Source organism: Aythya fuligula, chromosome 5 (genome assembly GCF_009819795.1).
Source record: "Aythya fuligula isolate bAytFul2 chromosome 5, bAytFul2.pri, whole genome shotgun sequence".
Taxonomy (NCBI): Eukaryota; Metazoa; Chordata; class Aves; order Anseriformes; family Anatidae; genus Aythya; species Aythya fuligula.
The window spans coordinates 41,634,781-41,778,959 of NC_045563.1; the positions used below are offsets into that span (position 1 = coordinate 41,634,781).

General features: G+C 36.6%; 1 protein-coding gene across 3 annotated transcripts; it reads right to left on the reverse strand.

Moving 5' to 3' along the window:
* Nucleotides 1-4,883: 4,883 nt before the first annotated feature.
* Nucleotides 4,884-114,652, reverse strand: STXBP6 (syntaxin binding protein 6). Of its 3 annotated transcripts, none has more exons than XM_032188782.1 (6): nucleotides 114,557-114,652; nucleotides 75,568-75,751; nucleotides 24,335-24,465; nucleotides 22,407-22,572; nucleotides 11,069-11,226; nucleotides 4,884-5,804 (listed from the first exon to the last, which is right to left on the reverse strand). In XM_032188782.1, the coding sequence occupies exons 2-6, from the start codon at nucleotides 75,719-75,721 to the stop codon at nucleotides 5,772-5,774; spliced, it is 642 nt and encodes a 213-aa protein (XP_032044673.1). In that variant the 5' UTR covers nucleotides 75,722-75,751; nucleotides 114,557-114,652; the 3' UTR covers nucleotides 4,884-5,771. The 3 variants fall into 3 exon arrangements, with proteins under 3 accessions (XP_032044673.1, XP_032044675.1, XP_032044674.1); XM_032188784.1 differs by having other exon boundaries at nucleotides 4,884-6,068; XM_032188783.1 differs by lacking the exon at nucleotides 114,557-114,652 and adding an exon at nucleotides 114,062-114,106.
* Nucleotides 114,653-144,179: the final 29,527 nt, after the last annotated feature.

The window sequence follows — 144,179 nt, forward strand, 5'->3', positions numbered from 1 at the left end:
TGTGCAATACACATCTCCGTCTTCATCTACAAACAGTAACAAACTGCAGTCAATAAATAACACAAGAGCTGTTAAACACCAAAGGGCAAGCAAGGGCTAAAGATCATGCTTCAAAATGGTCTTAAAAAAATGAGAGGCAAGCCATGGAGCCACCTCTTTGGATGAGGGAGTTGCAAGTGTGCCAGTAAGAGAGAAACATGTTACTGAATATGGAAAGACTGTTCAAAGACTGTTTACATGTAAAGACAGAGGAGTGCATTCTGTGAAGCATTACCTTGTCAATGAACATGAAAACATACCCTACCTCGCCCCACCTCCTTTTCCTCTTTCAGTGCTGTTGCAGAGATTGAATAGAGACTTCAGAAGAAAGGATTTTAACACTAAGATGAGGTAATTGGCAACATCTAGCTGTTAATGATGCTTCCCTCATGAATGGATGCTAAGGGTTATGAAACCTTGCCTGGCAGATAAATGGTACCTTTCTCAGCCATCTGTCTTACAAATGATCCTGTATGTACAGCTATTATTTCAGCCAGACACTGGCAGCTCTACGACTGTTCATGTTCTCCATGAAGAATAGTACCTGTCATCCTGTTTGAGTGCTCTGACTTAAAAGACCTGTTTTCAGCTTGTCGGAAATGCTGAAGGACTGCACGTGGAAAAGCAACAGAAACGAACAGACGAGATAAAAACCCATGGCACTCATTTCTCAATACATAGGTGTAAAGACTACTTGGGAACATCCTGAAAGAATTTTGCTAGAACTGGCTGCTAAAAGCACAGATGGTTCTCTGCCGACTTGTGAGAAAACACTAATGGCAAGCTCTCCACCACTGCTGTTCTTTTTCCTTGGAGATGCTTGGCTCACTTGAGCTCACAGAGCTCACTTGGCAGTTACTTTATAACCTCTCCTGACTTGCTCAAGATGCTCCTCATCTTGTCCACTCTCACCTCAGAATTTAGCTGCTCTTGATTTGCAGTATGAATAGTACTCATACTTTATCCCTAAAAAGCAATATTGGAATGCTTCAGACTGAGCTAAACTCTCTTACAAGGCTCATACAACTGAATGTAGCAATTTATTATTAAAGCCAAATGCTTTTTATCAGAGGGCCAACCATAGCTGCATAAAGGATCTCACAGCTGTTGTAAATGTTAATAGATGTCATGTTTAATAAAACTGGTAAACATTTTGGAAAGAAAGATAATTCTCATTAAAATCTTAATACTTCCCACAAATAATTTTTTGTAGAAATCCTTCTTTTCTGATCATGCTATAAATTTATTATGCAAGGAAAGCTTTCCTGTATCTTTCTGAAATGCGATGGGGGTGGGGAAAGACAAAAAAAAAAAAAACCTGACTCATTGATTTGACTGGAAACCAGCTTGTTAATTAATTTTAGTTCCATACAAAGATTTTCATTTTGATATATTATGAAACATTACCAAAATCTGTTTTTTTTTCCAGGTTTCCTTTCTGTTCTATTCAGAAGAGAACACTTATGATCAAACAAAACTTTGTCCTCACATCTTTAGCAGCAACGAAATTCCAACACAATATGGGCTAGAACGTCAGTTCCCCTGCAAAAGCAACTATCATTTTAGCTACCATCAGAGAGCTGTGAAAGGACTTAAAACATCATTTGGAATTTTGTTAGATATCTACCTTCTGTGTTTCTAAAGCCATACAATTTCCCTAGCTAACAAGTTTACTTTTATACCCAGAATACTTAGGCCTAACATTGATGATGAATCAAGATACATGAAACAGTACGCTTACACTCAGTCTGGAGTTACCCAGTCATTGTGACAATGCAGACTTTATGAGATAACAGCAAATAAAAAGAAACACTCAGAAAAAAAAAAAAAAAGAGAGAGTCGAAACATATAACATCATACAGTGCTTCATATGACACACAAAACAAGCTGAGGTTATGAGCTACGAACTGGTTGCTCAGTTTTAGAATTACTGGAAAAAAAAAAAAAACAATTTTTAGGTAAGTCCATGTCCTTAGCCCACTGGTAGTTGACCACTTTCATGTGATTAGTTTTGAAAAAAAAATTAAAGCAATTTCTTAACCTGAGACATCCTTAGTGAATATTGGTTACATCTTACTGATCTGCTCACCACTGTATAGAAAAGAACTTCTTTACATTGGCCAAATTATGATTTGTTAATTATAATAAAATGCTCTTCTGATCAATTTCTGTTCTGATCCACCAGAAATCTATTTCTTTTTAGTAAAAGTTTCAAGCAGTTTGGGCACTGAGCACATACTGTGTTCAACATCAGACTTTTGACAAGCGTTCTAGCAAATTTCTCTTAGTAGCTGAAATAGTAGAGACCTTGTAAAAGCCTGGAAAAAAAAACAAACAGATGGCATCAGAATCAGTTCATACTTGATGTAAATCTACAAGCAGCCCTCATTTTAATATTTTGTTAATAAAATAACATTGCTTCTCTGTGTTTATAGAAGTTTAAGAACACAGCCTTTATAGCTTTATTCCCACCGGACAATCAGAATTGCTTTTATTTTGATTAAAAAAATATCAGTAAAAGTAGATGAGCAAAAGAAAACAACAATTTATCAATAAGCATTTTATAGAAAATTGAAATAAAATTTAACATGGAATTCTTTTCAACCTGCTTTTACGTTGGATTCTTACTTGTGTTAAGTATGGTCTGGAATCTCCTTGGACATGAAATCATTCTACCTAGTTCCTATTACTCTCCCCCCCCCCTCCCGAAACCTTTCATCTTAGTGGAAACTAATTTTTTGTTCAGTTCTGCTAGAGTGAAATATAATTCTCCTAGAGTGAAAGAGAAAGATGTTTTTTAAAAATCATTTGTATTTTGAATGAACAAATTCTAATAGACATATAGAAAAAATCCAAGGACAGCTTTCTTTTGATCACAGTTAAAGTATTTAATGACAAAACTATGGTTTCCAGTAATTACCCTAGAGAGCAGGTCCCACTCTTATTTATTTTTTTACCCATAATGGCACAAAATTTCTACATCTCTGAGAACTTGAGGAATTGGTTACAATAGATACCAGCAAGTATTACAATTCTGCCATATCATAGCAAAACCTTTAAGATCACTTTTTAGAGAGCACATTTTGGTTAATATTTCACATAATGCACAACTTTTGCTAGACACAAAAGTAGCCTTTTAAGACAGAGTTTGCAGTACAGTAGTTTCAAGTCTAACAATGCATTATTTTTATTCTTTGCAGAACTTTAAAAGGATAAAGAAACTATTGATATTGTTACAATTTACAAATACATTCTTTCATATGAAACATTAACCTGAATCATAGTATATGTTATGTACATGACTATCTAATACTATATTGTATACACTACAAGCTAAGTTCCAGAAGGAAATTGCAATGCTCTAAGATTTACCTTCGGATAGACATTTATACACCTCTAATTTTTTTCTTCTAAAAACTACCAAATATAGTAGTTTAATGAATAGCAAGAACAAAGTGAACACACAAATAACCCCCTTTTCCTTCATTCAATAACACTAGGTTACTCAGAATTCCCACAGTAAATGGCTTTTGATGGTGAGATAGAAGTCCTGAGTTATGATACATAACACGATACATTTTACTGGAGGATATATAAAAAAAATATCCTGAAAAACTATCATTAAGATTAAAGCAATGCCTTAGAACAGTTCAGCTCACAAATGACCTAGAACTTAGCAGTGCAGCTGTGACCTTGACCTGTTCAGCTGATACTCATGTAAACACCTGAAAACCTATGCCTTTTTATATCAGTTTAGACAAGTAATTCTTTTCAGGTTTATCTGATCTGGGGTTTCAACATTTCTTCTGAATTATTGACAAGCTCAGAAGGCCAGCTAGGTGGCAGCAGTTCAAAGTCTATTCCTTCTCTCAGGAGATGGACTTGGAAGTTAGCAGCAGGATAAAGTTTAAAAAAAAAAAAAAAAAAAAAAAAAAAAAATTGTGGTCAAATATGTACTCCCAGACTGAATTCTAATGCAGCTATTTTTAAAAATTCATCTAACATTTTGTTTCTAGCAGAAATTTAATTTCCAATGAGGGACTGTTTTCCTGATTGATTTGCAGAAATACAGTCATTACAATGGCACTCAGAAAGCTACTGACATGTCCAGGGCAAGCATTAATTGTAAGTAACTTGACTGAGTGTGCAGAGCTCATGTTGTTAATGAGCCTGTTCTGACTTGTAACACAGAGCTGGCCAAACTCCTTTTCAATTGACAGTGCACAATGTGGTAACTGTTAGAGCTGATGCTAAATCTGTCTAAATGATCGTATGGTACTACACAGATGACAAATTTATGCCTTCTGTCAATTCCCACTGTGATGTTAAATAACAAGCTTCATATAAAACAGTTTAAAATACATGAAAAAGTAGACGTAAAGTTTGAATGCAATCAGTTTTAACAATGTGATGTCTCTAAATTCATATAAGAATGTTTCCCTAAAGCCAAACATCTTTTAACGATGAGTGTTTCCAAGACAGAATTTAAGTTGCTTCAGCTTACAGTAACCAAGATATTCTCAATGACTACAGCAGCTTTTATCTTTCTTTCAAGCACTGCTCTGAAGACTTTAGACTGTTTAAAGTGTCATTAATAATGCAAATATCTAATTCTACATTGAAAATGAAAACTACAGTACATTCATTTAATGACAGCTTTCTGGATCTCTGGTAAGATGAGGACAGAAGATTCTGATGTGCATTGCTTTTAAAGAGCTGCGTCTCTGGAAGATGAAGGCTGAAACTTCTGCTAGGATTTCTATTTCTTCCTTAATGGTGTAAAACAAACAAACAAAGCATTTTTTATTTATTTATTTTTTTAATTTTAAAGCATATTAGAATGTTTTAAAAATGTTACGAAATCATCTGTGAAGTAAAAAAGAAAAAAGAGTAACCTGCTTATCTTTGTAAAAGATTACAGGCCATATATTGCATACAGTGCATATAATATGATGTATGAAGTCACACTTCCAGCGATAATGTAAATGTTGAAAAATGAAGCAAACTAGAAGGTACGATTCTAATATACTGAGACATGCTTTTTCAAAGCCTCCATTTTAAAAATCAGATGATTAACTAAAGACAGAAGTCATTCTAACCAAATTTCTCAGGAGTGTTCCCAAAAAATCTTACTTTATGAAAGATTATGAAAAATATGATGTGGAAAATGAATTCTCAATTATGTAGGCCTTTAGGCCAGAGAATCATAGGTATAAAGAAAATGAAACGTTATTTTACAGCAGATTGCTAAATACTCGACTGAGGCACAGCTATATGTGTTTAGACGCATAATTTACTTCCTTTCTCAGTGTTGAAACTTCAAGAATACATTCTTTATGTTTCACTCTACTGCTCAAATAATCCATCTGGAAGGTAAAATAGGAATATTCAAAATGCCTTCAAATGATTCCCCTATGAAATTCAAATATGCATATCTGAATGCTGGTGATGGCACATGCAAAACTTCCTACACTGGGTAGGATAAGAGTGTTTTCCAGGACAAAGCAGTAATCTCCACCATAGTTACAATCTCAGGTGATCAACTCCAACATTCAAATTCTGTTTATGCTACATAAAATGAAGGAAAGTGTATCCCTTCTTTGGATTTTATTTCCACACAAACGTCAACACCCAGTTAACAACTTTGCTATACAATATCAGGAAAAAGTATCATACAGTATCAGGAAAGAGTACTGGGGAAGAATATTATTATTTTAATCCTGATCAGCTTGTCATTTGGTCCAGTTCCCGTTTGCTTTAGGCTCCTGTAACAACAGAAATACAGGTACAAAGTACTGCTGGACTGTGTAGCAGTATCACAAAAAAGGAACAAAATGTAAGTCAAAAAGGTAGAAATGCAACATTTTTTCCTGCACAGAAATTTGAAAGAATGCATTTCCACTGAACTGGAAGGAAAAAAGCACACAAGTCTTAATCTCCTGTAAAAACTGCTGAATCTAGACTTTTCAGTTTCTCTCAGGAAGATTTCAGCATTGGGCAGTATCTCAGCATTTGTGCTTCATTGCAAGCTGGAAAAAAAAAAAAAAAAAGGAAAAAAAGAATTAGAGAGGCATCATTTGTACCAATGGCTATATAAAGCTAACATGGCTGGTTTGGATCAGAAGAGTTTCTAAACTGGATTCTCCAAAAGAAGCCAGAAATCGTGAACTTCTTTGCACAGAGATAGGCAAACAAATTGTCTCTGTGCTAGATATCTAAAAGTTTCCGTTTGCTATGGTGAGGAGGCAGAATTTATCTGTTTTCAGAGCTATGTCTCCCAATGTTCCATTATTTTGCTATGTGTGATGAGAACTATGTGGGTAAGCAAGAGCCTAGATACAGAGACATGCATGTAAGAAAGGTCATTTAGGCCTCATGATTTGGATTATTACAATCAGAAATTCTAGAGAGTTTAAAACACCTGTTCAGCAGCTCTGCTTTTACATGATGATGAAAAATTAAAGATTGATTTTAAGGATTTTTTTAAGGATTGTCTTTCTACCTCTACAATTACTGAATAGTTCAAATAATTAAAAATGGACTGAAAACTAGGAATAAGAGAGAAGAAAGAGCTAAAGTGAGATAAATCCTGTATAAAAACTGTAGGCAAACTGACTTTGCCAAATCAACTAGAGAACTTAGTTTTAGACTCTGTATAATATAAAAAAAGATATCTGTAGATAATAGCATGCTATATAAAGCTGAGATGAGTTGTCTAGAAACCTGAACTGGTAGGTGCAGCTAACATGTCATTTGCTAACAGTGAAATGACGACTAACAAATAACTCAAATTTAATTGACACGAACCTTTCATACTCAAGGATCTAGCCATAAAAGACTAGGGAAATAGACTAGGGAAATTGTAGGCCCTCTCCATAAGGAAATGGGAGACTTGGTTACCTGGGATATGGAAAAGGCTGAGGTACTCAATGACTCTTCTGCCTCAGTCTTCACTGGCAAGAGATCCAGCCACATAGCCTGGGCCCCAGAAGGCAAAGGCAGGGACTGGGAGAAAGATTAACTGCTCACTGTAGGAGATGATCAGGTTTGAGATCATATAAGGAACCTGAAAGCTCACAGGACCTGATGAGATAAATCCATGGGTCCTGAGAGTTGGCTTGTATAGAACTGCAAAGTACCAATCCAGGACTTCTGGTCCTAATGCAACAAAGCAGCAAAAGCCCGGTGGTTGAGATAACATTAGACTCTTAATGACGAGGCCATCAGGAATATAAAAGAGTTTTGAGGGAACAAAGAAGGGTGATTCAGGAGACTACAAGCAGTCTCAGGGTTTCTTGTTCTCCAGCCATTGAGGCATGGAAGTTTCTGGGTGTTTGCTGTTGTTATTACATTCAAAGTTGTTTGATCAATGAAAAGTTGTTTTGAAAAGAACTGCTGTGGAGAGAAGGGTATAAGAGGGGAACCTGCCTTCAAGATTAAAAAAAAAAAAAAAGGCAGCACGATGAAGTTACATCAATAAGGAAGCAGGAAAAAGAAGTGAAGAGGAACAGGCTCACAGAATGGAGACCAGGACGGAAACAGGCACTTTGATTGCCTCATGAAGATAGGTTCGGCCAAACTCAGCAAACTGCTCAGAGAAGCTTGTACAGAAAGTCGCTGGAAATAGGCGCACTGGAGCTGGAGAGAAGCTTGAGCTGAGAGAAGCAGACCTGCGCACACAACTGCCCCTCGCTGGTAAGCAGTTGTGCATTACGGGGAATCATACGTCCTTAGGAACAAAGACTGTCCTGGTAACCTTACAGCTTATTCTCCTTATTAAAAATTGGACAGATTATGAGCCTGAAATATGGAACCAAATTGAGGTCAAGGTGTGGGACTCTGCAACTAAAAATGGCAAGGTTGCAGTGGGACTGCTCGGCAACCTGGCGAGCAGTCTCTGAGGCCTTAAAGAGCCATGTGGGACCACAGTCAGAAACGTGTGGTTTACCAGACAGTGAGGGAGCTGCGGGCTCCTTTACTGATCTGACTGCTACGCCATGGGCCCCCCACAGCTACTGCCATCGAAGGCTTTTGCTGTTATGCCCCCTGCTGACCTGGACGTGCCTTTTGACCCAGGCCCAATTGGCCTTGAAAAGGAGATGGATATGTTTTTCTTCGATCCGGGAAGAACGGGATACATAAGGCCTGAAGACTGAGTTGCTTGACAACTTAAAGCAAGACATACTGTTCAAAGGGAATGGAAAATGGAGACTTGTTTGTAATCAAGAAAAGGAGTGGAAAATGGAGACTGTTGAGTCATGGAACTTGGAGGATTGTTTGTTACCTTTTCTGATGATTAAGGAGGCATTGGGGAGGCAAGGACAATCCCCAGACAAGGACTGTATATCTCAAAACAAGACACTGGAACTCATGATAAGGAAGCGACAGATGGACAGAGAAACAAATGTAAGGACTATAAATCTCAAAACTGGACATTGGAATTCATTATAAAGATACAACAAACGGAAGAATTAGCAACAACCAGCTCTTGCAATTAAGAAACCTGCCAACTCAGCAGATTCCTGGCCAAAGGTGAAAAGTACACTGTGAGGAAGACTCGGGGTCTTCCTCCCAAAGACCCCTGCCCACAATTCTTGGGAGGCTCTATGCAGGCGCAAGGTGCCAAAAGGCTAATTAGCATGAGAAGCGAGGGAAGGCAGGGATAGGTGATGAATATGTATAGGCGCTTGTAGAATATTGGTTGATTGTATAAATTCAAGACTGCTTTCTGCTTTGGGTATGCACGATAGGTGGAGAGACGCCCCGTGCATCCAGCGCTGCAATAAAGAAAATACCACTTAAAGGAATTTCGGCTTCAATCTTTGAATCACTGAATCACATATGGATAGGTGTACTCAAGTTTAGTAAGTCATGAAACTCAGAGGATTGTTTGTTACCTTTCCTGATTGTACGTATGTATAGGCATACTTGTGTTTAGTATGTAAAGCAATGTTCTGTATATTTATAATGTTTGATGTTTGTGTGTGCGTGTTGGTGGAACGTAGACTCCCCACACACCCAGCGCTGTTTACTTGCCTTTTATACCTTTTAGAAATATATTTTAGAAATATTTGTTTTATAAATATTACAAAATTCAGATTGAGTTGAGACCTCATTTATAATATTTAGCTTTTTTTTTTAAATTTTTTTTTTTTTTTTGAAAAGCATTCTGCCTGCTGTGGATGTATTATAAAGTCAACAAATCAAATTCTGTAGATGCCCACAACTTCTGTCACAGAGATAGATGGAAGTTGAACACCATTATGCACATGCAGAAGCAACAGGCACAGTATTATCAATATCTTCCACAAAAATAGGCAATACCCATATGTTCCTGAGATGGAACTGTTACTCAAAATCCTCATAACATTTGCAGATATAAAAAGATACCTCTTCAGAAACAGTCACAAGCCTATGACTTCTAATCAAAGGTGGATTAACAATAATTTTACTGTATTGCTGCACGCAGTGTGTTTTTGCAGTCTGTACAGAGCCGGACAGTTTCACAACAGTTTACCGATACACAGTTGAATTTTAAAGCCTTCTCAACACTAGCATTATCTCATTCCATATGCACCAGATGTTTAAAAAAAAAAAAAAAAAAAACACAACAAAATGAATAAAAAAGCAAACAAAAAACTCCCCATAAAAAAAAACACCAAAAATATGCCATAAATTATTGCAAAGTTTATATCTGAAATGCAGTTATTGATAATAATTACTGCAAAAGTACTGATTTCTTTTTCCTCTGATTGTCCTCATCCTCATTTTTTTTCCTATTGTTTTTGCCATGGCCTTTTAACAGATGACTTTTTAATCACTGTAATGTTAAATTTACACTTAAGGATATTCTGAGCAACCTAAGATATTCTTATATCCTTACGTAAAAGGGTGTCATGGTTTTGTTATCATTTATCAACATAGCACTTAATCAGTTTGAGTCATACTGAAAAGGAATATCCTCAAAACTTGGTATATAAATGAGATACAATAAAGTAAAATAAAACAAAAATAAGACTGCCAAGAAGCAGATTGACTGGAATTTTTACTAGTAGTAAAACCAAGATATCTTAAAATGTACGTAAAAAAGGGGTGGGCATTCACATCAATGTAAAAAGGTGTGTCTAGACACAATAGGTGTGTCTAGCTGCTCTTCAGATTTGCTCTTCCGTATTACTCTTTTTTCCCCTACTTCCTCCACTGTGACATCAGGCAGACATTTAATATATGACTAAAGAATGTCTGAAGCCTCAGTGAAATGTTTCTTGACCACCAGCTCATTAATTTTTTTGTCACACTAATGTAGCAATGAACTGCTTCCCTATCTAAAGCTAAAAAATAAAAAAATAAAAAAAAAATTGCCAGATTAGAGACTGGGATCAGAAACTAATAGATTAAAGAATCTATGCTCTGAAGAAGTTAGTTCCTATTTTGTGTGAGCAGCATTATCAGCATTTCTGATTGTAAAGCAATCATTCTTGCAGGAATAAGTAGCTGTTTCCTTAAATCAGAAGGAAGATCTATCTTCTCCCATCTCAGTGTTAGAAGGAAGCATGAAGAAATTCATACTTAATAACAGAATTCTGGAAGAGCATCCAGAATGCTCTTTGACAGTATTTGTTACTCCCTGCTCTCCACTTAATCACAGAACAGACAGTAGAATTGCAAAATTGGATCCTAATATGGAATATTTTTTGTAGCAAAAAAACCCACACCAAACTAAAACAAACAGCCTGAAGGTACCAATTGTTCCTATTTACAACGTCTTATAAAAGGAGTGGAAAGATGGATTTGAAATATGCTTCAGAAAGGTTAGGACAGGTAGTTTCATTTCAATCCAAGTAGGAATTCAGTAAACCTCAGATCCATTCACAGAATTTATAAATCAGAAATCAGCCAAATGAGGAACAATTACAAGGAAAAGTGTATGCTGTTTCTAAACAGCGACTGACTGTATTTCTTTCTAGAGCTTCCTCATGAGAAAGGAATGTGTGACTTGGAATGTGAGAGCCTTGTCCCAAAGTCCTACCTTGTGTGCAGTTTCTGCAAACTGCTGAGCACTGTTTTTCAGCTCCTCTGTCTTTTCTTCTGTTCGACCTAGCCTTTCACCACGCTCATTCAAAGCTTGACTTGCCTTCTGCACTGCACTTGTCACACTGTCTGCTGCTGAATGGAGTATGCTGTTTCCTGCAATATCAAAATAAGCTGTTAAAATACACAAATGCAGATATACTTTATATTACACACAAAGTATAAATGTAAATAATATATTTTCATTTATAATGTTCTTGAGTTAACGTGTTATCTGCCAGTTTGTCATGTTTGTCATCTAGTTCAGTTATCGATACGGGGATAAGTTACTGTTTTTTCAATCAAATTGTGTCATAAAAAAGACAGTATTGCAACGTAGTACTTGGGAAATATAAGGAAACAGGTTTTTTTGGACTTTTTTTTTTTTTTTTTTTTTTCCAGTGTTGTGCTCTTACACCATTTCAGGAGCTTACTCTATTATATCCATGACACAGATTACAAGTGCACAGCTTCTTCCAAACACTCTTATCTTTATATAGAGTGACTTTCTTTGAAACAGTCACACTATGTCCATGTAGAATAAATGAAAAACTCTGCAGGACAATTCTGTAGGAGTGCACCGTTTTCTTCTGTACTATAATCATAATAATCATCTTTCATTTACAATTCCACCCAAACACTATTGCTACAGTCATCTTATGCTGCTTTGATCTATCTTCATCCCTTCTCCATGTGAAACAGTGGTTATGCTCCATGTCACAGCATACTGAATTAAATTGAAACCTTCATATTTAAAGCCAAAGTAAGACTCAGTATCATCTAAACCCTTAGCCTTATCGTCCACATCTGCTTAATAATTTATCTGATTCTTCTCTGGCATACAGTGTAGGAGCCCCAAGAAACGGCTTATTCTCTTTCTTGAAGGAACTGACAATGAATGTTAACAACACATACAACAGTACAAACTGAAAACTCCTTATGTAAAGTTGCATATCATCAGCATGAACTGGTATATGTATTAGAACCCATGCATAACAAAAAATTATGTCCTATCCTTTATTCTTTTCAGCAAAAGGACTAGTAAAAATTAAACTTTCCACAATACGGTAGTATGAGAGTTCCTTGGTAGCTTTCATTAGAACTCCAAAAGCTTTAAAACAATCTACGTCACAGGGAATCAATTATCTGGACATATACAACGGCACTGTGAGAGTCAGAAAGCCAATACACAGAGTATTAACCAGGAGGCATACTGTCACTGCTAATTTTCTGAACTAGAACCCTGAATGTTACATTCACCCAGATCCCTTTTTTCACAGAATTAAAAACAAATATACAATAGTTAAATGCATTATGCTGGTGAAACTATAAAACTAGTTCAATACACAAAACTTATGTGAGCACCACAGCAAATCTGTGTTACAACAGTCTGTTATTCTTACAGACATACAAAGACAACTGAAAATAAACACCTACCTACTAATTTTATAATTAATCTGAAAAGTGTTTCTACTGAAAAATATTCTCAGGTTAATAAATAAAACCCCAAAATTATTTTTGAATGGTTATTTTGCTACTAATTTTCATGAGGAAAGCCAAGAACAAAAGATCCATTGAGACTAATGTTACAGATAATACTTCTTTCCTTCGAAACTGCAAACAAACAATGAAGAGTGAAACCAGAATTTGCTCCAAGTAGCCTATGATACAGCAGCGCAAGCTACATGCACTAATTCCTGTGAAAAAACAATATCTTCCAGATTTATTGAACTAAATAAAAACTATTACTAAGTTATTGGGAAGGGGGGGGAGAAGGGGAGGAGGTGGAAGGGACCTAAGAACCTACACACATTGACTCATGAATGATGAATCAATTAAAGAAATATCAAGCCAACACTTGATAGGCATGCCATGCGATATCATGCCTGCCAATGTTGTTACACTATTCACATTACTAATTAAAAACACAAAATGTATAGGATGTGGAACATCTCCAGATGTTTTTATTTATTTACTTCAAGTAAGGAAAAAATAAGTTGCGTTTAGAAAAGAAAATTGGCATTAATACTGAAGAGATGAATATTTAAGAATACGGTGTGCTGGAATTTGTCAAGATGGAAGTGAAACTTGATCTTTTCAAGTGGTTTCTCTTCAGCCCCTGAGGAGTCTGACAAAACCAGTGAAACCACTTTAAATATCATGCACTTTCTTACTTCAACAGTTCTTCAGTCAGTCGTTACTTTTTTCATAATTTGCTTGTTTAAAGCCAGTTCCACTGATTTTTCTAAGAAGCTTATTTTGGCTTTTGTTCAGGTCACTTTTCCTGTAAACACATGTACTGGGCAATAATGCATTGGAAATGGTTTCCTTTTTTTTTTCATGGCTTGATCTAAAATCAGCATTAGTTTTCTAGGAAAATATTTCTAAAAGCTCCCAAACACTGGATTAACTCTGTTGGTACTTTTCACAACCAGAAAGCTGCCACTGAATTTAAGGGAATCAAAGTGTGTAGAGAGCTTTATAAAACTCATCACCATCAAGACATCGTCTTAAAATTTGTTGGTGAATATTAGTTAATACAGATTGCTGAGCTGAAACATCAGCAAACCAAAAAAATAAAATCCATGCTAATCTATGAGGAACACAGAAATCCATATCTCAGTAGCCTACTGAATTTAATCAGTGTATTTCTAGAGCATATGTAGGTGGTTTCTGGTATGATTGACTCTCCTTACATTTGTATCCCTGAATAGCAAAATTTGTACTGGATATATTGGAGAATCATTCCTATGAATGATTCAGATAGCATTCTTCTTATAACTTGTAAAAAATTCAAGCTTTTCTTCAGGAGGTAACTACATGATGCAAAATTTCTAGAGAAGTTAGTTCTCTGACTGAATACCAAAACTGCCTGAGCTGTACCCACTTAGATGTAAACTTCTCCCCGTCGACTGACAATCACTTAAAAATAAATAGATAAATAGAGTAGTAGTCAGTACCTCTTTCCTAGAGTCTGGTAAAACTGTCTTTCATCCTTGCTTAGTTTCTACTGATGTGAAAACTATTAACATTTTTTTTTTCTGTCTCTTTGAAGGTTTCAGGTCTCATCTATTAGATCAGATACAGAGTCCCCTCAACAACAGACTTGAAACCCCTTTTCATGTAACATCTTCTCAGGAAAGAGATTTTGTAACACTTGCAAGTTGAGATAAATATAACCAAAATATGTGTATGGATCAGCTGATGTTCTGGGTTGCTTTTAGTAGGAGGCCACTTGCATAATTCCCAGAATGTTCATCTAGAAGGTCCTGTGTTTGCAGATTTTGCATGCCTACAGTCTTCATTGTATGTAGAGTCACATACTTGTGGTGTTTGTTCCCCCCCCCCACCCCCCAACCATGGTATGCATAAGTGTTCCAGTTTCTGAAGCATATGCAACTTTCTTTAGCTGTGTAGAGCAGATCCCAGCAGTTAAGACTACAGACTTTTCTCTTTCAAATAAACAAGAAAGGAAAATAGAGAAGTAAAGATACTTCATCATTTTATGAAAGGGCAACCTGTATTTTTAACCCAGCAGTATTTGCTGACTCACGCACTAGGTGGAGCAAATAAATACTGCCAGATGACATGGGGAAAATACGCATTTATATTGAGTTTAATCTAAAGAATTAGGTTAATATTAATTTCAAATATCAGCAAAATGTGTATGTTTAGGTCAATTTCAGTCAAACTAAAATCAAGAAAGATGTTGGATTTCATTCAATGTTTTTCAACAGTATGTTTGCTATATATAAAAGCACAGAAGCATACTACTTATTTTTAGTTACTCAAATAAGTGGCTTAATAGGGTGGCTTTTAATATAGCTTTCTTTTTTCTCTATGATATTTTGTCCTTTTATCTGAAATTGTCTTATTTTCTGACATTCAGATTTCCAAACTGATTAATAGCTACACAGCTTGGTAATCCAGTTTGCTTAGCAAGTCAGACATTTCATTTTGAATTTCTTGTAGCAGAATATGAACTGCTGGAATTAAATTCTCCTTTCTCCTTCGAAAATTCTGTTAGTGACCTGTACAATTATACATAACAGATTGGGCCCAAAGATGCAGAAACAATGGAGAGGCAGAGTGGCCTTTGGGAAAGTGCTTCAGACCAGTAATTCTGGAAACATTACTTGCTGATGGACAGAAAAACTGAAGAAACAAAACTTTGCAGGAAGCACCACACAGCTCCTGTCAGCCTCATTTATAATTTTATTTTTCTTCTTATGATCACAAGCTGCATCAGAGAATGCACAAAGAACATTCTTACCTGTCATACACAGTACCTGAAAGATAAACAGACACTATCATCAATCAGTATGGAAATTGGTCTATTTAATGATGAAACTAATTGGGCTCCTGAGATATCATTATTGCAGTTTGCATGATCTGTTTTAACACACATTCATAAAAGGTTCATCACATTCTCTATTAGCCATATAAAAATTATTTCAGTTTAATCCAGAGCTTTATCTGTACAACAGTGATAAGACTTTACAGTGACTGATTTGTAAACACAAGCATTTAATTTTTAATTGCACATGCATTAACACAGCATTTAGCAATTACCTTCTGTTTCCAGAAGGAAATAACCATGAATTGCTATGGTAATTAAGAAGTTCTGTTCATCACACCAAAACTATTTATATAAGAAAATGAGCTATATATTGTTCCCACTGAATGGCATAAAACTGGAGTTGCATCAATGAATAAAGTACAGTTAAAAGTATAACAGCAATCAGTTCAAATTTATTAACAAGACCGCCTGTATGACAATGTATGATTTACACTAGGATATACTGTTGTCACTACAAGTTGAACAGAAGTTTGGAAACAAAGTGAAGAATGGCTTTCCTTTATTTTTACTGTTTTGTGTTTTGTTGACTGCACTGATCACCTAAGAGCCAAAGGCATTGTGTAATTATAGTATCAATACAAATCTAAGGGTCTTGGGAGAGAAGAGAAAGATATTGAACAATTTGCAGATAAAAAAAGAATTTTTTTTTGTAAGCAGTAAAATAGTCTGAAGAAGGGAAGAAGATATACAGTATAGTGCTATTTAGTGCTGTTTTTCCTTTAGAAAGCACTTAGGAAACATCTTCACCACCAAATTCTCGCCCTCCCAAAATCACCCCCCCAGTTAGTCTCTAGATAATTTCAATATTTAAATTATCAGCCAGAAAGGATGACCAAGTGTTCTGAAATACAGAACATTCACTAAAGTAGTACCTTTACTAAACTTATTAATTTAATTACAATTTAAAATACTTGAATCAGCAGACTGACATCAGAATATTATTTTCTCAATTTATCTTTGAAGAATAATGTTAGGAGTGGAAGGATATACTATTAAATAATCTGTTCAGGTCAGAACAGCAATGACATTCTTAACTGCAAGCTTAAGAAGACACTTGAGAGAACTGTACTTTCAATACCTTCCTGTCCAAATCCAAAACTGGCTTTAATGCACCATTTCAGCTTTAGTCCTCTAGAGGGAGGGAAGGAGAGGAGAAGGACAAGAAAAAAATATTGGTTATATAGATACATACATACATGTAAACCAAGGTTATGTGCTGGTAGGCCTTCCCAAAGAGGCAAAGAAGTCATTTGATGTTTATCTTGTCAGAGGTCTGGCAGTGCAGATGGAATAGAAAATACTAACGTAAATTCATCAGCTATGTATCCTTTCATTGAAGAAAAATTTCTAGTGGAATGTAGAGATGAGACAAATTACTACATAATTTGTTCATAGTCTGATAGTAGCACAGGATCTGTCACAATTAGCAGGTGAAACTGGTCTTGCAGTAGTTTGGACCAGCTTCTCATTTATACCTTCAACAATGGGAGAGTTAGGTGTTTTTAGTGATTGTTATTTGAGACTTGATCTGACTCTGCCCCTGGAAATCAATACAGCGATGCCAGTATTGTGCCTCTTATCCCCACAAGGTATTCTACAGCTGCAGAGATGCAATACAATGCGTTAGGTCCATGTTGAGTGAAGGTGATGCAAATCTGATCTGTTTTGAATTTTATGAGGGAGTTTAAATACTGTGAAGACAAAGACAGAAAATCAGTAAATTATACCCTTAGAAAACTACTGTCATGCTACAACGGGCATTCTGAAATGGCTATCAAATTAACTTTTCTTCAGCAATTTTCTTTAGAAATGTAAAGCAAATCTCAGCTCTCCAGAGGGAGTACTTCAAAGATGTTCCAAAGTTCTCATCAATGACATCATTAGTTTGAGTCCGGGCAGTTGTATTTTATCTCAGATACAGTAACTTTCATTACAACTGGAGGCTGTGATCTCTTGTCTTCACTGAACTGCAACAGTGGAACCACACAAGCTTATTGTTGTCATAGATGGAGCTGTGACACTACTTCGTCCTGGAATCAGATTCCTAACATGACTGACATTCAGAAACTGATTTCTCTGTCAATTTGATTTTACAGACTGTTCACTTTCTTTCACACACAAGCATTTTTTCAAGCAGAATTCATGCCAAAAAACAAACAAACAAAAAAAAACACAACACCCAAACCAACAGTACAGTAACTGTCAAGCCACAATAAACAACACATTCAGTTTAAATGCAGTAATTTCCTAGGGAAAAAAAAAAATCACAACAGAGGCACAGACACACAACAAAACAAAATACAAACAAGCTTATGGCTCAAAGGTGCTGGAACATATTACAGATAAAATATAGCAGTTCAGTAGCACTGCATTATAAATCAATTGTATTTGATTTATAAAGGAGAGAAAAACAGCAAGTAAGTAAATATAATTGTCAGAGTGGATCAGACTTGTGGTCTGTGTACTTGTTTATCTACCAGTATGCATTACCACCTTCTCAAAGATATGTAGTATTGCAACAGGAGAACTGTAATAACTACACACAATGAGGGCTCAATAATTACTACTTTTCTTGATGATCAGAAGAACAAGAGCATAATAGATTACTTCCAAAGTTTGCATATTAATAAAATTATTATATTCATATCTGTGGATAGCTAATATTTTAGATGTTTTTATATAAGCAGCTAATTTTATAAGAAAAAAAAAAAAAAAGCAAGTGCCTGAAATGGTCTCTGACAGTAAAAAGAAAATAATTTATAATATTTCAGTCTCTAGACTGACATTGACCTTTATTTTCTTGGCAAAAAATATCTTAACTCAATGCAAAGAATTTTGCAGTTCCCATAAAGAAAGATTGCTAAGATTAATCAGGTCAGTAATTTGAAAATACCAAAATGCTGCCAAAATGAAGTGATAGATTTTTTATTTATTTATTTTTTTAAATTTAGATCTGTCAAAGTCACTTGCAACAGAATTAATTTACAAGTAGAAGTCTGTAAGGGTAATATGCTCAAGCACACATTTCTTCTATGACTATATCAGGTAAGAGGTGAAAAAAAGTATCAGATATGTGAAAGGAATGAGGCGGGGGGGGGGGAGCAATAGTCTTTCTTCCTATCCTAATTCCATTTGTCTCATTTAGTTATTCATTAAGCTTGCACAGTATGGTAAAAACTACTATATGTTTACCGGTCCCAAATGTGGTATTCTACCACATATCATCCACCACAGGAACATCTCTTTCAACATACAGAAGGTTTTCAGACAACATGAACAAAAATATTTTGCTTTAAAGCTTGTAGTTACTAGCAAACTTTAAAACCTCTGTGAAATCTGCTTTCCAAAATACAGCCTTGCAATAACTGTTTGTCCTTGTTTTTATTTGGAAATAAGACCCAGTGGCCTACTTTCTAAAATAGTATAGATCTGCATTATAAAACTGAATGCAAACTGGCTTTTTCATGTAGAAATTTCATCTTCAAATAAGTCCAAAGAATTAATGAAAACATCATAAAGCCCTATTCCTAGATCGCTGAAGCTAAGATGCATCAATAGCTTACGAAAAAAGAAACTCATTACTATTCTCACATTGGCAATATATTTTTGGAGAAGAGAAAAAACGATCCATTAGTAACTCTTGCCAGCTGTCCTAGAGGAAAGGTTAGAGGCAAAGATATCACTACTTTGAACTTCTAAGAATATTTTAATTAAATTGACAGGGTGACCAAAGCTTGTAGGACAACGCTTAAAACAAACAAACAAACAAAAATACAGGAACATATCTTCCTTCAACCTGTCTTTCCAAGGATTCTGCACTTCTGATGTGTGTCTAAAGGTGGCAGCAACTGCTAATTGTTACTGGCACAGAATCTGAGGTTTCAAACACTGTGTCTACAGGGTTCTACCCAGAAATATAAAGACCAAATGCATTCTTAGTATCAGCCTAATATTAGGTCAACAATTAAGTTTTTATAATGATCATAATCTGTGAATAAAAATATTCAGCTCACTGCTCACCTCAAACTTTCTCTTTTTTATTTTATTTTATTTTTTATTTTTTTTTTAACATCAGTAATGTGTCTAAATAAAAAAAATGATTAGCTTAGTTACTTCATTAACATAACACAACAATGCCTCAGATTAGACATATGCCAGTATTGGAGCCAATACATCAGAAAGACATGGAAGGAGAAAGTTTTTCCTACTTGAATCAAAAAAACCCTCTTTCCAAATGCCTGTCTTCCACTTCCCAAAGCAACACCTAGAAATCACATGTAAGCAATAGAGAGGCCTCTTCCAAACAAAAAATAAACTATTTCATACAAGATAATACAGGGAAGAATCTCATTACAGTCTTTACAAATTTGAATTTGTTCTTTGTTCTGAGAATTAGCACCCACTCCTGTCATCAGTTCTCATTATCACTATAATTAATGTCATTAAGCAAGTTACAGAAAACAGCGTAGACTATGTAATTCCACAGACTACACCCTTACACCATACTCAACACAAAAAATAGTTCTGGAAAAGAAGAATCAGGCCAGTAGGAGGAAGTGTGTGTGTGTGCACATGTATGCGTGTAGTAAATTCAGGAAGTCAATGAAGAGGGTCTCCAGTTCCACAGGATGACACCTATTCACTTAAGGATAAGCTCTTAAGCACTTCCTGCAGAAACAGCATGAATTTCACTTTCTTCACTTGCATCCTTTAGGAAGGACTAAGGCTCAATCAGTAAGCTTGTAAACAAACCCTTCAAGTTCATTCATCTTCAGTTCTGGTTGGGAAGAAGTTAGGTCTTTTTTTTTTTTTTTTTAAGAGAATATGTATAGTTACAGTTACATCTTTGATGTGCATATCTAGAACATTACGTAAGCATATATTGTAATAATTTATTTAAAACATACTGGTTTGGTATTAGAAGTTAAACCATCCAAGAGGAAATTACTGTGCATATCCCCCAGAAAAGTCAAAAGAATGTCACTTAAAACGAAGGCTATTTTAAAACATAAAGGGCACAAAGTGACAAGCTCCCTCCATAATCTGACAGTGCTAAGGTTTCAGAATGATTTGAATCTATTGCTTTGGTTAGTTACCAGGGGAAAATGGAGGGGAAGAGTTGCAAATTCTAAACTGATTGTAATGTAATTCAAGATATATCCTCAGGTATACATTGTTTGGCTTGCTTGGCTATACTGATGCCCCGTTTTCTCCAGTGAGGATGAATTTGAAATCTGTTACATACTTCCCTGTATTTTTCACGCAGATCTCTGATACTGCAGGTTTCAGACTAACTGGATTTTGGTGTGTTGTTGGCCCATCTCTGGGCTTACCAGAACTAGCAGAACTGCAGATGCTGAGCATCTGAACCAGTGAACTAACAGAAGAGCTTCTAAAGTCAATGAATAGTGTTATTTCTGGTCACTGAATTTCTCTGTTTGCCTCAAAGTAATTGACCAACTAGAATAAACCAGTAAACCGAACTAACTTCATGGCACTAGATATCATGAAGGAGGGCTGCCTTTAACTGGAGATATTTCAAAGTTGCAATGACAGTTATTTGTCTATTTTTACTCAGCGCAGGAAGCATGCCTCTGTAAGATAAACACATTTTGAGGTTTTAAATATAATGTAATCCAAAAGCTTTTGAAGATGATGGAAAGAAGATTAATGGAACAGGAAGGAAAAAAAAAGGACATTTAGAAGAAAATTTTGTGCCTTTTATCTTAGTTTTAGAAGACACTAAAAGCAAAATATGATTGACAGAACAGCTCTGACTGCAAAGTTGGTGGTAACCTCAGTGTCACTACCCAAAACGTACGCGCCAAACTGGAGATGATTCCCCCCCCTTCCTCAAGTTTTACCATTGGTATTTTAGAAGAAAGGGATGGAAGACAAAGTTACAGCAAAACTTTGCTGTAAAAGCAAAGGTGGGTGCACAAAATGTACTTCTGATGGTGTACTGGAACAGATACTGGTTTTATAAGACAGAACTACCAGAAAGAGTTGAGTAAGGCTGGCAGTATCTGTATTTGATATCTTGGGGGAAAACAAACAAACCAAACCCCAAGCCAGCCTGTGCATCTCTGACAGTTTAGAGATATCAAATGTTACAAAACTCAATGAAAAAGCAAAAGTAACTTTTTATTCCAGCTGAGTGGAACAGAGAAGCATAAAAGGTTTAGAAGTGTTCTGGTTTAGAGCAGATAAAAAGGTGACTATTTTTAGAAATAAGGTAACCTACCTTCCGTAAGCTTTATTTTCCCAAAGAATATTTTGTGAAATAAGTGAAAAATCCTTCCCCAAAAGTAGTGTTTGTGGTTCATGAAGTAGATGGTAAACAACAATTCTATATATCGACCAGATGGTGTCCCCCTGTGTCTGCCCTCTCCCTTTATTTCTTTCTTTTTAAACCTGATGTCTAATACTGGATAGACATCAGACGGATACCTTAGGATGAACAAATTATGAAAATAAAACTTAACTGATTTCTGTCAAGATCAAAGTAAATTTCAAAAAAACTACAGGAACTTGGTAATAAACACTTTTGGGAACACTTGTTAGGAAATGACCCTGTAGAACAGATTTTGGGTGGGAAATATTCCAGGCAGCCCAGAAATATTTTTGGAAACAAATTGAATGCTACTAAGAGTGGGAGAAAAATGACTTCTCACAAGGGAGGTAGTGGATATTACCTCTAGAACTAAACATAAGAAAAAAATATTGTAAGAATTTGAAGTGGTGCTTGATGGAGAAACTGTGAAGCCTGTATTTCACCACTGTGAAATCAGCGTATTCAGACCCATGATTTCAAGATGTAGATAGGTAGCAAGCTCATTTGGACATAAAATAACTCAGGTGCAAATCATTTCATGTCCAACTGCATGGTTGTGTACTCCAGCTTCAATTGTAAGTACTCCAGCTTCAACTGACTTACCTCCCATAATTTTAGATTGGCAGTTGATAAATTCTGGTTTCTTGTCTGTCAGGTATCGCTGACAAGTGTGATGAAGAACCTGAAAGAATGTGCATTTTTCTGAAGCTGTGCTTGCTACCCACTGGTCAAAAGCATTTTCAAATAGTAAATCAAATTCTGGGGAATCCTAGAAGAAAAAAAAACGAAACATTACTACTACTTTGGTTTTATTAATGATTTGGAAAAAGATGTAGAGCTGCCATTGTTTAAAAAGCAGTTATGTAGGAAAAAAAGACAAAGATCATGCAACTAAAGACCATCCTATGATTATTGTTCTTTTGCACATTTTTGGATGAAAACACAGGCAGGATATTTTTTCTCGCAGATATTTTTTTTCTTTTAGTGAGGAATATTCAGCTATGAAAAAAAATACCTGAAAATAATGGGTTTTAGACCAAGGAATTAGAAGTTGGAATCTCATAAGAAATCCTTTTTAGCTACAGATATATAGTTACTATGTTTCTTCTGTATTAACATAGGCATTTTTATTTTAATGTGTTCAGCCTCTCAGTCTCAAAATTGCTCTCGCAATGTATTATAGAAGATGTGGTTCTGCTCTTTATATTCACCCAAAAAAGGAAAATAAATAGCAAGTTGCAGTTATTGTATTTAACTTATTATCATAAACTGTTGTATAGATCTCAAGATAACAAGAACAAAAGAGCACTGCCAGAATAAAATAACACCCCACCTCCGTACCATGCATCAACAACAAAAGTAAATGGATTCTGTAAGAGTACTGCTGCTATACATTTAGTGATATTTGCTAGAATTCATTTCGTAAACTAATACAAAAAACTATTTTGAGTCAGTGGCACTAGGAATCACAGGAAAACAAGTCCTAGAGGAATGCGTATAAGTTGAAGAATTTGATAGGACTTTCAATGTGAAAGTATCTCAAGCTGCTATTTAGAGAGCTGCTTAACAGGTGATGGGAAAGGGCCTAAAACTCATATCCCATATCTGTATTATCATTGCTCTCATTTTCAGTGCTCCTTTACTCAAAGAAAATTCCACAAAACTCCAAAGGCTTCATTTTTGTTAACAAGACTATACTGAAACAGCAGTCTGCACCACTAAGCCGCTAAGATTTAGGCAGCTGATCAGAGCACAGCCCTGAGCAAACCAATGGAGTTATCTACAAACATTCTGCTGTACAACGAACACGGTTAAGTTGCTTTGTGATCATTTTCTGATTTGTATTCGTAAGCTTATTACATATTTGTGTGGCTTTGTCAAGACAGCTCAAGGCACTCTGTATATTCCACATTAAAAAAATATGTTTGAGGCAAACATTCTGGAAGGAGTTCCAAAACACTTTGTGGAGTTTTGTTTGCTTTAATTTTTGTTTTAAATCAAAAAGAAAAAAATTGCTTTAAATTTAAACTAGCAGATAAACTACATCACAGCCCTTTGTACAGAATGATAAAAACTGCAGAAGAATCTGAGGAGAGGACTGTCCTAGAAAAAAAAGCAAGATTCAAAATATTTCCATGCACTTGAACCTCAGTAACCTCTCTTGTCTTTGCTTCTGGTTACTTCTCTTACAACAGAGCTGCATGCCAAAATGGAACCCGAGAGGCTTATAGCTGAAGACAAGACAAACACAGCTCTTATTTTTCTTTACAAAGAAGAGAGTGAACAGGAGGAAGAGTAGGGGAAGACAGGAAGGAAAGAAGAAAATACCTGATTATGAGCTTTGGCCTCCTCCCATCTTTCCCATTAAAATCTATTTCACATACCACACTAAGTTATTTCTTTTTTGAGAATTTGCATTTAATCCTGTATCTCATCATTCCATCTGCCTTTTGAATAATGAAAGATGTAACTGATTTGTGAATCAGGTGTTAAAAGTTCAGTTTTCATTTGCCATAACCGTTCAGACTTACCCGGTTAGGATCTATACCATTGACCTGGCGTAGCTGCTCGAGCATCCACTGCGTTCTCCTGACAAAAGATGTAGAGCCTTCAAATTGCTTGACCTTCGTAATAGAAGCTTGAGCCGGTTTCTTGTTTGTCACTAAACATATAAAAGAAAAAGCATGCAACTGAAATGGGTTTAATATTTCAGAAACGTGTTGTTTAGTTCACCATATCAGTAGCAATTTTGACAGTGTATTTTCTATATGTGATGGTACAATTTCACACAAGCGTTATACAACTCAAAATTAGATACACTACAGCCATTATCAGCTTTATTTCCCAACGGTTTGTAAAAAACATAACTAAAGCTGAGCTCTTCCTGTCTGCATTTTTACTGTGACCTTAGTATTTTTGTTTCACCATGCTAATTAGCTAATGTTTAAGTACGCTTTGAATACCTGATGCTGAGTTAAAGATGCTAATTCTCAAATACAGCCTCTTATTTGTTTATTTCTCTCTCTCTCTTTTTTTTTTTTTTTTTTTTTTTTTTTTTTTTTTTTTTTAAGATAAGAGAACAAACATGACAACTGTCCATATACGCATGAATGTATTTATTTAACTATTACTTTGGACTGACTTCAATATTGGTGAAGCACTGAAAAAGCTACAGGTTTCTCCAGTCTTTTCATAAGATGGTACATGTAGCTCTCATTCATCTAACATCTATGACATCAATTCCCATGTTACAGTCAGACTTAAGTATACACACTTACTGCACTAAGATAGTAAACCCACCAAACCAAAAACAGCCTGTGGAAATCGTTCCATCCTGTTCCTCCAAATAGTAGGTACCATAATCAAAGCCCATAAAAAAGAACAGTCTTGCATGTTACAAACAAAGTACGTTAAAAATTATAAACAATGGGAATAAGTCATACATGAAAGTTCTGCTTTTGGGGGAAAAAAAAGTCAATATAAAATACTCAAAATAGTGCATCTTTGACTCAGCATCAGGTATTCAAAGCGTACTTAAACATTACAGATAACTTTTCAACAGCAGGAAAAACGGCTTCCTGTACTATACTTTCTCTCTAAACAAATGCATTTTCTTTTCATCAGTATAACTACACATACTTTAAACCACTGCAAATTTGTTTAAAACAATTTTAGGTGTTTTATATAATCACACTCACTATTACATTCATGTTATTTTTCTGCTGATGTATGTTAAGTCAACTTCAAAACATATTTTCACTCTCAGTGAAAAAATAATTTTTTTTTTTGAATGATTGTACCACACAGTATACTAAGGCTAGTGTGTTATTTGTTTTCCATGCTAAGATCTATTTCCTAAAATCCTTTTAATCCATATGGCCTTCCAAAAAGAGTAGTATTGGGAATGGTTACTTTCCTCTTTGGTTTTAGATGCTGGCAGTTAGAAGGCTTCTTAAATAATCAAGACTTATGTAGTAAGGATTGCTTCTTTTTGTGCACTCACTTTACCCAAATTACCAGGAAAACTAACAAGCTAACAGGCTTCTAAAGCTGAAGACACATACTGCATACGCTTCTGCACTCAGGGGCACAGGTGTACAGTAACTAAATATTGATGTAATGCCTCATCATTCCACATGGTGAAAAGAGCTAACATTGCTTTTTAGGATGAAAATTTACTATTGCAGAGGTCCATGGCTTGATGTTCAATGTACTTTAGAACAGAATTTCTGATTAATATGATAAGTTCTTTTTCAAGATCTCAGATTTATGTGTTTTCAACGTATGGCTATGGTAAAAGCTTAAGCAGCTTTACGGGAACTTAATTTGTTATTAACAGAAAATTTATTTACATGGAAGATTTAGTACATTAAATCAAATCAGATATTAATGTTCTACATGGTAGATAATTGTTTCTGAGAAATTACCTCAGACTAGAAAGCACAGCTGGACTCAATAAATTGACAAGATTATTGATGACAATATAATGAACACATTGCCAGAAGTCTCTTAATCAGCAGCTGAAACACTGAGAATCAAATTGACATAGTATGTGATTCAGAATCGCAGGTCAAATGTTACAGAACGGGGGAAATCAACACAGTATCAGAAAAGTAGCAGCAAACTTAGATCAGAATAACTATTGAAATGCAAAGACTAGAAGTGAGTGAGATGAGTATTAAAGATTCAGTGATTGCTCAATGGTCTCAATGCTTGGACCTCTCTGAAATACGAAACTTTAGTTCCATACATTTTCTCTTATGTTGGACTCAGTTCCATATATTTTCTATGTAATACTAATAGTAGAAGGCTATCTAAGAGTGGCTCAAATTTTAGGATCTCTGGTTTATTCCTTCTGTGGTTTATTCACTTCTATGAAAATTTACACAATAATATACAGCTGAATTAGACATGTTAAAAGTAAAAACATGCATACTATATGTAAGCCACGTATAAAATCAACACCAGCAGTGTTGCAAAACAAAGCATTTAAAAATAGGAAGCACTAAACAAAACAATCGTATAATCAAATGTTTTTTGTTTTTTTTTTTTTTTCTCAGAATCTTATGGATAACAGATTGTGAGATCTACAACCCTAAATTTGATTTCAACAAACTTCTCACTGCTCTGAAGGCTCATACGTGACATACATTCTGGTGTTTTTGCAAAACAGAGGTAATTTATTCTTTCAAGGTGAAAAATATCAGATTTTACAGATTTGATGGTGAAACAATGTCAAAAACTCCATGTATTGCTTGGCTAAGTTTACATTTTCCTATTTGAATAATCTAATTATTTAAATTTCTTTGTATAGCACTTTTAACAATCAATGAACAGCAGCTTTCTCTTCAGCTGGAGCTGCTAGTAGTCAGCATTTCAGCAAAAAGATCACATTGAGTGTCTAAGCTTCAGCAAGTCTTGAAAATTTCTATTAGTGATAAAGTATAAAAACATCTTGAGTGGAAGAGTGGTCCTATATCATCCACAACACACTAAAGCTTGGAAAGGCTGAGTCCTACGGAACTTACAAGGCTCTTGAACATCTCAGTTGTTGTTTTAGATAAAAATTTGGTCTTAAGTTAGCTGTTGTGCCACTCCTGGAATACCGGCAGTTTGCGTTAGGTCTCTCATTTGTAATTATTGTTTGCAGCAAAATAGACTTAGTTGCATTTCACCTTTTGTGTCTCTGTATTAGGGGAAAAAGCTAGATGTTCCAGAACATTCTAAGCACAACTACTAACAAACCCACCAAACATGCTTTAAAGCCTTCATTTAAAGCCTCCATGACAGCTTGACAGTAGCATGGAAGCCATTAAAACTCTGCACAGACTCCCTTGAAGCTGGAAAAGCCATCCTCACCAGCTGCTCATTACATTGCTTTGCAAACTAGAGCACTTTCACACAAGCCACTGAGTGGGTGTTAAATTGCAAACATGTAAGAAGTCTTTTCATAGATCTGAAAAAATTTGAAAAAAATTGGAAGCAATTACATGCTCCTAGCCACACTTTCTGACAAGTCATACAGATGTGTTTGCTAAGATCTTTATCTACCTTAATAAGAGACAATGTTAAAATTATGCTTCAATTTTGTGTGTGTGTGTGTGTGTGTGCGTACGTGTGTGTGTTACTGTTTGCTTTTGTTTGTTTGCTTTGGTAGAAGAACATTAGACCTTGAAAATATGAAGTTGGAACAGTGCAGACAAAACGTATTTGCTTGAAAATCATCAATAGATAGGTCCACACAGTATTTATGTGCATCTGATGATGACACAGGGAAAACAGATTTATTTATCTGATTTCTGGGAATATACACGTAACATTAAGTTAAGAAAGAATGTGTGAAAAGTCAACTATAGCAATTTACAACTGAAGACACTGAGGACCTTTCCTTAAAAGAAAAGAAAAGGAAAAAAAAAAAAGAAAAAAAACAGTATACAGAACAGTATATTAACAAATAACCAAAAAGCACTGAGCCAGAAACAGCATTACTTCTGGGATTTAAGACATTACTAACTCTTTTGTGTCATAAATAAAAATAAGACACAGCATTAAGTTTCAAAGATGTTGTTAAAGTTTAAGGACATGTATTTAAGTAAAACACTCTGTTTCAAAAGCAGATCAAAACTAAGAGGCAGAAATAATTAAGTTTAGATCATGTTGTGACAGTTAATAAAGTCACTGCTCCCATAACTTAGAGCACACTAAAATGAATGTATTTGAACTCCAGACCTAAGCTAGAATCCAGTGCCACATGTCACTAGAATCAGTGAATCTATACAGCTCTTCACACAGAAAGAAAGCTAAGGCAGAAAAAAGTCACAGTCAAAATTCATTGCATCTGCAACCCAGAATATATTTTTTTTGTCAGTTTTCTGAAATGTACATCATGTACAGAAAAGACAAAAGGATGAGAAGTGATAATTTCTTAAATACCTGCACCAAAATACCTGTTCCTGAGTTATAGTGTGAAGGTTCTAAACCATCCCATTATGAAATTTACTGTATCACATTTGAAATGCATATCTAAAAAACATCTTTACTTGAAGCCTTGACTCTGTATATCTGTGTTTAGCTTTGGATGTTCTTTAAATTTGGATATGTTTATTATATAACTTTTAAACTCTTTAGGTAATTAGGAATCTTATTAAAAATGGTTTGATTGTCTCACAGAATTTCTAGTCATATCTCAGTATATTTCTAAACTCCTGAGTGATTGAAGTATCTACTGAAGGGAGAAATTAAGTACAGTCTTGAAGCAGTTAGTGATTGCTGCATCTGTTCACATTATAACAGGATATTTTAAATTTTTATTTTTTAAATAACTGGACACTACACAAGTACTCCATAGCTCTTACAGTAGCCCAAGCTTTTATTGCTATTGTGTCACTAGTTCTTCAGAAAAGGTAATAGTACAAATGAAGTAGGAGAAAAAAAATTAAAATTAGTAAAAAATTACTTTCATTTGTAAGACTGACAGACTGAAGATTGCTTTTGAGTGAAGAATTCTACTGAATATACTTGGCTGTATCTGTAGTTCAATTCAAAACTACCCATCAATTTAATGTTAGGTCAGCATAAGCTAGCTGTATATCACATCCTGTAGAGCTGCAGTGGATATTCATCCCTCAGCTCACAAATAACCAATGATGAAAAGTAGCTGTTAATAATAACAGATAATAATAATAATATAATATCATTATATAATCATATATTATATATCATATAATTTATATTATTATGCTATAAATAATAATAAATAAAAAATAAAATAAATAAAAAATAAATAAAAAATAATATAATTTATATGACATATGATTATATAATATTATATAATATATGTAGCATTATTATGCTATAATATAAATTATATTATGTGACATATCATATAATTTATATTATTATGCTATAATATGTTATATTATATGATGTATAATTATATGATATATATTATCAATTATTATTATATATTATATGTTATATAATAATAATAATAACAATGGGGAAAAAATCTTTAAAATGCAAGAGAGCCTAAACACTTCTTCAAAATAAATCTTTGGTGAAGAAAATGTTGAACTGGATACCATGGCAGTGTGATGCAAGTTCATTGTCACTGCATCTAGAATTTAATAATTCCTACCTTGTTGTAGAATTGCTGCCCTAAAGCAAAAACTTCTCAGAGTTAGATGCCAAGAGTTTTTGAAACTTTTCAGTTAATCACAATAAAAACAGTAAATTTAAAAGAAGCAGCACATTTTTATTAACATAGTATTTAATATCAGATACAGATTTTATACATTTTTTCTAATAAATAAAAATGACTTGGCACTTGTGGTAGAAATGCTTTCTTTTTAAACCCCGCTCCTAAAGAAAAAAAAAAGTAGGTTATGAACAGACCGTGAAAGAGGTAATTACTCCTCGATACTTTTCAGTTCTCTAGGGTTACATATTGAAAAGCTGCCTTTTCCCTCCAGAGTTCTGTTTGTGCAATTAAATCTAATTCTAATTCAACAAGTCCCTTCAGTACCAGCCTCCAAAGGAACAACCGTTTCATGCGCTTGCAAAAGCTCATTGACTAAAATTCTGACAGTCTTGTGCAGAATTCTAGCAAGCTATGGCTACTAGTTAGTCAGGTGATCTGTAGTTTCTGACCTTCAAAAGAACAGTGACCTTTCTTTTCCTCTGTTCAATTGCTTCTCCATTGCACAAGTCTGAGGTTTTGTATTCAGAGAACAAGGCAAGAGTAACTGATGGAAATGTCTCAAATGTTTAAAGAAACACACAACAGATTTCATTTTGGAAATGGACAAAGGCTCAAATAAAAGACTTCCCAAATTTCCCCAAATAGCGTTTCAACAGTCAGACAAATAAAGCTGATTAATTAAATAAGGTGCATTCTAGCATACTTAGGTACTAAAGAATAAGGACCAGATGCATGAAATTCTCTTCGCATACCATGTGGATTTCAGGAAAACTATTTCTAGGCAGCTTCACATGACAGTTGTGAGCTTTGCTATGAATTCCAGTTTTCAGCATTTGCAACTAAATACTGATTTAACACAGGGACCAAATTAATTCTTGTAGAACTTTGAGCATTACCACTGTGGTTGTCCAACTTCCTGCAACCTTGAGACCCGCCACTGTTCTTAGACCTCAGCTACTAATACAAAGAGATGCTCTGAGACAGCAGTGCTACTAAGTAGCCAGGTCACCTCCAAAATTAATTTTAGGCACAGGAAAAAAAAAATAAAAAAAAATGCTCGCAACTGAAAATAGGTAGTCCCACTAAGAGTTCTATGCAGATACAGTTCTTCGGAACTGCATATAGTTATTTGTATATAGTTCTTGGGACTAGTTGTACTGCTGCGAGCACTGTCTGCGGTTTTGCAGCTCATTTCTGCATCTTGCTTCTTAAAAAAAAAAAAAAAAAAAAAAAAAAAAAAGGAGTTTTTTCTGGGGAACAGGTTTCATTTAAAAAGTGTGTGGGACAGAAGAGATTCCAGGTTAGATACCTGAACAACATAGGGTATTAACAGAATGAGAAGAGAACATATGCAGGATCTTCTGTACTTTTCCAGAACCTTACAGACTTTACCTCTCCATCACCTCCCCCAAAGTCACAAAATACCTACTAAACTTTCACCTCAATATTATTCTCATCCTTATTTTGCATTGGTAGTTATCACAAGCACTGCACAAATTAAAACTTGTGTTCTTGGTCTTGCACTCCCACAAGTCCTGACTTTCTGCATCTTGCACTTCCTATTTACTCTTCCATTCAACAGTGTGAGCTGAGAAAGACTTGAATCCTTACCAAAAATAAGCAAAAGGAGCTAAAAATGAAGCAAGGGATAGGGGGCTTTTTTAAATGCCTGCTTGCTCCTCAAGGGTTGCCAGGTGTCAAAATGGCTTGTAAGTCACTTCATTTCTTAGAATTGCATTTCCTCCTTTTACCCATTTTCCTCTTTCCTTTCTTTGGCAATTCTGCTTTTTGTCACCATCAGAAATGTAAAGAGCTAAAAGCATAGAACAGCTGCATAGCTCCCATCTTCTCCACTTACTAAATAGGGCAAGTGGATGTCAATGACCCTAAATACACAGCAGTTTAATCAAAGATGAATTTCTTCCATTTCCTCAGGCATGACAGTACGTTTTGACACCAATTTGAAAAATACAAGGAAAAGTTTTCAAATGCAACAGAGGCAAACCAATCCTAAGTTTAAACACATACTTTTTCCCGGAGTCCTTCCCAGAAGGTCAAACAAAAAACAGTTTTTGTTACCCACCTGCTTAAATAAACACCTTCTGTATTACTGTCCAGAATAAGATGCCAGCCTCACTGCTTTTCAGATAAAATATATGGCAAGGGAAGCAATATGTATCTCTAAGTAAGATTTAATCATACATTGTTCAACATACAATTTAAGGAATATTTTTGTTGTGTCTTCAAAGGAAAAAAATACTTTGGGTTACAATACATACATGAAAACACAGTTTATGTTGTGTAAGACAATGTGAAGTGATATATGAGTGCGTGTATGCTTTCCAAACATACCACAAAGTGCATTAACAACAAACTCTTTCCCATTACCAGTGCCCTTCCCTTCAGTTTTTCACCTGGTTTTCCATTTTTTATTTTCACAGAACAATGTATATACATGCCCTTATAAATGCTTTTCTTTATGCCTATTTAATCACTTTAACCCCCCACTCCCATAACATCATATAAAATCCAGCCACTGCAATTTGACAGCCTCTTTTTTTACTCCTACCAAACTTTTAAAGCTAGAGAAGTAGAAGCATTACAGTTATAAATTAATGGCTTTTTAAAATTATTCTTTATATAGTTTAATGTATTGATACCAAAGTAATTGTTTTTCATTCTGGCATAGTTGTATAAACAGATGCAGTTAATAGTGGAAAGAATGGCAGACTTTGTTTTATAGCCAGAGAAAATGCTTCTGCTTAACTGCAAATATTTGGAAAGGAATCTTATTAAACACATATTCACTTCCAGAATGACGACTGAACTTCCAGGTTTTGTTGGAATTGCCTTTTACTATTCCACATTGCAGAGCAGCCAACTTTCAAACTCTTCCCACCTCCTTTTTCCTGCATACAGATAGTCAACTGCAACTCGAATTATTTCCATTCAAATACAAAAAAAAAAAAAAAAGTAAAAAAAAAAAAAGTTCTTTAGATGTTTTTAAATTAAAATCTAGCTAAGAGGAACAAGATAGTGCTCAGACAGATCTATCTACCAAGGCATTGCGGCTGCACAAAAAGGTATTAGGTATGTCTGCCATGTCCCAGGGAAGAAAGATAACTTCCTTACAACCCAGGGACCAAAGTCATCATCAGAGACCTCTCAACCAGCCCAGAACTACTGTTGATCCTGGCTAAAAGCATTCTGCATTAGCATTTTACCTCATTGAGCATGGTGGAGCCTCACCTCAAAACTAGAAGTTATTTGGTGACTGAGAATTAGCCTGGATCACTTACAGTTTCAATATTATTCACTTTCTTTTCATTAAAATGAAGACGGCAACCTACACAAACATTGCCGAGGATACTTTACGTAGCCTTGCAAACACTCATGCATACTTCAGGAAATCTCACTTCAATCTACATTAGAAATCAAGTCTGAAAATATTGACCACATTGAATGTCCATGAAGGTGTCTCGAGATATTCTTTTTGCTACATTCTAGTCATTTCAGCACCAGCAACTATGGTTAAAGACAATACCACTTAAGTACTTCTCTTAAAAAGTGGAATTTGGCATAATTCCCATACAATTTAACAGATGTGCATCCGCATGCAGGGAGTACACTAGGAATTACCTCATCAGCCTGAAAACAATGTTTGAACCTCACAGCAAGTGTCCTGAGGGGCAGGAAGAGGCTCTGGAAAACTGAAGTTCCAATTTGTTCTCAGTATCTCACAAAAAGTACTGTATTAGGGAATAGTTTTCCATTTGTAAGTTTGCTTAGATAACTGGACAGTCTTCAGGTGCTGGAATAAATTGCTCAATGACTTAAGATTCTAGAATGTAAAAGGAACCATTGCAACAGAATAGATATTTGCAGGAGGTTTTTTTTTTTTTAAAAAAAATGATTTTTAAAACTATGCTTTTTCCTTGATTTTGAACTGAATCAATGACTTGAAAGACAGTAAAAGAGACTACCTGTAAATACTTTGCATACAACAGATGCACCTAAGGATTCTACTATAACTGTTCAATACAAAATCCTTATCTTCTACTACATAGGAGCCTAAGACAGAACCTTGGTGGAAAGATTCTTGCATATTCATGACTAAGTTTCTGATGACAATTCTACAAAAAAAAATCACATTCACATGTGGCATGATAGCATCCAGTTCTCAGTATAAGCAACTATAAAAGTGCACTTCAACCATTTCAGATTATGAAGTTAAATCAAACAAACAAAACCAGAAGCCAAACCAAACCAAAAATTCACAAACACATCTGTGAAAAAATACAGAGTGTTACTGAAGGAAAAGACCAAGTAGGAAGAAAAACGAGTGGTCCAACAACTGCAGTACCAAGTTATCATCATACAATTTTAACTGAAGTCAGTTATTTAAATCTTATCCACTCACTAACAGAAAAACAAAAAACAAAAACAAAACAAAAACAAACAAAAAAAATAAAACATATCTCAACCTAGAAAGTACTTTACCAGAGTATATATAACCCACAATGCATTTACACAATAGAAACCTAATATCCATCCCTTCTTGCATTTTATGCCTAGAAGTGTAATAACTGCAATGAAGGGACGTTTTCACATGCTGAATTTTTTTTTTTTTTTTTTTTTTAAGAGGTCTGAATTATTTTCTGCATACAACTAAAATGAATACAGCAAGCAACACCCACATTTCACGTAGCGCATTGCCTGAGATGTAAAAGTAGGAAAATCTCTAAAGTGAGTATAATAATGAACATTCTGAACTTGTATTAAGTTCATAAAAATATGACTATCACCACTTCTTACCACCAGCACCGCTACTACTAGATTTAGGAGAATGTTCATCTGTTATATGTGTCTTCAAAATATCCAAATAATATTTTACGTATCAATAAGTCTCATTTTGATATCCTACCTATCCAACAGTATTCCACAGAGTAGTGTGTGTATGCGCACTTTTGAAATGCATTCATACCCGGCAATTTTTAACAGCTTTAAGAAGCATGAAAGCAACAAAACAACATTAGCCGCCAGTCTTTGCAAATTTACTTATTAAACGCTATTGAGATGGTTAAGAGGTGAGACCAAAAAACTCCACAGTATGGAATACTGTGCAGTGTTTTACAGACAGTTCAGCAGACAGCATCCTTGTCACACTTCGAATGCCTATAGTGCTGTTCTTCTCCACCCACCCAATAAGTCTCTTCAATCCTTGCTCTTGCAAACACCAAGTTCAATGGCGAAGCCCTCAACTTTTCAGTGGGTATCAACCAACACATATTCTTGACATGAACCACTAAATCAAGACTTCCTAAAACCTTCACAAACATTCCCTACAGTTTCAGTTATCCGAATAGACATAGTATTGATCCTTGCCAAGATATTCAGGCACTATTTCCTTTTCAACACCATTTCAGGGTCAGAAGTCATCACCACCTATTTTTATTCCAATTTAGCACTTTGACAAAAAGCACTTTGAGAGCAAAAATGATGGAAGGAATATTTAAAAATTTAAAGTCTTAAAGAATACAAACAGTGATTTGAAAACGAAGAGGAACTGAAAGCTATGTTCAAAAATGCTGAAAATATATTTTCCAGAAAAAAGTGTCTTGCTGAACTAGGGCCCAATGTTTTGGTGAACTAGGGCCCAATGTTTTGGCCCTTCATCCCTTTCCACCATGCTTTATGTTCATGCTCCATTTAAAATTTGTGTAACAGTAACATTTTTAAACTTTATTTTTCTTTCACTTGATTTATCGTAGCTACCCACTGAGATTGTTTCAGCTTGCAGACATGAGGGAGAAAATTGAAGTGCCTAGAAACTGAAGCACACCTGTACTTTGGTACTTGTGCTATACCAACCCACACTTAGAGACTGAGCTAGAAGCCTGTAATTCACTGCACTGAAAATGACCAAGGAGCTGCAGACAAATCCAGAAGTGAGTGATAAATACTGACTGCATGTTCCAAAATAATCAACATGCCCAAAAAGCAAGCTTCTGAGTTCCTGATCTCATTAATTGGAAGTGCATCTAAGCGATATGATTTTTGCAGGAAAGAAATAATTAGATAGCCAGTAAGACTTCAGGTCAGTGAATCAAGTGATACACATCTTCCATTTTCATACTAAAGGGTTGTAAAGAGAGAGCATAGAAGCATTGCTAGTATATGAACTAAGGAAAAGTATTCTATCACTAGTATGGATACAAACAAAAAAAGCTCCCCCAGAAAACTCTGCAGAATTCTTAGTTGAAGAAGAACAATATTTTGAAGAGTGTCCTACTTCAAAAGCAAGTTAACATCTCATTTCCTACTACACAGATAATTTATACTACACATATATTAAAGACTGCTTAGTTACTTCAATAGTTACTTCATAGCATTTGCTGAAATTAACAGCAAAACATGTTATGAGAAATAGTTTTTAGACATCTGGGATTACAGCACATCAGGTCTTACATAAACAGCCACTCATTTTTCTTAATACTTGGATCCTAGGTATGCTTAAAGATCAAACGCTCAGAAGGAATCGATCCCTCATGAGACTCTAGAAACGTGTTTGAACTGCAAGAAAAATTTTCACTCTACACTCTACGTTACAAATTTCACAACTATGCTGGAGTAGATTTTATGTGAAGGTGCTATGAGCAGATAGCACTGAGTTACTGCATGTAGTATTTTAAATACTTGGAATATGAAATACTGCATATGGTTACTTTTATTAACATACAGGATTTCTTTGTAAGGGGCTAGAACATCTACTAAAATATTTAGTGACTGAATTGTTATTGTAGTTCTTATTCTACTCTCTCTAAGTCCTATGCAAAGCACTGAATCTCAGAGCACCACCATAAAATAAGTAGTATTACCATTTTATAGATGATACTCAGAGAGTGAATTTCTCAAAGTCACACAACACAGAATGATTCTCACGTCTAAACTTTCTGTAAGACACAGGAGTAAAAACTGGGAAAAGCTCTACCAAAAATCCTCTCATAGGGATCCTGAAAATAGTAAAGAATTGCATGTTGCTGATTCAACACAAGCAATTCACTTCATACATAAAATCCACACTCTGAACTTCCACCTACCTCAAGGAAAGACAGACTGTTATTGAAAAACTGTCCAATCCTAACTGAAAATATATTTCTTTGACTTTAACATAAAGTATTATTTATATATAGATTTAGCATCCAGTGGTTTGAAACATTCAGAGATTTAACATTAAGCTGTTATAATTTTTTCTTCCTTTGCTCAGGTACCAGTGCTTATTACATTTTTGCTGGAGGCACTTCACATTACAACAGAAAACAGCAAAAATTTGGTGATGTAAAAGGTTTTCCTGAATCCATACAAAGCTTTTTCCAATGCACCACCACTTTCTGGCAACAACAGGTGACAAAGCATACCAGTAGCATGAAAAAACAAAATCACAGGAAAGCAGTTCAGAAATCAGTGTTACAAAGAGGATAAAGCTAGACTTTTACAAGTTAGCCAAATGGCTCATTTAAAGTTGATGAAGAACGCTCAAGATACACGCATACAAAGAAAGTTGGGAGAAAGAGCATTCACTTCACGCATCAGTGCATACTAAGCTTACGTATTTCTAAACTGGTTATATGGAATATATCCTTCTTATTCCATTGCATTCTTTGCATTTTTGGAAAAAAAACAATGAAAGAACTGCTGGCAGAAACACTAAAGAGAGTAAACTGAACCGTACTACTCTGATGACACTGTTTAAACAGGGGTTTGTCCCTTTCATAGCTTTTTCTTGTACCCACAGCTGTGGTGAGTTGATCCCAGTCAGCAGTCAAGCACCCAGACAGACGCTCACTCCCCCACCATTTCTCTCTCCTGTTCTGCTAGGGAAGAGCAAAAACAAGAAAACTCTTGGATCCAGATAAAGACGGTTCAATAACTGAAGAAAACAACAGAAAGTGACACAAAGGCCCCCCATCACAAGTAGATCAGTGCCCAGCCAAGCCACAACCACGTTGGAAGACAGCCCCCTGCCTTTCTCTCTCTCTACCCCCAGTATTATGGCTGAGTATGATGTTATATGGCACGGCATTTATATATTTGGCCAATTTGGATCAGCTCTCCCAGCTGTGTCCCCTCCCAACTTCTTGCTTACTCCCAGCTCACTTGCTTGGCGTAAAGGAGAGGAGTGTAGCGGGGAAAACATGAAGGGCTTGATGCTGTGTAAGAACTGCCCACAACAGCCAAAACGCAGGTGTTATCAACACCATTTCATTCACAAATCCCATACACAGCACCATACAGGCTGCTCTGAAGAAAATTTTCTATTGCAGCTAGAGTCAGTAAATGGATCTAATTCTTATAAATAAAGACGCTTTTATTTGGAAAAGACTGAAAACAGAAAACTTTCAGTTAACTATTGAGAGATGAACTTTAAGTGCACATCATAGATTCCCACTGGCAGTAGAAGGAGCTCCTGTGAAAACAATTTCAATTTTATTTATATTCATTAAATATAACCCTCTCATATCTTCCCATTTTTTATGACAGTGAATGACTGCAAAGGTGTTTTAGAATCAATTTGTTCTGTAAGTAGGTGCTTCCTTCTGTACATACGTTGGGGGAGGATCCTAAGAAAAAGTATCTTGTGATGCTTCCAGTTGAAGACATTTCAGTTTAAAGAACACCAAACATGCATCAACTGCCACTTTTACGTCTAATAGTTTTATTTCAACAAAACTATTCTCATATGCCATTGCACAATCTTGAAATGGCAGGGCTGAAAATTTGACTTAAGTGATAGCTGCAGTCATCACTATCACTTTCTCATCTGTACTGTTCATCAGGAAAACTTTCACAGAAAGTTTCAAAAAGCATCAGTTGCCTCTCTTTTCCAAGGATAACAGAGAGCCTTCCTAGCCGTTAAAGAAAAACAAACCCCAGAATCTGGTGAAAATTTGTTGTAGAAAGTAAGACATAGATAGAGGCCATCATCCATTTTGTGATGGGACAGAGTTATGTGCACATAGGTCTCATTTTGATATGCAGTTAAAAGATGGCTGAAGGACTTTCCTAACAACTTCCATACCCCAGAATATTGACTAGCCCTAGTTTAAGGTGAAGACCACTGTCACAGATTGGAGGATTACCTGAGCCATGTCTTCAAAAATTCACATAACAGGCTAACTTCCTGAAGTCACATAGAGGAGTGATTGATGACTATGTATTTAAACAACTATTTTGAAAACTTACTTTGAAAAGGTACATTCTCAGACTGCTCAAATAATAATAAATGTTGTATAGTAAATACAACTTTTTTTTTTTTTTTTTTTTTTTTTTATGTACATCCAGCTAATTACCTTCCTCGCTATGTTTGCATATGGGCATACATACAAAGGTAAGACTAAACAACTCAAGTGCATACCACCAGCTCCTTTTTTTTTTTTTTTTTTTTCCAACTTTGCTTTTCTTTTCCATTTAAGGACTATTAATTTATGTATTTTAAGATGTATAGCTCCTTACATTACAGGATTATATACTGCTGCTTCATAGGCATAGTCCTCATAGGAGTATATGCCATAGAGTCCTTATTGGCCCCTAATCTTCTTGCCATTAATATGGAAGACTATTGTCTTCTGTTTATTTATGAGTCTATCAATTAAATTAATTTTGGTTTCAGATTTAATCTCTTTACTGCAAAGATACAAAGACCTAACCTGAACTTTGTCCTGACCATAACATAGCACATGACACTTTAAACCAAAGAAAAAAATCTAAAACAGGTTTAGGATACAAATGACTTGTGATTAATGAGAAAAATGTTGATATACTGCAGACACAAATGTCTCAAAAGCCCACAGCAGAATGCAGAAATAACTCTAACATTTTAAGCAGAAAATAATATCTTAAAAACCTTAATAATTTACTATGGTAATACAGCATTAATTTTTCATTTGTGGTAATGTATTTTACCGTTCATAGTAGTTCTTCTGGAAACTTTTCCTCTAAAAACTGCTCCAAAAAATAAACAATCTATGCTGTCAGTGCTACAAAGGAAGTTTTCTTCATTAATTTATTTTAGAGCATAAAAATGAGCAGCTTAACCTTACTTCTTTGCACATTATAGATCTTGACAGCAGCTGACATGCTGTTCATCAACCTTTTTTTTTTTTTATTGTACTGTACTTATTGTACTGGGCTATTATGGGGGAAAACATTTTTTAATTACATTTCAGAAAATCAAACAAAAATGATTCTTAGTATTCCACACCAAATCCACCAAAAGGAACACAAACTTATTACCACCCTAGAGACACATTGGTTGTAACTGAAAAGACCTGTTTGCAAGTAATTGCCATGATCACTAGCAATGTCTTTAAGATCATAACTTCCTGTATCTTTTAGGATCATAACTTCCTTTACTTTTTTATCAAACAGGTTTGCTGAAATCCATATGATGTGACTATATTTCACGATAAGATTTGTGCATTCTACATCAGACAGGCTTCATTGTTTGCTCTTCAGTGGATTAATAGTTTGCTACTGCTTTAGTTGGGTTGCATCTATGCCTACCTGTGACAACAACTATTTTTTCAAAGAAAAACTGAAAACAGTAAATATCTCACTGGCAAAAGTACTATAATCACCCAAACAGATTATATAGTTTCTTGTGTTTTTTTTTTTTTTATTTTACAAATTACTGTCACCATGTTGCTATTCTCTGTACTTCATTAAAATAAATAAATAAACCCAACAAAACCCACGTACTTCTTTCTACCACCAAAGACAATTTAAGACTGTCAAGCAGACTTTACTGATATATCATTTTTTTCCTGAAACATCAAAAAAAAAAGCCACTCTCCCTTTGCCAATAAGGTATAACTAAAAAACTCCTCCTCCTTCACAGGACAACTTGCCATTATTTTCAACATCTCTCTTTCATAGATACTAGTACTCTGCTTTTAGAGGCTGAATGATGGAATCAGAACATAGATTAGTGAAGGATACCTCAGAAGCTGAAAAAGAAGACATCGACAGCCATGTTTTATGAACAACTGGGGTGGCCTTTGGAAGGGCTATTAATCATCTTTACACAGGGTCAACTGAGCTGAAGGTTCTGGTCCTCTACGTCAAGGTATATGGACAGGGAAGGAATACTAATGCCTGGTTTGAAACATAGCAGCAGATTAGTGTTTGAATACAATCTCACTTTAGATTGGTCTGCTGTGGCAAACAAAGAGAAAAAAAGTCTTCCTCAGAAAAATATAAAACATCAAAACTCTAAAGCTCAATTTACTCATAAAATTTAAGCCTATGCATCTGCTTTGCTAAAAACCCCACACAAACAAAAAAAGCAGCACCAAAAATGACCCCACCACCAAAACTGAAATCAAACCTTGACTGTTAGAAGTACTAGTGTTTTTTTGTTTTGTTTTGTTTTTTTCATCATTCTTCAGACTGTTTCTGTCCACACAGATAAATGTGAATTATTTGAAGAAGGCGTGTGTTTTCCATGACTGAATTAGATCAGTTTCCTACCGGAAAACAACCAGTGAAAGTGTAAGTGAATGGGCAGTAAACAAGAGACAAGATAAAGGAAACACATGCACAGGATTTTATTTTATTTTTTAAAGCGATATCCATAGTGTTTCCAGACACAGGACTCTGATATCAGTCCTTGAGATGGGAAAACTGTATGTTTTCTTTTACAATTTGTGTGCATGAGTAATACATTTATATTTATAGCCATGGAAAGGAAAAAAAAAACAACCTCAGATCATGATTTCATTAACCTTCGAAGGTTAAAACTAAAGATATCTTGAAACAGATAAATAAAGGCAACAGTTGAAAGACTTCAAAAGTGAAATGAATAAAAAGGGCAGATCTGAAAAATGAAGATATAGATCAAAGAAATCAGGAATACCAAATATTCAAAAACAGTTTCACTATGTTCGCCCCTATCAAGGGGCAACTATACAACTAGGACACAAACTTTGGGCAGCAGGTATGCCTTTGTAACTTAGAACCACACTGTGATTGTTGTTATGATAGCTACAGAGGTGTAGAGCTATTGTCCTGATGTTTTGTTTGTTTGCTTTTAATAACAGAGGAAACTAGTACTACTGCAATTAAATAAAAAATGATTTATCCCCACAAACAAGCACCTTATCAGAAGAAGAAAACCACAGTGCTCCAATACTGAAAAAAGGTCCTAGTATGTGGAAGACAAACACCTCCCCGGCCCAGGGAGAAATAGAGTAGGATCACTTTAAACAGCAAAAAAAGTTAAGAATCTGGGTATCCAGAAATGCTGCCAAAAATAAGCAAACAAACAAGCAGTGTGCCATTAAATGTCTCATCACATGAAACCAAAGTCTGAACATAAAGAGAACAAGCTACAAGCAACACTGTAACACCTTGCAGATTTGTTCCTACTGTTGTCACTATATAATCATTGCACATTGCAATTAGTGCGATTTATTCTAAAATGGATGAACTGCTCATTATGCCTCCCCGTACTTAATTCTTCTGTCCAAATTATAGCTTCTCCGTGGTAAGAAATGAGGTGCAGACCAGCATAAACTCAGGCAAATCTGGTAACTGGCACTGTTAAGATGTGATAAAATGCAACAAATTCCAGAAGATTTTCTAAACACGTTTGAAATTATGAACTATAATTACAACCACCCCTAAAGAGATGCACAACCTTCAAAGTGAAATCTGACAGTGCAGTTTTCTTGCCTCATGACATTTTCTTGTCTCATGACGAACTTCTTTTTCAGTCCATCCTAGTGCATTTGAGGTAACAGCACAGATAACCTATAGCACTCCACATATCTCACAAGAAACCCTCTCGAAGCATGCATTTGGTTTCTTCCAACCTGGAACCAGAAGAATCAAACTAGGCCAGGTCAAAATAATTATTCAGACTTCTTTGAAAGAGGAGTCCTGAAATGAGACTACTTATATTTTGTGTCCACAGCAATATAGTCTCAGTACGCTTGCTGCAGACATCACGTGGAAAAAAATAGATTTGTGTTCAGCTTCATACGCCTGTTGCAACAACACTTAACCTAAAGCACACAACCTTAGGTCCACCTGTTCTACATTGAGGTACATGAACACACTAAATAAAACCATGTCTAACCAATAGCTTCTCAATGAATACAGGAAAGCTATAATTGTAAAGTAAGCTTCAATTATCAACTTCAACAAATAAGAAATTGCTGTGGAATTTCCTTAAAGGGAGACTAATTGATTTGGGAAGGTTAAATTCAAGTGCCATTTCTCTCACAGCATGATATTCTTACAGTCTTGCAACACTTCACTACTAAATGTTGAATAAGATAATAAACAAATTTATGACCCAGCAGCAATACTTTGGACAATAGTTCTCAGGAGCAAGGATAAAATCACTTCAGTTTTGTCGTAATAGAAGCTTCCCTCTCTCTAAGTGCTCTGCATTTACTGGCATCCTAGTTCCTAGGTAATGCACCTGTCATTAAAAGCAGAGTTGATTCAGGACTTGGAGACATCTCCAAACCCAGTCTTGAGGAAAAGATGTCCACTGGTATCAGTGACAGCCTTGGGCACTCTGTGTTTGCCTTTGCTGAATGTCACAAGGTGCCCGTCGTCCCGTTCCTCCAACTAGAGGCAGCCTGTTAACAGTCCTATCCCCTCCCCATCTATTGACTGTTCCCCTCCAGTCTGGTATCATCTGCAAACCTGAGGGAAACACAACACATCCCATGGTCCTGGTCATAGACAAGTGCATGAACTAGGATCGGCCTCTGCATAATATCATTCACTGCTGGACGGAGGGACTCTGAGACACTGAGGTCAGAATCACACCCTGGACCCCTATGGTTCAGCCAGCTCTTTCCCTCACCTTGCAGTCCTGATGTTCAACCCAAAGTACCTATTTGCTTGCAAGGATGGAAAGGCAGAGAATTGAAACCTTTGCTAGTCTTCTATGTGACTGCATTCCCATAATGTCACTATTAGACTTACATCAAGATTTATAAATTCCACTCAAATCAATACATAGATTTACTGTTGTAGTCTGAAGCAGTGAGCTAGTAATCTTTTGCTTTTGGTATGAGTTTTGCATAATATAAATTTTTTACCCTAACCAATAGCCTCTTTCAATGTTACTTAATTACAGCAGGCTACAGGCCTAACACTTAAGATCAGACCAATTATTTAACACCACACATTGAGTCTAAGAGCCTTACAGTAAGCAGAGAATTTACACATTTCAACTTAAGTAATAGTTACATAAGCCTACAGTGAAAGCTCAAATGGACTCTAAATGTACACATAATTTATGTACCTACTAGTCAGAAATAATGCTGTTATTCAACTACCTGCCATCTTAGCATCAGCATTTACTTCTGTTCAAATACATTCTATATTCTTAACGTTTACGTCACAACTATTTTTAGTGTGCTGACTACTCTAAAAACTGCAGTTACTTTGAAGTGAGAGAATTAAGTAAAAGAAAAACAAAACTCCAGAACATTTCTACCAAATTACTTGTTCCCCCGCTTCTCCCCATTCACACTCAAATTCACATCACAAAACTTAAAAATTTCCAAACACCAGGTCTAACTGAAATGTCAGCATTTAGCAAACCAACCCCTATATTACTGTTATGAAATTTATTACCATGTTAACTACATGCATTTTTGTGTCTATATTTACCTTTTTAAACATCATCACTTGGTTATGACCCTTTAAGGGTTTCTTTTTTGTTCCCTGCTTTCATACCCCCTAAATCAGACGCCATCCTGAAAGGAAAGAGCCTAACTAAACTGATACCACACATATAAGAGAACATTTTCTTGATCTTCCTATTCTCTAATACACTGTATTAATATATTCTGTTATTTTAAACCTCATTGTTCAAAAATTTGCTCCTACCTAATGTATAATTTACAGGTAAAAAATCAACAGGAACGGTGGCTTGTCTGCTGTCTACACTACGAAGGCTTTCCTATAATTACCCTCTTAGCCCCATGCCTAAATACTCATGGATAAAACCAGTAAAATGGTGCAGCAAAAAACAAAATATATCTGCTGTCCTTACTGTAAATTACTTGGTTTATATGTATCAGAACATTTTTCAGTGGCTTAAAACTACATCAAAATTTATTATTTAAGATGTGAACGTAACTGAACTACAGATTGAACTATATAGCTTGACCTTGAACTATAGTGCTGGCAGCAACAACTCCATAGCTTTTTCAGTTTCTTTAAACCATTATGCTATCTGAAATAAAACTCTTTCACAGCTTGCTGAAAATCGTAGACATATCAAATCCTAATAGTAGTAGCTAGAGACCCTAATAATTAGCCATGTTCTCCTCAAACACATAAGTTTGCCCTTCTAAAATAAAAAGCTTGGTATAAAATGTATTTGAAGTATATAATAAAGTTATTAAATACTATAAAAAGACAGTTGCATCTGTTAATTTATTAATACCTGTAGAAAACCCTCAAAAGTGGGACTGTGTCCCGAGTGATGTGTTCATGAAGCATATCCATATTACTGAACAGATGCGCATGTATTCAGCTGTAGCAATTCAGAAAAAATCTGAATATTGATCAAAATTAACAAGACATCTAAGAGGTGAGATGAAATATTGATGCATTTTCTTATGCTACATAAATTGAAAATACATTTTAGAAGAGGCATAAGATATTAAGTTTATATAAGAAAAAAGAAAGCTATTGGACAACATCTTCTGAAGCTACATTTGCTATGTGGTATCAAGACAAACCAAGCACTTACAGAGTGAAGGCAGTGGAGGAGTTTAATTCCTAACTTTAAGGATGGCAAGAAGATGAAGAATACGGAAGAACCACTCCCTTTTCTCAAAAATTCTCAAAGTAACAATAAGGCATCAAATTAGTTTAATAATAATAATAAAAAAAAAACACTGTATTTATGCACACAGTTCATAATTAAACTGCCCTTTTCTTATATTTGCCTTCCAAGTATTATTAGCCAGTATCAAGGAAAGCAGGACTAGATGGCTGTTTCTCATTATTGCTACACTGCGTACACTAGCCATAGACAAACTACTTCTTCCTTATAGAGGAGTATCAATAAAGCTATTCAGACAAACCCCACTATACTACATAATGTAAACATGTTTAATGTGTATTTCCTTGAAAGATAGTAAATACTTTGTTGACTCAGAGAAAAACAAAAACCAAACCAAAACAAATAATACTGAGAGAAGTATTTCTTAGCTGCTTTCTCTGAAGCCCTTACAGGACTAAAGGCTTAAGCAAGATGCTGAGCTGAAAAGAATACTACAGAAGTCTTGGGTATACTGGTACAAGCAAGGGAAAGTATCTTTCATCTAGAAAAAAGGTTATTTCTTTTACTGAGCTCAGCTGTATGCCGTTCCCGGAAGTTGAGCTGGGAAATTCACTGTTAGTGCCCAATATATCACTGTTTCTTAACGCTTAACTGAACTGCACATTTTTATTATATGCTAGTACTGTCTGCAGAGTTCAGACTTGTAACACTTCCCTTTCCTATCTGAGTCCCGCAACAACAGCATGACAACTTTCTTTAGTCAAGATAAGAAGAGAACAAGACAGGAAGTTTTGGCACAATCTTTTTCCTTAACGGTTCCTCTTCTGCACCATTTCACAGCCAGCTATCGCCAGCCAACATCTCTGGCTGATGTTTCAGGAGGAAAACAGTTCCAAGCCACTGTTCTATACTCTTGGCCTAAGGCTAATTTCTTGTTTAAACTGAGAAAAATTTCAACCATGCAGTGTCAAACCATATCCTGCTTCAGTCATAAATAACTGCTTTGATTTGCTCAGCCTGGAAGAACTTGCTGCACTGTATCAAGTCCTGCTTTATTACCATGTTACCATGGCTTACAATTTATGATTGGCTGTAGGAATCAATTTTGGTACAAAAAGTTCTTGCCTAATGAATCACTTAAGAACTTTGTTTCCTGCAGATAAGCACACATTTTCAGTGGACAGAGGTAATTCAAAGCAGGTCAAACACGGTACATCTATAGCTGGCTTCTACCTCTGCTCTTCTCAACCCATTAAGGAGGTACAGTGTGCTTCCATACTTTCCTTCTACAAAAGTCTCATGTAGTACTTATTAAATTTATCTGAAAAGAAAAAAGCAGGACAGAAACACTGTGACAGAACTTCCATTAAAGAGAAACAAGTATTCCACAAAAGCAGTAAAAATATTAATTTTCACAGATTGATCCCTGCAAACACACACCTTATTCAATGAACCTTTACTTTCCATAATAGATTTTTTTTCCCTTTCATCTTCGTTGAGTATACAAATTTCAATTCAGAACAGTGTTATGAACCAGAAACAGAACTGAAAGGTAAAAAAATAGAGTTGAAAATGCAAAACCCCAGCAACTTAAAAGTTCTCTAGGTATTTAGTTCAGTTTTTAGTTTCACATAGAAGAGCCAAAGGATTTGCTCCACACCATAAAGATTCATGTTCGCATCTTTGTGAATTTATAGTAGCATCATATTTGCAAGAGCTACTGTAGCTCCTGCAGGTCGGAATCCTGCCTCCCATGAAAACTAACCTGGACAATCAGTGGGAAGTTTGAGTCCCAAGCCTAAGTAAAAAATATAAATAAAAAAAAAGAAAATGAGCAACAAAGCCATTCTAATTTTTAAGCTGCTTCAGATTAAGATTTAAGAGAGAACACCACCACAGACGTCTCCTTGAAATACAAGTTTTAAAAATTTTCCAGCGTTCAGTACTTGAGTATGCATTAATAGTAGGAATAAGACATAGCATCTTAAAAGAAAAAAGAAAAGACCAAAACCAACCTACCCTTGAGACTAATTCCCTTAATGAGAAATCTTTCATTGTTTCACAGATTTCTGCTTCTTCCATCCAGTAATTATTCCTAGCTTGTAACCTGCTTAAAATATTGAAGTTTCAGTACAGAAAGAGCATTCTACTGCTGAGTAAGATGCTTTAATAAAACCAGTGTACTTTGCTTCCCTTTGAAATAATCAAATAAAAATTGAAGAAATAGGACCCCTCACTTTAAAGGACTTAATACCCCCTCTCAACCTCTTTATGTGAAAATTTCAGAAATCAAAGGGTAAACAATAAAAATTATGCATAAAAGCAAACAAACAACAGTGAAGCATTATTCTTAGAATATTCTTTCTTCCCTGGCACCTTTTCTGTCATTACATTTTCAAGAATCAACAAGTTTTGCTTCAGAATCCAAACTGTTCAAAAAATTATAAATTGGACATCAGGATATCTGCGAAACACTGTGATAAAGTAATTAGCATGCATAACCTGACTTCTCTAACTACTACACAGCTGTCTATGATATTTGCTGACAAAAACCTCCCATCACCATGGTAAGGGACAATCAGTGAACCTTGCTGTTCTCTGCCCAGGGCTGAGAATACTGAAATGGTTTACCCTTATATGAACTAGAAATCTTAAATCTACAGTTATCTATGAACCTAAATACATTTTGCCAGCTAGAAAGAGTACAAGCAGTATGTTGCTTTATCAATTGGTTTAATTTTTCTTATGCAACCACATCTGCATCCCAGTTCCAGGGGTTATACAGACCCACTTCTACCATGACTGTAAAGAATATGCTATTTGAAACAAAGAGAAATAAACATTAACCCAGAAAATTTATACTGCATAAGGACAGGTATTCAAGCACTTAATTCTCTGGCACTGCTAGAAGTGCAGGAATATGTTCCTATTAGCATGTCAGGACAAAAACTAATGGTAATGAGGCCTTCAAAAGGCTCTTCAGAAGTCAATTTAGCCTTGTCAGAGATTTACTGAATGCAGTATAATTGCAAAGACTGCCAACACAAGAAATTTAATGTGATCCAGAGTAAACTGAATAGCTACAGAAACTACAAGTAACATCAGGGAAAAGGCATTTGGATTGAAAGAATGCAAGGACTAAGATTACAGGGGAAGGGCGCTGAACAGCCCCATCCATTTTGAAAGGGTTTTATCTCAATCTCTCAATCTCCATTGTCAAACTCAAAAGCGTGAAGCGTAACAGCAGCTACGGTAGGGATGAACAGAGTGCTTAAAAAAGCGTCTCAATAGATCACAAACGCTCAAAGATTACTGGACAATAATACAGGAATAATAAGGCTTCTTGTTTTTAATTATAGCTTAAAGGGATGTCTCATACTGCTGTTTTTTGTGTTGAATTAGGATGTACCTTTCCCAGAATAATAGGTATTGTAAGTGGCCAGAAGAAAATAACTGGGATCAGATTACTTTAAAGCAAGTAATTGAACCACATCAATTTCTTTTAAGCAAAGGTGAAATGCATCATCAGTCAAGTGATGATTCACAGCTACATCACCCACACACACTGAACATTAAAGAAGTGATCTCAAAAAATGGCAGAAACTTTTCCACCCTTCTGTGTTTGTGAAATTGTCCACAAGTCACTGATTTCATTTTAAATAACCTGCTGTTTTGCAGGAAGGTCTTCTGTGCAGTAATAAAAGTCCTTCAAGCTATATAACTTTCTTTTATACCCATGGAACACGTTAGCATCATGCTCGCAGATAAATGCAGGACAAGAGATGTAATCTGAAGCAATACTTTTGCTTAACAAGGAAACAGTTCTGTACTTGTATTGTACCATGAGACATTCAAAAGGATTAGAATGTGACAACAAAAGTAATAATGCCAGATGTTCTCCCCGAACTAGCCCAATACTGGCAATCAAAACATTTATCCTGAGGAAGATGAGGATGGAGGATAATTATACAGTGACTTTTCCAATAAATACAAAATTAAGATATTGCAATAAATTATAAATATGAAGATTTGAGACCACCTACAAACAAGGTTGATACATACTAAATCTTAAATTAGTGGCAAATAAAATATAGCCCACATTTCACATAAATCTGGCAAGGTTAAATGCCTATATGACAGGCATCATCTTCACAATGGGACACACACAACAATTGCTGAGATGCTTTGAGAGGCTTGAGTGACCAGCTTGGAATACTTATTTGGGTTGTGAACAACCCTTCTGTGGCTGAGAATACTGAGCAGCTTGCCCACATCGTCTTTATTTAATGGGCAGCTGTGTCCCTTAGCTCCTTTGGAATACATATAGTAGTATATATGACAAATTGTTTAGAGGCACTCTCTGCAAACTACCATTCTAATCTTTGAAAAAAGCACATCTGAAGTAAATAATGATATAATGGTTATAGCTACTGCTTAGGAAATCTCCTTGCCTAATACCTCCACCATGTGAATTTCACTTTGTTCTTGTTACAATTTACACACTATATATATATATATAATTATATATATATAATTATATATATATATATATATATAATTTCACTTTTACACGTCTTGTTTATCAAGGACCTCACTTGATCTTACTAATCTCAAATACAGCTCTGGACAAATGACTGGAATCAGTTTGTGCAGGATTTGTAGCAGCACCAAGAGCTGCAGAGCAGAGACAGCACAGAGAGTGGTTAGAAGCTCAGTAATTCTATGGCTTAAGTCAGGTACTGCTGTCAGCTGTCTCCTCCCGTTGTCTCAGCATTTACTGTGTCCCATACTGCGGGTTTCACAGTCACAAAAGGAATCATAAGTGAGCAAGATAAAAAAAATGCATGAAAAGAAATCAGTTTGCAGTTGAGTTAGCTCCTGTAGGTCAGTACGCAACTACACAAACTGCAGTGCCATCGGAGAGGGAGAAAATTGCAACCCCCAGAGCTACCATCAAAACATTAAGAGTGAAGACTCATGCTGAAAGACTTGCTGTGCAGGCTCCTTTCAGACCTGTGTTCTTTGCATTGAGACGCATCCCCCAATACACTAATACCTCGCTTTCCATGACCAGGACTGTGTCAATCAGTACCCCCTGGATAACAGATGACTAAATTTCAATTTAACATCAGGGCAATATTCTGTGACCTATGCTACAAGGAGAGGACTAGACAGACTAAAAATTGGGCTTCTTGTGAAGCTGCTTCTAAAATCATGACAGCTTAATATACGAAATTTTAAAAGGGGACTATTTATTCCAGCAAATAGTCATGTTTTGGAGCTATTGTTAAGTACAATTTTTGTTCAGGAGGAATATCTAATCTACCTTTTACTACTGGATTACCCAGAAGCTACTCTCTTTAGCAAAAGCATCAACTATGAAGTGCAAGAATACCCCTTCCCACACCAGAACTGGCAGTTAGGACTTGGACCTAACTGCCGCTAACAATGCCAAAACGTAATATGTAATTAAAGCCTTACAACCTTGAAATCAATAAGCATCAATGAATATATTACAAAACTCATCCAAATCATTACAGTTAACAAGAGCATAAATATGTCAGTATGTACCTGTGTCAATGCTGTGGCAAGTTCTCTGGGTCATTGCTAGGGATATTCTTGTTCAGATAGGAATGGGAAACCCCACTTATATAAAGTTGCTTAAGATATTGTGTTTTATGTATGAAGAAAGAGGATCTACTACATGCATGATCTACCACAAATTTATTGCTCAAGTGAGATGAGGAGATTGAATAATACCCCAAGATCCCAAAAACACCTGTACAGTATATGCATCGATTACATGCACAAAGATCATAAAATGTACTGCAGGACTTGCAATACATGTGCATTTATACACGCTGGTCTGGAACTACTTAGAAATACAGGAATTCTGCTTTAGGTTGCTTGGATTCCTCCTCAATAGGACAAAATCTCATCTGAGTATGCCTTTACTGAGAAATATAAAGAGTTATGAGAGCTGCATATATTCCTCTCAATGGAGCAAATAAACATGGATTCAAATGCCCACAGGATTTTGAATGATGCATACCAGATAGCTCAAGTACTCTAAGCAGAAACAAACTGATACTTGACTGAAAATTATTTACATTTTTTTCCTGTTTGTACGTGTTGGAGAAAAGTCAACCATCTCAATATCTACTTAGAGTTCCTGGAATTTCTTAGCCTTCCACACATGCAGCGCAGACCAGTTTTTGTGCTGAACAACTCTCAGATAGGGTTGTTTCTTTAGAGATTAGAAAATGCATGATATTATAGGTAGGGTTTTGCAGAGGGGTGGCTCTCTTGTTTAGGAGACTTTCTGTGAACACGTAATAAATTCTAAAGATATGTGGATTTATCACTGGTTTATTTTTAAACTACAATCTCATACTGTAACTACCACCATTGTCCTCAGATTAATATTACCCTGAGGGCTTCCTTTTGCCAATATAGTATAATAGTTAATAAGAATAGTTAATAAGAAGTTAATAAGAATATCTTCAATAAGAATCCCAGCCTTTTTACGAATTCATTGTACCATCCTATGAAGCTCAGCTTTAAGAAGTTTAATTTTAGAAGTTATATAGCACATTCATAGTGGATTCTGGGTATATTAATAACGCTGAAATTTAAAATTGATCATAGTATACTGGACAGTACTACACAAATTGCAGTTGTTTAGCCCCAGACTTCACTCTTGCCATTGTTGCTTAACTTATTCAAAGGAATACGTAATGAAAAGGATTTAACAACATAAGCAGCAGCTGCATCTTGAAAGCTTATACAAATGTCACCAGCAGAGATCTTGTGGAATACATAATACAGATGAGATACAGCCAAGAATGACTATCATGTGGATGACCCTGTAGAGTTAAAAAATACAACAGCATGTGAGCAGGAAATTATTAAATTTTATTACTAAATTATGATAAACAATACTTATGTAATCCATAACCTCTGACTAAAAAGATCTTGCTGATGAACAATTTACCATTACAAGACCACAGTATATTGTTATCACAGATGGAGGTTCTAGATAACAGGATTTAGGTCTCGGGGCTCTTTTTTCTTAATGTTTATATACCACATACAACTGGAAGTAAACGTTTCCTTTTCCTACGTGAAACAGGAATCAGAATGGCAGGACCTTACAGCATACTTATCCAAAACCTTTCAGTCTTCAAAGGAAGATGGTCCATACAGTATGTCAGAGTACACTGAATATCCCATTAGTTGGGTGAAGTAGTGGCTCAGAACTCCTGAGACTAGGAATTTCTGTTGGGAAAATAATAATTTCTGTTCTCCTGCACCATATCAAAACATTTATATGAACAAGAGGTCAAGGTTTCCTAGCAAAATAAATACATATGCTTTATCTTAAAACAAAACAAGACAACAACAACAACAACAAAAAAACAAACAACAAACACATCTCAAATAGTGTGCTATTATCCTAGCTAGAGCTTCTGTGGAACAGCAATAACCAAGTTTGAATGCAATCAAACAGAAGGTTGGACACAGACACCTAAACATCTGTGTAATAACTTTAATGACATTCTGAACAAATGCAGCAAAATAAAACAAGACTTGGTGGAACTGGATATGGTAATATTCATCTAATTTTATAGGTTGGCTGTACTGTCAGCAGGATACAGTTGCTGCAGATATGAACAGATATGCTGCAGCTCTCTTCTCTTTCTCCACTCCCCTTTGTCTGGAGTATGCTTCTTGACACCTCACCAACTTCCTTTGACAATGTACCTCAAACAAGTGTTGCACTGAAGCTGGTAGAAAACCATATGAAATTCTTTAGAAGTCTGTTATCAGATACTGTTATCAGCTGTATGTCAAGCACTACTGATACAAGACAAAAGTAATTTCAGGCAAAAATGACAAAAACCATTTAAGAATATTTTCTGTGTTTCAGAGCAACAAAACAGCTCTAAAGATGTCCAGGTAAAAAAAAGGACAATATTCATTACACCACTTAGTGTTTGCTTTCCAAGGACACACTATTTCTTAGAGATATGTATAACAATTACCTTTTGCTCCTCAAATATCATGACCCTGTCCTGATCCTAGAATCCTACCAGCACAGGTTTTGTATGTTTGGATATTAATCAGTTTAATAAATCAATCTCCTTTTGCCTGCCTCAGTCTGCTTGTAGTAATGTAATTAGTGAAACATTAAGAATGCCTTCCTACATGTATATCAGAGCACAAGCCAACCTCTTTGGGTAATATGGAAGCAGCATTCCCTGTGTAAGGTGGCCCTGCAATGGCAGGGCCAACCTCTTTGGGTAATATGGAAGCAGCACAATGTATATCAGAGCACAAGCCAACCTCTTTGGGTAATATGGAAGCAGCATTCCCTGTGTAAGGTGGCCCTGCAATGGGCCATGTTATGATCCCAAGGTTCTTCTAACATATCTCATGGTACTTACAGTCCAGTAAGATAAAACTGATTTCCATCACAGTTGTATCCACGTCAGTGTCAAACAAGAACTTGAGAAGTCAGACAAATACATGTATTCTTAGCTTTATACCAGAACCATTAAAAGTGAGCTGTCTACTTCTTGTCCTTACAGTACTACTTACCCCTTATGCAAGTTTACAGTCACTTAGCAACTTGGTGGTAACTGTCTTTGTTTCAGGAATATTGATAACTAGGCTATGAAACTACTGGCTCAGTAAAAATAACATCTTAAATAAAGGGCATGTCAGTCAAGTTATTCCTATTCTAGGAAATTCTATGTGTACTCTGAGTCAGATTGCTTTGACAGATGAAGCATATAGTCAAGACATAGCCTGACAAAGTTACATGTGCACTATTAAATATCCAGAATTTATTGAATATAAAATCCATCCAGTTCTTGAGGTATTTGTATAATGCTAAAAATGAAAGAAAACATTTATCCTTTCAGAATAATTTACATATTTAGGTAAAATAGTTTTATTTAATTTTAAATCAGCCCTCAAAATGATGCATTCTTGTTATGGTGTAAGAGAAATTATCTGCTTTGGCATCACTTTAAGGCCCAAATAATTTGCATTTCTTTTATTCTGTTTTCTATATACACACAGATGTTTGACAAACTGTGTTATTAACTTGTCACACTATCAGAGAAAGCATTTTATGGAAAAAATTAAGTCACCATATTACTCAAATTTTATCTGCAATCTCTTTCAAGAAATGCTGTGAGACAGTTTATAACAAACAGAGGAACTATGACTGAAGTTAGCTTTAAAATATATGAGGATGGATGTGTCAAGAGATCAATTTGTATTCCTTTCCTGTGTTGTTCAATGTAGCTTCAACACATGGATGATATAACATACCTTTTTTTCAAAAAAAAAAAAAAAAAAAAAAAAAGCGTATGCATTTATTTATGCAGACCACTGTGCAAAAAGAGGGGAAGAAGCTGTGAATTCTCCTTCTCTTGAGATTCATATGCAAAAAAGAAGGAAAGCATGAACAACTGCAGAGCCAACAAAAGCTCTCTTTGCACTGCTGGAGGATTTAGTAATATGTTTTAACAAGTGAAAAGGAAGACAAATCAGAACTAGCTATGTTAGAAACTTACAGCTGAATCAAAAAAAATAAACAAGAGAATGTAGCAGTTGTTTCCAATGATCCATCCACACAAGCATGTCCTAATGACCCACTCATTCAGAGTTGAAAATATAGATCAGCAAGATTCTTAATTTCTTAATTCTTAATTTCCTAGGTTTTTAAAACCAGTCTCTGTGGTCAAAAATAAACGTCTTTCAGGAACAACCTCTCTGCCCTTCTGCTACATAACCCCCTATACAGAGCTCATGAGACAGGACATTAATTATTACACAAATCAACTGAATGATACCTTTTGACCTCAAATTAGAGGCACACAATCAGAGCATGGAATTCACAGAACCCAACAGAAAACAGCAAACATCCAAAAGTGCTGAAGGCAATGAGTGCACGTAGAAGAAGGAACAGGAGTTCTAAACTCCAAATGATTCCTCCTGAGCAGGGAATGATGCCAAGTGATAGGATATCAAATTTTCACAGAACTGCTATAACGGAAGCCTGGGTTTGCAGCTGTAGCAGGATTCTAGAAACAAAGGAAAAGAGAAAAACAAAGCAAAGCAAAACAAAAATATGGTCCAACGGAACAGAAGTAGTATTGAGAATTAAAGAGTATGGCTGTAAGACAGAAGAGTCAGAGGAATGGACTGCTTTAAAAGAGCAAAGAAGGTAAAAAGAGATGGAATAATCACATGACATTAAAAGACAATCATCAATATTACTAGTCAGGGCTAGGAATAAGAGAGGTTGAGATAAGCAATGGTTGAGAAAGAAAGAACAGTGCTATTTCTGTTAAAAAAAAAAAAAAAAAAAAAAAAAAAAAACTTAGACTCTTGTGTAAAGTTCAACATCTGGAAGTTAAGTTAAGCAGAAACAGAGGCAAGTTGACAATGGCATGTTACTAGTGAATAGTCACATTCAGGAAGGAAGTGCGCAAAATTAAAATGAGAATTAACTTGAAGTGAGGAACTATGTTTAGTGACAGAAATTTCTCCAAGAAGGTGTTACAGTCTAACACAATCACAAGAGACGATCAGGTGTCAGAAAATAGTTAGAAAGAGGCTGCATACATATATATATATATGGTAGCAGAAATAATCCAATTAATTAGCCATGAAGAAACAGAAAATTTAGAAGTAGAAACAATTAGGAAAAACCTTGCTAGAGTTATTCATGAATAAGAAGACTAAAAGAAGCTGTCTGCAACAGTTTTTATAGAAACTACTCACATAAAAAGGGCATTTCAAACATTTTTCAGCCTTTGAATGCATTTTAGAAATGCAAAATGGGAAGGACAGCATGAAATCAAATTATTCCCCCTGAATCAGCAATCGAGGGTTCTGAAGCCACACAGATTTAAAAATAAAAAGGTAATTAGAAAGCATAAATGTTTGAATATGTTCACAGTAAGCAAAGAAATGAGAACAGCTTTTATGAAATTTATTAAAAAAGTGACCAAGACTGAGATGAAACAGTCTGAAACCATAGGTTACAGAAAAAATACTTAAAATAGGAAAAGCAGAGACAGGCAGAACTCTTTTTTTTTTTTTTTTTGAGTACATTAGACAATTTAGCATCACATCACACTTCATCTCTTCCTAAAGAGATTTAAATTTTACATGTGTCATTTGCATGAAAACACTCTTACACAGATCTTTTTTTTTTTTTTTTGCCTGCTATATTATTGGGCCTTCTATTAACATTTCTAATAAATAGACTTGATAAGAAAGTGAACATCTATTTTTATTCTGAGAAATGTCAGTGAAACTTTGACTTATCTTCAAAGGGTTTCTGAAAACAATTGTATCTTCTGATACTTTTCCCCTCAAGAGTAGTATAATGCAGTTAAACACATCCGTGGAGAGAGATGTTTTGATACATTCCAAACTAATGGAACAAAATTAAAAATAACAGGACATACTTGAAAGAAGGGTGGTATTTTTGTCTTTACCTGGTATAATCTTGCCCTACTCATTTTCTTTCAGAAAACAATAGCTGTGCATAATTGCTAGATAGTAGAGAAAACAAATAGGGTTTTCTTTTCAAAAATAAACTTTTAAAATTTGCCAGAATATTTGATACATACTATGACTGTCATAGTTCAAAATAAATTTTTAAATTTAAAAATTTAAAAAGCTTTTTTTTTCTTTTCTTTTTTTTTTTTTAATGCAAACAACTTAACAATAGTAATTGCCTCACAAAACAAAAACTAACTCAGTTTACTTAAGGTCTACCATGCTGAAAATTTAAAGTCTGACATGGAACGTACCTCTAACAATTTTAAGTGACAGTTGCACACAGGGAACAGCTGAAGTCTACCTACCAAGCATGAAAATTTCAAACCAAGTTTTGAAACTTGACTTTCTGGAAAACGAAGTGGCTTCCTCTTTTTCTAGAAGAGGTGTCAAGTTCATTTCCTCACTGTTATTCAATTTTACTTGCAGCTAATGCCAGAAAAAAATACCACTAAATAACATCAACTACAAAAATCATTCCACTGAAGCATGCTGATGCAATTATATTGCAGAAGTAATCATTCTCCCTCCTCTCCAGCAACCTGTCTCTTCTGTAGTCATGAAATCTTTCTGTAAAGTCATTGTACACCTGTCTGAGTGAACTTGATAAACATGATAAGCCCAGGACAAAAGATTTCTGCTCTTGTATAAGCAGACTAGTCTCCAGACTTGCTGAAGAATTCGGTTAGAGATTCTATGGGGTGCAACTTAAGCTCACACAAATATTCCCTAGACTGATCTTTCCTTTTAAATATTCAGAGATCCTTATTATGGGCTCAGGAAAGTTTGTTGAACAGGAAGGAAAATGACAGCAATAATTGTCTGACTTCCATCAACACATATCCTCGTATTTCCTATACATTTCAAGATTTATAAAATTACATTTTCCCTGCTTTTCAAGACAACTTACTTCCTAAGTTTTATAGTGCATACTGGTGCTGTCTACCCAACAAAGCTGAATGATGTTAACAAAAACTGGACTGTACTCTTAGTCACACGGTCTAAACTTTTGGGTAGACCTGTACGGTGCCAGGAGTTGGACTTGATGATCCTTATGGGTCCCTTCCAACTTGTGATATTCTGTGATTCTATGAAAAGAAAAATACCCATTCCTCAGATCTACTTACTGATTGCAAGAAAGATGAGAGTGGAAAAGGGAAACTGATAGAAAGAACACAAGAAGAAAGCCTGAAGAGTCTGGCTACTTTGCCATCTTTCCCCCTTCCCTTCCCTCTTTAAAAAGGGAAGTTATGTATATTTACATACTGTTTGTGTCCTTTGACAGAATATTGACACAAAAGTCTCCCAACTAGTTTCCCAACTCCTTCCTGCCACTAATGGTTTTAGCTTAAACTAATGGTTTTAGTTTAAAACCATTTCTCCTTGTCCTGTCATTATTTGAGCAAAGAGTCACTTCCCTATTTATTTATTTATTTATTTATTTATTTATTTATTTATTTATTTATTTATTTATTTTAATAAGTCCTCTTTAAGTGTTGAAAGGCCGCAATGAGGTCTCCCAGGAGCTTTCTCTTCTCTAGGCTGAACATTCCCATCTCTCTCAGCCTTTCTTCATAGGAGAGGTGCTCCAGGCCTCCAATCATCCTTGTAGCCTGGACTCACTCTAAAAGGTCCACATCTTTCCTGTGCTAGAAGCCCCAGGCCTGGACACAGTACTCTAGGGGGGGGGGGCCTTACAAGTGCAGAGTAGGAGGGCACAATCCCTTCTCTTGATGTGCTGGCCACCCTGCTGCTGATGCAGCCCAGGACAGTTGGCTTTCTGGGCTGCAAGCACACACTGCTGGCTCATGTTGAGCCTTTCATCCACCAGAACCCCCAAGTCCTTCTCTGCAGGGCTGCTCTTAATGAGTTCTTCTCCCAGTTTATAATTCTGTCTGGGATTCCTCCAGGCCAGATGCAGCAACCCTGCATTTAGACTTGTTGAACCTCATTAGGTTCACATGGGCCCAATTCTCAAGCTTGTCCAGGTCCCTTTAGATGGCATCCCTTCCTTCTGGTGTATCAACTGCACCACTCAGCTTGGTGTCATCTGCAAATGTGCTAAAGGTACACTCAATCCCACTATGTCATTGATGGTCTAAATAGATGTTACTAATGTCATAGATGGTACTAAACTGGTCCGAGGACAGACCCCTGAGATACACCACTTGTCAGTAGCCTCTACCTGGACATAGATCCAGGATTACCACTCTCTGGGTGTGACCTTCAAGCCAATTCCTTATCCACTGAATGGTCCACCCATCAAATCCATCTCTCTCCAGTTTGGAGGCCAGGATGTCATGTGGGACTGTTGTCAAAAGCCTTGAAGAAGTCCTGGTAGATTATATCAATTGGTCTGTGTTTGCCAATTGACGTAGTCACTCCAATACAGAAGGCCACCACACTGCTCAGGCACGATTTGTCCTTAGTGAAACCATGCTGGCTGTCTTGGATCACCTCCTTGTCTTGCATGTGCCTTGACATTGTTTTCAGGAGGATCTTTTCCATAATCTTGCCAAGATTATTCAGTGACAGAGACTTTTTCTACAGCTCTCATGGGATTTCTGTAAAAATTTCTAATTATGAAATTTTCTCCATTCAACCTCGAGTCCAAAGTGGTACAAAGCAATAACACAACCCTGATTACTCAAGTCCTGGAGACATGTTCCTGTTATTTATCTAAATGAAGAACTAATACAATTCTTGACAATAATTCTACTGATTACACTGCTGTTCTGAATCATTTAAGAAGACTACTTGAATGATAATTGTCTTACTACACACTAATTTTTTGATACACTATTTAATTAGTGTAACAGAAGTACTGAAATATCACTAAATAAAAAAAGTAGGTTTTGTAATGTTTAAAAGGTAGTTAGAGCCTTTAATGAAATCTATGTTGGTTCCCATGAACTAGATAAACCAAAACAAAAACAACAACAACAAAAACAAACAAACAAAAAAAAACAACAACCCACTGCCACTGGAGGTTAACAATTAAGTGCTTTATTTCTCAGAGGATTTCAGAATGGATTGAACGACCTGTTTTTCAAAATGCATCATCACATTATTATACGTTATTAGGGTCAAGAGAAGTCCTTATTTCTACTAATTTGTGGTTACACAGTAACTCTTTCTCTTCTGGTCTTCCCCTCCTAAACCTTTCTTCCAAGAAAAGAAGCTATTTGACATTAGCACAAAAATGCTTTATTAGGCTACATCTGTTTCCAGCTAAAGAAAAAAAAATCTCTCCTTATTAATCTCCTTATATATTAATATATATCAATATATATTATATTAATTATATATATTATATATATTATAATATATTATATTAATTATATTTATATATATTAATCTCCTTATAATCTCCTTATTGTTTTCAACAATCTGATATGAAACAGATCAATATTTATTTCAAGAAGCTGATTCAAAGGCAAGATTTTTTTTTTACATCTTTTCTTTTTTAATTTAGCAAGAAAACATTTTATTTTAAAACCATGGTGTACTGCAAATTTACTAACAAATTAGAATGGTGTTTGAGAGTCGAAATGAATAAAAATTAATACTTCATGACTTTCTAATTAGTGAAATGCAGTGGTCTATCTACCAGTTTAGAACCTTTCAAATCCTCTTTTTTCAATTCCTTACAAATTTCATAGTATCCCTTCAAAACTTTTTCAATTTTATGTTGTCCATAGTTGAGGCTTATTTTTGTCCTTTTGCTTCTCAAGTAGTTTCAATTACACAATGATCACTGGGTAAACAACCAGCACTTCATCAGGCAGATGGTACAGTTGATGGATAGTTTGTGTGTACTTGTATGCTACGTTTATGGGGGCTAAATATAAGAAACCTATTCTTAAAAGAAACCATGACATCTGAATACAAGAATTAAGGAGAAAATCATTCCAGAACTTTTTCAAAAGTTCTCTACATAGGCTCTTGTTGTTTCCAAGTAGATCTAACAAGTTCTAGCTGTCAAAAAATCCTACTGGACAATATTTTAGACAACTTTAAGAAAAAATAAGTGTTTGAGCCATCAATAATTCTTTAAGAATCTGCCATGATTGCAGATGAATGTTATAACTGGAGGTTGAAAGCTTTTGTTTATTTCAGCTTTTATTTTTTTCACCTCACTCTGGAAAAGCATACTTTGTATAAATTATGCAAGAAAATATTCTTTTAAATCAAAAGTTATGTTCTCTTCTGGACATTGATCCAGTCACAGAAAACAGCTCCTATAATCACTACTGTTTTCCAAAGAGTGACAAGAGGCAGAGATTTAAGATAACTAACTCAGCAGGGGCTGATATCATATTATCCACAAAAAGCATTTAGTAGTTATTTCATCCAGCAAGAAGTTTATGTTGCAGCTTCTCTTCCAGCTGAGCCTGTCCTCTGAACATCTGAGGAGACAATACAGATGGACAACTAGACTCTTCAAGCAATTTTTTAATAGCCACCTAGTTTTAGGCAGATAAAATTGCCTAAGGAACTTCACCATGTGATGCATATATTCCATAATATTATAATGGTATCTCAGACCAACACCCTAAAAAGGGGATTTACCTTAAATCTTTTAAGGTCCTTCATTAGCCTAAAATACCTCAACAGAAAAGAGAAAAGACTGTGTCAAGCAACCTTCAAGAAGACCAAATAATCAAGATATAGTCCCCTATTGAAAACAGCTAAATTTGCATGTGTCTCAAGCCAATGCTCTGACATAGTAAATGAGATGTCTGTAAAGCAATGAAAAAAATTTAATGCAGGTTTTCTTATATTCACAGATATTGTAGTTTCACAGTACTCATCTGCTTAGAGAGAAGTGATCTGCATTTCAGAAGAACCATTCAAAGATGAAGGTAGCTGTTTAAACTACTATAATGGAAAATGAGGCCAAAAGGCTACGAGGAAAATTTCACCTAAATGAGGCATTCTTCCAAACACTAGTGTTAGAAAATTTGAGCTGCAGTACAGCTGTAACTCGATCATTCCCTGAGGCTACAGAAGGTTATTATGTACTGTTGAGCTCTAATAAACACAGCAAAAGCACCACTGAAAGGGTGGGGCAGACTTTCTCTATGAAGCAGTTCCAGCTAAACAGCTACTAGAGATTGTTTTAACTTGGACAAATGGGTAGATCCTCCTTGATACAGGGCCAACAAAACTTTACATAGTTTATATTCTCTCAGCCTCCCCACCCTTCATTTGTTGTTTTTTTTCCCTTCTTGTTAGGATATGCATAATCAGATTACAAAATCCAAGTTATGTAAAAATCTTAATCTAAGCAGACTGAAAGGAAAAAGTTGGCTGCTGTAAATACAGAACATTTATTTCAGATAATACATGTATGTATGCATATGTGCTGTTACAGTTGGAAATATTTGGATATTACACCACTGAGGTAGAAATGGACAGAATTAGCTCAAACCTCCTTCCCTACAGGGTTTCCTAAACGGTCTGCTACTTGAGCAGTATTGAAGGTCCTGTGGCAACAGTTTGGATGAACCGGGGATGCAGGCAAATCACAGCAGCAAGCCAGGTTATTGGTCCTGACCTGTTCTGTTTCTATTTAACTCACTTCTATTATTATTTATAAATAAAATTCACAAACAAAATATTTAGAGAACAGGACTGCATTAGTCATCTCAGGCAAAGCAACAGTAAAAGCAAAAGTAAAGAGCTGGATGCAATATTCTAATTGGCTTTGCATTTTTTTTTTTTTTTTTTTTTAAGTACTTCTTATGGGCTGGTCTACACTGAAAGTTATTTGATTGTGCAGAATTCAAAGAGCATAATTATGACAACATACTGGATTCAATTCCTATAGCTTGGAGTACTATAAAAGGATAAGATTTTAATCTGATGTTTATCTGCTCAAAGTCTGCGACACAGCAATCAATGGTCAGGAAGAAAGAACTTACAGCCTTCTTTAGAAGCTACGAAGAGCAAAACTACACAGTAGTTGGCAGAAATGCTTTCCGAAACGCAACTGCAAGGAAACGATCAAGATACTTTCGACCCCATATGATTAAAGTTCAATAATTCACATCACAAGGAGGCGGAGTATTGTAAAGGCCGCTCTCCAGTACCATGAAAACTAAGAAAACTGTTTAAACTGAACCCTCCTCAAAGCAAAACACACCAATTTTAATTGTCATGGTAAAATGACAACCGTTTCCTCTAACGCTGGCAGTTAGCAAATACACAGGTCTTATGTTCATGGTTCCATACTTCAACCTGAAGGAGCAGTTACCACAAAATACTGTTCAGTGTATCCTTAATTCTAGTTCTGCATTTTTATCACATATAAGATAGCATTAACCCCTGCCAAAAACTCAGTTGGACAACGAATGAATGAACCACCTCCAAAAGACAACATGACATTCAAACATTTTAACCTGGCAGTAAACTTGATGCAAGCATCTGCCGTGTTCTGGGCAAAACACTGCAGTGAAGTATGTTGCATGTGCTGAAGGAAGCTACTTCCAACTCTTTAGAAATGCTAACCCTCCCAGCATAAATAATTCCAATGAATGGATAAAGGAATACAGTTGTCAACCTCCTCTGAACATGGAAGGATGGGAAAAGAATGCTGCAACTCAACCACTTGCTGTAAAACTTCCTAGTAATTCTGGGATTCCTCCATGGAAGGGCTACAAATTCCAGCTAAGAATAACCTCATTAAGCTTCAGTTGTGATGAACAGGACAACATACAGCTTCCAGTGTAAAACTTCCAACATACAGGTTTGTAATTTACTGCATCAATATATGCTTCATATTTATGAATATTAAACCAAAAGGGATACCTTTTGATTATTACAAAAGTTATGTCTGACTAAAGAAACAGATTTGATTCCTTACTTTTCCCACCGTGTTTTCTGGATTTATATGGTTTTGTTTTGCTTGGTGATTTTTTTGTGTGTGTGTGTGTGATTTTTTTTTTTTCTTTCTGTTTTTCTCCCTTCCAAAATCATCTGATTTGGTATTTTGGGAGTTGTTCCAAGGAACACATGTGTGTGTGAGGTGGAGGGAAAAGCAACTCCAGAAGTTCAATTCTGAGTAAAGCTGAAGGTAGTATTAGTGATACAAGTTCCTTGGATCTACGTATCATTTTATAAAACAAAGTGATGCACAATAGGTAACTGTCAAGCTTCAACCTGCTACGGTTCTATTATGAAAAAAAAAATAAATAAATCAAAGTGCAAAACCGCTGGCAATTGTGTGAAACATCAAACATCAGTCAGACACAGAACTGCACACCTTTAGCCTGCAATTTAGAAAGCATTTCCTGCATGTAAATTAGACCAAGTAGTGTACTGGGAGGATGTATGCATGGGAGCATACATACATTATTCCTCTGCTTTCAGAAGAAAGGAGAAAAACAATCTGACCAGATGCTTTTAAATAGACAGTTCTGTACATTTCCTATAACAAGATTCCTTCTTAAGCAAAATTCTTATGGAAAAAGAATTGGTTACCTTAAATTGAACAACTGGACACAGTCAGAAAGGATCATAGCATCAATGTATATTACAATATTACTCTGAATACGATCAATAAATTAGCCTACCTACCAAAGAAATACATTAATCTTCCTTCCTCTATTTTAAATAAATACAAAAAAGATTGATAATGAAGAACAGAAAGTTAATCCAGCTCCCACGTAACAGCCACCAGTTTTCTACCTATGTAATTTGATCACGGGTAAAGATTTTCAAAGACCCTTACATGAATTAATTTTTGAAATTCCTTTTATTTAATGGAAGTTGGCATTTATCAGCATTAAGAGAAAGTGGTTTTTAGACTTCTAAAAATCCTTTTGAGTACTATGGAGTTAAAATATCAAAAATACCTATTAAAACCAAAACAAATTCTGATAAAGGAGAGGCTTGGCTAAGAACTCCATTCAGTATCACAATTTATCACAGTCACTATTGGAAGTAGATGAAGGTAATTATATTTTGACATTTTCATATGAGCTGTGCACCCACAATGTCAACATCTTGGCAAAATCATGAGGCTGTGATGCAACAGGGAAACTGGTTTTGAGAGGAACGTTACCCTTGTCAGTGCTGTCAGTCTTCTGAGCTACCATACAGGCTATGTTTGAGCACTATCAGTTAGTATCAACCACCATTACTGCAAACAACTGCTGCTACATTTTCAACAAGCCCTGAGGCTAGTAGCTAAGCACAGATGAAAACTTCATAAGTATGTATACGTATGCATACGTATGTACGTATTCAGTGTATATTTATACAGATTATACATATATGAATACTGTCTGAATCCAACCACGTTAAGCAACAATTCAAAAATATCTGTACTCTCCTTTACCCAACTTAACAGTCAACACAGAACAGTTAATATAGGTCATTGAGCATAACATCAAAGATACACATTTGCCCTATAGGTATCTAGAAGATTAAACCTTTGTCTTAAAGAGGACATTCCCAAGATGGGATGGTGATGTTCAGGAACATTTTCCTTTGAAGAACTGGTAGGAAAAGAATCTTGTTTGTTTTTTTTTTGCTTGCCTTTTTTTTTTTTTTTAATATTATTATTGTTATTAATTTCTGTTCCAGGTTATAGAAAAAAAAGGATTTGAATTTGCACCACTAAGCACAGTTCAAAACTGATGTTGATATTGTTGTTTAAAGCAAAACAAACCAGAAAAACAGCTAACACCTTAACACGTGTATTGTTAAAGGCTCATGTTAGAGAAGACAAAGTCTGAGACATCCCTTGTAATTTGTTTCATTTGAACAAAAATATCATCAAGGCTGTAATGGTCCCTAGTTTACTCAATAAAAAGGCTAATGTTAACATTGATAACATTATGCCTCTGCATAATCGCACTTCTATTTAAATTTTAAAATACTTCAGAATTAACAAAATTTAAATATTTTCAAGAGTTTTAACTCAAAAGCTGTTGATGATTTTTAGGTAGCTATTATAAAAGGTGAAGTAAAGGCAGAGAAAGTGTCAGAATTCATCCAAATTCCTAAAGTGGTTAATCAACGTTAAAAGAAACCCTAGTAAAGAAAGGTGGGGGTATTGAAAAGACCCATTTGCTTCAATTCTACAGCATTTAAAAGGGATTCTAATTCCATTCAGATTGACTTATGAAAAAACATTAATAAGGGGAAAATGAAAGCCCATAATCATTCTTGCATATTTGATGGTATAAGCATGTTTTCTAACTGCAAATTTGTTATGTAGAAATTGCTTTCATATCAATCTTACAGGTGTCAGTAAGCCTGTTCCTTTTTTTTTTCATAATAGTATTAAATCAAAAAAAAAAATCATTAAATATCAGTAGAAATAACTTTGCTAAGCAAAAAAATATGAACACCAGCCTAAAACACACTAAGTGGTAAAGAAAATAGAGTTATCTGTCATGTACACAATCACAAGAAGGCATTATCTCCTCACTCAAAAGTAGAACAGAAAGCATTGGAATGATCAAACAAGATGCCTCTAAATTAATGAAGCAAAGCAAAGAAGAAAGTGTAATGAGCCTATTCCACCATGCAGACACTCAAAGTCTTGAAGCAAAAAACATACATACTGAAAAGAACATGGTTCTCAGCACTTTTCAATGTTTGCCATAACCTCCTAACTTTAAGGTATTCTCGCAAATGCCCTTAAATTTTATGTATATGTAGCTTACATATTTCAACTTGCTTTCTAGAAAACTTCTTCAGTAAATTAAGTATTTCCACAGGAAAGCTGCTTTTTCAAGACTGATCCATGGCTAGAAGGACTAAAAATAAATATACAAATTTGTCTTCTATAAGCTTCAATTTTCAACTAAGTATTATATAGTGTGCTATATGCACCCAGAAAATTATTTTCCAGATATTCAAATTTGAAAGTATTGAAAATGGAAATATGGAAACAAGATTTATATGCCATTTCATATATGATATAAGTATTGACTATTTTCTTCTGCCCTGAAGCTACTCTGAAAAATGTCCTCTATGCAATCATGCGGTCATCAAAAAAAAAAAAAGTGTCTAGAAGTAAACCCAAGTGATCTCTCAAAGCCTCTTTTTCTATCTTGAAGGCAAAATCTGTCACCTTTCATGCAACTCCTGGCACAATTCTACAGCTTCTTCCCAAAGGTCTCCATGACAGATTATACATTTTTTCAAAGCTGTCTACACCAATTATTTGCTATTCTTACTGTCTAAAAAAAAAAGTTTTCCTTGTAGCATCTTCCTCATTGTACTTGTTTTTCACAACTGTAATGTTTGCCTAAATGGTTTCATAACAATGCAAGTTCATGAAGTTCATGAAGCAAGGCCAGAGAGCCTTGCTTATGCATTTGCACCAGCTCAGCTGCACAACTAATGACAAAAAGTTTCAATAAGCTGATAGTCAACTCACTATATAGATACATGAACATCAGCGTAGGCACCACGAAGGCAGTGAGAGGCATCAGCCCTCAGAATTCCAGAAAAAACACAAAGCAGTTGCCATTGAATTGCATATGTTGGAAACCACAGAATGCTGTAATAGTAACTCCACTCACACTAGCAAATTATCATTGACTTGTTCAACATGAATGCAGAAGTTGCACAAAATCTGTATAGGTTACACCTGAGTCTAATTGGAAGCAAAAGCAGGTACTGACTACACACAGAGGGTTTAGAGGGATCAGTAGTCAACAGGAGAAAGTCTCCAATCAATCTGTGCTTTGACATAGAAAGCTGCCAATACAGAAGGAACACTACTTTCATTTTCTGCACAGCAAAGTCCTGTCCATCGAATTCAGCACTAGTTTCTCCATAGGCCATCAGAAAGTTATCAGGTATCATATAAAATGAAAAAATGTTAGGTGAAGAACTGGAACTATGCTTTTCTGTAGTGATGGTTAGTATCCAATGAACTCATCCAAGATAGAGGAATACTTAATATTCCTCTTCTCTGACTGCGGTGGCTTCATCCTGATGGCTAGCTAGCTAAACTCCACCACAACTGCTCTCTCACACCCCTTCCTCAAAGGAAGAGGGCAAGAAAATACAATGAAAAAGGGCTCAAGGGTTTGGACGAGGACAGGAAGATCACTCCCCAGTTACTGTCATGGGCAAAACAGATTCAAGAGAGATTAATGTAATTTGTTGTCTATTAGAAACAAACTAGAGCACTGAGAGACTAAAAGCAAACTAAAAACACCTACCCCCCCCCCCTTCCACCTCCTCCTCTCAAGTGGTGCAAAGGAACAGGGAATGGGGGCTGCGGTCAGTCTATAGCACTTGTGTGCTCCTTCATGGTCACTCTGCCGCTGCAACACATGGGGTCCCTCCGACAGGATGCCATCCTTCCCGAACTGATCGTGTGGGGGCTTCCCACAGACAGCAGCTCTTCAAGAACTGCTCCAATATGGGTTCATACCATGGGGTCCATCCACCAGGAGCAAACTGCTCTAATCTGGGTCCCCCATGTGCAGCACCCCCAACAGATAATCTGCTTACTCTTACACGGACTCCTCTCCACAGACTCCAAGCTCTGGCTTGGAACCTGCTCCTGTTAGGGCTCTCCATGGGGTGCAGGCTTTATGTGGCCACAGCCACCTGCTCCATCTGCTCCTCCTCCATGGGCTGCAGCATGGAGATTTGCTCCATGTGGGACCCATGGGCTGCAGCGGGACAGCCTGCTCCGCCAGGGGCCTTTCCACAGGCTTCAGGGGATCTTTGGCTGTGTGCCTGGAGCACCTTCTGCCCTCCTTCTGCAATGACCTTGTCTGCAGTGTTGTTTCTTTCTACATTTTCCACTCCCCTCTCCTAGCAGCTCTTGCTCAGCAGGCTATTATTTTATTTTATATATTTTGCCTTTCATAAATCTAATCTCCCAGAGGCACAAACAGCTTCCCTCACTGGCTCAGCTCTGGCCAGCAGCGGGTCCCTTTTGGAACCAGCTCTTGTCTGACACAGTGCAGCTGCTGGGCTGTGTTCACAGATAATACCCCTGAAGCCCCCTGCTACCAAAGCCTTACCACATAAACCCAGTACGCTGGGACACAGAATATGAATTTTTACCTTAAAGCCATGATTTGTAACTGGCAGCCCTTGTGCTGAGTACAGCTACCAGAGATATCTTCCCTGATCAAACATACATACCAATACATGCCCAGATGCTCCACCTGTTGTACCAACCTGGAAATCTGTGGGGTTAGGGAAACCACCACAGCTGCTCTGCAGTTGTCTTCAAACAGCTGTCCAAGTCACACAAAACTTGAAGAAGAACAACCTGCCATTTAGTATTCATGTTCTTCTGAGCTGGCTGAATCTCTCATGTAGATGATGTACTACTTTGCATAAGTAATTAAACATTCAGTAGAGGGCCTGACATCCATGGAGGCCAGACCCACCTCCAAATTGAATGCACTATGTCTGACCATTAATACTGAAGTATCATTCTCATTCCCCAGTACAACATTTAAACAGAGGAAACTGTCCCAACAAATTACTCATTACACCCTATGATGAGGTGAGTACAGCATTCTCCTTGAAAGCAAACAGAAAAAGGAAATTCACTTTTGTTTCTCACAATCCGAGAAAGAAACATGAGAATCCTCTGCACTACAAGCTCCTGAAAAAGGAACATTTTCTTCAACATGAGAAACTAAATTGGGAGATGGTCACTTCAGTACAGGACCAAAACTGACAAGAAAAAATGAGAAGATATAGGAGAAAAAATGAATTATTTTGATCTGAAACTCCTTCCCACTACTTTCTGTATGGTCACTGAACTGAAAATTGGACAGGTCAATTACATATAATCAGCACTGGAAATCCCCATGAAATTATGGGGAATTTCTGACTGTCATGTCAAGTTACCTTCAAAGGAAGAAGAGATATAGGCCATTCCTAGGTAATATTCTATTCCATGAGCCATCTGTTTAGAAGGAATAACAAGTTTATATTTGGAAAGACAACTTTATGGCTCTAGAGACAAAAATAGAATACGATGTTTATGTTGGAAGCATAACCAAGCAGTGTGGTTAGATATTAGCTGAAGTAAATGTGCTGTAAGAGCACAAACTGAGGGTATTCACAAAACTATTTAAGCTAATAAGGTAGACCTGTCTCTCTGTATACTTAGAAACAGGAAAAAAAAAACAAACAACACCTCCGCATACTGTGGTAACTGCGAATAGCTTTTTAAGCTATTTGCTGCCTGTTGTTTGAAAATAACTGTGACATGGTCAATGAGGTTAAATTTTAATGAAGAAAGAAAAAAAATGAATATATGTTATATCTGTATGTTGTTTCTTAACAATTTCTGTGCACTTTTGGGGCTTTTTTTTTTTTTCCCCATCACTCTCAATTTACTTTCACATAAAGCCATCCAATGTTAACAATATATTAATTTCATTTGGAGACAGCAAAGAAAAAAAGGATTCCACTCCCAGTTTTAAACAGTATTAGCTTTTAAAACTAACACTCAAATTCCAAGCTTTTAACTAGAAGGACTAGAAAAAGTGGAACAGCTAAGTGTTATCACACACAGGAATTCAGGTTCAAAAGGAACAATCTGGTTCATTCAGTTTATTGCAACAGCAATACAGTTTTAGTCCTGAAAAGGTCAATGCCACATCCATACGTATAAACTGGAACACTTCCAATGCACTATATGAAATTAAAAACCTTTTTAATATTAAAAGTTACTTAGAAGCCATAATGATATCATGTCAAAGGAAATAACACACAGAACTGCACACAAGCAGCTAGGAGAGATGGCCAGCATCCTGTATCTCTGAAGTGACCTTTTAAGTATTTCATATTTAATTCAGCATTCTAAATAAGGCTAAAAACTATTTTAAACATTTATGTTTCAATTACATAAGACAATGGTGACAAATTTAAAACTTAGATCTGATCCAATAACTGTCACTAGGTCTGCTAGTGTGGAGGAGGTGATAAATACCCACTTTCAGCTCTGAATTTCTTGCTTTTTCACTGTGTCAAATTCTTTCCTACATAAAAAAAAAATCCCAGTTTTTGTCTTCTCTGTTCTGCCTACAGCCTCTGTGTTTCCCATCTGTCTACTCCTTGCTTGCTGTTCTTCAACTAAATATCTCTGAGAAGATCTCTCTTGGCTATGCTGCTTCCCAGTCTAACTTTGTCAGCCCTGCCACTACAATGAGCTCCAGGTTGCATGTCTCCACAGTTGCAGTAAACAGTCTTTCTACAGCATCCTTACGTTAATCCACCTTCAGTTGCAGCTGACAGCATTATGTACACATTTTTGGAGCATCAATAGGTATTTCCTTCTAACCAATTCAATATTTAGTATTGTCAAATATGAAGCCCAGTACATACTTCAAATAAAAATTTGAAATAATCATTCTTACTCTCCCATCTCACTGTTTTCATCATTTGACTCTTCTAATGCTTTACTATCCCAGCTATTTGAGTCCTTCAGGTGGCAGTGATACAGTCCCCCTGCTCAGGATCTCTATCCTCATTTACAAAAATGCGGGTAGACAACAGTTGTGATATAATGTATTTTAAATTCAAAAGAGAAAAGGAAAACAACTGTTAACAGTGTAATTTTTTCAGCTACAAACAGTAGAATGTAGAAATAGCTTTTACAATGGCTGACGTCTAGATTTCTGTGCCCTATCTTGAATGAAATTATAAGTAGGCAGGACATTTTATATCCCCAAACATTTATAATCCTCATAACAAATTGGTTTCTAAGGGGATTCTTTCAACTGACATATTAAGCTCTAGCCTGTAAATTATCATATTCCTTCTAGTAAAGGCCACACAAATCAGTCTAAGAAAACTAAGAACATATATATTCTACTCACTACATTTACCTAATATGTCGCAAAACCTGGGGAAAAAGTGGGACAAGAGTAAAGGGCTTATAAAGTTGTTTCTAAGATAGGTGTTGCAACACAGCATTAAAGCATATGTCATTTGAAGTGGAAACTAATATCTAGAGCTAGCCGTCGATGCTTCTAATAATTTGCACTGAATCACAGAAAAAATGGAAAGTCACCAAGTACATACTTTAACCCCCATATATAGTTCATCTTAGACCATCTGGGGACACAGCACAACTGCCATTCCCATATATCCTTACTAAATTATATTTTACTTTTATTTATTTTTTAAAAATATAACAGAACTACTCGTTGCAGCTAAAACCATTATCACTTCATAGCCATTGGGAAGAGCAAAGCAGTTTATCCTTGTCACAATTTCCTTTAACCTCAGTGGCAGAAGCATTTTTTCCTCACCCTTTAGTTTTGTGCTATTGATTGTTCTTGACTAAATAACTAATTGCACTTGACCCTATTGCATTACATTAACTTTTTGATCACAGAATCACAGAATTTCTAGGTTGGAAGAGACCTCAAGATCATCGAGTCCAACCTCTGACCTAACGCTAACAGTCCCCACTAAACCATATCCCTAAGCTCTACATCTAAACGTCTTTTAGACTTCCAGGGATGGTGACTCCACCACTTCCCTGGGCAGCCTGTTCCAGTGTCTAACAACCCTTTCGGTAAAGAAGTTCTTCCTAAGATCCAGCCTAAAACTTCCCTGGTGCAACTTAAGCCCATTCCCCCTCGTCCTGTCACCAGGCACGTGGGAGAACAGACCAACCCTCACCTCGCTACAGCCTCCTTTAAGGTACCTGTAGAAAGCAATAAGGTCACCCCTGAGCCTCCTCTTCTCCAGGCTGAACAAGCCCAGCTCCCTCAGCCGCTCCTCATAGGACTTGTTCTCCAGGCCCCTCACCAGCTTCGTCGCCCTTCTCTGCACCCGCTCAAGCACCTTGATGTCCTTCTTGTAGTGAGGGGTCCAAAACTGAACACAGTACTCGAGGTGCGGCCTCACCAGAGCCGAGTGCAGGGGGACAATCACCTCCCTAGCCCTGCTGGTCACATTGTTTCTTGTACAAGCCAGGATGCTGTTGGCCTTCTTGGTCACCTGAGCACACTGCTGGCTCATATTCAAATTGATCACTCTGGAATTCTGAATCTGTCCTCAAACATGAACACAGCCAGGCAGTCCTCTCCCAAGCCTCTTCAGTCAATTGAAATTAATGATCATACATTATGTTTGATAGCATAGGCTTTATTATTATTAAATATTTTAATAATAATAAAGTCTCATTCCCCTGCAGAACCTCACTAACAGCAAGCCACACAAAACTCTCCTAGTTCAATTATGCAGCTTTTCAGTGACCAACATACAGTAGTTTTATTTGGACGCTGAATATTTCTCTTTGTCATTAGTGAGAAACTCTGCTGAAATCAGGACATCTGCTGTTTCTTCCCTACTCATTATGCATTATCCTGTTGCAGAATGGCATTAGATACATCTAAGATCATGTAACATCTTCAAGACTCTTAAAAATTGACTGCCAAACGAGTAAGAGTTGAGCCTTTGCTTCAAAACAAGTTAGTGATCTAAACATTTATTTCAAAGATGGAAGACCTAGATTCAGCTTCCTTCACAACCTGAGGGAATTGAGGCCTGCAATCCTTACATCTTAAAAGGGTATCCAAACCACAACCTTAGGGAAAAGACGAGGTGAGTCAAACTCTTCCTTGAAACTACTGTACCTGGGAAGAATGGCAAGCAGAATACTCCACAAGAAGTGTTGAATCTGTTTTGTCTTATTCTCCTCAGTGTGTGTGTACAGATACTCTGCAGCTTATATTTAACGTAAGTACTTGTACATACATATACAAACGTTATTTGGCAACATATTTAATAAATGTATATTTTCTGTGCATGTGTGTGATATATTAACAGCTGTAGAGTCACTGAGTTTTACACCCTACATTTTGAAAGGTTAAATATAATTTTCCGTGGAAAGAAATTTGACAAAGTCCATGAAACATAATCTTTCATTTACTTCAGAAACAGTATCAGTCTTCCGAACTTCGCAAGAGCACTTCTTCCTGTGACTGCTAGTTTTACTTGCAGTGAGATACACACCCTCTAAGGAGGCAACTGATACTCAAAAATATGACTAAAGCACCTTAGGATATCAAAGATAATCACACACACTCACTTGGCAGACACAGAAACTACAGGGGGACTTCTGCATTCCTGAGAGAGAGGTACCTGGAGGAAGGGCTGGGTATTTCTAGAAATCTAGAACTGCACTGAATGCCTAACAAGCAACTGAATTCCATGCTAAGTTTGAAAACAGGTGTAATCTACAGGCAAACAAGTGTCACAAACAACTGTCCAACTGCTTCAAGACATAATCCTGGTAAAATTTATCTTACTTTCAATTATAATAACCAGAAAGTATTCAAAGAATAAGCCAAATTACATTCTTAAAAGAAAAAAAAAAAAACAGCCAAAAATCTGTGACCATAGTTAACCACAGGTTACCCAATCAATGAATTTCATTTATACACTAAAATAAATAAATGTACATTTACCTTTATTAGAAAGGGTAAAAATATACCTAGCACAACATATGCTAAACAGACACCTACTACTACATAGTCTGTTCCACAAAACTCAGACTTTCATTGGTACTGGTTTGACTTTGGAGAAGCTCAAATGAATTTCACCTGAGCACATTAGCAGCAATAGATCATTTCCCTGTTCCCTGTGAGACCTCAAAACTGATCACTATACATCATTTTCTTCTTCAAACCAACTATTTCCTTCTTCACCCCTTTTAAAGTCAGGAGATCAAACACAACAGTGGTGCTGTGTATCATTGAACTGAAAATATTTTAACTGAAAGTTGCATATTTAAAGGACACAAAAAGTTTGTAACACAGGTGCAAATATGAAAAGAATATATTTGCTTCAAACCAGAAATTTCAGGGCATAAAAAGCAGAAACAAACAATATGAAGTTCAGCCCTCCAAGAAAGATCTTAACATCAATAAGCAAGGACTGTTTCCAATTACTCTATTTGTTCATATTCTGCAGCTATGCTGTGAGAACACTTCAGTTTTTGAACAATGAAACCACCTGTTCAATGTATTATATGGTATAAATATTAATAGCCTGTATTTCAAGTGCCATTATTCTCTGCTTCCACTATTAAGATTCAAGTCACCCAGCACCTTGCAGCTATGGGATAACATCTAATCAGTTAATCAAAAATACCAAAACAGACAAATGTATGTCCAAATCTTTAATCTTACCTGACAGGCAGATGTACGTTAAATATTCACCCTGACCCCCAGTAGCTAGAAAAGGAATCTTTTTTTTTGTTCTTCTTTTTACTTGGACAGCTCCCAGCATCCTTTCATCATGTGGGGCAAATATTTCTTTGTTGATTGCAGATTTGGCATTCATTGTAGACCAGATATAGCAGACTCACACTCTCTAAAAATAAAATCATAAGTAAAAGTATTAGGAACTACTCCAAAGCTACATGGAAATCCAGCTGACTTACATTAGAACCTCTGAACTTCAAATAAAGTCTTTAATGATTTAAAGAATTTACAAGAGAATTTCATATACTGTGATGCAGAATTTTCAAAGTAGTCATCCATGAAGTTATTTGTTGTTATCCACACAAACTCTCAAACTAGCCTATTTTGGGCATGAGCAGTCCATGCTAGCACTTCAGTGTGATCCAAATTCTTCACTGAGAAGATTTTGTACCTAAATTCATTCTGCATAAAAGCTTCATTAATTCTTTCTCTGGTAACTGGTGGAAAATTCATCTGTCCCATGTACACAGGGACTGAACTGAGCCTGTGGTCAAATTCATCAGCTTCCACTCTGAGCTAGGTCATACCGGCAGTATAACTGCCAGTATGCAGCATAAGTAGCAGCATTCACAGAAAATACATGAAGCCTAAAATCTCTGTAAGACTATTCTTTCAGGACCATTGCTTTCAGTGACAGGGCTTCTCCTTAAGCAGCTCCTGCAATTCTTGCAGCTTTAATAACTTATCCCCTCAACTCCTCTGTAATTGCCAATTGGGCAACTGCACAGGAAAACAGCATCAGAAAAATCAGCTTAGACAAAACCACACCTCTTCATTTTTGCCAAGTAATTTTAACCCAGGTCAGTTCCTCAATTTGTTTCATCACGTAATAGCACAATCAATTTAGGAGAGACATTTGGAGAGAAAAAAACATAACAGGGAAGGAGCAGGAGGAAAGCTGCATATCCAGGCACGTCCAGCAAAAGAAATGTGCATCTGAGCACAACTTACAGAGGAACCTAACAAAAGAATAGAGAACTCAGTCACAGAGCTGATATAACTCTGATTTTATGATGACAGAGTTTATAACTCAAAATAACTCTCCAGTGAAATATGTTAATAAGTATGTAGGTCCCACTAACAGACTGCTAAATCTAAAGGAACTTCATAGCCAGAAGCAATCCTCTTTTTTGATCCTCATATACTTTTTAAATCACTTGCCCTATATTATTTATTCAGGGAAGTTTAAAATGAACAACGTTCGTTTTGATGTCTCAAGCCTAACTTATTTTTCACTCTGACCATTTTCTATTTGCTCAATGCCTGTCCTAACAGGAACATTCCTTATCTCCAAGAATCACCAGTCCCATGCTGACACTGCTACCTTCAGCTTTCTCCTTACTTGATCTTTTGTTTCCGACTCTAAGTTCACTTATATAAACAGAACACAAAATGTCTCCAGTATATCTTTTTCAGACACTATGTAAAACACATTACAAAATTTAAAATAAAATAATAATAATTAGAAAAACTCATAGAACCTCTAAATCTGCATCAGAAATTAATGAGAGGTCTCCTGATACATTTTCATTTTTTATTACACAAGTAACGGATGCATGCTTTTCAGGCTTTCTACAGGAAAGTTAAAGATGGTCATTCAGGTCTCAACTAATGAAGACATGAATTCTACCTGTGGGATGATATTGGCAGATGATATTTGCCACAATTTAATCACAAGAGAAACACAAATTCTGGTCAGATTAGATAATAAATCCAAGAGAGTCATGGAACCATCATATTAGTGTACGTAAAATAAGCAAATGAATTGTCTTAGCATTTTCAGTTTCAGCATTTTGTTGGTACCTATTTATGATACTGTTATGGTTTTGTTTTCAATACCTGTGTTCATGGAGGTGAGAGAACACAATTTGGTCCAAATCAAGTTAACAAGCTACTTATTTTGGGTGCAAATAGAATCCTTTGCCAAAACAAAAAACAAACAAACAAAAACCACACAACTGCAATAACACTCTCCAGTTTCAGAACAGTTAACCAACATTAGAGCTGTGCAAATTCTGACAAGTCATAGCATGAAGTCATTTTACATACATTCCTACCAAAAAAAATAATAAATCAATTTAATTTAAAAGTGGCCCCTGTAAAAGATAAATCTAGACCAATTTGAGAAAAAGTTTTTTTGCAAGAAAGAATGCTCAGCTCTCCAAAAAGATGTGATTTTTTATCTGCTACCATGAAAGTTACCTATCCTTTAACAACAAATATCAACATGGAAAAAGAATCAAAAAGATTTTTCTGTAAGTAACCTGTAAGTTACTTAAAAAAGGCTGTTTTCACATTTGTGGTCATTGTACCAGAATTTTCCCCTGTTCTGTATTATGGAAATAACTACAGTATACACCAGCATGTGAGCTGTTGGCACGTTAGGACTATTTTATTTATTTATTTAAAATTCAAGGTTGCTGTTAATAACTATGATTTTAATCACAAAGAGCTCCTTCTGGCTGAGATAAAGACTGATATCTTTACCAAAATAACTTCAGTGTCAGACCTTCACATGCTTAAACTATTTCTAATAAGTGGTTCTATGGGAAAACCAACACATTCTCTCAGGTAAAAAATAAACTTGTGTTACAGAAAAAGGTTCTCTAGCTAGCCACAATCTGAGGCTGTTAATTCTGCAACTAGACTGTTGGACCACTGCTGTTCTCAGACATTCTCAGATTTATGCACTGCAAAATAAGCATGATTTCAAAAACAGTCTGTGATGTAAAAGGTCTCCTTGATTAAAAGAGTATATATTTATAAAGAAAGGAGTGATTGCACTAAATTCAGTGCCCCGTATTTTCAATTTTTCTTACCTAAAGTTGTTTGTAGCAGTAAATATTTCTTTATAGCTTCAAAGCTTTCATATAATACTTCAAGATTTAGTTTAAGAATCATTCTCAACATATATAGCTCTCTCAAATGCCAGAATAACAAGATTAATCTAATACTTGACATGATTTCTGAGTCTAATATGGAAACTGACATTAGCACAAACAAAACAAACAAGAAAAAACACCAACCCAACAGTTATATCCTTATGTGTTAACAGACTTCTGAGATTCAGCTGTCAGTAAGTATAGTTTGTATTGAATTGTTTCTCATAGTTCAAAAACCAGCAGCTAGGTATAAATAAGTAACCTTCTCCATATTTACTGGTGGATCTATGTAAAAGACTTTAATATAACCTTTGGTTAAATATGCAAAACATTCCAGCACTCCTCTTTTTCAAAAGCATTTTTAGTACAGTATTTTTATTTGTTTTACTAAAAAAAAAAAAATAAGGAAGACTTGCTCAATGAATACGCGTAACTCTCAATTTTTTCCATCCTCCAACAAAAACCTCTTAATTAAAAAAAGATGCTGGCTGTACATGCAATACTTCATGTAGTACATGCAGATTTATTTATATAGTAGTGTTCTTGGCATTAGCTCCATGAAGAATTCAAATCATTACCAGTTTTCCACTACTGTGTGGATTTCCACTGTGTGTGAATTCAAATACTTTGGAACATAAGTATTTCTCCCCCCACTTTAACTTATGCTATTTTAATGAAGGTTATTTTGGCCACCAGAAGTCTACTGAACTTTACAGAAAAGCAATCTAATTACAACTGAGAAGAAAAAAAAAAAAAAAATCTCCTTTCTCACAAAGCATAGGAAATTATTAAGAACGCCAGGAAAGCAATTCATCCCCAGACTCTTGGTGTTTGACTTAATATCAAAGCTCTGCTGAAAACTGAATAGGGAAAATTCAGCTTGGGGGGGGTGGGGAGGGGGTAGATAATAATAAAAATTACTCAGCCTCCTGCAGCAGCTTTTTTCTTACCTTCATTTTTAATTACCTGTCCAGGTCATCATAATTTTTATATGTCTTTGTGTATGTATGTATATTTTATATGTATATACACACACACACACACACACACACACATAGATGTAGAAATAGTTGAATTACTGCATATTGACTTTCTATTACAATTATCTTTTTCAGTGATGGAAAAAGGAAGGTAGGCAATATTGCCTGGATTAAAATCATTAGTATTGTTATCATTATTAATATGTACTGTATTATTGGTAACACATGACTGTATTATTAAGCACGCATTACTAACTCTACGAGGATTTCAAACCCTGAGCTTACTTGACAGAAAGGCCTATGCAACTCCTGGGGCAGGGAGCGTCAATAGATTAAAAACTAGTAAAAGGCAAAATTAAAAATATATGGATAAACTAAAAAATTTAAGCCATGATGTGATTTTTTTTTTTTTTCGTATCAGTTCTGGACCGTTCTTATTTTACTGTTTAACAATATTTTGTTGTCCTTTTTGTTTGATACAAAGAGAGAGATTCAGAATGCAGTTTGGAGGATGGAAGCCATCACTATCAATTCCAGACATCAGCCCCCTGTGAATGTAGAGACAGATTCAAGCATCCAAAATATGAAATATCTCTTCTCTTTCTGGATTCTCTTTTGGATAGATTTGGAGTGGTGGTTCCCTTTAAAATGGATTTGTTTCTATATATGACTCAACATCCACCTCTCTGCAATCTATCCAAGAGGATCCAACTCATAAATACACATCTGAGAAATTTTAGGCAATTTATACAGGGCTGTAGAGTGATCCTTTTTAATCACAGAGTCTCCTCTAAATTTAATCGCATAGGTCTTACCCAATAGTTGGGGGAATCATAATAACCCTGAGGGACTGAAGCGCTGACCTCTATAAACCATTCCTTAACCACCTGACTTGTGGTTATAACAGGACAACAACCTGATCTGAAGGAAAAAAGGTGCTGGTCTCAGTATGTACTTATCTAAAGGCATCCTGGATAAATTCACATTTCCTTCAGAAGTATCCATTTCAATATCTAGGACAAAAAAGTAATTCTGGAACCACGCTTAAATATAAAATGCCTTGAAGTAAAAAATGTTATTGCAGGCTCTCTGAGCAGTGGGAAGGCAGAAGAGTTTTTGCTCAAAACATTCCTGACAGGGGCAGGGCAGACCAGCCTCTAAGGCCCTACCCTTCTGAGGCAAGGGGGATTCAAGTATTTCAGTAAATGCAAGAGTCTTAGTAAAGAGCCCACACTAACCTGCCTCACACACTTCCTTTGTTCTACATACTTGATTCTGCTCAAATTATTCTAATGATGCTCTTGGCTGAACAAAGAAAATTCCATTTTCCTCCTGTGGGTGTTCACTCCAGCCATTGCAGTCCTATGGAGCAGGATGTCTGGATGCTCACTGCACCCGCAGCACTACACAAATGCCAGAGAGAAGAGGTTTCCATGCAGATTTGATCTAGTGCCTGATGTACACTGCATCACCTCAAACCCTTCTGTGCTACAATGCTTTCCCATGGCATTTGTATCAGTAAAATTTCCTCCTAAGAACAAGCTGACCAGTCCACAGTATATGGAACAGAGGAGGAAGTAGGAATTAAAGGTAATTTCTAAAAGTATATTAAATAAAATTAAGAAGATACCTGAAGAGATCCCACACATTCAGAAACAATGAGCTTGAATAGTTTGCTGGTCAGCCAAAAATTCAGACGGCTTTCCGGCAGCCTGCCAACATGCACCTGACTTATCTTTCCACCCAGATGTTTTCTAGGGCCACGCAAACAAGTGCAAAGAAAAGGAGTTGCAATATCCATGCTGAGGTAATGGTACACAGACACACTGGGGAAACTAATCCTCAGCATGCAGAACTTGTAAGTCAGCAAGAAGAAATAAGAAACAAGAGAATGAATGATTAAAAAAAAATGTTCAGCATGTTAAGTGTCATTACGTGCAAAGATACTGTTTAATCACAAGCAGGGGTGGGCTTGCAGGACAGGGTAACCACTGCAATTCTGCTTACAGCGTGCAACCAACTACTGCTGATAGCTTTAACAAGCACTTAAATTCGCTTTTAGCCATCCTGACGGAAGACCTCGACTTCAGACATCTTTGTAAGACAACATTATTAAAGGCCCAGCTTCTTCTATTCTGATAATTATCTGGTATTTACTTGCTAGAAATGTTGAGACTATGTTTGATCATTTCCATTCATCAAAAGTTTTGTATTTCCTGTTGTCTCGAACAACTAGCTATTACATCTTTGGAGAAGTATAGCATCATAGCACAACAAAGACAAATAACGAGTAAGTGCTCCAAAACCAAATGTTAGAACATACAGTTTCTAGAGCTGGTCTGCAGTAGATAATTTTAAGTTAACATTATCCTAGAAGCATAACACCTAGTTTAGTTAGCTCTGCAAACAAGGATTAACCAGTAGACCAACTTTGCTTTAAAACTTTGAGGTAACAATCTTTAAAAGGATTGAAATAACAGATCAGAGTATCTTCTGTGATCCCTCCATTAGTGAAAACAGAGTTTCTTTGAGAAATTTTTAATTAGCGGAAACCATTGTACAGGCCAGAAAAAAAAAAAAAATCTATTACACCCTAATAACAAAGAGTTCAAGGCTTTTCCAAGTATTTACTGGGCAGGGGGAGCACTCTCCAGAGCTTTTGTTTGCAGTCACATTTCCAATTTACTTTTTCAAATAAGCTCTCAGTGATGACTGGTTCATCTGAATAAATTCTAAAATAAAAATTAATTCTAAAATATGAAAATTATGGAATTGTAAACATATTTGTGCAGCCAGCAAGTTAAGTGGCAATTCAGTCACACAAAATGTGTTTTTACTTAGCAGTATAATTACTAAACAATCTGCCGGCCCAATCAAGCTGAATTGGACACGAGCAGACTGGAGAGCAACGGCTCCTAAATCTAAAACAACAAATCAACAAGATACATCTAAAACAAAAGATAAACAACAAAGAAGCCCCTTAAGTGAATCCCACAGATGCCAGTCAAACACATGATCCAGTGTCTGGTTGCCATACTGCACGTCAGAATTACAACCCTTAACTGTTTTTTAACCAAGCTATGGATTGGTTACAGGTGTTCAACAGAATCCCAGCATTCTTTTTTTTTGTTTGTTTGTTTGTTTGTTTTTGACCCCAAAGCATCCTGCTTTGAATGATCTATGACTCTCAAAGGGCTTCTAGAATAAGTTGAATGGTTGAATGGAATGGGAAAGGACATGCTGGGTACCATACTTCATGGCTTGAGAACATGTGATGCTTTTAATCAAGGAAAAAAGAAAAACAATACACAGGAGTGGCAAAGTACATGGTTGTAATATTTTAATGTCTAATAGAAGCAATAAGCAACTAAAATATCAATGTTTGACATGGTTCTTCACCCTAAGCAGGGTGAACCTTTCATTCCAAAGGAATATGATTTAAGTTCTGTGAAACTTGCAAGGAGCCACAGCTCTAAGAAGACCTAAACCATCAAGAGTTCTAAATGGTATTTATAAAGAAATGGGTACGCAAACCAGAAATGTACTTTTAGTCTACATGGTCAAGTGCCTCAATCTGGCAGACCATAACAATCTTTTTCAAAAAGTTCACCTAGAAGCTTTGTTTACCTCCCTCCATCACACACACACACAATCTCCAAGCACGTACTTACAATGAGAGATTACCATGCATATCACTGGAATTCTACAAGTGTTTAAGGAGGACCACATCCACTTTTGTGCACAAGACAGAGCAGCCATTTTCATTCCTGAGCTGTGCCCCAGTCTATTAAAACTGAGAGCAAGAGGGATCACACAACATCAATTACTCTTACTTCCTCAAGTCAGATGTTAGCAAAAGCAGAAGATGCAGGATGACTGTGCTTTTTTTGAGACTGTGTTTGAACTCTGCCCAGAAGGTATACAAAATTATATAGGAGATGGTACAAGAAGATACATGGGTGGATACGGGTTACTGTATTTTCATATTAGAAGAGTCCCAGGACTGAAAGTCACAATTGTTTGAGGAAGCACAAGTTTGAAAATATGAAGAGAAAATACCACATTAAGCAACACTATTCAAAGCATGAACTGTTTTATTAAAGGACAACCAAGAACTGGTTTGGAATACTGCCCTTGGAATAATCTTTTTGCAACAGGAATGTTTTTAACCTCACAAAGAGATTCACAGAGAAACTCAGGAACTGCCAGATGTTATAACAAAGCCCCAGAGATACCACATTTGCGTTTGTGGGAAGTTATATTTATTACTTCAGGACATCAGGACATTCATAGCAGCAAGAGCTACTACTTCCACATAGCAACACTGAAAATCATAGTCTTAAGATGTCAGCTTAATTTTTATGACCTTTTAGGCATTTTTAGCTGTTAAGACCAGTTATTAAATCTGCCTTTAGACTTTGTAGGCTGTTACCACAGTTCCTTCTGTCATTCCTCACAGATTTCTGCTTCCAGACACCTGACCTCTCTAGACTCCCTCCCATGAGCTTACATCTTTTTTGGACAGCAGTCCTCAAGCTTCTTTTAAGGCAAAGTCAACTGGAAGCACTTTTCCAAAAGATCAGCAAAAGATGTAGATGAGAACAAAAGCCATTGTCTACTACATTCTTCAGATCTTCTGAAGAATTACTACTACACAACTTGTTTCTCATTTGACATCTAAGTAACTCATTACTCCCACTTAACAAGAGATTTCTGTATTTACTACTTTTAGGCTATTTCTTCAATACTGTAAGATCATTTTGAATTCCAAGTCTGCCTTTCCACATTTGCAGATCTCTCTGGATTGACACCCACTGAAAGTTAGTATGCACATTCTGTGTTCCATCGTTTTAGTCAGTAACAGTTTGGGAGCTAACGCAGCCACCCTTTACTCCTCCAGTTAGAACAAGAAAGATACCAACTCCTCTGAAAACAGTTCTACAATCATTCTTCTGTTCCTACATCTTATGCTATTTCCATATAAACTGCATTTCTCTAGTTCACTCGTGACTCATATCACATGAGACCGTATCTAAGGCATCCTTAAAGTTGTGATCTATCTGCCAGTTCTAACTTACTCACATGGTCTAATACCTTATCATAGAAACAAATCAATTGAGATCTCTCTAGTCACCCTCTAATTCCTTAAAAAATAGGTTTTATTCCATTGTTCATCGAATTTATCTGGAAAGAAAAACTATTAAAAAATGAAATTTAAGAACTGTGGAGAGAAAGAGCAGCCCCCTTTCCCTAATGAAAGAAAAAACAGTTTGAAGGACTGCCATTTGTAGTGTTCCAGAGCTTCTTTCAGAGGTTTCTGTTGTTTCACAATTAATTTATGCCCACCTAGTGCATCTGTGCTGTCAGAAATGATCAATTTCCCTGTGCCCTTTTCTACCTTAAAGAAAAAGTGCTTATATGGTAGTGCAGTGAATTAGACAAGAGAATTAATCCAGGTTTAACCCAGTTTAAAAGAAGAAAAATAGTAATTAGTTTTGGTTTTACTCAGATCAGCTCCCTGACTCAATGCACTACACAGCTGATTGTGACAGCACAGGGGAAGGAAAAGCAGGGATAACACTGGGATTGCCTTAGGCACCAGCAGTGTTAGCTTGTACTGATCAAGAAGCAATGATTAAAAGACAGATTCTGAAATGTCAGGAACTTCTACCAAACTGATGGAAGTGTGAAATTGGCTGGCTGAAGACAACCTAAACATTTTTTTTTCAAAACCAAAACTTGCAAAAAGGAATCCACAGAATTGAACCAAATAAAGAATGGTGAAACACAGGACTTCATAAGAGGTTTCTCATTGATAAGAAAGGACATGTCTCAAGATAGGAACAAATTTCTTGGTGTACTGATTCTATTATTTGTTGGGCAAAACAGAGGCATGGCAAAAGGGAAAGCTGGAAATTAGGCTCTGTTAGCATATACTCTGATTTCTGCACTAAAATCCATCAGAACCTGTTGCAAATGAGAATATCCAAAAATGGTATGCAATGCTATTACTGCAGTATGTCCCATGCAACTAGAGCACATTAAGTCTGGGGAGCTACTCTGGCAAAGATGTCTCAGAGGAACACAATTTTCCCTTATTAGCATGAACAATCACAGCTGCTCAACAAGGACAAACTCTGCAAGTACTGTTTAGCTAATTACTGAATAACCAGGTGTTAAATGGACTCATAATTTAGCATACAGGTTGCTAAAAGAGAGGAAATTACTGCAGTGTTAGTTGAAGGTGTTTTGAAGAAAAAACCTGCTTCAGCAATCTTACAGTGCTTTTACCAATGGCTTACTACAACCAGTGCATTTCATACACTCTTCCATCATCATGTTTCCAAAAACTTCAGTTTTATTTCCACTCATACTGATGTAACTAGTATTGGTATAAACTGTAAGGTTTTTTTTCACATTGCCATCATCTATTAAATCAAATATCTCAAAGAGAAGCCAGAAACAAACTTGGGTCTCTCAGGATCAATTTTCAATTTTCTAATCTGCAACACCCACATCTTGAGGAAAAGGGAAGTAATCTCAGTAAACTCAAGGGATGTTCCTTTTATATGACTTTTAGCACCAGGGAAAAGTACAAAAGCAGAGCAATACAAGGGGATGATACATAACTCCAAGTAATTGAAGTGTTCTACTTCACCCACACAAGGTGAATCAGCTTTTTCAGGTAAATAAAAACATTTTTTCAATCACTCCAAATACGTCAGCAAAAAATCACTTACTGACAAAATATATAATTCTTTTAAGAATTAAATATATCAGTACCTACTGGCTATTGTCAAAAGACTTCTTCCATCACCCAGTTCTTAGATACCAAAATCTTTGTATGGGCAGAGAGACCTCTGTAATGCTTTAAGCATTACACCAACATTTTACTTGAGTGAAAACAAAAAACATGCAGAAGTAGTAAACCATCTGTTAGTAGTGTCCTGATATATTCTATCAGTTAACTATGATTTTCTGGCAAATAACAAGTTGAAGACATTTCTGACTTCACATACTACTTCCCATGAATCCCCCAAGCGTAAGTATCACATATTTCAAAATGGGGAGCCCAATTAAGCTTGCAAAACCCCCAGAAGACTTACAAATTGAAGAAAACTACCAAAAAAAAAAAAAAAAAAAAAAAAAGGCTTTGTTAAGTGTTTTGTTCAAGGGATGTTATCTCAGAAATCATTAGAAACACTATCCATTCTCCCTGTCCCCCCTCCAACTATGTTGGATTGACTCTGCACTCCTGACAACATTAATGGAAAAACTACTGCAAACTGACCTTATACACTTAAAGAGTTCTTTTTTAAATGAATATCTTGTTGTTTAGTCTTACACAAATATGAGAAAGCTAGAAAGGAAACTGTTGGCTTTTTCCTCTCCCTTGATGCTTTCATAGTTCTACCACTGATTGCAACTTAGCATTCTATTTTAACAGATAGAAAATTTCCATCAAACATGTAGGTGGCAGCGAGAAATCATCTTGTCAGGTGATGATAACCCTTTGGAAACCAGATTAAAAAATATATATCTGTATAAACACACCACGAGGTATCACAAGTGATTTCCTGAGGATATGAAAGTTTTCATCAAGTTTATGAATCTACATAAAGCAATAACTTTTAGATTAAAAAAAAAAAAAAGAAAAAAAAAAGAAAACTCTTAAAGATCAGTGCTGTGTTAATCAGTATGTGGATACCTGTACAACACACTGTAACATTTTCTAGTTTTACACTGAAATTACAGTACAGAGATGCACAAGAGACAGGAACCTAAACAGCCCAAACACAAAGCAGTAAGTTTTCTATCATGTTTTTACATTTTCCCAAAAGAGAGATGGTAGTATACCTTTCCCTCAATGCTTTCATTTTCAAGGATTATGTTTTACATGTCTAACTACAATACAGCATGGCATGAGAAGGTACATTGAAACAATTACACCTACACTTGTGTAAAAAACATTGGGGGAGGAGAGGGTATTATATGAGAGGTCACACAACACAAAAACCCTGCAACACTCATTTCAGAAGTTTAAGAATGACTCTATGCTTCTTTCTTATAGAACTTACATTTATAACTCTTAGGCATCTAACCATTTAATGTGTCAATGCAGGAGTGCTGCTTTAAAACAAACCAACGGCATTTTTCAAACTGATCCCAGCCCAATCAATGCATCAGATATCCTCCCACTCACAACTTACCTATGAATAATTTACATTCTCTCTAAATGGTGGGCAGTTATAGACCCTAAAGCAACATCTCTCAAAACATCTTCATAGGTTTATGAAGATAGCCATAGCTCCAGAAGTACATCGAGTTTAGAAATATACATTTTCATCTGGATAAAGAATTTCTCCATATCAATTTCAGAAGTATAAAAATTAACTACCACAGCAACAGACCCTCTGCAATGGTTCTGTGCCAAAGTCAACTTAATACATCCCATATCTAGTGCTGAGCTGTAAACATTGATATTACAAAGAAAACGACATCTCCAGACTTTTTACTGCCAGGAACCATCTAACGAAAACACCAAAAGGCACACTCCTTAACAACACCATTAGATAAAACTGCATCCAATTGAAAGAACAAGCACATAACCCACACAATCTTAAGATTTTTATTCAACAGATACTTTCTGACAGAGTAACATGAAGAAATAGATTACATCTTTAACAACTGCGAGCCATGCATCCTCTACCATGGTGTCCAGACTACAATAGGAATCCAAGTGAATACATACATGCTTATCTTAAACATAATATTCTTCTTCCAGCATAAACAGCTTTATAAAAAAAATCCTCCATGTGTGCAAAACCAAGCTACCACTACGCAAGAGTATCAATACATAGAATAGCTCAAAGTTAGACATATCCAATTACAGGTAGAAAAACTATTTCACATAGAAATCAATTTAATCCTGTCCTCAGCCAAAAGCTGCTTTTCAGCACCAGCTTATGCCAGTTTAACTGTGGGATGCTGCCAAATGAAGTGGTCAGCCTCTTTCATCTCTCAGCTTTTTGTTGATTCATCAGAACACTAATCCTCTACTAAAATTTGCAGCTGCACATCATTAGTATCAACACTGGAATTCATGAGAACATGTACTACTTTGGGCAATAATCTACAGCTCACTGTGTTAACTCAGTTTTGAGACTACACTCTCAGCTCTGTAGATGCCTTTAGAAACAAGCCTGAGAACTACACTCAGGAACTTGATTGCTCTTGAATCCTCATCGTTTCTGAGGCATCAGTTATGATGCCTCAATGCAATGAACCTATAGACTCCTCTCCACAGCTTTTTCTTTTTCAATACTCCACAGGACATGTCCGCTCTAACTCTACTCACACCAAGCTCTACCCACTGCTATTAGACTTTGATATATTACACAAAGTAATCTTACTTTGCTGTAGACTTTTCCTTTCATATATTATGGGACAGAGAAACTCAAGACAAAGCAAAACAAAGGTATCAGTAGCATTACCTCCTTATACTAACTCCTTAAAACCACCCACCTACAAAATCAACTACAAGAAAAAAAAAAGTTAATATAATAATGAATAATCCAAGTCAAACTTCAATTTACCTTTTACTTTACATTTTTTTCCACATGGACAGTATTTAAATAAACATGGTTCCAGAATCCATGGAAGAATCCAGTGGAAACTTGTCCACTCATTAGACTAAAACACTATGACAATTTATTTCAAACAAGTTCACTTGATAGTGGCTACCAAGATTTAGCAAAGAAATTGAAAAACAAATTACAAAAGTTCCAAGGCTGACTTCCAAGACCACGGCTCATTTCAGTGCCTGATTCATCCACGTTACAAAGAGCAACACTGAGTACAAAATAAAGAAAAAAAACACTACAGCCACCTTAACAGGTTTGCAATCTAGATACTAACGAGGCATGGTTACACGGAAGGATAAAACAACTGTATGTTTGTCAAAATGGTGTAGGTAAAGACAAGAAGCTTACAGAAGAGGGCAATCCCAGCTTGCAATAAAGAAAGGAAGAAAGACACTGAGAACATCTACTGAAATATCAATTAAAAAACAAACAAACAACAACAAAAAAAAAAGCACAGTATAATCCTAAATGCAAGAAGTGCTAGATTAGAAAGTTCTTGGTAGGTAGTACAGTCGTTAAACATTTTGCCACAAGAGAGTTAAAAACAATCTTTACATTCAAGATGAAAAGGTAAAACTTCCCCCCCCCCCCCCATCACCATCTCCTAGAAGGAATGAGAGCAGGGTAAGACAGAACCCACACTCTTCCAGTGACAAAACAAAATGAATGGGAGCTATGGAAAAAGGGAGGCAAAGCCCTACTTCTCAAAGTGCTATAACATCAGAACAGGAATAAATAAATTGCACTAGGTATACATATATCCTCATTTTGTCCATTCTCTACAGCTCTCCTCTCATGCACTGAGAAAGTTCTTTCATCACAGAAGGTAATCAGGTTGGTTAAGCATAATTTACTACAGTGGGGTCTTCCTACTTACCTTCTTGTCCTTCGTGTACTTGTTAATAGTTTCCACTGGCAAAACACAAGGGCCTGCTATGAATTCTTACAATTAAAGAATTTTAATTTTAAGTTAAATTTACAGTTTACAAGGTGGGGGGAGGAGAAAAGGAACGGATATGGGGTAGGTATTCTTTCATGTTGCTTATTATGTCCCCTTCGTTATTTCTCAACTGTGATCCTCTGCATGCCCTATCATGGTGAACTCTAGGTTGTTTAGATGCTAATGTTTACTTGTTTTACAAAGAACATGCCAATGGCAGAAAGGCTTGGTCCCGACAATGAAAAAAGGATGGTACAAATTCCAGATAAGAAGGATGGATCTTTAAAATATACGCAATAGAGTTGATGAACATTACATTTGCTTGCTGCATTCTTCCAGATTATGGTCAAGGAAGGGTAAGCATAATATGAATCATGGGGTAAGCATAATATGATTTGGCCTATGCTTTTCTTGAGAAAATACTCTTGTGAGTATTTTCTATGAAACACTTAGGTAATTCTACTTCTGCAAGACACATGCACAGTATGTTGCAATTCCTGGAACCAGTACTTAACCACAGAGAGTGTATTCTGTGAGCAAGAGATGAAACAGCTAATGCTGGTGACAGTTCAGAGAACAAGTCTGTGTACAGTTACTGACACCGTTTTGTTTCATAAACTGTAATTTGCCACATGCAGGCAACAATGGCTGCAAAGCAGAGAACTTCACTGGGGGTTATCCTCACTGAATGATTTCTCAGTGAAAAAATAAACCCATTGTTTCAAGACTGTTCACTTGAAATATTTTTTTGGGGCAGGGAGAAGAAATGTCCTTTGTTCCCTGTTTCCCGTGCAAGCCCAAGAATTTGAGTCATTTTCTTCTTCCACCTGACCACTGGTCTGAGACAATCTGACAGCATCTAATTCTCTAATCCGAGTGCAGTCATACTTGCTCAGAGCGAGGAAAAGATGGCTCTGACCTTAGGCACTGCTGCACAGAATGCAGAGAATACAGGGATGTAGTATCCTCACTAGCCAGTATTTCAAAACCTAATGGATAAAAAGAAGGTTTTACTGACTTCACAACACGTTTTTTCGTCTTGGAAAGCACAGTGAAAACCCTCAAGTCTTCTGGTGATCTCACCGCACGGAGACTAGCACAGTTCCCAAACCTATGACTCATTCTTATCCCCAGCATTTTTTCTTCCATTTTTTTTTCTTCTTCTGGGAGACAGCTGTTTTGTTTATGATGAATTAATTACTTTAGTATGCCTTGCTCATAAAATATCAGGCTTCATTTTGTATGCAGGAAATAAAGCATGGCAGAAACCTCAGTCATGCTCCTGCCTTATCCTTTTTAACACTATCGTCTCAAAACTGAAATGGCAGTTGATGCTGAAGATGTTTGAAAAATTTATTTAAGAAAAATAAAACATTCTCTTGCCAATAAAGAATTACTTCCCCAATTATGAGCTGCAAAACTCTGAAGCTTCTAAATATACAGGTTTTGAACTTTAAAGTTTATTTCCATAGGTCTTAGGTGTCAAAAACTAAACATTAAAATAATATTTTGTTATTTTAATGTCACAAGAAGCAAATAAGACCCAAGTACAGTTTCTCAAATAATTGATAACTTTCAGAATTGTTTAGTTTGATATCAGATCTCCAAACAGTAGAGTGTTTTCATTTAGAAAAACTTGTTAATTTTTTAATACAGTGTTTTTCGTTACATACTGGCCTAATATTGGTGGAGTTGCACTAACTTAAATTAGGAACCACTACATGGTGTTTGCCTCCTCCCTCTGTAAACATTTGTTTTTGTCTAACCCTAGAACGCACAGAATCCCAGCATTAACCAGTTCAACAGAGATATTTACCTGTGTATACGTATCTCCTCCCCACCCTGTCATCACTGTATCCTCCTTTGCACATGGCTCATTGTTTTCTAACATAATACTTCCTCCTTTTTATCCGGTTTCTTTTGCAACACTACTCTAAGGTGTGTCTAATTTGCATTTCAGTGAAGAAAACCTGGCAGGTCAAAACATTAACAAGGTCTGAGCACTTATATCTCAGTGAAATCCACAGGACTGCAAATCAGCTCCAAACACCTTCAGAAACTTATAACTCCAAAATATCCTATTTATGCTTAATATATTACTTTCCACTAGCATCTAATGGGATCTCTGTTCTTTATTCATTGCCTTAGATAAGGTTCAATCCTAAAAAGAAAGCTTCCACCCCCCCCAGCTTTTCATACCAAATGCAAGAGGAGACATGCATCCAAACAGTTGAAATGCTGAAAATCTGCAACGAAACCCTCTGGCAATTAAATAACAAGAGCATACTTTTAATGTGAGATACAGGAGTAGCCCAAACTAAGACTAATAATTCTGATCAAACAGATGGAATGTGAGTTGGAGACTTAAGAATTTAGTACCACTGTATGAGGCACCCAGCAATTCCTTAGTAAAATGCCTATTTTGATATGACCAATACAAAAACAACATTACAATCGCCACTTCTCTACCAGCCTTTATTTTCTCTTTTCGCAGCAAAGCAAACGATGTGTGACTGTGACATTCAGGTCTGGTAACTGCACTGCCAGCTACCTGACAAAGATGCAAAAGGCACAGAACATAATAGCTACAACACAGCTGTATTGTGCAGAGTTCAGGACACCAGCATTTCCATCAGCAGATCACTTCCGGATAGCCAGAGAAGTACTGGCTTTAGAGATGTAATTTTGTAATATGTTCCCATTTTATTCTCCCCAATAAGAATCAAAATGAATCTAGTTTCAGAGCTTTGAAAGGCAATATTGAAATTATGCCACTCTTTGTCTACCCTCTACCTTAAAATAAATCAGAAAACCATTTCTTCCAAATGGAGTAGGCTGTTCTGATACATCAGACAAAATACTTCCAAACTGTTTCCTTTACACAGTGTCCATAACAAGATAAATATATACCATTACTATCTTCTTCTACTTAGATACTGCTAGCAGCAGAAAAACAAGTCTTGTTATACAAAAGAAATTTAGGATACTCATGTCAAAAGATTTGGCTAGTAAAGCATTTTAAAGAACTATGGTTTATGTTTTCAAAAAGGATTACGAATTTGTTCACAATCTGTTTTTTAAAAAAAAAAAAAAAAAAAAAAAAACAAACAAAAAAACCAACACACAATACCATCAATCCAGCCTCCTGCACAGCCAACAGCCACTGGTGTTTCTGCAATCCTTTACTTTTTTAAATGTAAAGCAAACAAAAAAACTTCATATTTAAATAGGCATTTTGAATAGTCTTAGCAGTTACAGGACCATGGGGTGCCTAGGCAGTTCAATCAACACAGAAAACGTAAGAGTGGCTCAAAAGTAACTATTTGCACAAGGACAACGTACATCAGCAACAGCTTGAGCAAATTTACTAACAAACAAGCAGGATCCAGAGTCTATACTGGATCCTTTTGTTATCACACAGCTATTTCAAGTCTCATTGTGACAGAGAACGGGAAAAACAAAAGAAGGAATCAAGCAAACAGTATTGATTTTTTACTTGCTTTCAGAAGGTTTTAAATAACAGACTGCAAATCACCTGATAGTGGAGGCTACCACGACATGACAGCAAACCAGGGAGAGCTGAGAAGCATGATGGAGGAAGCTTATCCCACACACACCTCAACACTAGCTTGCAGAGTACTATCTCCTATTCAGCCACATTAGCCAGACTGAGCTGTTTTTCATTTTCAAAGAAAAAAGCAATTAGGTAACGGACCACCTAGCACAGCAGCTGAGCAGAGGGAAGGCTGTTAGCACGCATCACAAAGCTACATCAGTGAACTGAAAACTTTGTGCTTCTTTGTGTTTAGCAAGGGCAATAAGGACCTCAGACCTGCAGATACAGATCTTCAGAGGGAAGACTGCTAGACTTCTGCAGAAGGACAGAGGCAGCATGATTTGGCTTTGACTGAGAAAGGCCACACTGTCTCTCAGCCAGGATGTTTTCTGTAGGAAAGTTGGAAAGCACAGAATAAAACTGAAGGATGATTATCCTCAAAACACTCTTCAGCATCATAAGAATGTTCTTAGGCTGACCAAGTCTGTGCTGAAATTTAGTGAGAAAGAAAAAGGACACAAGCAACTCTAGCCTAATAACAGCATGCTAAAAAAAAAAAAAAAAAAAAAAAAAGATAAAAAATGAGACAAAGGGCCTGCCAAGCCTTGCAGCTCTTTCACGTGAGATCAAGATCATGAGATGGATATCCCCTCTAACAACAGTATGGTAATTACTGAGCCTGACACATCATACCAGTGTCAATAAAAATTCCTTCTTATTCAAACACAGGAACAGTTCAAGCATAATATAAGTAACTGCTCAGACTGTAACAACCCTTATCAATATTTATCAACATCTTCAGAGCATAACTCCATCCTAGGAGAAGATAAACCAAGCAGGCCTGAAAGGAGAATTATGCAAGAAACAGTCTTGCTTCACAGTTCAATATGGTTCTATTTCAGTATAGGTCAGTAACGGCAATCTTCTGAATGCCAAGGAGACATAGTCTTGGAAACTTAAAGGAATTACAAATAAATAAATCAATAAATAAATCCTTGCAACTATAACCACATCTGAACAGAGAAAAGAAGTTCAAATAGCATAGCTCTTTGACAAGTGAAACAGTGAAATTAACATTTTGGTATCGTTTTTTTCTGAGAAATTTATGCAGTTAAAAAATATTGCATAGATCACTAGTAAGTAACTATCGATAAGACAATGGTTACAAATGTTAACAGATTAATTAACCTCTCAAAATGCTGGCTATACACAAGAGCATTTCCATGAAAACATGAGACTGTAACTTCCCCATGAACAATCATATAAAGTTTTGACGTTGAATTTCATAATTCCACAGTGAATTCCTTGGTGACCTTCAAGGATTTCATTATTTCACACAGGTTTTCTCTGCTTTTGGTTTGTTTGTATGAAATGGAAAGCATAACTGCCCATTGTAACCAATATATATCCACTTGTTGATAAAACAAACCTATTCTGCTTATCTCTCTTGCATAGAGAAGCAACACTGAGATTGCTCTATTGCTATTTTCTCTTTTTAAATGAACTAGCACCTATGCCAGGTAAACTACCCATGAAGAATTACTGATGGTAGAAACAATCAGATGGTAGAAACTGGAAACAACTGGCCAACTTCTATTTCTGGGAGGTAGGACTAGAAGACTGTGGAAGTTTTTGCTCCAGAAAGCAGCTGAACTCATGGAAATTCTGAAAAACAGGTTTGGAAAGCACTTCAAAAGATCCAGTCCCTCCTAGGGAGGACTCCAGCACACATTTACAACTAGTATTTGTCCAAAGTATTTTTAATGCCACCCCAAGGTAACCTCCTTGCAGAGGTATTTTTTTCCTCCAGGATATAAAACCAGGAGTTTTAATATCTTTTTACCCCACTTACCTACTAATGTCATTTGTACTGCTTGAGCCACCTGCAGTAGTTCAAACTCACAACCACCACCAAGCTGCATGCCTATGTGACATGCACAGGTATCTTAAAACGCAGTAGTAGGATTAATAAATTGGCATTTAAAAATAAGAAAACATTATCCTTGTGCTGATCTTAAAATAGTTTTATTCAAATTCTGATTAAACCTACATCTCAGTCTTCCAAATCTACATTTAAAAAACAAAAAAAAAAAAAAAACTTTTCTATTTTGTACTTGATAATCATGATTTGGCCAATCAAAACAATAGTCCAGAAGACAACCATCAGTACTAGATGCAGAATATACAGTCAATGTCTGAAAGATGCATGTGTCCTATTTGCACCACACTTAATTAAACTGCTCCACCAGGCATTCCTCTCTTACATACGCATTCTGTATTATGCAGTGGAGTAGCGCCCGTGCCTGTGATACATAAGCATGAGGTAATTTCAGTGCTTATGCATAGGGTAGAGGTGTCCAACAGACTCACATGTCACATGTGCCTAAACTAGAATAGCTCAGCACTTTCACAGCAAGAAGTAGATGGCTTGCTGTACGGACTGTAAAAGGCGATGTTGATAAGTGTTATAAAAGACAGACTCTTTTCCAGCTGCTACAAGACTCTATGAACCCATCAGAGCAGTGTGACAGCATTAAAGCAATCTACAAGAATCTGAACAAAAATCTTAGGTGTCTATTTGAAAATGGATTCGAAAACTGCCATTTACACTAAAGTTGCCATTTTTGTATAATTAAAAATCCACAATGAGAGTCATCAAATATCCAAACAGAGAGAGAGACCAGAGACATGGTTAGAGCATATTCATGAAGAAAGGTTAAATGAAGTATTAAATTACAGTACCTCTTCAATAACAGCTGAAATCAAACTAAAAACATAAGATTCCAACTCATGTTGAAGTTTTCCCTTTAGATATTAATTTCTTCAAACACAAACCATGTATTCCTTCAGTTACAAAGTTTTTGCCTTGAGTCCAGACAGAGACAACACATCAGTTTTTCTTTTTTCCAAAATTAGGCTTAGACTGAACAGAATTACTGGGATCATGAAACATGCTTAGTAAGCATTGCCAAAAGAGAAACAGCCATAAGATACCATACATAACCTCCACGCAGTTTCTTGTGATATGTGAATTAATTCCCTTAAAGAACAGCAAAGGAAATTCATTAAAAAGCATCCTTAAATTTTATGGAAAAGCGAGGTGCCAGTTATCACCTTCTGGCACCATCACACAAAACAAATAGGTCACCTATGAGCAGACAGCATATCTTTTTCTGTAAGGAAAAGGTACAAAAACACTACGAACTTGACTGATAAACCTCAATACTTCAGCCTAACAGGTGGCTTACTAATAGAAACAAGATGTTCCAAAAACACCCCACAAAACCACAAAACGGAAAGATCAATCTTAATTAGTTATAATTCTGTTCTGAGTGAACACAGACACACTGAAAATATACTGAAATAAAACATTAGACGTGGAAGTTCATCTACTTTAGCATCTTTCTGCTGACCTGCATCAGCACCCCTTCTCCCCTCCTGAGACAGTATTTTGACAGAGTGGTTGTATGGTTTCTAGCCAGTATGTTATTAAGCCAAGAAGGAAAGAAAAAAATAGTATGCAAAGGCTAGATTGGAAATATCCGGGAATATTCCCATGGCTACTCATAGAAAACAGTAGCCAAATGGGCCTTCTTCATTTACTCTGAAACAAGGATATCACATAATGGTTAACATTGTAAGGGACCTCTGGAGGTCCCCTGGCACAACACCCTGCCCAGGCAGGGCAACACGGAGTCCACTGGCCAGAAACCACGTGGAAAAACAATTCAGAAGAATGGGGTTCTAAGATTGTGTGACGTATCTGCACTACTAATGAAGTCTAAAATTTAGAAATAGATTTATGGAAGTAAACTCCATTAAACAACCACCACTGGCATTACAGAAGCTTCAATATGAAACCAATGCTTCTATTAAAATTCAAACAATCATGAGCTTGAATCACTGAGATTGATGTCTACTGACTCGTAGATCAAAAGACTTAAAAAAAAAAAAAAAAGTGGTTGCATTGAAGTATTCACTTGCCTTACAAGAGTGAATTTTTAGAGAACCATATCCTGGAAGTCTCACTGTTGTTCACATTAACAGAAAATTTCAGAGATCTGCCTTTATGAGGCACCACAACCTCCACCTCAGAAAGGAATAAATAAATAAATAAATAAATTCCCCCAACTAGCTTTATCAATATAATTCCTTCTAGCGTCTGCTGTTTGTTTCCTCAGTGCTACTGCAACATTGCTTCTTATTATGTAGTTTTAGAATAAAGTTAGCCTCTATGCTAAATCAGCACCAACATTCTGTACCTTTTGCCATTATTATAATCCAGACACAAAGGAAATACAATTTTTCACCCCGAGTAGTACATTCTGTTCAATATCTCTACTCCACATCAGTTGAGCTGTAACTCCTGACCTGTGCTTACTATTTAGATACACTTTTGAGGAATGCCCTAAGCAATCCATATCCTTTAACAAGCCTCAGCACCAGTTTCCTACCCATTGGCTGACAATTTTTTCAGCAGACCCCTTTCCATAAAGGACTACCTGTACATTGTATTTCAATACAATGCAACCCCCCAAATTTCTCTCTATGATCTCACCATACAGGAAAGAATGGATAGCAACTTTAGTTGATATAGGTGAATAAATAATTTATCTAAAAGCCCAATTTATGTATGTAATTTTTCTTTTTTTTTTTTTTTTTTTTAAATGTATGTAACATTTTTTTTCAGCACTTTGCAGGTGGTATAGAAGAAAAGGAATTAGGAGCAAAGCATTTTATCTGAATGCCATAACCTTGGAACATTACTTGCTCGGATCCACACTAGTCTGAGTTTATTGACTTTTTGGGTTGTGCTCCCTGAATGAGGTGCAGTAACAGAAAAAAAAAAAAAAAAAAAAAAAAAAAAAGAAAAAAAAAAAAGTGTCCCAACTGCCATTTCTTACATAACTTTAATTCCAGGAAAAATACTTAACTAACCAGACTTTTGAGCCTATTTCTTCCAATTCAAATACGCTAGTAGACTACATTTTTGAATATGTCATAAAATGAGAACTAAAAATCTGTTTTCTTTGAAGAAGAGTGTTTTGATGAGAGAGCAATCTAGCACAGTTTTAAGCCTTACTAAAATGGTCTTGTTGCTATTACTTGACAACATACTTTCAGTGAGCACAATAATTACCTTACTTTCCTGAGCGTTATTTCAGTAGGGAGGAGAGGTGAAGCCTACACATGTGCAGCCACTTATGAATGAAGCTCGCAGTAAAAATCTGGTGTAACTTCAACATATGAATGGAGAGGGAGTAGACGAGAGAAAGGGAGAAAGGGCCCCATGTGAAACACACACCCACAACCTCTTCAAGCTACCCATGTTTCATAAACAAGATTAGAAATCCCAAAAGACCTAGAATCACATAAAATTACACTACCTAGTTTGCTTGAAATCAACAAGCAGTTCTGGCTACTACTGCTGTCCTCAATGACAACGAAGTCTGATGAATTGTATTTTCCCTTCGAGCCCATGTAATTTGATTTTCATTCTCATAAACTGAGAAGACCCCAAACTAAAGCATAGCACTGTTCCCTGGACATACTCTGTCATCAGATTACAGAATTGTTTCCTACAACACTCTCAAACCTAGTTGTTGTGGACTCCACAGCTCTCACAAAGATGTTGCCCAATGCTCTCTTTTCCTTCCTTGAACTGCAGAGATGCTAGTTACATTTCACAGAAAAGCAGGAAAAACTAGGCCCTTCTATTGCAACTAGGTTTTCTCTGCCTTCTGGAAGGACAACTTGCCCTCCTCAGAATCTTATTTTTTAAGAAGTCAGGAGAACTGTGCCTACCCCAGTTCTTTCAGTAGTTCAAATTGGATTTCCCTGTTTTGCAGAGAAAAAGCTGTCAGTAACAGGGGTACTCCTTCACCACGCATACCTACAGAACTTCCTATCATCTTGACATTGCCTACAATCCAGCTCAGAAGGATTGCTTTGCAGTGACCCTGTGCAGCAGTGTGGGTAAAATATATATGTTATTTTATAGTTCAGCTTCTGTCCTTTCATAGAAGGATAATATTCAGATGCTTTCGTACAGTTGTGTTCCAGCTGAGGTTACTAATGCTTTTAGTATACCAGCACATTTGGAGCCTTATAAGTTTATTCTGACACTTGTGAGCTTGTCTAAAGTAAAGGACAAATGTTTGCTAAGCATTCAAGATGTATGTGGTATTCCTTCTACCTTTTGTAAATACGTTAACTGCTGCAAGGTATTTGACAACCAGCAAATCTAAGGTTTAAAAAATAAAAAATAAAAAAGGTATACATAGAAACTCAAATTGCTCCTCACCGTAGAATTGCCCCAAGTTCCCCACTCTTCCACTCCAAAAGCATGAAGCCTTGTTAAATAAAAAATACACATCAGATTCAAGAGAAAACCCAAATGTTTACCGTCCTTTAGCTGTCTTTGCTGTTGCACAATAGAATTTACTACTTTGGTGCCTTCTCACAACTGCAATAAGAACAATTCAGATCTAGTATTTCCATGTACGCAGTTCTAGAGCTGTATTCACACAAAACAATCGTCTTCTCTGTTCTCTTCTGAAAGGGAAGAAAAATGGCTCAACTCAGGGATTTTTGAGCACTATACAGCGAGAAGGGCAAACAGCTGTAAGAATGTAAGCTGAAGTCAAAACAAAAGCATTTTCAACTAAGTTTTCATAAGCTAGAAACTCCTAGAATTGTTAAAATACTATTGCAATTACTGTTGTTAATATTGTTTTGCGATCAATATTCTTCATCTTAACATGCATGATACTCTACATCATCTTAAACATCATTTGTGCTGATAGCTCAACATTCTTTTAATTTGAAGTTTTCTTTTTAGTAATAAAATTTCAGAATAATCATGCTGTAATCTGAGGAGGCATCCTGCTGCAACTACAGTCTTCTTAACCATCCTTTCTAAAGTGAGATTTGGTGAAGGGAGGGAAAAGGAGATAAAAGTAACTCAGTTGCATGACCAGGATAAGGAGAATGAAACTGGAATAGGAAGAAAGAAAAGAAGAGAACTATATTTTCCCAGGAAGACAAGCCTGCAATGGGGACAGGACAGACTTTTAAGAACAGAGAAATATCTTTCTTGGAGAGGAGGAGAACCCTGAACTATCATGCATTCATTGGAGTCAAATTCATCGTATCCTGTACTGTAGGAAGAAGTCTCTTTAACGTTGTCATGTTTTTGGCTAAAATAGAACTAGTTTTCTTTGCAGAGGCTGGTATGATGCTGTGTTTTGAATTCTGAATGAAAATAGTCGAGATAACACAGCAATGGTTTAATTGTTGCAGAACAGTGCTCACACAGAGACAAGGACATTGATTCTTGTGCTGCCCTGCCACTGGGGAGGCTGGGGGTGCACCAGGAGCTGGAGGGGACACAGCCAGGACAGCTGACACAGACTGGCCATAGGGATGTCTCACACCACATGGTGACATGCTCAGCAATAACAGCTGGGGGAAAGAAAGGAAGAGGGAAATGTCTGGAGGGATGGAGTTTGCCTTCCCAAGGAACCATTATGTGAGATGAGGCCTGCTTTCCTGGGAGTGGCTGAACCCCTGCCTGCCGATGGAAAGTAGAGAATGAACTCCTGAGTTTGCTTTGCTGGTGTGTGCAGCTTTTTCTTTACCTAGTAAACTGTCTTCGTCTCAGCCCATGAGTTCTTGCACTTTACCTTTCTGATTCTCTCTCCAACCCCACTGTGGGGAAGTGAGTAAGCGGCTGTGTGGTAATTAGCTGCCTGCTGGGCTAAAAGCATGACAAAGGTTAATGATGTTCTGTGCCCACTGTGTGCATCAACTGGAAAAATTCCTCAGAGATCTTTGGACAGATATTTAAAGCATCAAAGATAAATATTTACATTTATCATCTCTTCCTAGTACATGTATCTTTCCCAATGCAAGGAAGATTCAACCATATTTTTTTTAATCACAGATATAATCATTAATATGTTAATACATATTATATTAATATCACAGTTGTCACTTTCTGAGATTTGATTATGTCAAGTTTTAAGAACAGAATAACTCTTCAGGTCTACAAAACTAGCCAGCTTTCTGAATTCTTCCATCATCATCAGTCAGAACAGAGCAAAACAGTGGGGGAAAAAAAAAAAGCAGCAAAACAACAACAACAAAAAACAGGAACTCAGAGGTCAAAATTGAAGTCTTCAAACACACAAGAAAGATTAAATGATTTTTAAATAAAGTTTATGTGCGGTGTAGATGAAGAGTACATATCTGAAGAGTAATGCTGAACTAAAATATAACAGACTACATCCAGCAGAACAACTACAGTGAGGCCACAGATGAATCACCACACATACAGACAGCCAAAGAACTTTCAAAATGAAAACCACTAAACATCACCCTTACAGGTCTGATACATGCACTTATCTATGTATGCTTTATTCCTTCCATTCTCCACTATCATAGCTGAGCTGAATTTTCCAGAAGTTCAGATTTTTTCAAGGTTCCAACACCGCAGGACACTCTAAAAAAGTGGGATACTACCAGTGTTACAGTACTTCAATATAGCTATTATTCCTGCTTAGTCAACTTCCCAAAATGCACTGTAAAAAAAAAAAAAAAAAAAAAAAAAAAAAAGCTTAGCTTTTTTTTTATCCTCAAAAAAACCACTAGCAACAGCAAAAGAATGCAAAAACCACACCCATTACTACATTTGCCTCAACAAAGGTACAAGTTTCATATGCAAAGTATACATGCCTTAAGGGCTAATGAACCTTCCATTTGAGAATCTTCTGTCTCTCCAAGAAAATTTCATACACAAAGTGTTGTTAAAAAAAAAAAAAAAAGACAGGCAACTCTGGGAAAATCGACATCTATAACACAAGGTATACACGAGTGCACGCAGACAGAATGATACAGTCATTGCTCTTGCAACTTCTTAAAAGGCTTTCATTTAATTTTTACAAGCATATCAATTTGTCAAAGGATTCATCTGTATGAGAGCTGCTTCTTAATCCACATGACAGAGAGATTTAGAGATTGAGAAGGACAGAGTTAAGTGCATTTTGTGCTTTTAGCTACTATGCCTAGTGACGTTTCATTCTCTCTTGAAAGAGCAGTCTTTTGTAGGGCCATCTGCACAGTAAGTGAAGAGAGAGAGATTTTTTCAAATAAGGATGATATCAGAAAAGTGTGGGTATGGCCCTAATAGCCAGATGCATACTTTGAATTCTTTGCAACTCATTATTTTAAGTTGCTCGCTCAGCTTGACAATTCTAGCATCATTTATATACTTGAGACTAGAGATTATTTGCTTGCTGTAGAAAGAACAATTTCATAGAAATCCCAAAGAGAACTGAAAAATTCCATCTGGAATCAAGTAAGGATACAGTGTTAATAAAACTTCAGAAAAAAATCTTCCAAAATAAATCTTCCAAGAAATACTTATTGCCTCAGCTTTCTGTTCAGTCCAAAGACAAAAAATGTGTCTTTTCTCAATCAACCCAATCAATAAATCCTTTACCAGCACTCAAATTATCAATCCAGAATTTATCTCAGGTTACTTCTGTTCTAAGCTCTTTTGTGTACTATTAATATTAAAAGTGAAGCTCTGCAAATTGACCATTGGTTTTATTCAGCTGCATAATCTATATAAGAGAAGATTTTTACAGATACCTAAATTTAGAAAATCCATATTCAATATAAGGACTATTTTTCAAACTAGAATGAAATATAAAACACCAAAAATAAGTACATTATAGAGAGGAAAAGATATGAGTTTCTCTCTAAAAAAGCAGAGGTCTCAGAAATAGATGATGTCTAATTAATTTACATATGTATGGTAAAATAAATTGCTATGGGTAACAAATAGAAATTTTCTTAATAAAAATATGTAAGTATGATGAATATATTAACAGTGTTTAAAGTGCTCAGACTTCCTGGAACAAGAGAAAAAGCTAACCAGTGCAGGAGGCAGCTATTCAGTACCCTGTACCTTGTGATACAGATAATCTTACAATGAAATCAATTGCTCTTTTCAATGAAAGATTAAAAGATAACTAACGGGTCTATTTCTCTTGCCTTTACATCTGCATTAATCCAATTTTAGGCTTTATAGATAGAGAATACTCTGCGTGGTATTAAAGTACATACTACCTTAGACTTGTAAACACTACACTTGGAGGTAAAAAAAACACTCACCATCCAAAATTTGTCTTTTCCTTTAACAAACATTTATTTCTATTTTCACCTTTCCACAATAGCACTGCATTGACTTCTTTTGCTCCAATATAGCAGAAGGAACAACCATTAGTTACCTATCTAACATATCTCCAGGGCCCTCTGTCCATTCTGCATTCTCAAATTCAACCCCTTACTCTATATATTACTTTTCCCAGCTTTTTGTTCAAGGTTTTTCTAGAAAAAGATACCCAGACCTGGATAACGGTGTTTATTTTAACAGCTACTATTTACTCAATGAGTGTAAAATATTTCACAACCTCCTGCCACAGTGTAGCAGATCTGGAAAGACACAGAATGTACCACAATGGTATTTACAGAACACTTGCCTTCCATCCCTTATCACCAACAACTTTGTTTCATTTAAAGTATGCAACTCCCACAAGAAAGAAAAAAAAATAAATAAAATGTGAAAGGGAAGAGAAGTGAAAACCACAGAGAAACAAAGAGCTAGAGAAGTCACATTCTCCCCTTCCTAAAAGACAGCGTTAAGATAAGCTGAAGAAGTATGAAGAAGTATGGTGATTTAGATAAGGAAAAGAAAGGAGAGGAGAGGAGAGGACTAGCTTGTCAATGGAAGAATCAATCTCTAGTCAAAATCTTCTCTCCACAGATGCAGAATTTTATGCTCAAGGTGAAACACAACAGGGAAATACACACGTACAAAGTCCTTTAAGAAGGCACAGGGGACCACCAAATGAGGTCTGAAAGAGAGCAGGCTGATAATTAAAGACACATTCAAAAGACAAGAACAAAATGAAATGATGAGAACTACTGAAAGAGTAGTGAAAATGATAAAGGTTGAAGATGTTAAGAGCGAGATTAGACAGGGTAACATGTAGGCCCAGGTCATGGGAATAATCCTTGCTGAGAAGAACAGCTGAACCAGTGCCACTGGTTCATTAGTCAGATAAACAGCCCTACCAGCTTCCATAGCTCAGTGTGATAAAGGCTTCTCATGCACTTGTCTTGTGTTCCTGAAGTACTGAATTCTCACCTCCTTCTATCCTGGTTGTGTTTACAGTGGGACTGCTGTATTTTCTCAAGTCTTACAGTATCTCTGCCATTTTCAGAACAATTTATTCAGAAGAGCTTATTACAAGACATTGTATCACCATTCAGGTTAAACTTTTTTGATCCCCACTACTCTCATGTTAGCACACATAATGAAATAAGAAGGATATTTCTCTCTCACTACCAGCAAAAGTACATTTTTCACTCTTTCAGGAAAGCAGGATTCCCTTTCAATATTGGAAGGAGAGAAACTGTCACATCTTTCTCATACCACCTTTGTGGAAGGGATGGGTTTGAAACAGGCAGAAACAGATAAGAGCTCTCTTATCAAAGCATGAGACTAACTTCAAAACATGTTCAGGGAAGCCTGTGTTGCAAGAACATGACATAAATCTGCATAATGGAGGGAACATACAGAAGGCTAACTCTGGATTTACTGCTGTGTCAACAGCAGGAAGTGAGCAAATACACTCCTTTAGTTCTGGCTACCAAATCAGGAACAAGTCACTAAGAAATACCCACACCTAAGTGTTCACATGGGTGGCTTTTACTGCTGCACCTGCGAAATTCATTTCCTTCTTGTGCATGGTATCTACACAAAGTATGTCAGACGACAGAGCAAAATACAGCAGGCACATGCAGGAAACGTAGTAGTCCATATACACCATTGCCTATTTTATTCTAGAAACATAAATAAGTGTTTTGTTATAAAATGGAAAGGGGCAGAAGTTTGTATTATCAACTGGACAAGGTTCTACATGGCATAAATCCACGGCTTCAAATACCAAGGGATTTCAAATGCTCACTGAGGTACACTTCAAGTCTTTTTCTGGATTGCTTAAAAAGATAAAAATGAAGTCTGATACACTGGCAATCTTTAAAAATGGAAAAAGAATGACGGATTATGATTGCAGTTTTATCACTGAAGTGGCATGACCCTAAACAACTCATGTAAGGTCACGCACTTCAGGAGTAAACTGGGGTTAACCACACCTAGCTCCCGGATGTATTGAAAAACTTGGCATTTGGGAAGCACTTGTGCAACCCCAGGTGACAGCCACTGATGAACACTCAGACTACATGTTGCACAGCTGCATTCCTCAGCCCCATTACTTCTTCAGAGGAGAGCTGTAGGGAGGGCCCACTTAGCATTCAAAGTGCTACCTGGACTGCTGGCAAAGACAACCCCCTCCCTCCACTTTTCCCAGTAAATCAATACAAAACAACAAATCCGAAACTGTACATAGCTAGCTTTTGAATTAATAACAATATTATTTCTGCACACACAAAAAACAGTACTTAAAGTCTCTCCAAAGATTTCAGGTAGATAATTTGAAGATTGCATATCATTCGCTTCAGCTATTACTATTCAAAACAAGCATCTAATCACATGGTAACTCAGCATCTTGACAGTACACTGCTTCACAAGCTTCCATAGGGGACAAACATCAAATAAATGAGCGTCTGGTATCACTGGAGAATTCCCAGTTTCATTTACCCAAACATCCACAAAGCAGTCAGCTCCCTAATTAGTTAGCGGTGAGGGAGGGGAAGCAGAGTTGCAAACATTCTTGTCACCCACCTAATAACCACAGGAGAGCATTGTAATTACACTCCAGTGACACGAGGATCAAGCTTTACCTAAGCCTAGACCTCTGCACACTCTCATGCATAAGTAGTCACTTCTGTAAGAAGAGTTAGTAGATTAATACACAAGTAACTAGGAATAGGATATTCTTCCATTCAAAACTATCAGTGGCTCTTTCACAATGACAACATTAAAAAAAAAAAAAAGCAGTTTTATTTTACCTGTGACTAAGACTAATAAGTGTGTGTACACATATCACATGTACACTTTTTTTTTTCTTTTATAGAAAATAAGATGATAGTATCAAGATATTTGTCAGCTTTCAGCTGGTATCTTTAAAGTTCTCTTTTTAGAAGGCTAAGGCTCATGATTTCCAAATAAATTAAGCTACCAGTGTTTAAAATTTTAACCACATGCTGTTTGCCCCCCCAACTGAAACACTGCCTAGCAACTGAACAGAACCTTAATCTTTTACTTGATTCTTCTGATGATCTAAGGGTGTGCTATACAAAGCTCACATTTACTAAATTTCTTAATCAAAGTATAAGCTTTTAGTTTCTCACTCCTATAAGAGCTGGTATATTAATCTTCTGTCAGATAAGCGCTTATAGTAAAAATACCACAAGACACATAGGTTTTACTTTTAAATATTAAACATAATATCTGAAATCCCATCAAGGCATTAAATATAAATTATCAGTCCTAGTATAATCCAAAGAAGCTTCATAGATCAATGAATTCTCTTACCTTCATAAGGCTTTCCCAGTTCAAACAGAGATGTTGCCCAGCAGCGGATCCACAGGGCTGGGAAAAAGAACCACTCACAATTCAGTATCAACTTGGGGCTTACATGGAGAGTGGTGGGCTAACGTGTAAACAGGACAGCACCCAGCCCTTTCCAACCTTAATGATTCTATGATTATTCCCAACTCACATAAAAGCTATTTCTGCTATTCTCTGCTTTTCTGCTATTCTGCTATTCATGCTTTCTCACACTGCTTACTGAAGTAATGCCATTACTATTTTGTGAAACACTACAATGCTCCAATTCATGCCCTTAAGGCTTCCAACTACTTCCACTGACTAGACAGGAAACACAGACACCATAGACCTGGGGATAATTAGGTGTCACAGTATAAACTCATAACATGCAGTGCAAGACAAGGCCTGACATAAAGGACTCAAGTTTTAAGCACAGACTGAACCACAAATGCACTTTGTGGTTCTATTACAGGGTAATGAAGACCTTCATATGATACAAGTCATCATCATGAGAACAATCCTTAATCGTATATTTGGGCATTTCAAGAACAGATTACATAACTACCATCTTAGCATTTGAAAAATGCGTATCACTTAGTCCCATATTTACATACTAAAGCACTGCCTGAAACCTACCTAAAACCATAGGAGCTAGAAAAGTGAAGCAACTCCACAGGATGAAACATGCTCAGGTACTATGTTCAGTTCCCAGTCAAATCAACTACAGCCTCTTCTTTAATTTCCGTAAGAGTTAAGTCAGAATTGTCCACAACCAATTACAAATGTATACTTCAGGCCCTGGTAAACTGAAAGTGACCTAAATATCTTACCTTAAAGCAACCTCCATCTGCTAACATAATGTACTCAGATTAGTTTGTTGTACAGAAAAAAAAAAATTAAACACACATACATATTCACTTTGGGCTGCATTTTTCAAATACAAACCTTAATACATTACCAATGATGCAGGAAGTATCCAGCACCTGACACAGCACTGAACCATTCTTTGCTGCTCTGACACACACTTCTGAACAGCTGCAAGTATATATAGGCTACAGTGAAACTGATGTTTTTAAAATTTAAGTAAACTGACACATGGTTTCATTTTTGTTAGGTTGAATTAAAATCAGTCAAGAATAATCCTTCCCCAAAGGGCATACTGGAAGTGTGTTGATATTGTAATTGAACATCTGTACTGAATGAGATAAAAATAAATAAATTGTTTTTTTCACAGTTTCAGGTCTATTAACTAAGAACTTCATTCATTCTGCCTGGAAATGAAATCACTCTTCCACCACTTTTAATACAACGTGGATTGTTAACGCAACCTCCTAACATGAGAGCAACGCATTAAGGTTGCTCTCATGTTAGCCACAGGGAGGCAGGAGGGAAGTAATATTACTGTTTCTGAAAGTCACCTGTGGTATAATGGAAGTTCCCAGTTTAAGATGGCTCAGAAAAAAAAGATAACTTCAGAAAGTTTCAGATCTGGTAAATTAAAACTCCATGCTGTTTGTGAATGCCTCCCTATCCTCAGTTGGCAATCTGCATACAAAGCACTGGGAAAAGAACAAAACAAAATCTCTTAGGTTTGTTATTCTCTCTTAACCAGTCAACATCAAAATTTACAAATAGCAATTTCCTTTCAACATCCTACAAAACAAACAAAAGCTAATCTTAGCACAGCTTTTCTTCTAAAGAGAAAGGTATGATAGATCTGCAAAAAAAAATTCCAATCATCTCAAAAACAACAACCAATCGGGGGGGGCTGGACAAGATGACCTCCAGAGGTCTCTTTCAACCCATCTGTGATTCTGTGATCTTCCTTTTTATGTTTTTAAGTCAGATTGCTTTCTTCAGGCAATCACTTTTGTGTAGATATATATTTTAAAATTAATAAAACTAAGGTGCGAATTCTGAGTTTTGATATCTACCTCTAAATCTGGCTTTCAAAGACAAAAGACAGCTGAAGATATGTTCTTTTATTGGTCATTCCCAGTGGAAAGATGCATACTGACACCAGACAATTTTTGTCTCTCTGCATCACATAACTTGCATTCAGTGAAGAAAGAACTGGTAATAACAAAAGGTACAGAAGCTGCGTATCAGCAAGGAGCTGAGGGCCACCACGAAGCCGGTAAGAAGTCCTTTGCATTGCTAGGAGTAAATGGAACACACCTCCTTTGAAAACCCATCTGTTCTTCAATGCAACAAGACTGAAAGACTAAGACCCCAACAGTGTGTCCCACAGAGTAACCAAGTGTTACTCTATAGTAACATAACATAACACTCTATAAGTGTTATCTATAATGTTAGAGTATAGAACTGTTTGTTAACCCACAGTGAATTAATTCCCTACAAAACTAATTGAAGTGTTTTATACAGAAATCACAAAGTTGCTAACAGACTAGTCACTAACCCCTGGGCATATCAGTATATTCAGTTGCTCTTTATTACAGCATTAGGAAACTGCCATAGAAGTTCAAGAAAATAAATGAACTCACAGAAATCCACCATCTGAAATCTGCCAGTAATCGATTATATCTTTTCTTTCTCTATACTAATACTAATGATTACCTAAGCATCTTTAAATCAAGAGGGCAAGTCGATGTCCTTGCATAATGGCCCACAAAACAAATGATTCAAGAGACAGCTTGTTAACATCCTTGAACTTCTAACTGCCAAGAGGGAGTTTCCAAGTGTGGATTACACATGGCCAAATGTTTGCTCTTCCCTTCCTCAAAATTACACCAGCAAGGTTGAAGTGGAACTGAAACACTTTCCAATTTTGCACTTTTACTATCCTGAAAAAAAAAAGTAGAGCAAAATTAGGGAATTACTCTTTTCATTCTATAATCAACTAATTGCAAGATATGAAAAATGCTTTCTGACAGCCTGCATGTATAGCAAAGAATCACCTGTGAAAAGGAGTCTCAAAACCAAAGTCCATAAATAACAAGCTTGTTGACCAGCACAGTTACCAAGAAGAAAGGAAAAGCACTTACAGGACTTTTTTCCACAGATTAACTGCAGACAGACACTGAATTTTATAAAAATTGTATTTCTGACTTTACTTTACAGCAATGCTTCACGCAAAATGAACTGTTTCCAGCACAACTTTATTCACCACTTAACCAGGTTAGTTTTGATTCAGTTTAACTGGAGTGGGAGTTGGTTAACTCCTCTCCATGCACATTTACTATTTATTACTGAGGCAGGTTTAGCCGAACTGGTTTATGTGGAAACAAGACAAACTGAACCTACCTTGAAAACTGCTTTGCAAAGTCTCTCCATCTGAAGTGTTTCATACAGACATATATAATTTGCTTTTTCCCCCTGTCATTAACGAATCTAGCTGTAATTACATCACTTGAGTTTTATGCTACTTGGAAACTTCACAGATGTAAAATCACATGTGATCTCTAGGAAAAGATAATGAAGAGAAAGTGTCTAAAGTCTACCATGCCAGCTATTCTGCCAAGGCACAGGGAAAAAAAAAAAAAAAAAAAAAGAAAAAAAAATGAAAAGAAGAAAACTCCTGGAGCTCTCATGCCCACAGCAAGTATAGAACCAAGTTTAAAGGGCAAGAAAGAAACGCCTTTAAGTGCTGGACTTTGATCTATATCAGCTCATGACACTAAAACCTTTAATAACTCATGTTCATAACCACTGGTATGAATTTTGCTCCACTGAGCAATCATAATTTTGCTCCACTGAGCTCTCATAATCCTTATTTTATTATGGAAATCAAAATGTTACAGATCAGAAATGTCTAGATTTTTTCCCTGGGGTTACTGTAACTGTATTATCTGAAATCTGCATATAAAAATTCAGAAGTTAAATATGTTTGCTTTAACATTGTCAAAGGTAGATCTTCCAAGCATAAAAAAAATCCAACGTCCATGAAATCTTCCAAAGACTACAGCCCACCCTTCCAGGAGCACTGCAGTCCAAACTGCTCCCAAACTTGCAGCACTCAAGGACAGCCAAGATGCTTTTCCCAATACTATTTGCCTAATAAAAATATGGAAGGGAAAGGAAGAAAAGAGAACACTCTTGAGCTAATCTACAGTCACACAATACTAACTGGCAAGGAATTAGGACCTCTCATACTTGTGACAAAGAAGCCCCACAGCATCATTCTGTGTTTCAAAGTCAAAGAACTCAGGTGCAGGGGATGTCTGCCTAAGATTGGGATGGAAAAACATGCCCAAGCTTTACCTTAATGTTCAGCTACGTAGTCTGGGCTGTCACAACAAACAGTGTATGACAAAACTCAACTGGGTCTTCAAGAAATGTATACAGGAGAAAGAAAACAGATTTCCAGAACATGACCTCTGGGGATGGCGGGAGGGTATCAGGAGTCTGAAAGAGTTTGAATGCACTGATTTTGAAAAATTATCTAGTCTCTGTTCTTCCCTCTATTACCCAGTGAATACATTTCACAAGTTTATTTCTGCTATATATAGCCTTAAAAATACATTTGCTTCCTGAGAAACCATCATTCATTTCTGACGTAGCACTTTAGTCAGAGGAGTGGAGAAAAAAAAAAAAAAAGGAAGAAAAAAGGCAGGAATAGGAGGCATTGCCCTTCCCTCGTCCCCTTAAACCAGTTTCCCCACTTACATGAGAGTTCAAATGCTCTATGACACTTATGCCTTTTCTGTCTCTTGTTAACATATTGTTTGTAATTGATGTTATTATTTAAGAAATTTGTCTCAGATACCAGCATACTTTTTCAAAAATAAAAAAAGGTTTACTTATTCTCAATTAAAGACTTGTAGAACCAAGTTAGAGAACCAATGTTATACTACAAACTACCAGAAACAATCAGGTGATACTCATCAGCACTGGTAAGATCCTAGTTTAGATTATAGCCCTAGTCTGTGTATCCTGACTCCAAACAACAAGAAATAAACTGAACAACTAAATTTAGACACTTATATACAGTTAACACAGTACTGCATGCTGCAGTCATATCCAAAAGTGTATTAATGAATTCACTGGCATATCTGGCTATGATAAAAATTAATGCCACAGATTTTCAGTTCATCTGTTTTTCAAATCCCCAACATCACTACAGACTGCCAATCAAGAGCATGAAAATTAAGTGTTCTCTTGAAGGACTTGATTTGTCTCTGTATACACATTAGCTAGAGCATTCCTGTTTGGTTAAAAACAGGAGAAACTAATTTGTCATCTATCATCATGTTATCCAAACACTGGCTTCCAAAACTGTGATTAAAACACTTTGTACAACCTTGGCAAGGCTAACTTATCAGCTGTACACTGAAAAGGAACGTTAAGTTACAGAGGATGAAAAGAGGAAGAAAGAACAAATGCACTATTATTCAAACAGCTTACCTCCTTCAAAAAACAGACCTATGGCTACTGCTCTATAGAATCTCTTTTTACAGGATTTTATTCATAATACAACACAGATCTTCTGTCCCATATTTTTTAAAAACTGCACATTTTTGATAAAAGGTATTTTTAAGGTCTCTAAAATTTACGCTCTAATCCACTAACAACAGTACAAAGTATCTACTGAGGAATTCTTATTTAAGAAGTGAGCTTCTAGTATGAGTAGCCTACATAATGAACAAATACACAATTGGGAGGGGACAAAACCCCCTTCATACTAAGAATTTTACAGTTAGCTTATTTTCAATACATCCTTACTTCGTAAAAAATCACACATGCACAAAAAAGAGGTGACATGATCTGAATCCACATCTAGAAAAAAAAGCCCTAAGCAGTTACTACCCCGGGCCTCCCATGGCACACTTCAACTGCATTCTCATCATGCCTCCCTAACTCAAAGTGGGTCAGATCCAGACTGCATATGGAGGGGACACTCAGGAATGCAAAGATAAAGAAAATGGAGAATGTGAAATCAACGTGTGTAACTCAAAGCAGTCTCAGTCCCACAGCAAACACTCGTACACAGTGGTAAAAGAACACCTACTTTCCATAGCACAGTTCTTCAAGACTTTTTCCACCTGGCAATTCCTTCATCTGAGGAAGCTATCACAAAATGGTGCTTGGGCTAACTCCCAAAGGAGTGCTTTCACCCTGCCCTGAAAACGTCACAGTGCTTCTTTTTCCTTTATTTAATTTAATGCATCTTTAAAGGTAGCATCCAACTTTTAAGGCATATTCTTAATGTAAATCAAGAATGTGCACAAGGGAAATTAATGTGGCACGACTATGCAGTAACTGCATCCCCCCAGGTAGAAAGGCCCTAAAACATTTTACTGAAAGAGAGCTTTTCTCCAGTAATGTATCAAGCAGAGTACCATCATCCCCAAGGAGGATCATTCTTCCTAAGGGCAAGAAGCTGTAAAACTGTATTTCAAGGGGGGACTCTTTAAACCAACTACACTCACTGAACAATTCAAGAGCCAAGGGGTGCTTGGAAATGATATAAGGAAAAGCAACCTATAACTTGCTAAAAAAAGAGTACATCACCACCAAGGTGCAATTTCAGTGCTGCCTGTTTGCCCCTCTCTTATGAGAGGGATGGCAGAGCACCAAGATCTCTTCCATAGCTAGATGCTGCAGCCTGGAGATGTTGCAATCCAAAGAGAACTGAGACACCACGCTGACATCCTCCAGCCTTGCTCAACAAGAAAGGATTGCTCCTGTCCTCAGTAATGCCAAACACAAAGAGATGGCCAGATTATTCCCACCGCATGAGCAGGAACTCTTAAAAACTCTTAAAAGGAATGCCACGGGGCTGTGGATCCCGTTCAAGCAATGAAAAGCTGTAACACTGTTTCTGACTCATAAAGGGAAAACAGCCAAGCTGGAGATATCCCGAAAGATCACTTACATTTATGGAAAGACGCAGGGCTTCTAAAAGGGATGCAACTCGCAAAATGCCAACCTCCTCTGCCTGGCGGAGGGCAAAACGAGGTGAAAACAGACCCGCATGTTTCTCTAAATAAAGGTCAATAATATTTCCTCGAACTTCAGACTTCAGCAGCGGCAGTGCCTCGGCGATGCCGATAGAAGCAGCCCGGCGCTCCAAGTTTTACTTTCCCATTAACGGAGCCGCTGAGAGCAGAAAGCAGGGAGGGCAGCGGCGGCGGCTCCCCCGGGCTGTCAAGGTTACCCCTAAACCATCAGTTGGAAGCAGCCCAGCAGATCCCTCTGAACGCTCCCGGCCGGCTGTACGCCGCCCCTCCACCCCTCGGAGCAGCTCACCGGGGGTAACCCGGGGACCCCCACCGCCGCGTTGCGCAGGTTTTGGGGTGTGCTCCGACAGCCGACCCTGCCGGGCTCCCCCCGGGGATCCCCCAGCGCGCCGCGGCCGCCCCCCGCTCACCTTCGTGCCGGCTGCGCTCGGCTCGGCTGGGTCCCGCCGCCCTCCTCGCCGCGGCCGGGTGCCGCGCCGCCCCGCACGGAGCTCCCGTGGCGGCGGCCGCCGCGCTGCCAGCGCCGAGGCGCTAGGGCGGCCCCACGTGCGCCGGCTGCGCCAATCCGCGCCGCCCGCCGACCGACGGACCCCCGCCGGCCGACAGACAGAGCCCCGCCGGCCGGCAGGCACGCGCCCTCTGCGCCGGCGCTGGCCCCGGTCCCGGCCCGGGCCGGCCTCGAACCGGCGGCTCAGCGGGCGTTGCGCGGTGGAGGTGGCGGCAGTGGGGACAGGAAGAGGCTCCGGGCTGCGGGAGGAACCCAACGCGCTGGGACCAAAGTTTGGGACCTGCCGGCGGGGAGGGACAAAGGAGCCCCGCCGGGCAACGTCAGCGCCGAGACCCGCGGCTGCAGGAGTTCGGGCGGACAAAGCTGCGGAGTGGAGTTACTCGCTAAAGCAGCTTTTTTTTTTTTAATTTTTTTTTTTTTACCGAACAACTCGGTTAAGCAGCCTTTTAGCGCTCTCGTGAGTTTTGCAGGAAAACTGGAGCGCGCTCGCTCGCTGTCACAGAGTACCGGCGGTGTGGGGCGGGCTCTGCCTGCCCAAACAGCGCCCAGGTGGAACAACAGCACGGAAAGAAAACACGGACGGGGAACCTCCCGTCGGGAAAGAAATGGGATCGACTGCCAGGCTCACACTGGGACCCTGAGGGCAGCACCATCACGTTCTGCTGGAGCATCAGACCCCGGCCCACAGCCAGAGATCGAGGCTGGAAAGAGTTTGTCGCCACACGCCCCGCTCCTGGTGCTATGAGGTGTCCGGCCCCATGCCACAGAGCTGGGACTGCTGCCGTTCTTCACGGTGGCAGCGCTGAGAACCCAGTGCCTAAAGACAATGTGCTGCCCAGTATGAAAATAAACACTCTCGATGTATCAAAATATTTTGGTGCTGTATTTTGCAGTGTTTATAACACTGTATTTTTGTGTGATTGTCAACTTGAACTGTAGTTAGTACAGTTTCCGCTTGTTACACAAAATGTACTGTTATTGGTTGCTCACTGTGTGTTTTGTCCCCATCATTTAATCCAATGGTTACCGATGCAGTGCAGTGGCAGTTGTTCACAAGGGCCTCAGTCTCTCAGACCATTACAGTCTGCCGTACTGCTGCTCCTTCAGGCCTCCCTTAAAAGTGCTCTGAAATCCAGTGAATGACTCATGTTAATTTCAATAGCTTTTGCACGGGTGTCTTGGAAACAGGCCGATCAACTTTTGTTGGAGGCAACAGCCACCCACAAACGCCTTACTTCCTCCTCATCTTAAATGTAAAGATGTTCAGCCCCCAGTGGCCTTCAGTTTTTAAGAATAAATTTCCAAAAGATAGATCTGTTTTGTGTGAGTGATCCCAATTGCTGTTACAGCTAAATGTCTCCGGCTTCCTGGTCCTGTGGCTGGATGCACAGCCCTGAGAAGGACGTGGGAACACAGGCCACAGTTCCAAGAGGCAAAGCTGCAGACAAGGTTACTCCTTCACATAGTAGCAGGGACAATCAGAACTGTTGCCATACTGAGTCCTTTCAAGAGTTCATGACTGTCATTTTTCAGAAGGATAAACTTGGGAATGTCCAGAAATGTGATCTATTTTTATCTAGTACATAAATACCGAGTCTTTTAAACTTTGCTAATGTCTCCACAACCACATAGAACAGTAACACAAGCTGAGAAGGTCATTTAATTGCCTAATGCCAGAAACCAAGATGAAAAAAAGCTGAATATGCTTTTGGGAACAATCAAAATGACACTTGTCAGCCCTTCAATGTTTATTTCCTTTATTCTTATTCTAGTGTGTTGTGGTGGTTGTTTCTTTCTTTTCTTTCCCTGTAGATTCTCTGCAGGTGATATATTTCAAATTAGAGCAGAACTTGAAATCCAGCTTTTAATTTCGCAGCTACTCTCAGACCTTTCAGATATGTCTCAATTTTGCTCCCATCATCTTTTGATCTGATGGTATTTACTTTTGGTAAGTTAACTGTTGCTAGTAGAAATGCTGAATTATGTTGATGGACTTCAGTTTATGTTTAAACATTTACAGTGACTTGTACTGTTTCTGCAAAATGCCTTCTTCAATGTCCTTGGGCCTTGTCAGGCCAAGTGGCACATGTGTGCTAAGCCATTGCTCCCATCCTACAACTGAATATATTTATTACTTAGATTAACACACCAAAACTGTCCAACAGACTTCAGCCTTCATGCCAAGGAGGTCCAGGCAAGTAAGTGCATTTACATGTACATATAACTCATACAGAGATCTGTCAATCAACCATGTAAAATACTTTGAGTGCCGAAGGGTTCTGACAAGTGATGTCTGGTAGAATTAAATGAATAAATTTGAGAGCCTAGTGCCCACAGCAGTATGCCAGACTCTTTCACAGAGGTTACTGTCTTCACAGTAGAACAGGTCATGCATTTGTGACTCTCCTACCCAAATCCATATTCTACTACCTCAGTGTTAACTAACCTCACTTCTGACCTAAACATCCTTTACAGCAATCTCTGGCCAGGAGACAGAGCTTAAACCTGGCAAGTGATACTGTCTTAAACCACTTTCAATAATTCTGCCAAAGCACGTCTCTTCAGAGCCACGAGAGTTGGCAGGGCTGAGTTCTCAGAAAAAAAGACACTGAGCTTCTTCTCCGTACATTCTGTGGTCCTGTGGGATCAGAAGGGAGGTCCAGCTTCTGAAATTCCACTGAAACAGAGCTACCGAGATCTTCCTGATGGCTATCCGGGCCTAAGACTCATCCAAATATCCAAAAGCAAAATTTAGCCTTTTCTCCAGGAGCAGATGAGATTGTGGAAGTGGCTTGTACATGAGATAAACAAGATTCTTAAAATCAAATTTCGGACAATAAACTGCTTCCCAGAAATATTGCCTCCAAGTGCAGGCCTGGAAAGTAGGAAATCTATTACAGCTGTGCAGCTGTACCACTAGAGTACCTAGGACTGTCACTGATAACCAGCCTGATAAAACAGTAATGAGCAGGGTGTCTGTAGTCCATCGCAGGACTAACAAAAGACCATGCAGACACCTGAGTACTATATGGGAAATTGAGCAGGCTGGAAATGTTCAAACATAACATTTAAAGATAGATAGCATAAACTGAATGAACGAGGCTGCTAATAACAAGTGCTGGTGTTCATGTACATAGCTAAAGTCATTAGCCAATTTAAATGCTTGACAGGTGCAAGATAGTGATAACAACTCATAAGAAAGTGCATGGTACAATGAACTATGTGGAGGGGGAAGCTGTGTCTCAGGCATTTGGATTTCTCAGGCTGCAGCACAGTTAAAGCCAGAATTGTTTTCTGCAATCACTTGCATGCAGTGCTATTCTTGCTAATTGCCAGAGCCCTCAGATCAGAAAACCCCGCATAGCAAATCCAAGCTTGTGTTTACAAGTAACGAAGTGAGTCAGGGGATGTGGTAGGTGGCAGGGTCAGGCTCTAGAGCCAGTGGTGTTGCTGTTACCTTGTGGGCAAGCAGCCAGCCAGAAGAGTCACAGGTGGTGGCTGTGGAGGGCTGGCAGCAGTAGGGGTAGACCCTCACTCAGAGTAGATAAAGGCAGGAACTAGTCATCTGAAATGAGCCGTGTGTATCCTACAAAAATATAGCATATCCCCAGCGTGTTGTTTGAAGGACTGTAACTCTGCTTTTATTTTCGCTTCAGAATGAAATGAGCAGTATTGCTTTTTCCGATGATGAAAGAATGCATGCATAAGTAAGAAAATAAATTGGCAGGATTCCACCGGTATTTCTCAAAATATACAAATAAGTTTTTAACATAAAAATATAGTTTCTGTTATCCGTGCTGAATGATATTTTCTTCTGGAAGTGCTCAGTATTAATAAATATTGATTAACAAAAAGAAATTGTGTACAACCTGCTACACAGAATTAATAGGAATTATTAGTGTTCACAGAAAAAGCAGGTTTTTTCACTGGTATGTTCTGATGTCTATTAATTTCCTGTTTAGATTAAAAGTAATATCCCTAGCTGCAAACCCAGATCTCCCCTAAGTCTTATCTCCAACTGAAAATTACAGTGTTTAATTAAGAATAAACACAGTCCAAAAGAAATAGCCCTTGATTCAAATCTAATTAAGATAACATCAAGGTGTATATATATAGGGGTGTGTGTGTATGTGTAAAATCAGAATCTCAAAATACTAGGATACATTAGAACTGCTCAGCTTCCTCAAATAAACACATGAAAGTTTATTGTCACAGGATGTGCAGGGACCAGTTTAAAGATACCTACCTAAAAATGAGACAAAGAAGAATTGTCTTTCAATACCAGTGATATTTCAGAAAGCTTTGGAACATGCAGCAAGAAGCACAAGTGAACCTCAGAGGTCTTGGAAGAGTTTGTGACATTTTCCTAAAGTTCTCATGATGTCCTTTTCAAGTCATGCTGTGGGTTAGACACCAGTAGGAGGTTTAAAAGGTTTTGCTTAGTGCTTGCTTATGAGACTATGAAGACTGTAACATTTTATTAGACCTGATTGGCTTAGACGCTAATTGCAGGTTTCTCTTGAACAGTAGATAAGGTCTATGTGTAATGCTTACTAGGGGAGTTCACAGGTGTGATGTCACCTGCTGCCTGGCCTGATGATGGACATGACTTGACCACAGAAATTGTAGTGTGATTTGTAATATGGTATGGGGAATGCAACAGCAAATTATCTATCATTTGTGTGGCATGCCTTTCTGTTTATCATCACTAAGTGCTTAGTATCATAGCCATGTGGAGACTAGTGCTAAAGGTCATTGGGCTGAGTATGAAATGTGAGGAGTTCAGAACTGTTAGAAATGTGCTTTCATAATAGTTAATTTTAAAACAATGAGAGCTGTGGATTTTATATTTTATTTTTTATTTCTAGCTTTGGAGTTGAGAGTACCTAGCAATCTGTACCTATAAATTATTTGAAAAATAAATTTTACGGTAAAGTGGAGAAAAAGCAGACAGAACTGGATGCTTCTATGATGCTTCTACAAAGCACTTGGAGAATATTTTATTAGCTCTGTAGTATTCCTTCCTAAATCACTTCCTAGATTACCTTCTTGTTCAATTCAACTTGAATCTGTGAATGGAAAAAAATCCAACTGATTTTGAAAATTTTTGGTTTTTGCAGAAAACCTTTCATTTTTCATTTTTTATCATGGCAATGATTATAGGCCTTTTTTATTTTATTTTATTTTATTTTTTTTTTTTGAGCATAAACCAATATGTGATTTTATATTTAAAACATAAAACATACAAGACATGTATTTTCCTCAAGTTAAAGATCATATTTGAAACAGCTTGATAATAACAAGATTTAAAGGTAGTATAGACAGATAACTGAAGATATACTACATGCTGGAGGATGTATAGAAAATAGAACAGCTATCAAACTGTCTTGCCTTTCAGCTGACTGTGCAGGACAGATGAATGTTGTTTGTGTGTGCAAGTGCCTGGGCCCATAACTGAGTACAGGTATGCACATACAAATACAGGCACATGCCCTGAGTTCCTGCCCCTCCCCCCCCCCTTTTTTTTTTTTGCCTTTCTTTTTCCACCATTTACCATCTGTCTGCTTTTTCTGAGAACACATCAAATTAAAAATAATTTCAAAGTTCTCTGTATGGTAAACTTAATATGTGAAATAAATTGGGTTAAATTCAGGATTAGATTTAAATCTGTTTCTAATAAAATCAACTATAGGCTCTGCTAACTAGTTACCACTAAAAGAGGTCCAGTGATAGCCAGTGCTAGAGGTTACATGGAAATTATATTAGTCACAATTTCTGTGAACAGGTTCCTTGGACAGATGAACAGATAGAAAAGTATGTGTGAGGGGGGAATGTGCTTTTTTAGCATAATTAGGATTATTGGACAGAATCCAAATTACAATCTGAAAGCTGTAAGATACATTGCCAATATCAATGACAATAAAGTAAATCTTGTCTTTAGAGGCAGAAAGAATGAAATCAGTGGTCTTAAGAATGAAATTCATAGCCTATTTAATGAACATATATGTTTTTTTTATGTATATATCTGTATCTGTAACCTATATACATATATATTTATGTGTGCATTTATGGGGAGATAATTGAACATTATTAGCTTCCTGAGCTAATAACAGTCCTCAAAGGCTCAGTACAGGTGCCTGGGGATTTCTGTGCTAGAGATGGAACAGTCTTGTGTGGTGAGGCCTGAGCATTGTGAAGCTGTGTACTTACCCTCTGTTACCCACCTGGACCGTCAGGAGAAGAGACTTCAGAGAGAAGAGCCTTGGAGTTTGATCAGTTCAAGCACTGTAAATATCTCAAACTTTTAAAGGTATCTGACTGTGTACAGTAAAAAAACAGTAGCAAGCTTAACAAATTTTAAAGTATACTCAATAACTTTTGAATTTTATCTTATATTTAAGAAAATCAAATTTCAAATCATACACTGTGTAGTACCCATCCCCTCCAAGCATTTGAAAAAAGTCAGGTGAAATGGGCTTGTGTATTCTGACAACAAATCAAATGCTCAATAGATAATTTTGCACTCCTTGTTAGCTGGTTAATAACACCATTCCCTGAGGGAGCTAGTCAGACAACTGTCGTGGTTCCGCTCGAGTGGGCAGCCGAGCTCCACCACAGCTGCTCTCTCACTCCCCTTCTTCAAAGAGGAATGGGGAGACAATATGTGAAAAGGGATCAAGGGTTGAGATAAGGACAAGAAAATCACACAATAATTATTGTAACGGGCAAAACAGACTCAGCATAAGAAGATAGTAAGATTTATTGCTCATTACTAACAAGCTAGAGAAGTGAGAAACAAAAGAAAGAAACCAAAAGCACCTTCCCCCCCCATCCACCCTCTTCCACCTCCTCCCCCCCGAGCGGCGCAGGGGAACAGGGGAATGGGGGTTATGGTCAGTCTACAGCGCTTCTTCTCTGCTGCTCCTTCTCGGTCACTCTCGTCCCCTGTGCTGTGGGGTCCCACCCACGGGATGCAGTCCTTGATGAAGTGATCCGGCGTGGGCTTCCCACAGGCAGCAGCTCTTCCAGAACTGCTCCAGATATGGGTCCGTACCACGGGGTCCATCCCTCAGGAGAAAACTGCTCCAACCTGGCTCCCCTACGGGCAGCATCTCCTGCCAGGTCACCTGCTCCTGCGTGGTCTCCTCTCCACGGGCTACAGGTCCGGCCTGGAATCTGCTCCGGCAGGGGTCTTCCACAGGCGGCAGCTTCCATCGGTGCAGGTCCACCTGCTCCACCGTGGTCTCTTCCACGGGCTGCAGCATGGAACCCTGCTCCACCTTGGTACTCCATGGGCTGCAGGGGGACATCCTGCTTCACCATGGTCCTCACCACAGGCCACAGGGGACTTCTGCTCCGGCGCCTGGAGCACCTCTCCCCCTCCTTCTACACTGACCTTGGTGCCTGCAAGGCCATTTGTCACTGCTCTCTCCCTCCCAGCTGCTGTGTGGCGCAGCATTTTTTTCCCTGTCTTAAATATGCTCTCACAGAGGTGCAAAACAACTTCGCTTATTGGCTCAGCTCTGGAAAAAAATGGGGCCCTTCCCAAACATGGGGCAGCTTCTAGATCTTTCTCACAGAAACCACCCCTATGGCCCCCTGCTACCAAAACTTTGCCATGTAAACCCACTACAACAACATATGTCAAAACCAGCATACATATATATGCATATATATATATGCACAGAAAAATAAAGCAATAGATATCCAGTGTATTTCTTTCGAAGGTGAAGTCTAATTGATCCCATGATTTTACTTACACCAAAAATCACTTACCAAATAACACAATTCACAGCACCATCAGGTTTCTTTAAAGAGTAATAATGCTGATTCGACAGCTGTATAATAAATTTAGGGGAAAAAAACAAAAAGGTGAATGCATTTACAATGCAATATTTTAAGGATTTGACCATGTGTAATGAAAGGTGCTTTAAAAATGTTTGGGCTTTAGGCTTTCAAAAAGAATAAATTACTTTTCCTTCATATAAGAAAATTGATTTTACTACACACCTATATAATGTCTAGTGATGCTAACTTCCTGAGAAGGCTTATAAGCTTCCTAGGTACTTGAAGTTTGCTCTGAATACTCAGAGATTAATTTCAAAGTGCAATTCATCTGAGAATTTTTAATTCTCATAATAATAGTAACAATAATCAAACTAACTTCCTTTCATATCATTATTAATGTTAATTATAAATGTTTGTTAGAATAAGTGAGGCAGACCCTCTTTGCAACCTAAGCTTTGTCTTCATTAACCTTTATTGTTAACACTTCTGAAATAAATAAATAAAGGATTCCAGATTGGTTGCTCTCAGCTACACTTTACTCCCTGCAAGCTAAGGGAAGCAAAAACATAGTAAAACATTCTCAGTCTGTGAAAGAGAAGAGATAATTAAATAATAAATCAATAAATAAACTAAACACAATCAATGTCTTGAGTCAGTTGTTTTCAAAATACTTTCAGTACCTGTAATTAATGATACATAAAATTTTGGAGTAACCTTTTATTATAAATCTATTGAAGAAAGAGAATTAATTTTGAATACATGTAATGAATATAATCCAGCTTTTTTTTCAACAATGCAATTGCTCCCAACCCCTCACTCTCCAACCCCAGATCTATGGTAGCGTATCTCCAAAGTGAAGTAACTCTGCATTATGTTAAACATTCCTCTTTCAAGACTAATGTTATTTTACAGGATAGGTAAGGAAAGAGAATTTGTGTAGAAAATGAGAGCATGTGAGAAGATATTGTACATGCAATTCATTGATATTGTACATGCAATTCATTTCTGTTCCATTTCTAGGCTATATAATTGTCATCTGGCACATTGTCATAGTGTCATTGTTTCACTATGGTGCTATTTATAACCTGCATAGCTCTGGCAGGCAAAAAAAAAAAAAAAAAAAAAAAAAAAAAAAGGTAAAATCTCTCTTTTATAAGCAATTTAGTGTCTAGATAAGCAGTGCTAAAATCAGCATTAATTAACACTATCTTATTTAAGTGAAAAAAACTTTTGGAAATTTGCTGTATTTACTAGCTTTTGTGCCTAAAGGCATTTTTTTTTTTTTTTTAATTATTATTATTTTTTTTTATCTCTCCCTCTCCTCTCAGGTTTTGTCACATAATGTTCGGTTTTCACTATGGGGGAGTAGAAGAAAGTAGTCAGGCAAAAAAATATCCCTAAGTTAAAAGGACAATTGAGCAAGAGAAAAACATGAAATAATATACTCTTGCTTATATCCAAATGATAATTTTAAAAGTTAGTGTTCTGAGAATAAGAATATCACTGCAGCTAACTTACCTTTTTCCATTTCATCATCAGTGCTGATGACAACTATTCTACAGGGTGATCTGGCCCAGCTCTGAAATGTGCACTTTGACTTCACCGGGTTCTTGTAACTAGCCAATTTCAATGAGGTTGCTTATCTTTTCATCTAGCAACCTTCCCCAAATTTTCTATTCATTTTCCTTTAATAAAGTAAATGTTTTCCTTGTATACCAGTGAAAATATTTCTAAGATTGGAAATACATGTATATATTTTTGTTCAGCTTTTCATACAGACATAAGATTTCAAAGTCCCTCCCCTACTTTTAGCCTGTAGGCCAAAAGACATTTTTTCTTTTCAACTGGCATCTTTTATCTGGATGTCTTTAATATTCTGGTGTGCAACAGTGTAAGATGCAAGTGTTTGTGATAGTAAAGCCTTCTCCCCAAGATAATAAAGAATACACTGCAATCGTGCATAACATTATATACAGATAACTTCACCATGTCCTTTAAGAAGTTAAGACCATTCAAATAAACTGAAAACTTAATGAAATTCTGTATTTTTTTTCAGAACACATTTGATTTTGAAATACTCAGTGAACTGTGATTTTGTTCTCAGATGATAAAAATGAGAGGAATGGATAGAATTATAATTTAACATAACAGAAAGGTAAACTAAACTAGAGAAAAGGTTTTTGGAAAGAAAGGGTACTCTTTGCATCTAAGGCCACACATCCATTTTCATTTATAGGGGACCTATATACTCCCAGATCATTAAGTAGTACAGATTCATATAGGATCAGGTATGAATAAAGAGAGCACGTAATATGGCATATACACCTGCATGCTCTGTGAGCATATGGCCTGCTTTTCCAGATTGCCTGATGTTTTTCCCCTGCATGGCACATTGAGGAGGGCTTTTTGCAGCTGGTTCATAGACTTTCCCATATCTGAGGTCAGCCCTGCAGCAAATTCCCAAACAATGAGCTACCAGGATACTGGTATCTTTTAGCCCAGTCATTTCCACAGTGCTTTTTAGAAGCCTTTCCAGTCTGAAACCTGACAGCAGACCTACGAGTGGTTATGGAGTTGTGCAGTGAAGTGAATCTGTCTGCCAGATTTCTGTCTCATAAACATGCAGAGGTACAGACATCTGCTGCAGATACCCAGGACCGTGAAAAAGATACAGACTGAGGGCTGTAGGGACAGGACAGGACATCAGTGACAGGAGAGCTTCCGGATGAAAGAGCTGATGTCCATGTAAGTCTGTGCTGAGTTCACCCTTAGCTGCTGAAGTAAACAACTGACCTCCAAGGACAGATATTTTCCGGAAGCCAGCAAGCTTGCTGTTGACTATCATTTGGCTAAATAACTGAGGAGGTGGCATTCACCACTTGGAAATCTCTTGCCCATCATCTCTGTGAGGAGTGGATACAAAAGAGACCATCCCTTGGATTTTCTGCCCCCAGTATATGTGAAATCCTTTTTCAAAAGTTAAAAATGTGACTCGGTCAATATGCATATAAGAATACTGATATCTGAGTTCTGCATTGCTTCAGAAAAGTAGAAACCTGCAAATAAGATAAAATTGCTTTAAAAACACACTGTTTACAATAGTGAACATATACTTTCATGAGTGAAAGAAGGATGGGGCAGGAGCTCAGACTCCTGATTTTTCAGTGGCAGACAAGTCTAACGATATTATATTTTACTTGATTTTTAAATCACAGGAAAAAAAAAATAAAAATAAAGCTAAAATTCCATTCTCAGATAAATGAAGAAAATTTTAAACTTGAAGTTTTTTGTTTGTTTGTTTGTTTGTTTTAATGTCTTTGTGGGCTATTGTGTCTGACATAAAAATAATTTCAATATGTTGCCATACTTTGAAAACATTTCTTGCATTGCCTTAGATGATGTTGACTGTGGAAGTCTACTTTTATTTCCATTGAAAAAGCACAAGTGACCTTAATGTAGCTGAACTCCACATTGGAGATCAGATCCTGGTTTCTGAAAGAGACTCAGGGCTATTCTAGCTATTCCTCTAGAAAAGGAAAGGCTAAGAAGTGTAAGCAAGTGGAAATAGGAAAAGAAAGGTCTGCTTTTTTCTTTTCTTGGTCTTGGATGCTCTACTAACCTCTGTTATATTTCTCCTGATGAGAGACAATGGTGAATTCATCACAAGCTCCTTGCCTTGTTGGAAACTAGGATGAACATCTGAACTCCAGCTGTATGGTTGGCTTGCCTGCAACAGATGTGCTTTGTGTGCTTCTTTTCCTTAGATGGAGGCATCACATATATGACTTGCTACTTCAGAATTTTCCCGTTGTTACATGTTTGTCCAGACTTCCATGCTATCCAGCATTCCTTCTGCATGTTAAACACCTCTCCATCTGGCAGGAGTTCCACTATTGGCCAAAAAATTGGAGAAGCCATGAGGGAGATCACTGAAGCATAGCAGCCTGTCCCCAGCACATTGTGCAACTTCTCGATAAAAATATAGGTGATTTTCTCCAAGCTGCCAAATCTGGAGATGTCTTGGCCATTCTAGAACAGGGAAAGAGAGAAAAGAGAGTTGGAGAAAAATATGAAGTTTCATCTGGGATTGACAAGGGGACAGAGGAACAAAACCAAATTCTTTATATCATGTTCTGACACCAACATACACATCTTTGCCAAACATCAGAGTGCTTGGATTGCATGTTGCATCTGCTATCTCTGCATAGAGCAGATTGCTACTACGTACAGTTCATTTTTCAGTGGAAGTTGAAGTATGGTGGTGATAAAGGCATTTGTGGGGACCACCTAAGATTTTTTTTTTATATGCCAAATATTCCAAAACCAGTGTATAATGCGGGCATTCATAGACTGAGCAAAAAAGGCCTGTACATGTCAAGTGGTTGCTGGTTACCTGAAATATGGGTTTGCCTCAGAAAGGAGAGGGTTGTTTTTCAGGCTTCTCTGTGTGACAGTTTTAGTGCACGCAAAGCTAACTTAGAAGTGGAAGAAGAGGGAGGGTCCTGAGGCTTAGGGGATATTTCTGGAGAAAGAAGATACTGTTGTCAGATGGAAACCAAACTCACTGTTTTAGAGTTCAAACCCAACATGATACTGGTGCCAGTATGTGAGCTAACCAGGAAGCACTGGTAAAACAAGCTGATAAGCACATTTGGGCCTCTGGTGGTGTGGTAGTGTAAGACAGCTACTGAAGAAGACAGCAAAATCAGTGATTTGATACAACAAATTTCCTCTTAATTCTCTAGACTAGTATAGAGTTCCTATCAAAATGGTTAATGCCCATTAAAAGGGCTTATACCTACTATGTCATGTAAAGAATCTGAAGCAATTTTCTCACTCTGGCAACTAAGGTGCAGCCTCCCAGGGCACCTAACAAGCCTAGTCACGCTTGTCGTGGACATTTTTTGTTAAAAAAATAAGCTACACAGTATCTTCAGCATGCTTCCAAACAGCATGTTTAGAATTCCAAAGGTGGAGGGCCGTTCTGGAGCCATTGGCTGTGCTTCAGCAAAGAGAACCACTATGGATCCCCACATCCAGCATGTTAAGGCACTATAATTATACCACAGAACTTGATGACTAATTTGAAGCTGAGTGCTTTCAGAGGCTGCCCAATATTTTAAGCATATTTTTAGAATACCTGTTTTTTGGTTGGAAACAAAATTAGTGAAACATGGGTAGTTCTTACTACATACCACTAATACATGCTCTGGAAACAAATACAGTGGCTTTTGATTCCAGCATAAGTTTATGAAATACATTTTACCTTGTCTACATAGGCTGCAACTTCTTTAATTAGTAAGGACATTTAGCATTTCAATGGTATATTAATCTGAAAAATTCAAAGCATGCTTTTAATAAATCTTGACCTAGGGCCTCTGTGAGAATAATAGTATGGCTGTTTCCTAAAGAGATTAGATTAATCCGTAAAGATGCAAAATCAGTAATCAGTATAGAAATCAGAATTCTTTGAGTCAACCTCTTAACACTCCTTTTCCTTCTGTACACTTTGAAGACAACAAGGTGTGGCATACTACTTCAAAAGGTATTTTGCTTTCTCAATCCAACTACAGCAAATTATAACAAACTGTAACAAAAAAATCTGAGGAATTTCTGGTGTACAACATAGTATAGCAAGTCCCAAATATTTTTCCACAGTTATACAGGCATTAATGCAATGCTTTCTGGTTGCAGAGCAGGACACATATTTTCACAGCATATGCATTTTTCCACAGAGGATATCTAGGAGTTTAATATTTCTCTGTAAATATGAAGGAGTCATAGTTCTTCCTGAATGTGGGCTGCAGGCATTTTGCCTTTAGAAGTTTGCATTCCACCAAGAGCAAAATCGTGAGTCTTGTATTCCTTGAAAGCACTTGCTGTTCTGTGACCCAGAAGCAGGCCTTCTGTGGTCAGAAGGAATTTATATCTGGGTTTTGAAACTCTGCCAGGAGACCGTTTTTGGTCCATAGAAACAGCTTTTTACCTATCAGTTTTTCTAGGTGTTTTGACTGCATTTGACACACTCACAGCTTCAGGGACAATTCTGTTAGGCAAAAGCACAGTCATCTTAATTCATACTCTAATACAGGTAGGTAAAACACTCTAAGCTTGAAAGCTTAAGGGTAAACTTAAAAGCTTAAGGGTAAAACACTCTAAGGAAAAAATAAATACAAACCTTTTAATGTTTTAAAAGAAGTAGGAGAAGATAATTTTGGAAGATAATTGCACTGATATATTAGGCACAACATTCTGCTTTTAAACCTCCAGCTGTACTGATCTACCAGAATCAAGGAGGGAAGGAACATATAAACACCCTGGCTCTTGGTACTTTTTCCTTATGCATTTGTTTTCCAGCCATTGCTGGGATTAGATAGACCTTTTGCCCTGACCCCATGTAACATTCCTTGCATTTCAGTTTCTCCCTGCAGTGTTTGTATCCTAAACTCAGCAGTGTTTGGTTCCCTCTTGAAACCTCAAGTGAAACATGCAATAAGAAAACCATAATAAGAAAATGTAATACTCATAAATTAGATGTATTCCAAGACCAATGGTATACAAAACAGGAAAATGGTGCAAATTTTAGAGGGAACTTAGATTATTATTATTATTTTTTTTTAATTTCAATTTAGTAGTGTAATACAAAGTGACAAGCTGACAGAAAGCAAGTTTTCTGTCTTAATATCTTGAAATACGGTAAGGAGTGTATTATTTTCAGGATTAACTTGCCTTATTTTCAATATAATCATATTCCATTTCTTTTAGGTAAACTAAGTGTTGTGTGTATGTGCACGTCACTCTTTAAAAAGGTCAAGGTTAGGATCATAAGTGACATAAAAGAATTTTGGAGTTACCTGTGCTGTGAATCTTAAATGCCATAAAGTACTGTAGAGCTCAACACAGTGACACATAGCTGTTTATTTTAACCATCATGTATTTATTAATGCTCTGGAGGAGCTTAAAAGCCATCTAAAGTCTGTATCATGACATGCTATGATCTAGAAGTATATATATTTGTACAAACACATATATTATATATATATGACATGGATTACTTCTATCTATATTATAAATATTAGCATATATAATGTATAAAATGCATATATTTGTATAGAATATATAAATACATATTTTTTATTTATATATATATGTAAATATATAGGAAACTTCACAGATGGAAACACAGTAGCCTGCCTATAAAATGAAATTAAAGTAAATTAAAATTAATCCAGACATATTAAAATTAATGGAATGCTTCAGCATCATCAGGTATTTCACTCCAATTATTCCCAAATATGATGGAAGAAACCACATGGGTGATGTAGTTCATCTTCCTAAATGATAGATAGCCAGGAAGTAAAATTTTTGGTTCAGAATTCCACAACTGCTCTGAAAACCCCTAGGCATGGAAGGCCATAAGATACTTGCTGTAATAAATGCAAGTCCAAACAGTGAAAGGCCAACGGCTACAGAAAAATAAGTTAGATCAAGTAAATCATCTATATCTGAATAATTGCAGATAGCAGGTTAATTTTTTTGTGATCCTGATAAGTAAACCCACCTCCAAACCACAGAAAGCAGAGAAGCATCAACCCTGATCTTTCTTTCCTGTTTCTCTATTTACTGATTTCCTTAACAAAGACTCACTAGCACATTAATACTACTAGATGTACCAGCAACCTGCTTCTCATGATCCTTTATGACCAATCTTGATGCTTCTGAGGCACTTGTTCCTCCTCATGTCCATTTGCACCTCAAAAAACAGTTAAAGCCCCAAAGAGAAGTTTTTGCATTCCATAACTAAGAAAAAATAAATCATTCAGTCTCTTCTCACAGACTTCAGACTGTTTCTGTTTACAGAATATGTACGTCAAAAGCATTGTTTTATATCCTGAGGCTGCAAGAGCCTTAGTGGATTGTCTTTTCTGAAACATTAAAATAATGTTACTAAAGTCAGCATGATGACTCATGTTCTCAAAGTTAAGCATGTGAATACACCTAAGGTCAGTAACTTTTGTTCACCCTCAGAGATTACGTTCTTTATTTATATTTTTTATTGGTCTATATCCACCTGCTGTTGCCAGCAGTGTGGCATAGCTACTTAGTTTGGATTTGCAGTACAATCAGGTATGTCCATGTATATGTTCACAGACTACAAAAGGAAATTTGATTTTTCACTCATATATTTCAGCATCATACATTCAAATTTTGTCATGCTCTACCTTACCTTTGCTTTTCAAATACATTTGGGAAATACAGAAACTAATTGTCTTGTAGTACAAGCTTAGCATTTAAGCCTGCAATCTGACTTCCTTTCCATTTCCTTCAGTATCTGAAAATGATCATGGACACAAAGTATGATTTATAAACTGTTGTATATATTTAGTCTGATTCATTTCAAGATGAGCAGCATAGTCAGGTGTGAAGTAAGCAGGCAGAAAAGTACTGATCTCCAGATGGAGGACTACCTAGTTTGATCCCTGTGCAGTTTTGTCTCATACCCATATCTGGAAAATCACAATGTCATGCTTGCAATCTCAGAAAGGGACTCCAGTGTATTGAAAGTCCTTATTAAATGTGAAATCTTAAAAAACTCAGTGGAGCAAAGCAAAAAGTGCATTCCTGGGTCTGCATAGCTATTTGATGGCTGAAAACACGTTAGGGAATTGAATTTTAGAAATATATAAGTTGCATCCCTAAGACTGGTATTTCTACAGCAGAAAAATATTTTGTACATGGAGAATACATGAAAATTAAGTTCAAATGAGACACCTACTAGTGCAAGTCTTTATGCAAAGTAATGTATTCAAGGGCAACAATTTCAGCTGGTATGCATTTTATATTTATTTTATATATTATATTTATATTTATTTTTATTTATTTTTATTTATATTTATTTATATTTATTTTATATATTCTAATTGCACATTATTTGGATATTAGTTACAAGTATTTTTGAATGATTAACTCCTCAAATGCTGATATACTCAGGAAAGATGTAGTATACAAACCTGGTTTGTCCAATATTTATTTCTCAAGACTTTCTAGGCAGATTTTTGTCATTTTACAAGTATGAACATTTTTCTTTCCCACTCATTTCTTTTCCCCACCTGTCAAATTTACAAACTCCATCTGGAATCTGAAAAAAGCAAGCTGTTCTGTCCCTACAGTTCCCTTACTAATGAGGATTCTGCAGACAGAACTAAGCTGACAATTCGGATGATGTAGGAGGAAAACTGCAGTTTTTCATATAGTTGTATTAATACTGAAGTGAAAAAAAAAAAAAAAAGAAAAAAAAAGTAATTGCCATTAAAGTAAGTATATTTGACTCCACAGTATTCAAGAATGTATACAGAGTAGTGGGATGTCATTCTTTACAATGTTATTTTTCCTGATTATAACCTTTGCAGGCTGACTAGTGGATCTCATTTTACAGTATTCTCAAGATGCTTTCATGCACTGCACCATCATCTATTTCTTTATCTGTATCAAAAGGAAAGTATATCTATATTCAACAATACAAGACCATTTCAGGAGACTAGAATGTCTCCCAGGAAAAATATATATGTACCTTATTTCCTTTGTTGCTATTGCAATGTTGGAACACTTACCTGACTATTGAGCTCTAATGTGAGTAGAAATGATAAATTCAGTATTTAACTGTGGAAAAAAAAATAAGTCTGATTCAAAAAAATCACAAATAAATAGGAAGAAAAGATGGCTGTCATCCTAAATGACAAGCTCATAGCAGCAAAGCTCTTTTGGGGAACTGCAAGACATCAGTTACCTCCCACATATGTGACTGCATTAAAAACACACATCAAAATCACGTAAATATAACCAACTTTCTAGGATACAACAAGTATTAACAGCTTCACATTCATTCATTTAAAAGCATATTGGAAAGAATAAATCCAATCTGCACTGACATCTGTTATTTTACAGCTTTTCAGTTAATGCATTACAGCTAGAAAGTGGATTATTTTCCTTTCTGAAAACTACTAAAAGCTATAAATATTGTTTTATTTATTAGGTAAAGCAATAATAAACTAGTTTACAGAGGTGAGATAAGACAGAAATAGGAGATATTCTATTTATTGAGTCTGGTGTATATTTGTGGTCAGAAACAAACATAAAGACCATATCAAAATGCCTATCCTTGAGAAAAACAATAAAATATATATATTCTTGATGAAATTCTGTTGCCTGTATTTCTCTAATGTGAAGATGGTGATTTTGCATCCTATAAGCGGGGAAGGTAGAGGTAACAGACATAATGAGTTGCAATAGGATATTACTTGGCTCACATTGTGATAAGCAAAACATTAAGCAAAATACATGTTAGTTTTCCATTTCCTTGTTATATACATTAGTGGATGATAGAGATAGCTGTACCCTGTCCCAGTACACGTGCCAGCATTTAAACTCAGCAAGGGAACAGTGCCACCTTCTGAACCACTGTGTTCACTTTCAAAACTTGTTTCTGTCATACTGGGTGTTGTCTTTTAATAAAATGGGTGTCTCATTCTTTTTCATGGTCTGGAAAGTTATTCCTAGATTGACTGTAGAAAGGGAATAGTTTCCATTTCAAGTGCTAAAGATGAAAAATCCTGTTAAAATTATATAGGAAACAAAGTTTTCCATCACTGGAAGATTTTTATTTTTCATTACTTTTTTGTTTGTTTGTTTGTTTTTTCTTTTTCCCCACTGTCTTCTGGGGCAAAACATGAAATTATGTGTATAGGCAAGCTTGTATGCTGGTTACTTGGTTGCTTTTTTTTTTTTTTTTTTTTTTTTTTTAATTAAACAAAATAATGAAATATTGGCAGTCCTCTTTCATATCTAAGTCTATTTTCCTCAGTCTTCTGACCAATAGAAGAGGAGAGACCTAAACAGAAATTCTGGAAGCTTTGGCTACGGTACAAAGGTGCTCCTTTTTATTTAAACTTTGTCAAGAATCTACGCATCACAAGCAAGTAACCTAGCAAGGCCTCCTAAACAAACTGCATTTAATCCTCTAATGTCATATGAGCTCCCCATATTGGTGGATATAAACTTTTCATTTTGTTACATACTTTAATGTTATCTTTCATGGACAGAATTAATACATTATTAGCTAACGTCTAATAATAATTAAGTGGTAATCAGCTACTACTTACTCAGTTGTAAATTGCTGATACTTGCTCTTAAGTCTCTGGAGATCTTTTCTGTAGCATGTAATATATTGCACAGAGAAAAATAATTCACAGAAATAAAGTTTTAAGAAATTATGTTGCCATTAATTTTAGCAGAAGTGTAGTTCCCTTCTTAAGTCCCATGGCAATTAACAGTTGTGGAAGGCAATACATTAATAGGCTAAATCAGGTTCTGAAGGTATTTTCTTTGGCTTTATTGAGTGTCTAAGAAGCTGGCCCCCTTGTAGGATTAAACTTGATTTGTTCAGGCAAAAAATACTCCAATATCGCATATATTTAACGGTTTAGTTTGCCAGTTTAATAGCTTTATCCTACTATAATGATCCTTTTTATAGTACACAATTTAGTAGGATATGTGATAGTAATAAAAAGCAGATCAAACATCTATTTGTAAACTATCATGTTAGATATTTATTATAAGTGAATATTTTTTATTTAATCATTTGTATTCTATTATCCAAGAAAATAATAGTCTTATTTCAGAAATATTTAAGTGAAAATCTGTTTTGCTACAGAATTAATAACATTAATTCATAAATATTTATAGTTTAATTCCAAGAGACATTATGAATATAAATGTGGTATGTGCAATTTTAAAAATAGTTTTGTAACTAATCTTCCTTTCTTACATGTACAGAAATTTCCTAAGTGTAATATAAAGCTCATATAAAAATCTTTATTTGAAAACAGTTTTTCTATACGTTCATATTTTTCTCTAATTGAAAAAGTCAAACATTATTTTCTCTAGTTGGAGCTCATCTATCATTGTAAAATCAAACCAAATTTATTTACATTTAGAAAAATGCTTGAAAAAATTTTTAGAATTCTGTGAGGCTTAAAAATATGCTCAATAGTTGTTTTTTTTTTTTATATAGGATCAGTTGTAGGCATTCTTTTTATGAATGCTGTAATTCTTTTTTATAGCTGCCAGGGTAATGAGTTTTTGTTATTCACACCCAAAAGTAAATGTCAGGTTTATTATTATTATTATTATTATTATTATTATTATTATTATTATTATTATTATTATTATTATTATTATTATTATTATTATTATTATTATTAATTTAATTTTATTTATTTTTTATTTTTTTTTCAGATGAGACAGATAATAGTGTGTGAAGCTGACAGGAGCCGACAAGGTAGTGTCATGCAGGCTGTCTCTCCCAAGAAAAAGGATGGGACGTACTAGAAGAAACCAAAATAATTGGGTTTGTTCAGCCTTGAGAAGAGAAAGCTTTTGGAGAGAACTTAACAGACACAGACTGGAATATGAAAAACGCTAGTTATAACGATTTTTTTAAAAGTTATTTATTTATTTATTTATTTTCCCATGAGGGACAGGTTGTGGATCTCCAGCCTTCAAGGTGTTCAAGGCTTGACTAGACTTGGCCTTGGGAAACCTGATAAAATTAGATCTTCTCTGAGCAGGGTATTGACCTAGGTGTCCTCTGGAGGTGCCTTTTGACCTAAATCATTCTGTGACTCACCGTGAGAAATGTCTAAATACCACACCTAATTTCCGAGGAGTACAATCCTGCAAGCGAACAGCATGTTGATAATTATATATAAGGCTGAGATTACCTAGGTAATGGTATCAAAAATATCAAATTTGATAACAGATATAACTGGGGCCAAAATTGGGCTAGATTGCTTATTTGGAGGAGGAAAGGAGGTACACTGATGGAGAAAATGAGGACCAGGAAAGGGAAAAAAGAAAAAAAATAGTTATGTAATCATGTGATGAGTAAGTGTATGACTTGGACAGCCCTCCAATTATCACTGCAGCTGGAGCAAGACAAGTAACCAAACCTCTGTTCTGCCTATACCAAAAGTGTTGGGCTTGCTTTAGCAGCCCGGATGAGGGGGTGGAGAAGTTCTTCTCTGGCTAGGAGGGAAACACATGAAAGAAATGATAAGGCATCCTGGTATCAGTGTCAGTGCCCATTCCAGCAGCCACCCAGCCACCCACTCAGAGCTAATACGAGCATTCATAAACCCTGGAATAAATGCATGAAAAAGACACATATTAATGAATTTAGCACTATTTCTTTCTATAAAAATGAGATTAATGAAAAATAAAAGACAATTTGCATTATAGATTGGAAATTAGTTTGCAAGTTACTTATTTCTAGATACTTGTTTCTATTGTTTTAATTGCAGGCACCAAATTGCCTGTATCTTACCTTGAAAATTATTCCTGCTCTACATTAGCACTTCTATGCCTTAGCACTTTCATTCTCTATCTAAGCTTCAAACCAGTAAAATCTATGTTGCAGCTGATATGGTTGTCTCCAAGAACAGTGGATAGTTAATCTCTATGATTCCTGAGAGGCTGCTGTCCTTGCATAGATGTTAATGAGGAACCAAAAAGGACACAGAAAACACTTTTCACTTGCAGACCTGCATAATATGCAGACACAGTCTTAGGCATTATAGACTTGAAATATGAGAGTGTTAAAACATGGTGCTCCACTGCCAGAAAGGGCAGATATTTTTCTTTCACTTGTCTTTATAAATTACCAGGGAGTAAGCTGTAGAGCGAAAAGCACACCACTTTTCTTAAAGGACTATGAGCCTGTTTTGAGCCTGTTTTCCTCAATATATGCATAGCCACAACACCTGTGAGTTGGCACTAATGCAGAAATCTTACAGGAAAATGAAACCAAAACCAAACTTTTATTTGAATCCTCTTTTAAAATCTCCTAAACAGCCTGAGATACCCTCCTGGAAGTAAAACCAGAATTAAAAGCACTTCAGCTCCAGAAAGCCCCACAACAAATGGTAAAACTCTTCATGTTGGAGAAGGAGTGATAATGTGCTTAGTCTGGGCTGATCCACAATGCAGTACCTGTACCAAGATAACACCTCACTTATTTATTTCCTCTGGATGGCCATAAGTTCATCCTAACCTGGGACCAGAAAGGTTCCACAAAATCAGGCTGTCATAATTATGTGAGGCAGAGGGCAGAGGACTGCAGAGGAGACTCTGACACACTCCTTTGCATATTTTGCCCACTTGTCCAAAAATAACTTCCATAAATCATTGAATTGTTTAGGTTGGAAAGGACCCCTAAGATCATCAAGTAAGTCCAACCATCACCTATTATTACCAAGTCCACCACTTAACCCTATCCCTAGGAGCCACATCTACATGTCTCTTAAATAATTCCAGGGATGAGATCTCTGCCACTTCCCTGGGCAGCCTGTAACAATGCCTAAACACTCTTTCTGTGAAGAAAGTTTTCCTGATATCCAACCTGAGCTTCCCTGGTGTAACTTGAGGCCATTGTTTTGCATCCTATTGCTTGTCACTTGAGAAAAGAAACTGATACTCTCCTCACTGCAGCTTCCTTTCAGGTAGTTATATAGAGTGATAAGGTCTCCCCTCAGCTCTTCTCCAGACTAAACAACCCAAATTTCCACATTTGCTCCTCATATGTCTTGTTGTCTACTCTTTTCACCTGCTTTGTTGCTCTACTCTGAAGGCATTCCAGCGCCTCATTATTCTTCTTGTACAAAGGGTCCAAAACTGAACACAGTACTCGAAGTACAGCCTCACCAGAGCCAAGTACAGGTGGGACAATCACCTCCCTGGTCCTCCAGCCCCCACTATTCCTGGCACAAGCCAGGATGGCATAGGCCTTCTTTGGTCACCTGGGCACACTGCTGCCTCATATTTAGCCAACTGTCCACCAGTACCCCCATGACCTTTTTTGCTTGGCAACTTTCCAGACATAATTGATGATATCTGAAGAATTCTAATGTGTACCAATTGTTCTTATCACATTTTCTGGCCTGTGAAATTCATGTTGTATCTTGTTTTTCCACCATGCACAGAAGCAAGGTTCCCAAATTAGTTTTGGTATGGACCTAGATAGCAAGTTCTAGTTCTGCTGTCATTTAAGAAAGACAAGATTCATCTGCAGTGGTGATCAATGGTACTTTTCTGCCTCTTCACTGCAACAGGAAATCTGAGCAGATATATGCAATATTTTATATGTTGTCATCTGTTACTGGCACATAAGAACCAAAATAGACTTGGTTTCATTTCTTATACAAGGTTTTACTCAACAAAGGAGATTATCAACAGCATAAAATTACTGTCTGAAGAGAAAATATTTCCTAATTTCCTGATAAATTAAGTAATTTTTATGCCAGATTATAGTAGAGGAAGCAAAAAAATGAAGGTTTCAGTTAAATAATTTTTTAAGTTGTGCATTGGATTGCAGAAATTGAATTTGCTGATGGCGCTGGGGCTGTTAAACAGAAGAATCTCCTACAGAAAATGTTATCATAAAAGAAGAAAGAAAAAGGAAAAGTCAAGGAATTTCTCACTCGATAGAAACAGTGACCCGTATTTAGCAGCTATACACAGAGCATAAATTGACCCAGTTCACTGTATAAGCACAAAATCATTTTTGCTGGTGTAGGAGATAGGAGGAATGAGCTCAGGAACTTGTTATTAGCAATGACCAAGAATGTTTTTTTTACCAATATCTGCCATTTTATGCTCACTAAAAGCATTTATTGAACAACAACCACCACCTATGTGACTCTTTAAACAATTTGATCTAAATTTGATCTAAAATTTAATTAACACTTAAGGTTTGTGCTTGCATACATTTTCAGGGACATTTGCATCAAAAGATGTACATATATTATAAAAGCCATCAAGTTCATTAATTTTTATTGATACATTGTAGCTAGATATTGCATGTTTAAATAAAAAATGGACATCAGATAAAATATTTGACATAATTTGCCTTATTGTGCAATAGCAACCTTTTTTTTTTTTTTTTTTTTTTTTTTTTACTAGTTTTTCTAGTTTTTATTCTCTCCTTTGAAGCAAGTTTTCTTTTCTGTCTGGCACAATCCGCTGAACTTCCTTAGAGAATAACTGTTCCAGACATACAGCTCTTCCTCATCTTTTCAAACAGTTTCTGCTTGGTCAGCACCATTATTTCACTTAATATATCGAAGAGCTATTCAAGTTGCTCTTCACTCTTAAGAATTGCTCTCTTCTCTGTACCCACACGTCTTAATTCAAGCAAGTAATAACTCTCTCCACACATCCCAAAATGCAAAAAGAAAAGAAACCAACAACTGGTACTATGGAATCTTCAATCCTGCATTGCCAACCCAAAGCTTTCAAAAGCCACCAAATTAGCTTATGAATCAGTTTGGGTTCCAGATGGGTTCTATCTTAGTTCCTTTTTTTCAGGTTCAACTTTATGGGGTAATTCTCTGGAGTTTGTTACTGAAATAAAGAGAACAAGAAGCCTACTTTTATACCATACAAACTAAAGCTCTAAGTTAATATAGATGCTAATCACTGGAGAGTTAATGCACACATACCCCGCTAGATAATGTCAAAACAAAATCACAAAAATTGTACTTTGACTAACATATTGCTATTATTATACCTGGGAAAACACCATTGAATTGCTTGTAACCAGCACAATGAATACAGCCTTCAGATACATCTGGTCTGTATCTTTGTTCTGCATTCTCAGTAATACAGTGTTGCAAACAGCATCCATTTACTTCAAATACAGTTAGGCACCTGAATTTCAATGTTCAGTTGAATTTATGAAACTCTTTAAAGTTTGATCAAGTCTGGAAAAATTCTACCCTGGAATCCAAGGTGGGTGTGGGGTGGTGTTCCCAAGGTGAAGGTTATATGATAGGGAAACAATTACAGGAAGATATATAATAAACACAAAAGGAGTTATTAAAGCTATAGAATAAGGATACTTTATTTGAACTGAGTTGCTTTAATTTTTCTACAGCTTATTTTTACTTCTCTCTAGGAAAACGAAGAAAGGCTCAGGTGTGATTTATTTGGACAAGCCTGATGTATCTGTTAATTAATTTGTGTCATTTAATGACAACAGAAATAACAGGGTAGTCAACTAGAGAGAAGACCTGCTTTACCTAACAAAGAGTACAAAGGGCATGTAGCAGCCCAGCAGCATGTTTGGCTCAATCAGGAAAACAAAAACAAAACAAAAACAAAAACAAACAAACAAAAAACCAGGCAAGCAAACAACAAACAAAACAAACAAAACAAAACAAAACAAAACAAACAAACAAACAAAAAATGGAAAGAAGATCATTCAGCCTGTAATGTAATTATGTGTGAACCTGTTTTGGCTCACACTCTCCATTTCTGAGGGCAACTGTGCCCTCAAAGTTTCTTGTATTTAGTATGTATTTATGTATTTAGTACAAACAAAATATACATTTTAGGGCTGTCTCAGATAAGTTGTCTTAATCGATGTCAGCTACGAGACACATGATGATCTGGCCCTTGATCTTTAAAAGAATTTTAAAACCATGATGTCCTTACTCCAGAGTTATTTATGAAACTGTCATAACACATGCATGAATGTACTGGCAAGGTTTTAGCAGTTTGGGGGGGCTTCAAGGTTGGTTGCTGTGGGAGGAGGACAGGGGTTGCCCCTGTGCCAGACCCACCTAAATGCAGAGGAGGTGCTTCAAGCACCACAGCACCCTTAGAAGAGACCACACTTGAGCAGATTCTCCTGATGAGAACTATGCCCACACTGGAGCAGGCTTTTCCCTGAAGGACTGCACTCTATGGGCTGAGTCCACACTGAGGCAGGGGAAAAGTGTGATGAGGGAAGGAGGAGAGAGAAGCTGTCATGTTCTGACCATAACCCTCTCCCCACTGCCCTGCACCACTCTTTGGGTGGTGGAGTAGTCTGGTGTGAAATTGAGCATGTAAAGGGGGAAGGCAAGCTTTTGTTTTTAATGTTTGTCTTTGCTTCTCACTACCTGAATCTATTGTAAATTGACAATACATTAATTTTCCCCTAGTCAAATCTGTTTTGCCTGCAACAGTAATTGGTGAGCAATCTCCCTGTCTTTATCCTGACTCATCCTATTTTCTCCCCCTGTCCTACTGAGGAGGGGGGAGTGAGCAAGAGCTGAGAGGGAGTTTGGCCCCTTAGCCAAGGTTAACCCCCAGTAAAACTAATTAAATATACATTTTTAAATTGTTTCTAACAGTTCTATTTGGAGACCCCATCTGACATCACCGCAGTTCCTTTATAAAACTTCTGAGCAAATGTAGCGGAGCATTAGAAATAAAAGTCTATGTTGTTGCAGATTCATTATTTTTTTTTCCCTAGAGTATTGATTTGCATAGTAAACAAGTTGATGAATAAAGGACAATTAGAGCAAGAAATAACATTTTGAAAATAGCTGGGGTGAATTTTTCATTGCCTGTCCTGGTTTCGGCTAGGGTAGAGTTAATTTTCCTCCTAATAGCTGGTATGGAGCTGTGTTTCGGATTTAGTATAAGAATAATGTTAATAACATGCTGATGTTTTAATTGTTGCAGAGCAGTGCTTACAACAAGTAAAAAGTTATGAGTTTTCAGCTTCTCACACCGCCCTACCAGCAAGGAGGCTGGAACTGCATGAGGAGCAGGGAAGGGACAGAAGCAGAACAGCTGACCCAAACTGGACAAAATGATGTCCCATACCATATGACACCATGCTGAACAATTAATATGGGGTGGCTAGCCAGGGTGGGGAGGAGAGAACATGTTTGGGGATGTGCTGGACATCAGTCAGTAGGTAGTGAGCAACTGCATTGTGCATCACTTGCTTTGTGATTGTTATTATTATTAATTATTGTTATTTCCTTTTATTTTCTTCCCTATTAAACTGTCTTTATCTCAACCCTTTTGTACAGTAAAAGTAAAAAGCTTTACTTTTTTTTTTTTTTTCCTGATTCTGTCTCATATCGCACTGGGGGTGGGGGGGCAGTGGGAGGGTGAGCAAATGGCTGTGCGGTGCTGAGCTGCCTGCTGTGTTAAGCCACAGCATTGATGTAACATTCCCTGGAGAATTTATTTTGTAGAGAGAATGGAAAGTTAGTTTAGTGTATTGAGCAATGTTGCTTTATATTATAGTGAGAATTCACATGTTGTATTATTGCAGATTGTTAACGCATTTCTCCTGCATACACAAAAAATGTTTGTTTCAGAGAAACGTTTAGTTCTGCAGAAACTGTTTGAAGAGGAAGCTGAATGAAATACTTTTTATGTTCTCCTTTGGTTTCTGAGCATAGAGAATTCTTAGAGAAATATTTTTGTAGGCATTGAATATTGATTTGAGATAGAGGAAAATGATTACTTCTTGCTGCTTGTTTACGACTTTTTGAAGTCTGGTTTATGCATGAAAACAAAATAAGATTGTACTTGGAATCGGTTATTGAAATCCAGGTACTAACCTCTAAAAAAATATTTTTTATACATATTTTTACATATGTAAAATATATAATACATATGATTTTTCTTATACATAGATTTCTAGGATCAGTAATGAAAGAATTGACTTCTGCGTTAGGATGAGAAGTAAAAAAGAGAAAGACTATTAAAATTTGTAGAAAAAAAATAATTTATATAGGAAAATAAGTAGTTGGATTTCACTTTCTATTGTACTTGGCATATGAGATAGCACTGGACTTTTCCGTTGTATGTCCCTGACCATGTCACCTTGCCTTTCTGTGCTTAGCTACCTAGTGGGATATTAATAGTTTTGACTTTTATTTCTAAAATATGAATTAGCTGTTATTAAAAACTTACCTGTTATATGAAAATTGAATAGTGTATTAATGACAGATTACAGAACTGCAAGCAGGTGATAATGAAATTAAAGATCTGTTTTGTTCTTGAGAGTAATTCTTGCTTATTTGGATCATCTAAACATTGAAAAGGACATACAAAAAAATACATCTAAGAAAACTTTTCTTCAGCATTATTGTAAAGTATAGTGAATGATCAATTCTCCTTATCTACTGATAAGGAAATATAGAATGATCTATTAGAATAGATCTATTGAGATCTAGATCTAGATCTAGAATGATCTATTTCCTTATCTTAGGTATGAGATATACAAATATATTTAGTTGTCTAGGAACCATCAAATTAGCTACTGAGTAAAAGATCAAAGGAAAAGTGGGAGTAGTGGTTAGAATTTTGCAACTAATTTTGGGCGCTGGCTACCTTATGCACACCCTGCAGTAGAGTAGTCCAGATGCACATTAGGGACTCAGGACAGTTTCATTCAGCCCATCACTTTTACAAACAGGGCTTCACAATGAAACAGGGAGGAACTAGTAGATGCTGGCAAAACACAAGGCCTAAAATTCTAAGATCCCATTGTAAGCACATACTTAACATAGCGTAATCAGAAGTTAGTGCACAGATGAAAAGAAGGGATCAATGACTGAGAATCTGTTCAGTGACACAACAGGACAGTAGTAGCTTCTACTCATAGAAGGCATGAGGACAATAAAAGTTCCAAAGACTTTGAGTCACCCTAAAATATTTTTCCCATTGCTTAGATCATCATAGTTTAATACGTTTGGATCTTAGGCATTATGAAACTGAGAGACTGAAGTTAGATTTCTCTATGAAATTTGTATGTAGACAAGTATGCGTTTTGCCATCACCCAGCTGCTACATTTCTTCTTTATAAAATATTGCTGCAATGTTGTCTGCTAAAAGTAGATGTAGAGGCTGATGTCAAATTAGGTGGTTCTCTGATATGATTTGTAAGTCTGCAGTTTCTGTAACTCATTAGGAAACAGCTCAAGGAAGTAAGACTCATTCAAAATGTAATTGAAATTCTTTTTTTCTCCAGGGAAGGTCTCTAAAAGAAACAATTCAGTCTGTACCAGTCAGTCCTGATCATTTACTTAAAAGAAGCTTACATTTTATTTCCTGCAGGTTTGGTTCAGTAACACACTGGAAATAGAATAGTATGAGAAACACCACTCCTGTGGTGATAACTTTTGAAGAAAGTCTGTCGATGGAAAATCTCTTCTGTCAAATGAAGAAGATTTCTGCTATAGCTCACTTTTTTTTTTTTTTTAGAAATATCATTATCCAATAAAAATAATTTTAATATTTAATATTAAAATATACCAAAAGCAATATACATAAAAGTCATTACATTCTACACTTTTAAATGCTCACCAGTGTAAGAGATTCATGTTCTCAAACTCCAATATGAACAGCTTCTGCAATCAACTCAGGCAGATCCATTTGTGGTCATTAGTTTCAGTAGTCACCATTAAAATCCAGGAAACACTGGATGTGTTTAAAATATGAGATGGTTATTGAAGTTGTTGATACTATTTTTCAGATTGAAATAAGGAAGCTTGTATAACTGCTCTTGGACAATGTCCAAAAATAGCTCTTAGATAAATCCATACTTAAAGAAATGTCAAAGAAATGGAAAGAAAGCCTATTGTCCAAATTACTACTTACTGCTGCTTATTTCTACTGCTGAGCATAGGACTTTACTAAAGCTGCAGCTGCTCAATGCAAGATCCTCAAAAAGAGGTCAATTTTATATCTTTTTGACAAAATAAGAGAAAGTTAATTGTAGTGTGTCCAGCTGAATGTCTCTGTCCTTTTTCCAAAACACAGCATTCAAAGATACCTTTCAAATCCCTGAAAAATTACTTTGTAAGGAATTTTGCATCTTTCACTACATTTTC

Bases quoted from the DNA above. Each gene is read 5' to 3' on its own strand.
- STXBP6 (XM_032188782.1), bottom strand. From the start codon at position 75,721: ATGAATGCCAAATCTGCAATCAACAAAGAAATATTTGCCCCACATGAT. The intron at 24,466-75,567 runs GTAAGATTAAAG...TTATATGTTTAG, and splicing joins AACGTACATCTGCCTGTCAG to TGACAAACAAGAAACCGGCT. The intron at 22,573-24,334 runs GTAAGTCTGAAC...TTTTTCTTCTAG, and splicing joins ATGGTATAGATCCTAACCGG to GATTCCCCAGAATTTGATTT.